The sequence below is a fragment of the Adiantum capillus-veneris genome, chromosome 7 (assembly GCF_014529385.1).
Source record: "Adiantum capillus-veneris isolate H3 chromosome 7, ASM1452938v2, whole genome shotgun sequence".
Lineage (NCBI taxonomy): Eukaryota > Viridiplantae > Streptophyta > Polypodiopsida > Polypodiales > Pteridaceae > Adiantum > Adiantum capillus-veneris.
The window spans coordinates 80,172,112-80,316,290 of NC_140937.1; positions in this window are offsets into that span (position 1 = coordinate 80,172,112).

Here is a 144,179-nt window from a genome sequence, read left to right on the forward strand (position 1 = left end):
AATGATCAAACAGATGAGCTAGAGACATGAATGCCTCTAGCCAAAAGGGGAGGGCTAATGATGGGGCCTTTTCACAAGCCAAGCTCCCATACCCCTCTTCTCTCGTCCCCACCCCATGAAAACCCCCTCTTAGGGAGCGAGTGATAAAAAAACATTGGAAAAAGTAAGAAAAAAATAAAGTATGATTATGTAAATATATAAGAAAGGTAAAATAGGCCACCTCATGCCTGCGGGGTAGCCCATCCCCACCTTGCCTCCTTTTTCTTCATTGTTGCCCCGCCGGGTGTCCCTTTTCCTCTCCTCCACTCAAAAGGTCAACCCCCTCTCTCTTCCCCTTGTCCTTTCTCCTTTCTCTCTCCCCTCAAGCTACCCCACCTCTCACCAATAATGCATTATAACTCACCAATAATGCACCCTAACTCACATGCAACTTACCCTATCTTCCAAAATAGTATACCCCACCCCCTCTTTCTCTCTCCTATCATATCCCATGACCCAAATACCCCCCTCTCTCTCTAAAGGGCGCCATGTCTCTTGTCTTGTAGCTAAATAACCTCCCCCACACTCACACACACTCAGTTTCACTGAAAAAGGTGCCCACAGACCCATCCCCACCCGGTGGTTACTTGATTTTTCTTGTGTTCACACACATCTGCACACAGATTCACCTCTGAACACACTCCCCTCTCTCCCCTCTTGTAATTAGTTTATTCTACATGTCACCTATCACTTTTTTTCATCAACCCATCTCTCTCTCTTAGTCTCTCTCTCATGAGACTGCTGTTCTGGCACATATACACACAGCCAGACAAATGGGGCCCACAGTCACATGGCCTATGTAGATAATGATTTCTTCATTTCTAAATTCTAGAATTTCTCCCCCCTCCTCCCCTATATAAAGAGGGGTCACCATCACACTAAGGACACAACATCACCAAAGAACACACTATGCAGTGTGTGTGCCTAGTGCACACACACACACCCACACCATCACCATCACCACAATCACCATGCTTTTCTTGAGCATGACCTCTACACCCTTGGCTATGGAAGATGAAGGGCAACTAAATGAAGGATGATGGCCATAATCCTCGTGCGAGTCTTCGCCATCAACTCCCACCTATCCGCCATGTGCTCTACCACTCTCTCCCTTCTCATTGCCCTACCCTATGCTCTCCATTTCATCGCCTAATTCTCTAAATAAAGCTTGAGGTTTTGTGAGTATGTTTTCTTGCAATGTTTTGCCCATGTGAGGTGTGCGGAATCGCCACCTAGTCTTGTGTTTTGGAGTGAGCTTGTGTATATGTGAAGGGTGTGCGGATTCGCCATCCTTTTGTGATGCCTAAGTACTAAGCCGCTATACCCCCTCCCTCACTCTCTCTCTCTCTCTCTCACTTGATCTCATTCCCTTTCCTTTTCATCATTACTCCCAAGCATCCATCTCTCTTGGATGAAAACTTTGTTATGGTGGTATGTTGTTTGCGTCCTAGCCGCTGAAGCTAGGTGGTGCCCCCTGTTTGCTTTACCATGACAGGCTCGAGGCGCGCCATTCGGTCCCTGGTGTTTTAGAGGCCGTCGGGGTTCGGGGTTCGCTTTGCTCCCGTCAGCACCTCTAGAGCACGTCAAAGAGCTATAGAGATAGAGGCTAGAAACATCACATTGACTGAAAATCAGCTCTATAAGAAAGGAAAGGATAGTCAGTTTAGGATATGTGCAATGGAGAGAACGCATTTGACAATCCTAGAGCAGGTGCATGGAGAAATAAGCGGAGGCCATTTCTCAGGGGATAAGACAACATAAACTATCTTAACCGTGGGAATAAGGTGGCCTACATTATATATGGATGCTGAAGAATATGTTAAAAGATGTGATACTTGTCAGCATACCAAAGTGCCAATAAAGAGGGATGAGATTCCTTTGAGGCCAATGATGGAAGCTAGAGATTTTTCTAAGTGGGGCATAGACTTTGTAGGTCCAATTTCACCGCCCGCTTATATGACTCATGCCCAATATATCATTGTCACCACAGACTATCTCACTAAATGGGCTGAAACAAAAGGCTGATGCAAGGACCATTGCACAATTTCTCTATGAGCATATCTTTGTTAGATATGGTCTACCAATAGAACTTGTTAGTGATCATGGCACACATTTCATTAATGAAGTTATTGAAAATCTTGTAGATGAAACCTTGTGCATTGTATTGACTAAAATAGTATCCGATTCAAGGACTGATTGGGAGCAAAAGTTACACTCTACATTTTGGGCTTACATGGTAGCTTATAAGACATTTATTGGAATGAAACCATATAACATGGTGTTTGTTCTTAACGGTTGCTTTCCTGTGGAATTTTTAATCCCAACACTAAGGGTAGCTAAATAGCTAGAATGGACATGCCATGAATTATCTTCAAGAATAGATGACCTTGAAAAGCTAGATGAGCTCCGCTTGAAAGATGTAGCTTTTAAATATGCTCAGAAAAAAAGGCAAAAGGAATTTTTTGATAAGCATGTATGTTCAAAGAAATTTAAAACATCCGATTATGTCTTGGTATATACATTGAAACAACATGCCAAGAAACTTAAAGAGCAAGGAATGGAACCCTTTGTGATCAAATATCTATCACCAAGTGGGGCTGTCAATCTTGCTACACTCGATGGTGAAGAAATGCCCAATTGGATTAGTGGATGCAGGCTAAAAAAGTATCATTTTCTACTAACCTAGGACATGCCTTCAAAAAATTCATGAAGAGAAGAAAAGAACTAAGGAAATAGAAAACAGTCAAAGAAGCTTAAGTGAAAGCAAAGGAACAAATGGCAAAGAGGAAGCGTCTATGATATAGGCAACAACAAGGACCACCACTAAGGATAAATGCACTCAAAGTAACCAAATTTGATGAAGAGAATAAGATGTATCCCACAATCAAATTCAAGGTTGGAAGTAATTAAGTGGAAGAAAATGCGCTTCTAGATTTAGGAGTTCAAGGAAATCTTATTTCTTACAGCTTATACAAGCAGCTTGCACTTGAGGAAAAGCTCCAACCCACACAACAGGACATTCAAAGCTATTCAAATCATTCAATCGAGGCTAGATATAGGATGGACAATCATACTTGTGGAAACTAACCGGTATGTCTATCCACACAAATTTTATGTGGTAGAGGATAAGCTAGCACAACATCCATTATTGCTCGATCAACCACGACAAAAAAAGTATAAGGTACAGATTGATTGGATCTCTGATACAGTCAGAATTCAACGTGCAAAGGAAATCCAAGTGGTTCCATTTTTTGTACACAAAGTTGAAGACACATTGGTTATGGAGTCATGAGATAAAGGCAAACAACCCTTCCTTCCAGCAGTTCAACAATGGATACTAAAGAAAAATTAAAAGGCGAGGACTTCTACATATGTCCTACCCAAGGTAGTTACAACCACAAAAGGAAAAATGTCAGTGAGTATGTCAGGGAAATCCACAAAGCAAAGGCAATTATTATAGCCCATAATACCACATAAGCAGGTCTAGATCAAGAAAGATGAAGTCACAAAATTTAGGTAGACCATGCTCAAAGTCACCTCTAAACTAACATATGATACACCCAAAAAACTATCACAAAATTATGTGTGCCAAAGAGGTTGATTGTAGTTCAAGGCAATCAAGAACATCTATGGATTCCAAAGATACAAGGCAAGAAACTCTCTTCAGTACAAACCACTAAGATCCAACCAAGACCAAATCCCAGACAACCAAAACAAAACGAGAAGCAGATTTGAGTACCCAAGAGCTTATGAAAAGCACAAAAGAGTCAACCTCAGATTTGAATCTCTAAAAAATAGATCGAGCCGATGATATGTTCGGTCTTTAAATTCCAAGTAGTGTGCAATTCCACGACACAAGACAAACCAACAGTACAAGAGCATCCAATGTCAATTCAAAAAAGAGCGCACAATTAGAATGCTTGTTATTTCATCGCTCTTACACAGGTAATGTCAAAATAGGAAACCTCCACATTGAATGCCAATAAGCATATTTCTTATACCCTCCTCTTGCACATCATTAATTTTTCCATGCATTGACTGCGTATGCATATAGGGATACACTACATGGCTTGCATTAGCACAATGTTGATACCCATGCACAACACATACCCTAGGGCGATACACCATAGGCCGGCCGGACTCCAACTACTAGGAGGGGGGGAGACATTGTCAATGCAAACCCAATGTGCTGAAAAGGGCATTGTTTTCTATGATTTTGGGTTTTTTTTGTTTGATTGTTGAAATTTATGGTGAACTCGAGTACTCATGCCCTTATTTAACTTGAACCTAGAGAGAGCTTGAGAGGCCTAGAGCGTGTGGATCTTCTACAACTTTGTACAATGCCCACGACACATCAACCGGTGCCAGTTATGAGAGGTAGGCTCATTACCATGTTCTTTTCATGTTCAATGCTAACTTCAATACAAAAAACTAACAAAAATGGCAATGTGGCATCAATAGGTAAAGAGCGAAACAGGACCGCAACTCAATGACCACTAACCCAATATAGCTACAAGACTTGATAGGGTGTTGACCCTAGTCTGAATGAGCATGTCTATGCCCTCTTATACTAGGTTTGGTAAAAAATAAAAACCCTAATATTCTCGGACGCTGCAAAAGACAATCCAATACAAGTTGCCAAAATGGCACAAAACTTTATGGGCTAGGTGCCCCTCGAGGTTGTCTACAAGTCCATGCACTTCCTCCAGAATCAAACTACCAAAAATGGGTCAAAATATTGATCTCAGCTTCGCACACACAAAATGTCATTTGGCTCTCACGGCCAGATGGAGCGTTCCTTTGCCACCAAACATCATGAGTAGCATTGACATACCTTTGAAAATCAAGATATGTGGTCAAACATCAAGGAAAGTCACCACCGGATCATCACCAAAATTGTTAATCTGAGGAGGTGGTTTTGACCTATCCAATGCTCTTATCATAAGCTCATGAGTCCATGCCACAAGCTTCAACAAATTTGAACCTCATATGACATTTTACCATTTCAAAGTCTCAAAAGAGCTTCTAAGCCAAAATCTTGCTCATTGTTGGGGTATAGGCGCCCGTGCCTTGCCCGGCCGCCCAAATCAGGGCGCCCACTGACTTGTATACCTTATACATAACATAAGTGTATAGGGGGCTTCTCACTCTTTGAGTCTCCCCACCCATATTTGTGTTTCGTGTGTCTCCTTCTCTCTCTCACTCTCCGTCTATGGTGCTCTCCGATCCGCGACTTCAATTGGTATCAGAGCGACAGGTGTGAGAGCGTAGATGGACGGCTTCGTGATGAACTTGTCGGCTATGGCGGAGAGGTCACAGATCTGAGCAAAGAAAAGAGGAGGCTTGTGAGCAGCCATACAGAGGCTTGCAGGAGAGCTCTTAGGAGCTTCCTAGTGCTCACAGACCAGTCCATAGTTCCTCTACAGATCAACCCACTGTGTACAACGTTTTCCCTCTTCTCGGCAAGCTTTGCAACGGCTACATCCGTGATAGATTGGAGCTTGGAGCTTCCATAGACATGGAAGCATTGTGAGATTGATGCATTCAGCTCATGCATCAAGGTGGAAAGTGAGTTTGAGCTTTTCTATGAGCTCAAAGAAGCACAAAAGAAAGTCGTTCAGTTTTTGGCAGTTTGACCGCAGTCTACTAATTTTCTCATAACTTGAGCTACAAAGCTCCGATTCCAAATTTTTTTGGTTCAAAACGGAGCTGGCTTCAATCTCTACGACTTTGTAGAAGAAATCGGTTTCTGATTCGGAGTGCAGGTGGGTCTAAAATTAAAAACACAGAGACTATTTTTAGGACAGTTTTGGGCTCTGTTGTTTTCTTTGCTGCAGACAGCTTACCCGTGCACACTACAGGTAGCAGGCACATATGAAGTGTTACAAGATCGGATTTGACTCCAAGGTACAGGGTGAGTCTAGTACTCCCACAGGTGTTTCCAGTTGCAGTTGAGTGGTTCTTCTGCAGTGTGTTGTGGCTTGCATACATGGTCTTTGAGCGGGTAATGCTCTATGTATGCTTATGTGGTGAGCAGTAGATCTTGTAAGCAAGTGCAGAGGTTGATTGTGGATGATATGTATGGTCATCTGTGGTACTCTTTGTGAGCATGTGCTAGACACAGGTTTGCAGAGCTTATGCATGTATGTTGAGTGTAGTTTGATGCGCATTGATTGCTCATTGTATTGAGCTTGTAGGACAATAGTTATTTTGTGTTGATAGCCATTGTGCGTCGAAACTCTGGCGAAATTTTCCCAGGAGTTTTATGTGCATCATTTATGCGATCTAGGTAGAGATTACGGGTTGCACTCAACATTTGTGTGCGGTGTTCTTTGCAGGTGGGAGATTTGTGCGTGTGTATGCATCGATACCGCACAGTGTGGGCTTGGTGATTAGCTCACGGTTTGACAGGCGTACAATTATCTTTGCACACTCATATGAGTGAATATTGTGATGTATGCTTGTGTGGCTACGAGCTAGGTAGCCGGATTCGAGTCATATTGACTTGTGATTTTGTGCAAGGTTTTGCACGGTTATTGGTGCAATTTTGCATTAGGTTTTGAGCCATATTTCCAGAATTTTGTTGATGCGATTCGAGCCAGTTTAGGGCTGATTTGGTTGACATTTGCTACTCATTGTTGGTTGCTCTTTTGTGATCATTATGGCTGATTTTTCATTTGACTTCCAGCGTTATGGTTTGCCATAGTTTGATGGTGCAGATTTTGTTGCTTGGAAGGAGCATATGCTTGTTGCATTGGCGGATTTGGGGCAGGATAAACCCTTACTGGTTTATCGGTGAAGCCCAAGTCTATGCGTGATAATGATTGGAAGGATCTTGATGAGTTAGCCATGTCTACGATTCGTTTGCATCTGGTTGAGTCTGTTTACTGGCAGGTGTCAAGGGAGACTACAACTCATGCTTTATGGCAGAGTTTACATGCTATGTATGTGACATCCATGTCTATAGGGGAGGTTTGCATTGAAGTCGCGGATCGTAGAGCACCATAGACGGAGAGTGAGAGAGACAAGGAGACACACGACACACAGATATGGGTGGGGAGACTCAAAGAGTGAGAAGCCCCCTATACACTTATGTTATGTATAAGGTATACAAGTCAGTGGGCGCCCAGACTCTAGGTGCCCAGACAAGGCACAGGCGCCTATACCCCAACAACCTCCCACTTAAAGGCGACTGTGCCTTTAAGCAAGGGAACCTAGTCTAAAGACTACAAAAGGTGAGAGAAAATCACTCTCAACCGATGCCCACTGGCTGGCTGTGATCGTGTGCATCCGGTTGTCCTGCTCCCGTGTAAGTCCATACACCACCAGACGTACCGCACACGCACTGCAAGTATGTACGTAATACCTGCATATCTCCCTCGTGCACTATGCCATGATCAATCAACAAACGACTGACAACCCCAACTGCAAATGCTCCCACTGTCTGGAGCTGCAATATCCGGTCTCAAGATCAGCATCTCATACATGAGACCACCGAATGCCGATGCAATGCTAGCGGGCCTTGCTAGCTCTACGGAGCATGCATCAACATATATATCCCTGGAAAAAGGCATCTCTGACTGACAATGTGTGTCAGCCACATGCATCTCTTGAATGTCCGCAAAAGACACATCAACCTGTCGTGCAACGTCAGAGCAAACCAGCTGCTCTAGGTGTCTGCTGGAAGACATATCCTGCACAAGTATGTGCCCATGCTCACTGTCGAGCATAGAAAGGAATGACTGCATAATCGCTAACATCTCAGCCTCCTCTGCAATCATCCGCTGCAAACATGACCACTCAATCTGCTATGACTCACTAGAGCTCTCATGCTCTAACTCCTTATGCATAGACTCTTGCACAACTTCCTCTTGTCGTGACTCACTAGAGCAAGACCGCTCTACCTGTCTATCCTGCATAGAAGTATCTCACACAACCGACTCTCTGCTTTGCTCAGTCCCTATCAAACCGTGTATGTCTGACTCTGTCACCTCTCTGTGTGACTGCTCAAGTCGTGCCCCAACTGTGTGCACAATGAGCTCACTACTCTGCACTCCATGCAAAGCACCCTGCAACCCATGAGCAAAAGAGACTGTTCGGGTCTCTCGCTCTCTACATGGCTGTAACAAGATTGAGACCTTATATTAGTTGTACACTAGTAGATCTTGCTTAAAGGCACATTGGCCTTTAAGTGGAAGGTTGTTGGGGTTAAGGCTTATGTGCCTTGACAGGTCGCCCAAGTCATGGGCGCCCGCCCATTGTTACCCTATACTTATAGTGAGTATACTGTATAGGGGGAGCTGCCACTCTTTGAGTCTCTGCACCCATATCTATGTGTCGTGTGTCTCCTTCTCTCTCTCACTCTCCATATGTGGTGCTCTCCGATCCCCTTCACTCATTACATGTTCAATTGTCCTTCCAAGCATATATGTGTGATGTACATGCTATGAGCTATGCATATGTCAAATCTCACCTCATTCAGAACACATAGACATCATATGTGTATGATGTCTCACAACATAAAATGAGTATCAAAATGGACTTTTGTCAACTTGCATAGCATCCTCAGTCTCTTATTAGCTTGTGATTCAATTTTAAAATCATTTGGTTTGCAAGAAGCTGATCAATTGCTAGATTTAATAAAAGACACTGGTGCAACCAAAGTGTGTTGACTCTAGAAGGTGGCATGGGAAGATATATGAAGGCTAGCAGAAGCATGAAAAAGGGCTGGAGTAGCTAGGAGAATCATGGGATGACAGGTAGCAGTGGAATTGTATGCCTGATGCGGCTTATAGGCCAAGGAAGGCTCCATGAGGGGCTAATTTGGGTAGTAGATGAAAGATATACAAAGTGCATCTTTTGGGTCCAGTAACATAGAGCTTGAAGTGCTAAAGGAGCAGGTCCAGAGAGCTCACCAAACCGAGCTACAGAGCCCAAGTTATTGAAGGATAAAGTTTCAATGGATTACAGATTCTTACTGGACAAGGCAGCTCAGGGCAGGTGGTCCAAGTGAAAGTTGAGGTACAGGTGTGTAGAGCTCAATTTATGGAGACTATCCGTCTTTTCAGATTGCTCAATTTATGGAGACTATCCGTCTTTTCTGATTGCATTTTATGGCCAGTTGAATTTTTTCTAGGGGGCGAATCTGAGCCCACTTGGCCGCATTGGAGGATGTGATAATGTTCATCATGTGGAGTTAGTACGAATCGACAACACATCAATCGGATACTCGGACAGCTAGATGCGGTAGGACGAAGTCGAGAGGTAATGCCAAGAGGAAGGTGGCATATGTTTTTTTGTCCTTGGAGATATCAAAGTGGGGAAAGAGAAAGGCGACTTGATGATGAAAACGGTGGGTTTCAGGTCAGTCTTCAAAGCCAGTGCATAGGCTAATGGGAAGGACCTAACAGAGTACCCAATACAAGCAAAAAAAAGAAGTGTTGTTTAAATTTAAAGGGTGGATTTTTGAGGGCCTTGGAGGCTATCCCAAGGGGGGATCACCCACGGGATGCACCACGTGGCAAGGGTATCACCCCACATGAGCAAAAGGGCTACCAAAGCTCAAGGTATTTGAGCAGGGGCGTGCCCCATTAGGTGAGTATGATTAGGAAAGAGGGGAGCTCCCTCCTCGTTGGCTATGGCGCGTGGGAAGCGGCCCTGCTGAGCGCTGCGCGGGGCGGTCGGTGGTGGTTTTGGCCAATGGTGAGGCGACGGGGTGGCGTGCGCTCGTGTGGAGTGCTTGATGAAGTGGCAGGTCGGCGCTAAAGGTGAGTCCCGCGGCTTCGTTGGGGCCCCCAAATTTTTGAAGGAAAGAGGGAGGGCAATAGCGACCTCGCTATTGCCTCCCCCCCTCATGGAAGAAGTTGATCCTGCAGTGAAGGGAGAGCAAGGCCAAGGCCATTCAAAGATCTAGAAAGGGAGATCAAGCAAAGCCAAAGAGAGAACTCAAAGGCCCAAGAGAAGCGAGCCGGGCGGCCGAGTTGAGCGGACATTAGGAAGATGTGTACACCGTGCAATTGTTTCCAAAAATGAACTATGCCAAGTGCTAAGCAATGCAAAATAAATTCCAAAAAGAGCTCTAAGTGAAGTGCACGGGAGGAGAAGGACACCCATCATTTGTTTTTTGAACCTTGTAGAGACACCACTATAAAAGAATGTAAATGTGAAAATTTGAGGGATTTTTTGCTTGAGGGTGTGATTGAAAGTTGCAAGCCTGTGTAGTGCAAATCTTGCCATTAAAGCTACATACTTGATTGTACTATTCCCCTATGCAATAATACCAAGTAATTGCCCCTATTTCTTGTGTTGCTTCTCCCCATTCCCCTCCTTTTCTCATGCTCTTTGTGTATTGGCCATTGTTTGCAGAGGGTTTGCCTGTAGCTTGAAGGGTGCTACCAAGAGGGAAGAATCGGGGTGTTTTGTGAGTCGGAAAGGGTGAGTTGAGCAGTGTGGGTGCATTTGTGCTGCAAGGTGTTTTTTGCAAGGTGTGAGATAGTTGTTCTGTGTGCTAAAGTGGAGTTGTTAGTGCAAATTAGCCAATTCGAAGGTGTTATTTGAGAGGTTAGGGGTGCTGTGGAATCCCTGGGCTATAGAGAGGCAGATATTTTGTGTGCTGGGTGTGTTCCCTATTCCCCCTCTCCAACGCTAACTCTTGGCCTTAGAGTGCGTGCAGGATCAATGAAAGACAATAAATCACCAGTAAAGAAGAAAAGGATTGCCTTCAAATATATCATTGCAGCAGCAAAGCCATTCACAATTCCCATTGAAACATTGAAGCCGACCAAAGCATGGATGGACGAAACAACTCTCGAAACACATGGCATAAAGCTGTACCAAGGGAATTTTTGAGATCCACAAGGCAATATTGTGTATGTGTTGATGATCCCAAGGGAACTCATTGAATATGCAAGCAAAGAAGACATCATCAATCACCTGGAAAGAGTAGATTTTCATGGATTCTTTACATCAACTGACAAGAGTTTATTTGCAAAGAGTCTATGAGCTGACTACCACAATCAACAAAGATGGCAAAGCCGTCCTCACCACACTTAAGGGAGAAAGTAAAGAAGTGACCATTACACCTCAGCTTATTGTAGATGCGTTGGGATTACACAACGATGGTAGCTCAGTCAGAGAAAGAAAAGACACAGTGGAGGTTTACTCTCAGAAGAAAACCAAACCAATATTTGAAGACATGGAAGACCCAAGAGCCATCAAAATTTTCAAATTATACAACCAGATTTTCCATATCTGCAACCATAGGCCACAAAAGTACACTACACCACCTCATGCCATTGCCACAACCTTCACTTGGGCACTGAGAAGCAGTGTACCAAAGGATGTGAATTATGCCCAATATATACATGAACAGGTAGTGGGCTTGGGAGCTGATAAGCCCAAATACATTGGTGGCGCAAAAATCTTGACGAAAATTGCATATGACGCTATCGAAGAAAGAGAACAATGGCCAGACCCATTGACTCAGAATGAGTGGCTAAGGCTTAAAGAAGATGCAAAAGATGAACCATCAGTGGCACCACCTGTCTTGACAAGGCTTCAAAAAAGCTACAAAGAATGCCAGAAGAAAAATCTGAAGAGCCACCAAAAAAGAAAGGAAACATAATAATGACTAGGGAAGAGAAACCAAAAGAGACCACAAGAAAAAAGGCGGATCGCATCAAAAGATTGATCACAAAATTCAAGGTTGAGCAGGCACTAAAGGGTGATTTTGAGGAGTATTGGGTACTAGACCCAAAGAAAATTGGCAGAAGTTCCTCTCGACCCTTAGAAGATCAATTCAATCACTATATCCAGGCATATGAGAGGGTGATAGAATAGCAAATCTAGAGCCTTTCACTACTGAGGAATTTCAAGATATTATGAGGAAGCTGCAAGATCTTGAAGCACAGGGAGAAGAGGAAAAGAGTCCAAGGTGGAGGGAGGTAGCAAAACTCCACCAGTGTCTCCCTGCCAAAGGAAAAGGAAATGAACAAAATATGCACCTATGATGATCTCCTCAAAGCTGGATATATGACATCGGATGCTTTTGAGGCTGTATATGGCACTTCTATTATGCCATGAACTGCAAACAAAGAATAAAAAGCCGAGGAGAAGCCACAACACCATGATACTCAAAGGAGAGCACCATAAGTGCATTTATCACTGCCTAGAGTACCAAGATTGGTACAAATCCCACCAGTGCCAAGTTGGAGGCCTCTGGAAAGACCATGGTGCCCTCCTGAAGTGGGGGTGCTACTCAGCATGGGCCACCAAGTCCCCCTGACTGGACAACTACCTAGGCCAACAACTCAGAGTGTGGTAGCGGAAAATGAAGAAGAAGTGAGAGCTACCCACTAAATTTTTTATAGAATCAGAATCAGATCTCTCACTGTGGTGGAGGAAAATAGGATGCTCAAGGTGAGAGAGGAAAAGTTGATAGGAGAGCATGACAACCTCACCAAAGAACTACAAAGAGCTATTTAGAGAGCAAAAAGCTCAGAGAGAGAGCAAGAAGCACAAAGCAAGATTCTGAAGCAAGCAAAAGCAAAAAATGATACCCTCACCCTCTAGATGGTTGAGATATCTAAAGAGATTGCAAATCTGCAAGAAGACAAAAGATGAGCTGGAGTCAGCTTGAGATGAGATAATAGAGCTTAAGAACAAATTAGAGCTCCAAGAGTTAACCATACAAAGGCTAAGAGGGACCCCAAGGTCTGCAAGAGCAAGTGTAAGAGAAGACAGTGAAGCAATATAGGCCTTGGAAGCTCAGATCATGGCACTTTAGAAAGAGCTGAAATTAGAGCAAAGACAAATATTTCCCATAGCAGAAGGCTCCTTGATAGTTATAGAAAGACTCAAGAAAGAGGATCAAGAGGTCCAAGAAGAGAATAACCACTTGAACCATCAATTCGAAACACTGCAAGAGATTCTAGCTAGTGATGGCCGTTTTTCGGCTCTCCATAATTGCCATAGTAAGTTACTCCACCCTACCAAATTCACCCAAACGCTATGGCTATCCCTACCATTTCACTGTACATAGGCGTGTGTGAGTTAGGGGGCTTTTCCCATATCTTCTTAAAAACCCTCAGCTAGCTAGTCACTGGGCTAGTTGAGCCAAAAAAATAAAAATAATAAAAAAATAAAAGTATATTATGGCCTCTTTGTGTGTAAATATTCATTGTATATATGGCCTAAATATAGGGATTTTTTATAATTATTTTGGTATTTTACTTAAATATTTCTACTTAGGTGTGTGTTTTATTAAACCTATGGACACCTTCTTTCATCCTCTTACACCATAATTATATTTTTTTCCAATATGTACATACTCTAACCTCATATTTTTCCTTTATACAAATCACTCCCATATTTTCACCCTCACCCTCGTGAAAACAAAAAATTGATTTCTACTCATTGGTTACGTTTATTATATTATTTACTTGTATACCTTTTCCTATTTCACCAAAAAAAAAATTAAGGAGGGACCATATCATATGATTTCAATATCTTTCCATATCCATAACTCCTCCATATTTTTATTATTATTTTTACTCATTATTCTAACACCATGTGCTCATTGAGCTAAAGTCCATGAGTAGTCCATATACTAGTCCCACCATGTATATATTTCTTTATTCACCAATAATCCTCCTCCATGCATAGGTCAAGGGAAACTTGGATGCTTTGTATTATAATATGACAAAGGAGGGGCTCACTCTTGGATGCATTGTACAAATTCAACAAAGGAGGGGGCCACTAAAAGACTTTTACAGGCATAAAAACAGGCTTTTTGGTGAGAATTTTGGCACCTATCGCCACTCCGAATTTGGAGCAGTGGTCAAAAGAGAAAATGTAGCCCACGCTCTGAATAATCACCTCAAATTTTTTCATGATTTTTGGAGCTACCAGCAATGAGCTATGATGTTTTGAGTGGACCCCATTCTGCCCACTTTTCTCACAAGTAGCCCTTAGCCTTCTCTCACCCTTCCACACACCTACTCACTCTTACACATCCCTCCCTCTCCTTCCCTCACTCAAACCTGCAATTTCCATGGCTTCTCCCACCCTCTTCACCATTACCCTTCTCTCTCATCCCTATAGTTCTTTTATGAACCTCTACATACATACACCATCTCTATGCCTCTCTCTATTATCTCCAAAGTACAATTCCATCTTAACCCTTATATATATACATAAATTCAGCATTTGTACCATGATTAACCTCTGCAAATCAAGAGATCTCATCAACGAAATTACCATTTTCATCATGATAATCAACCTTGGCGGTGGTGGCGTAAAGAAGAGAAGACGAAGAAGAAGATCGATAGTCATTTTGAGAACCTACACAAGTAAGTCCAAAACATCTTCAAGCTTCACCATCACAAGGATTTGCTCACTTCATTCAACCATCCACCTCATTCTACACATTGTAAATGTAACATTAACTTTCTAGTGATTACTAACCACTAACATACTAACACAAAATAGCCTTTGACCTAACCATAAAAGACACCTCGCCTCAAGACATGTGTATAGTGATTCTCTCTCTCTCTCTCTCTCTCTCTCTATCTCCCCTTACTTACTTTCACCTTATCTACAATCAATAATGCTCTCTTTTGAGCCCACGCCCATGACTCAAGCAGACAAAGAAGGCCCGCAATGTTTTGATATTCAAAAAAATCATAATCCTGATTTGTTAGCTTGTAAATTAGGATTTCCAATAATCTTTATGAGGGGTCTCCAACCTATAAATAGGCCCCTCTCCTTCTTGTAAAACAACCTCCAACATCTCACATAGCACCCCAACACTCTATGCGTGAGGAGAGACTTAGGTGTAGCAACCACTTGTGAGCTTCACTCTTGGTGTGAGAGAAGCCTTCAAGCTACACATTGCAAGTGAGAGAGCGTGAGTTCCTCAAATCTCAAAACCACTATTGTATATGCTCCTTCATCATCAATAAATTGAGGTTTGGTGCATCAAAGGCATGATTCGACGTTCGAATCTTCATCCTTCCATTTGTGCAATACGGTTTGGTGAATTCAAGGTGACTTGTGTATTTGAGTTTTTATCGGTTGATCTTGATTTTAAAAAGTGTTTTAGTGTGTTTTTCATTGCCAGTTTTGTGTCCATTGTAAGAGGGTATTGTGGTGAGAGGTCTCCCACACCCTAAGACAGTGTGTGTGTGTTTTGGCAATGTTTTAGCAATCACTAAGCATTGAGTGAGTTTATACAAGTTCTACGATAGCATCATAACGAACCATCTCCATTTGCAAGTCACAAATAAGGTATTACACACGATCCTTTCCTCTCTCTCTTCCCTTTGCTCTAGCTCTCTCTGGTCCAGTTTGTGTGTGTCTTGGTGTGAGGTTGCTTGTGTGTGTTGTGTGGTGCATCTTCTTGGTTGTGCCAAAATCTCTCTTGCGTCCTAGTTCGCATACCATAACTAGGTGGTGCCCCTATCTTGTTTGTGTTTGGCTGTGGGTTTGTTGTTTTGTTGTGCTTGTGGTTGCCCCAGCGCCAATTGAGCAGCACGAGAGCCTTGAGGGGTGTTTAGAGGTCGCCTTTCTTGTTGCCCGCCCCAGACCGCCTCACTAGCAATGCAGAGGAAGCCACCAAAAGAGACAAGATAATATAGTAGCAACTGGTAGAATTAAGACAAGAGGTGGAGAGAGCCAGAGGTCAAGATAGAGATCTGGGTCGAAGTGACTCAGGAATCAATGCTTGACAAGAACCAATGGAGACTCCAAAAATATCTGAGGAACCTGTGTTGGTGGAGAAACCTCCACAAATTCACAAAGAAGCGTAGGAGTTGACAGTGGATGACGAGGCCTGTCTCCAAAGTTTGATCGAGAAAGCCATTGAAGAAGGTTTTAGAGCAGTGATAGAATGGGATTAGAGGATGCTACACTCTATGGGAGTGCTATGGCTAGATACAAATGTCATTAGAGAAGAGTGGATGCATCCATCCCTCCCTTACCCTTTGCTCAAGTATGAAATGTTCACTGTAAAGAAAAGAATTCAAGCAAAGGAGACAACACCACTATTTGAGGGAGACATCAAAGATCAAGCAGTCTCTAAGAGAATACTAGACTCACAAGAAAAGTGTAGAAAAGGTTGGATCACAAAGTATCCGACATACCTAGTATGTTTGGTTGATACACCAAAGTCAATATGAGATGATGCCTCTTTCTGCCCAGTATGGAGGATGAGAACCCGGAAAGACCACTCAAGACTTTTGGAGAAGCACCCAACTTGGATTAATTACCCTAAGCTTCCACCACCCAAAGAAGTATAGAGAATAAGTGGGACTTATATGGTGAAAACCCTAATGGGTGCTATTAAGCTCTTCATTGGCTCTCTTGATTTGACATGGGTAATGCTTAGGAAGATATGCAAAACATTGCTAGCATGCATCGAGGTGTTTGTGCTGCACAAAGCTACAAACTCAAATCTGATATCAACGGGTGACACTCTCCTCAAATTTTCTTAGGACCTCTCCACTCAACCATTGCCACAAGTGCTACACCACTTCTACCAACGCTTGATGTGTTTACCTAGCTTCCACATGCAAGACTTTGAAGAGGCTTTCTACATTGGACATTTTACATATGAAGGCAAAATTTTTGGACCAACGATGAGCATCGGCAACATTAGATATGAATCCTAATTGAAGATGGTTAAGCGAGTGGGGTTCTATTGAGCAAAAGAACGGACTAAAGACTAGACAAAGACATGGAACAGTCATGTAAGGGATGACATGGACGTGGAGGGGGAAGTGTTGACTGATGGCACACTGAGAAGGATCACCCATTTTTTGTAATATTTAATGATGATAGATATGAGATATTATTTTTGATGGGAATGTTCCTCTCAAGAGGAACGTATATAAGCCAAAGTTTTGTAACCCTAAAGAGTCTTTTGAATTAATCAATCTTTGTGTTTTCTATGTGTAGTGTCTGTGTGACTGAGAGAGAGAGAGAGAGAGAGAGAGAGAGAGAGAGAGAGAGAGAGAGAGAGAGAGAGAGAGGGTGAGGTCTTATCTTTTTTCTATGCACACTACATAGCATCCATTGCAAAGCCGACACCACCAACAAGTTAGCAAGGGCGAGTGCTACTCATCGATGCCAAGCTTGCGGTGTTTCAGTTCCGTCCCCACGAGGTGAGTTCCCACGAGCTTCTGAGTGAGTTATCTTGCAAATTGCATGTCTGTTTTGCGAGTTCTTCATACCAGTAGGTTCAAGGAAATAAGAGCTACACATTAGGATCATACAACAAGTTGAGAATCGGTGACCTATAATAGACTACCTCTCTTCATACATGTTTGTTGCACCTACTGGTCACGAGTGAGACATAAGGTTAGAGTCCATAGGGTAAAGGTCACTAGAGGATTGTTGCAGGAGTGAATCACACCACCCATAAAGTGCATGCAACACAACCTAGATCAACATAATTTCAATCAAGGACACAAATGGCATGATAGGTGCATGGAAGAAATCTCTTTAGCTTGTCACTCACAGGCTGAGACCATCCACGCATACAACACTCTGGAAGGCTAACTAAACCACAATTTAGAATCTCACTGCTCTCAACCACACCACCCAACCTACATACACACAAACAAAAGGAAACTCGCTATATTTTCACGAAACTTAAGGAACACCATCCCCTCACTAGGATACACCTGTCCCAAAGCCCTTACACTCAAAACCCTCACTCTAGACCCATCTGCAAAAAATGCATATAAAGACAGAGCCAAAATTCTCAAGTGCTCAAAACTAAAATCTATGAGTACATAAGCGTAGTTTATGTCACCACAATTCTATTGACTACTTGCAAGCAAAAAACAAAGATCATTTGATACACTTACAACAACCACAAATGGCTCGTAGATGCATCAACACGTGTGTTCCATCTTGCGTGGAATGCTTGGCGTTCTCACGTAGCTCTCACGGAGCCTAGCACAATGGTGTTGTTGGTTCTCCAATGCGATGAGCGAGCGGAGAGTAGCACCAGGATGAAGCTCACGCTCTCTTTCTTTCTCTCTCACACACAGTTCGACAACAACTTTTTGGCTAGCTAGGGGTTAGACCTTTTTTTTTTGGAAACCATTAGCTTGTTTTTTTGGAAACCAGTAGTTTGTACTCTCTATGAATAGCCTCTTGACAAAGTTTAGCTTGATTTGGACTTGCATTTGGCTTTACAAGCTACTTTTTGGATTTCAGTCTAGAGAATGACTGATGGGCATCAATGGCACCTTCAAGCTACCAAAAACATGTAGAGCCTGTCATAAAAACTAATATCTAATTCTTCCAAATGATTTTCTCATGTTAAACTAATCATTTAATATGGGGAGATACCAGGGGAGTAAAAGCTAGAATATTGATAAGGTTGCTAGATTGGTCTTGGCAGGGATCCAAAGGAGGGAAAATAGGGATCGAAAGGGGGACAGTCTCCAAAAGAGCAATGTGCACCAATGGAGCTTAAAAAACCTAAGGTTTAGCTCCATCAAGACTTCCATAGGCTAAGATTCCTAAATTTCACTCAATAGTCCAATGGACAAAGTGGGGGAAAATTGGATGGTTATGGAAAGATTAAAAAGTCTTCCCATATCCCAAGGAAAGAGGGGGCAAGCCCTAATGATAGGGGATGAGAGAGAAACACACAAACACACACACACACACACACACACACACACACACACACACACACACTCACACACTCCCAGGATCTCCCCAAAGGGAAGAATGGACACATGGCAGGCTCCTAGGCCAATTGCCCCCAATTTCCCCTCAAGTGGACCAACGAGAATTAAGCTAGATTAAAATTAGTCTAATCAATTTAAAAATCCTTAATAAAAGAACCATTAGAAATTAAGCTCATTAGAAGACTATTGGACAGTCTATCAAGGGGTCCAATGAGCATCCATCAGCCCAATGGCTTGCTTGATTCCTATTGGGCTAGAACACTAAAAGGTCCAATGAGAGTTTAAATGAATTACGTAATTACCTAAAGATCTCACAAAAGGGGAAAGGGGGACACATGTCACAAGGCTATCAAGTATGCTTCTTACTTTTTATTGACTAAGCCCTACAGGAACCAATGGGAAGCCAGCAAGAGCAAAACGCAAAAGGGGTCGACCAAGTAGAGAGAGAGAGAGAGAGAGTTGGAATTTTTAGTCTAACTCACTTTGCTACACACACACACACACACACACACACACACACACACACACACACACACACACACACACACACACAACTTATGTGTTGAGAAAGAACTCCATCTCCTTCTTCAAGCATTGAGAAGTAGAGGCCTACACCAACAATTCTTGGCTATGGAATGCAAATCCAACCAAGAGCCAAGATTTAATGGCATGCTCTTCTCCTCTACCATGATAATTACTAAGCTAAGATATGCTATTAGAGTGATTATGTGAGGATAATAATTTCTCGTAAGATACATCTTCTTCCTCTCAATCATCCTCATTCCCTGCTAGCTCTCACCATTTTTGAAGGTGTTTGAGGTCTTGGGACTGAGGCTAGGGACACTAGGTGTGTTTTTCAATCATAATTTGCTGCATGAAGCTTCCATCTTCATTGCACCAACGAGTTTTGTCAAGGAACACAAGAAATGTATTGTACAAAAGTCTCCTTTGATGAGAGAAGCTATAATACAAAGCCTTTATGGAGGGGAGACCGGCTCCATGTAAATACGGGAAGGACAACGTCCAAAATTCTCCCAAAGGCAACGCCAAAAACAACAAAGCTAAGGAGAAGGGAGGTTATAAAGGCAAAAATAAACTTCCTCCTGAAGAGCTAGAGCGCTATCAAAAAGATAACCGTTGTTTCAAGTGCGGGAGCAAGGGAATTCCTATCGTGCTTGCGCCCACAAGAATACACGTAATGAACCTCCTAGAGCTACCTTGGTCAAAATTCAAGAAGAGGATGCTGATCGCAAAGGATCTCCTCTATGTCATGCTTGGGGAAAGGTAAGAGAACATGATGCTTTCATTCTCTTTGACCCTAGTTCTACTTACAATTTCATATCCACAGAGTTGGCCACCAAGCTAGGCATCCAAGCCTATGAATGGGAGATGTCCTACCTGCCAATGGTGCTTTCAAAGGGCAAGAAGCCTCAGACGCTCAATCATGAGGATGTAATCCTAGGAGCACCATGGTTTGATCGCATGGCTGCCAATGTTAAATTCCTTGAAAGACAAATCTACGTTAGGTACATGGAAAAAGATATGTACATAGATGCTAAGGAGTTGGGTAGTACCATACCGATTATACATAAGCAAGCTTTTAATAAGTCAATAAAGAGCTCTATTTCTATGTACATGATTTTTCTTAAAGATTCTCAAAATGATCCTAATGTTTTAGTAAAAGAAGATATAAACCATAAAAAGGAATTAGAGTTATCTAATTTTATCAAGGGGTTCCAAGATGTTTTTATTGACGACATCCCTTGTGAACTACCTCCCAAACAAGGGGATGATGACCATGCAATTGAACTTCTTCCAGGAAGCTCACCGCCTAATAAACGTCCTTATCGAGTTTCTCAAGCTCAACAAAAGGAGATTATGTGGCAAGTGTATGAGTTGGTTGAGAAAGGCATGGTTAGGCCTAGCTCATCTCCATTTTTTTCAGTAGTGTTATTGGTACAAAAGAAAGATGGCACATATCATATGTCTGTCGACTGTAGAGCACTAAATAGGATCACTATCAAGAACAGGTTTCCCCTTCCACGGGTAGAAGACCTATTTGATAATCTACAGGGGTCAACCTACTTCAGTAGGATTGACCTAAAAAGTGGCTACCATCAAACAAGGATAGATGATCAAGACATTGTAAAGACCACATTTTGCACTATGTTTGGTATTTACGAGTACATTGTCATGACTTTTGGCTTGACCAATGCACTAGCTACATTCAACCATCTGATGGAGAAGCTATTCAGGCCTCACCGAAGCTTTATTAGACCGTTCTTTGATGATATAATCATCTACTCTAATTCATTAGACAAACACAAGCAATACCTCCAGGTAATATTTCAAGTTTTATGAGAGAATAAACTTTATATTAATCGGAAAATAGCCTACAAAAGTCAAAGGCTTGACCCTGTTGAGCAAGCTCTAGGTATATATGTAAAGGAACTCTTAGCAGTTATACATGCTCTAGACTCGTGGAAGCACTATTTATTGGGGAGTCCTTTCATATGGCAAACGGATCACCAAAGCCTTAAATACTTCATGACGCAGACCAAGCTCTCCAAAAAACAAATGAGGTGGGCAAATTTTCTCTCGCAATTTCATTTTCATATTTCTCAAATTTCTAGCAAGCATAATCAAGTAGTTGATGCACTCTCAAGACGACAGAGAGTGAATGCAGTATCCATAGCAACTCACAATGATCTATCTTCTATGATAGATGAGTACGCTGTCGATCCCCATTTCAAGATGTGATTTCAGCCCTTGCACTAGGGAAGGAAGGAACATTTACCTTACAAAATGGTTATCTTATCTATGGAAATAGACTATGCATTACTAACCCACTATGTGAGAAAGTAATGTATGAATTTCATGCTGCTCCTTATGCGGGGCATAGAGGGATTCAGTCTACCCTAAAAGGAATAGAGACATACTTCTATTGGCGTGCCATGAAAGCAAACATACAAGAGTATGTTTCAAAATGTGTGGTATGCCAAAAGACAAAGTTTGATAGAGGGAAGCAATTTGGATTTCTTCAACCTTTGCCAATTCCTAATTCACCATGGGAGAGCATATCCATGGATTTTATCTTTGGATTGTGCAAGTCTATCCATGGGAATACATGAATATGGACGATAGTAGATAGGTTTAGCAAACAAGCACATTTCATATCTGTCAAAAAGACTATTAAGGCCCATCAAATGGCAACCCTCTTTATATCACAAATCTTCAAGTACCACGGCTTGCCAATGTCCATAGTGTCCGCTAGAGACCCTGGAATGACCGTTGATTTTTGGAAGGGTCTCTTTGAGAATCTAGGTACAAGACTAAACTTCTCTTCCGCCTATAACCCCAAACGGATGGCCACAATGAAATAGATGACCTAAAAATTCTTGATCTACTAAAAGCTTATGTCACACAAGTAGATCAAAAGTCCCAATGAAAGAAGTACTTACCTTTAGTGGAATATTCTTACAACAACACTGTACATACTTCCAAGGGAAAAGCACATTTTGAGGTGATAGATGGAAGAAAAAAGTCCCTTGCTACTCAAGTACATGGAAATATCTTCGTTGCAGATGAATATATCCGAGACCTTTGCTGGACGGGAAGTCTCACACACCCATGAAGTGCATGCAAACACTACCTAGATCAACATAATGTCAATCGAGGACACATATGACACGATAGGCACACAGAGGAAATCTCTTTAGCTTGTCAAGCTGAGACCATCCTACACATACAACACTCTGGAAGGCCAACTAAACCACAATCCAGATCCTCATTGCTCTCAACTACACCACCTAGCCACATACACACATACGGAAGGTAACTCACCTAATCATGCCAGATTCATACGAAACTTAAGGAACACCATCCCCTCACTAGGATACACCTGTCCCTAAGCTTCTACACTCAAAACCCTCACTCTAAACCCGTCTGTGGAAAACGCATAGGATGACAGAGCAGAATTTTGAAAGTGCCCGAAACTGAAATTTATGAGTACCTATGCGTAGCTTATGTCGCCACGATTCTATAGACTACTAGCACACAGAAAACAGACATCGTTTGATACACTTACGGCCACAAATAGCTCGGAGATGCGTCGGCGTGTGCGCTTCGTCTCGCGTGGAATGCTTGGCGTTGTTGCGTAGCTCTCCTCGAGCCTACAACAATGGTGCAGTCGGATCTCCAATGTGTTGAGCGAGCGGGGCGTAGCGAGAGGATGAAGCTCACACTCACTCTCTTTCTCTCTCACACACAGTAGACGGCAGCGCTCAAGTTTGATTATGATAAAAGTCTTCTTTACAAAATGACCTAGGTACCTTATATACTAAGGCTACCTTAGGTTTAACCAAAAATGGGGTTGAAAGGGTCAAATGGCTTTGTATTTACAATCTGGAAGTGCCATTGCACCCCGGCTTCTGAAACTAGAATAACTACTCATTACAAATGACATTTATAGCCATAATCCGCAGCATTTCATAAATCGCAAAAGATACGACTTTGGTACGAAACTTGAGTTATGTTGTGTTGTTGACCCAGCGGTCAACATTCCCCCCTTCCGCATTCATGTTGTCCCCGATATGACCTGATTGTCGATGGTGATGTGGTCTTTGCTGTTGTTTTGTTTTTGGAAAGAAAGTATAGACTATAGCCTTTGCAGTATCTTTTCTTGTTCGTCCAATTCGATGTACATAGTCTTCACATGATTTAGGAAAATCATAATTGATGACGAACTTTATGTCTTTCACATCCTTGCTCCGAGCTGTAGCATCTGTTTCTGTCATTATAGGTCTACTTCCATATCTAAATTCAAAAAGAATCCAATGTCGTTTAACTTGACTCTTATCATCATGGATAGAGAAAGCTCCATCCATCATTTTCTCCAGCAAATTGTCAATTCGGAGTATTTGTGATTCTCAAAAACAACTTCTACAATCTGTAGAATTGAGTGATTGGCTTTCTGATCTTGTGAGCCAATGACAACTTTGTAAGGATTTTGTCTTGTGATTACTCTTATGTCTGCTCTTTGTCATTGAGGACTTCTCGGTTCTTGAGTTATGTTGTGTTGTTGACCTAGCGGTCAACATTTTGCTATTGTTTTGGCTTCATCTGTTGCATTGCTTGTAACTTTGTCGAACCACAACAAGAACTATGATCCATTAGAGCGGACATCTATCATCGTAACCATTTATCTTTTGAGATCCTCTGATTACTTTTATGTCTGCTCTTCTTCGTCGGGGACTTCTTTGTTCCTGTGCAATCATGTTGTGAGTGTTGTCTGCAGCTTTGTCATTGTAGGCCATTCTTCGACTCGCCATTGAGGAGAAATATGCTATGATCTGAAATTGGTGCTAAAACTTGGATGACCAAAGGGAAAAAACCCGGTGGGAAAAAATTCCTTTGGTATACGCTCTTCTTGGAGCTGAGCAGTTGAACGTGAAGTACATGTTCATGAAAGGTGAGTGCTTGGGTGAAACATGAAAAGAGTGCCTGATGCAAGTGCCAATTATGGGATACTCTATATGCATATCAGAAATTTGTCATCAAAATCATGCAATATGAAAGAAGGAGATGATGGGTGTTCGAGGAATAAATGTAGCACATGTGACATCAAAAGATGTCTCAATAGCTTCCACCTTTCCAAGAAGGGTTGTTGATGTTGACGATTCTCCACTCGTATCTCACTGTGCTCAGTACGTGAGTGTCTTTTGGACTTTCTCCTTCACTTCACCAGACTTAAGTACTTAGACTTCGACTCTTTTGCTCACCTGTACCAGCATGAGCGACACAACGTAAATATGCTCAACTCTTCCAGCTTGAGCAGTACCTAGAATAGCTAAGACGCTTAGAATACAGAGAATATTACTTGAAGCTTTGGGACTAACACCTCACTCATTTTGTGGTTTAGCTACTCGACTCTGACTTGTATGACTTGTCGGCTGCATGTTGACACTGCTTGTGACAAGTTCTTCGGCTGTTGTAGTGGCTGCTGAGACATACTTCGTGAAGTTTCATCATTTTCCTGTACCTTCTTCTCTTTGTAGTGCTCAGGCCTCTCGTCAGTCTTTTCTTCATGTGGATTATGGATTTTTTTAATTTTTTCTTAGTAATAAACAAAGAAAATCTTTAAAACAACTCAACAAAAGAAAAATCATTCAAATAGAAATCTAAATGCTATGTACACTATACACATGTCCCTAGGGGCTCATATATGGATTTTGTCCCCATACTCCTCTGTAACAGTACTATGAGGGCATATACTCTAAATTTCGTCAAAAAATTATCACAATAAAACGCAAAAATTCAATGCATCTCACAAAACATTGCCCTGTAATAGTCATAATGTTAGGTCCGCATTCAGAATACCTCCCCCCTTCCTATTTGGAGTCATCCTTTACGAAAGGGTATCGCAAAGGGTATGTGTTGTGCTTGGGCAATTAAAAGTTGTGCCTATGCAGGCCTTGTAATGTAGCCCTATTATGCATACACAATCAATGCATGGAAAAGATTTATGATGTGCAAGATGTGGGTATAAGCAATTTGCTTATTGGCATTTGTTGGCGAGGCTTCCTATTCTAAGCAATGTAATGGTATTTGAAGCTCCTTTATCGTTGCTTGATTGAAGCGACTTGCTCTCTTCTAACTGTACTATAATTGTAGGAAGAATTGTAAGAATTCAAGCGGCGATGCACTGACAGCAGTTTTGTTGTTCTTCTTTGGGACCCATTTTTTTGCGATTATTGGTTGTTTTGTTGCTGGCTCTCGTTTGAGAACCCATACTTGCCCGTGCTTTGTTTGTGTTTGAAGAGACTTCTTTGGGATCCACCTTTTTGTTGTGTGAGTCGACAGCGGTGTTTGCTTCAGCCCTTGTACGCTTGGTTGGGGACCAGATTTAGGCTTTGAACGTTGATATTGTGGTTGTTTTGGAATCCAAATAAATTCCTGACTTTTTTGTGCTTGAATCAACTTCTTTGGAGCCCAAACCTGAGTTGTGAAAGCTTGCGACTTTGTGATATTCTTACCCGTTCGTGCACGCTTTCCTTGTTTTTGTTTTGGTGTTGGATCTTGTGATTTGTCATTAGAGATCTTTGTCTTCTTGATCCATATCTGTTTTTGGCTGATATGGCATTTTGTTATCTAGATTTGTCGCGCTTTTTGGCTTTGACTTGTTGTCCTGTTCTTTTGACCTGTCATGGTTGTTGCTGAAGGGGTTGGTGATAGTGATGGCCTGAGTTGATGATAAGGGATGTCGTAAGATTCATCACTATCGCTACTATCCTCAGCAAGGTTGACTTCTTGTACTTTCCCTTGATTTTTTGGCTCGTAGTGGAAAGTTACTGTCTGTTTGCTCGTGGGTGGTAGTTTCTTGGAGGACTTTTCTAGCCCATTGATTAGAGCATTGTTAGCTCGTTGCTTTGGTTGTATTCCTCCTAGCTGAGTCTTTGCCTCCTTATTAGGATCCATGTATGAGGATGCTTGTGGTGGCTATGTCTTCACGGAGGACTTCGGAATCCACTTTTGATGCACTTTATTCGTGTAGCGATGACATTGATTCCCGGGTCGTTGATCTTCTTAAAGCTCGAAGTGTTCTATAGAGTCATAGAACTCGTCGTCTTCTTCATCTTTTGATTCTCCACATTTCTTTGTTTGCTCCTTATTTCGAGAGCTTGTTGATGTCTGGTTCTCTTTGTTTTCCTGGATTACACTCACTGCAAAATAAGGAACGACATCATAGCCATTTTCATCACAAAACTTTGTTGTGGGAGCATCCTCCACGGCGCACACGTCCAGAGTAGCCAAAATGTGTTCCCATCCAAAAGGCTCTAACTCTTCTTCAGGAAATGGTTGTGGGATATAGTCCTTATCCTCTATAACCTGCTCTAGGATACATTCCTCACGTTTCAAGTTACCACATTGTGAAGCTCCACACATCCACAGTTCTTTAGGCTTACCTAACCAAGCTGGAAGTTCTGATCCTGCTACTGTGGCAGAATCAAACTCCTCAACCGGTGTTCTCGTCACATCCCTATAGCTATGGTCCGTCAAGTTTATCTTTGTTATGGTTTCCATATGTCTCAGGTATATATGGTCATAACCCCAATCTTGGACCATTTTCAATTGTCGCATGAATGGTCCTCCCAGAATGATGTCATAGTTGTTCTTCTTGCCAAAGTCAACAACAGCAAAAGTGTGTTCATATTCAATGCCACAAGAAGTCACAAGTACTTTTTCTAGCAGTCCTATGGGCTTTTCCTTGTGTCCGTCTGCAAGTTGCAGGGTCATTCATGTGGATATCAAGGAAGGTTTTCCCCATTTTTTTCAAACCTCTGTGGTTGCAATGGCCACACCAGCTCCACTGTCAAGGATTGCCATGGTTTTTACACCATTGAATTCCATAGGTTCTTAATCCGATTTAGGCAGCATTGTGTGAAATGTACTAGGGCTTTCTAGTGGGCTTAACCCTAGTGACCTTTAGCTTAAGTATTATAAAGGGAGTTTACTAATGTGATGAGCCTGGGGAGGGTAACAATGTTATATGACCCCCCAAAGTTACAAAATTTAAATGCTGAAAATGAACAAACAAAAAATCAAAGTGCCACAATGTAAAATTTTAAGCTGGAAGAGAAATCCCTGCTTAAATTGGTACTTCACTCACATGTATCGCCTATGGTACTTGAGCCCTAGAGGTTCCCAGTGTGGGCGCTTTTCCTTGAAAAGCAAAAAACCCAAGGCATACAAAATAAGCACACACATCAAATTGAATCACTGTGAAAAGACCTTGGGCGGTCAAAGAAAAGGTAATCAGTCAGGCGATGATTTCATGAGAAATTCCTTTTCTCGTAGCTTAACTACAAAGTCTTCTAGGTATAGCCTCTAGTCAGCCCTCGAACATGAATACTTGGCTCTCGCGATTAAACAACTTAATTGACCACTGAAAATTAAGAAGCTTACCCATGGTATTAATATTCGATCTCTAGTGCCTTTTGACCATTAAATTAGCGACCCCGGACTTGTTTACTTTTTTACCTTTACATCTGTTTATGCATTTGATTACATTGCAATTTAATGTTCATTGCTAACAAATTTTTTGAAATTCTTTTACCAATCAATTTGTCTACCTAAAACTGCATATGCTTTTTAAGAGAATGCAATTACTGTGCCAATGTTGTTTGATTTTGCAGTGACAGAAGAAGGCTAAGGACATTCATCTCAAATGCTCTTCCACCTCGAAGAACCAGCTTCAACTCAATAGCTTTCGAGGACGGAATCTACATCAGGAAGGGGGGCATGTTAACTGTTAAGGCGGTTACGCCGCTAGCGGAAGCTAAATAGCGAGAACTCAACCAACAATAGAATTTGTCAGACGAGGACGGAGCTTGACCCGCAGGCGCATGGAAACAACTAGGTGGGTGTCAAATCACCTACTCGACCTTCTAATGACAATCACTACTAAGGAAATCAAATCTAAGTTCTAAAATACGCAAGTGATTGAAATCCGTACTACGAACCAATGCTATACGAAACAGGATCTAGAATCATTGAATCGATCTCAAACTGAAGGGGAAGTCTATACACTAGGTAAGAACAACACCCTAAAGACTTGAACTGCAAAATCAACCTATAACCACTCCGTGCGGCAAACGCGTATGAAGATAGGCCGAGAAATACAGGTGACCGAAACTTGACCCCGATGGTACTAATGTGTAGCTCTACTCGTTGTGGTTCTATAGATATGCTGCACGCTCTATTCCGACACACGAGTTGGAAGAAAACTCACACCGAAGCTCGTAGGAACTTACCACACGTAGAAGCCGATAGCGTGCACTCTTGGTATCTGTGCGTAGCTCTCACCGTTGCTAACACAATGGCGGTGTCGCTTCTCCAATGGCGGCCCCGTAGCTCGCGTAGCAAGAAGATAAGACTCTCTCTCTCTCTCTCAGACACAGTCACGACGCTCAAAAACTCACTTTGATTAATAATTGAATCTCCTTAGGTTACAAAACTTTGGCTTATATACTTCAGCCTTGGAGGTGAGAACATCTCTAATTATTTACATCAACAGGTGAAATTACTTCGGGATTAACAACTGGAAACTCAATTGAGTCCCGTTACTTAATGAATGGCTCAAATCAAAATTAATGTCGGAAAGACATTTATTACAATCAATGGTTACAAAATGATGGGTGTGAACAAAAATGTGGGTGTGATCCTCTGTTGGCTCAACACTTCCTCTGCTGGCTCAACACTCCCCCCCTCCGCGTTCATGTCGTCCCTGACATGACTTTTAGGCTTGGTCAATAGAGTCCTGTCGTCTTGAGCATCTGCAAATGTGATTCGTAGCGTAGGTTGCCGATGGTCAAGGTTGGGCCGAATATTTTGCTTTCGTGAGTGAAAAAGCCGGTGTAGAGAGCTTCTTCGAATGTTTGCATGTGGAAGCTAGGCAAAAACATAATTCTTTGGTATAAGAGATGTAACACCTTTGGTGATGGCTGCAATGAAAGATCATACATCATATCCGTCACTGTGTCGGCCGTCGATAGTAGACTCGAGGTCGTGGCTTTATCTAGCGCGAACACTTCAATGCATGCTAAGAGAGTCCTGCAGATTTTCTTTAGCATCTGACACGAAAGGTCAGGAGAGCCAGTAAAGAGTTTGATGGTGCCCGTTAGGGTTTTCACCATGTAGGCCTTACCTATTCTCTCTCCTTCCTTTGGTCCTGGCATCCTAGGATAATTAAGCCAATTTGGATTCTTTTCTGCAATCCTGCCATGCTCTTTCCAGTTTCTGACTCTTGGCACCGGGCAGAAGGTTGCATCCTCCCGAATCTCCTTTGGAGCCTCTACCAAGTAGATGAGGTAGGCTGGGTATTTGTTCAGCCAACCTTTCCTCCATCTAGGTTGAGAATCTACAATCTTTTTTGATTGTTCATCCTTTGTGATGTCGCCTTCGTAAAGAGCGACATACTGCTCCTCCTCTATTCTCTTTTTCTTCTTTATCACTTCAAATTTCATCAGAGGGAAAGGCAGGCTGGGTTGCATCCACTCTTCATGGAGCACTTTTGTGTCTAAACCTTGAAGTCTAATGGAGATGAGGAGTCTCCTTTCCCATTCCATTTCCGCCTTGGCACTTTCCTCTGTTGACTTTTCTATTTGGTCCTGGAGCCTTTGTTCTTCTTCTTCAGAGATTCCTGAAGTTGAGGCCACTTCTTGAACTGGGGCTGGATCTTCAATTGTGGTTGCCTCTCCAGTTTCTGGTAGCTCTATGGCTGCTCCCCCTGCTTCTTCTTGTGGTGTATCTGTTTCTCTTCTTTGTTGCTCTTGGAGGTCTTGGAGCTGTTTGCGGAGGGCCTCATTTTCTGTCCTTAGTGTTTGGTTTTCTGATGTGAGCCTCTCCTCTGCAGCCAATGATCCCTCCGCCATGTGCAATCCTTGCACTTGCTCTAACCTTAGCTCTCTTTGCAAACTTCTGACCTAATCTTCCAGAGCTGGTACGAGGGCTCCCTCTTGTTCTGTTCCTGCTCTGCTAGCTCTAGGGGTGGTCCTGAGTCTCGTGATTGTCCTTTTTTGAAGTTCGACTCTTTCCCTTAGCTCAATGAGCTCATCCTTGGCTGCCTCCAGCTCATTTTCTATTCGCTCCTTTGCTTCCTGTGAACTTGTTACCTCTTGAAGCTTCGGCTAGTTGGAGTATCAAGCCGTCTCTCTCGTTTTCTGCGTCGTAGAGTGATGCTTTATGACTTTCAAATTCAGTCATAGCATTCTCTAACTTCTTCTACAACTCTGCTTCCTTTTGTTTTGCTGTCTCAATTGCTACTTCCTTTGCTCTTGATCTTTCTTTAATCTTGCTGAGCAGTTCATGCACCATGTGCATGTCTTTTTCATCTTCATCTGTCAACTTGACAGCTCTTTCTGCCACCACCTCCAATGGCTTCAGCTCTTCTAGTAGGTTCTGTTCGTCCATTTTCTCTTCACTCTCCATTGTACCCTTTGTCTTTTCCTTCGTCCCTTTCCGATCATCTTGTTTTCGTAGGGATATCCCATAAACTGCCTCCAGGGCCTCTTCTTCACTGTATCCGATCGCTACCAGATCCTCATAATCATCTTTCTTTTGCTGAACTGGATCTATCTCCTTTTCCTTGGTCCCGGCCTCCGAATTTTCCATAACTTCTGTTTCTATTTCTATTGTGGTCTCCTCCACAATAATTTCCATCTTCTTCGGGCTTGGTACATCAGTAAAGGAGGGCTGATTGTCCTCAGTCATCTTGGCTTTCCCTTTGTTTGCTTGCCCGTCTTTCTCTCGAAGTTCAGTAGACTCATCTACTTCCTTCTTCTCCTTGTCGTCCTTTTTCAGCTCAGCTTTTAAAAGCTGTACTTCCTCTTCAGTATAAGGCTCGACAGGTTGCTGCTCCAGTATGGCCTCCGACTCCTCATAAGCTCTAATATATTGATCATATTGATTAACATGTGGCCTGGCTGAGCTGGTTCCGACTTTAGTGGGGTCTGGCACCCACATTTCTTCAAAGTCCCCCTTTAGAGCTCTTTCCGCTCTAAAATGCTCCACCAGCCTTTCCATTCTTGCGGCTTTTTGACTTTTGGTTTGCTTGGGATCAGCCTTCTTCTTCGCTTTCTTCTTGAGCGGCTCGTCCACAGCCTCTTCAGGTTCTAAAACTATTTCTAGTTTTCGGCGTGCTCTTGTGGACGCCCTCTTGGATACTTCTTGCTGTTCTTCCTCCTCATCGGCTTCTCTAAGCCACTCATTCTGGGAGGGAACCCGTGGCCCTTGATCTCTGGCTCCAATAGCTTCATAAGCTATTCTTGTCAGAACTTCAGCTCCTCCTATATACTTTGGCTTATAGTTGTGCATGGCGATTACTTGCTCGTGGATGTATTGAGCATAATTCACCTCTTTTGGCATATTGCTCTTCAATGCCCATGTGATGGTAGTTGCAATGGCATGGGGCGGTGTCGTATACTTTTGCAGTTTTTTACTGCAAATATGGAGAAATTGGTTGTACAGTCGGCAAAGGGTTGCCGCTCTTTGGTCTGCCATATCTCCATAAGTTGCATTCTGTTTCTTGGACCCATAAACCTCTATAGCCTCCCTTCTTTCCCTGACAGAGCTCCCTTTGTTGTTCAGCTTCAATGCATCTGCAATGAGCTGTGGCGTGATCTGTACTTCTACTTTCTCTCCATCCATGGCTGTCAATGTGGCTTTCCCATCCTTCTGAATGGATGTTGCCAACTCGTACACTCTTCTTGTATCCACACCTGATGGTCTCGAGGTGAAGAACCTGTGTAAGTCAGCCCTTTCCAGGTATCTGCTGATGTTCTCTGATCTGCTATAATCCACTAATTCTCGTGGGATCATAGGTACATCGACCGATTGCCCTTGAGGATCTCTGAAAGTCCCCTGGTAGATCTTTATTCCCTCTTTTTCTAGTACTGCTTCCTCCACCCAAGTCTTGGTTGGCTTGAGGGTTTCTGTTGGAATATCAAAAGGTTCTGCTTCTGCAAGAGCATCCTTGATGGTTGGTCTTTTTCTCTTAGTTGCCGATGACTTAGCGGAATCCATGGATCCTGTAACTCCAATTTCAGAAGTTAGCGTCTTTTTAGTACTGAAAGCCGAAATGAAGCTTTTAACTATTCAAATGACTTGAAAATTGAAACATGAGCTATTCAGGGCCTAAGGATGCAGGGTAGGTGAAAAAATATGCAAACTGGGCTCAAAATCATGCTGGAGACATCATACGCGTATGATGTCTTTTGCGTCAAAATGACTTCATATTGGTTGTTCTTGTAGCTGATAGTGTATACATGAGTATCATATGCTTGGATTTGAGTTTGGATCCCATTTGGTCAAGTTTTGGCCAGTTTAGTCCGGTTCAGGCTCTTGGCAAAATTTTGAAAGGGAATTGGATTTTATGATCCAAATTGGGTAAAACTTGGTGGATTACTTTCAAATGGCATGTAGAACGCTTCTGTTTGGTGGTTGAAGCCCTGAGGTGCCAAAATCACATAGTGAGACATCATACGCGTATGATGTCTTTTAGTGCATTTTTGGACCAATTTTCTCTATAAGCTTGGTTTTGGCTTTAGATAGGCTTATTCAGTGGATTTATCAAGTTTGGATAGAATTTGGACTAAAAATGGCTCTGGAGACATCATACGCGTATGATGTCTTTTTCATCAATTTTTCATGGGATTGGTTCTGTGGACTCTCCATGTGCTAGTGAAGGACTGTTTATACTCAAATCTTGGTTTGGACTTGAATATGTTGGATTTGGGACAAAAATAGGCTTTGTATGAAGGATTTTCTCTTAATTGGGCTAATGGGGTGATCCACTTGACCAAATGGTTCCAAACTTCATATGTAGCATGTATTAGATATATATAATGGATGTATGATGACAAATGAGCATTTTTGGCTCTGTAAGTGCAAATAGACATCATACGCGTATGATGTCTTTTGTGTCAAAATGGTGCTTTTTGGTTCCAGATAGCTTGTAGATGTGTTAATCAACAATCCTACAAAGTTTCAATGAGTTTGGAGTTATTTTGACAAAATTAGGACCAAAAATCAATTTTATGGCCTACTTTGCGTCTTTTTGGTTTTTGTAGACATGTAGTAGTGTTAGTGTGTATACGCGCTTCACCAGGGGCACTTTTCTCCCACTGGGTTTTTCCCCCTGGACATCTGGTGTGAAAGGACACCTTATCTCTTAGGGTTTCATATAAGCTTTGTAGCTCTGAGTTTATATAAACATTATTATTATTCCAATACAGAGAGAGAGACTACAGAGATCTCGTACACAAGCTCTGTGTCTTCTCCTTCTCCATCTTCTTCCTACTCTGAGTTGCTGTCTTCCTTCTGTTTCCTGTTTCATCATCTTCAACAATTGGTATCAGAGCAAGGTGATTTCCAGAGCCTCTACTTGCGTTTTCGCGTCCGCGCGCGCAATCGCAGTTTTCAGGCAGTTTTCGGAAAATTTGTTCGTGGGAGCATCCTCGACGTTCCGGGAGTATTCTGAGCAGGCGACCTGCGGTTTTACCCCCCTTTCGAAGCCGTTCGAGCCCTCAGAATTTCGTTCTGAGCAGCGTAGCAGAAGTTACTTTTCCGAGGCGTTTAGATCAAGAGGGTGTGCTTTTTGACAGATTTTCTTCAGGTAAACAGTTCTTTTGGGAAGCAGCTTGTCTTAGCTTTGTGCTGAGATTTTGTGTAGAGTTTTGCTTGGATTGGAGAGGAGATTTGTGAATCTCTTGGAGGTTCTTTTGCTCTCTTGTGTGCATCTACAGTATGGCTCAATCTACGGAGAAAGAGATTTTTGGTGCGTTTACATCCGAAGACAAATTGGATGGTACCAACTATTCTCTTTGGTCTTTTATGGCCAAAAATGTTTTGGTTGGTAAAGGATTGTGGGATTATGTATCTGGAGATGAAGTTCGTCCAGGTAGCATTGCACCTGCCACGCCTGGTCGTGGTGCAGCTGTTGGTGCAGGACCCTCACAAGTCACTCCAGAGCAAAAGAGATGGGATACTAAAGATGCACAGGCTATGGCTGTGATTGCCTTAACCATAAAGAGGACAATCACACCACATATCAGATCTTGCAGAACTTCTGAGGATGCTTGGAACACTCTGCAAGCTATGTTTGGAGGAAGAAACGCTGCCAGAATAGAGTTTTTGAAGAAACAACTTGACAAAATACAGATGGACGAAGGTGACGATATTGTCGAGCATCTTACAAAAATCAGGGATCTTAAAGAGCAATTGCTTAGCATTGATGAAGTGATTCCAGAGAAGGACTTGGTTTCCAAAACACTCAATTCACTACCACCATCTTATTTGACTTTTCAGACTTCTTTGACTCTGTCTTTGCGAGCTAATCCTGACCCTCTTCATTTTGAAGAGTTAGTGGCTTTGCTATTGCAGGAGGATCAATCACGTAAGAACAAGTCTTTACAGGTGGATGGTATGGATCATGCTCTTGTTGTACAGAACAAAAACAGGGGTAAAGAGAGTGCTCATCACTCCAAGTCTGGTGCAGGACAGTCTTCAGAGAAGTCTAAAGGTGATTCAGACAAGTCCAAGAAGAAAGGTAAATGTCACTACTGCAAGAAACTTGGTCACTACATTAGTGAGTGTAAAAAGCGAATTGCTAAAGAAAAGAAGAAAGAGTCAAGTTTGGTTGTTTCAGCTTCTGGTGATTCTTCTACAGCTAAAGAAGAGTCTGCAAACTTTGTGCAGGATTCTTATGCTTTTGTAGTATGTTCAAATTTTTCTGCTTACAGTGTTGACAAGACACAAATGATTTGGTACTTTGATAGTGGTGCATCCAGGAATATTACTTCAAGGAAGGATTTGTTTTGTTCATTGGATGCAGCTCCAGCAGGAAAGAAGGTGACATGTGCAAATAATGCTTCTTATCCAATCAAAGGCGTTGGTAAGATTTTGATTACCATTTCAGATGGTTCAGATTTATGCTTGCCAGATGTCTTATATGTTCCAGGGATCAAGAAGAATTTGTTGTCTGTATCCTCTCTTGCAAAAAATGGTCTTCGGGTCATTTTTGAGGATGACAGATGTGTTGTACGAGATCGAGAGAATGGTTATTCTCTTATCACTACAGGTACGCTGAACAATGGACTATTTGTGCTAGATCATTATGAAAAGCAAATTCAGGTATGTATTGCAGAAACAAAGACTCAGGCCATGCAGGATGCTGAGTTGTGGCATGCTAGATTTGGGCATGTTGGTTATGGCAGTTTGATGACTTTACAACGTCATAATATGGTGCATGATTTGTCTTTATTGGAGATGCCACCAAGACATGTATGTGAAGGTTGCGTTCTTGGAAAGATGCACAGATTTGCATTTTCGCAGGATGGTTCAGTTAGAGCGACACGAAAGTTGCAGCTTGTACACAGTGATGTATGTGGTCCTATGAGGACGCCATCTTTGGGAAACAGCCTTTATTTTGTGACCTTCATTGATGACTTTTCCAGGTTTTGTTGGGTGTATCCACTCAAAGCAAAGTCAGACGTGTTTGCAGTTTTTCAACATTATGTCGCCATGGTTGAAAATGAAACAGGTTGCAAAGTACAGACTCTTCGTACCGATCGAGGAGGTGAATACATGTCAGGTGCATTTAAGGATTTTTTGGGAAAGAAAGGCATTAAACACCAATGCACTATGCCATACACACCACAACAGAATGGTGTTGCAGAAAGGAAGAACAGGTCTTTAATGGAGACGGCTAGATGTATGCTCAAGGCTAAGAGTTTGCCTCATAAGCTATGGATGGAGGCAGTTGCTTGTGCAGCACATGTTTTGAACAGGTGTCCTACTCGTGCCTTGAAGACCATTACTGCATATGAAGCTTGGTATGATAGAAAACCTTCAGTCAGTTATCTTCGTGTTTTTGGTTGTCTTGCTTATGCTCACATCCCTCAGCAGTTACGTGGGAAGCTTGATGATAAGGCAATCAAATGTATATTTGTGGGGTACAGTAGTGGAAGTAAAGGTTATAGACTTTACAATCCTGCTACAAACAAGATTTTTGAAAGTCGTGATGTAATTTTTGCAGAAACTACTGCTCAACCTATGGTTGCTTTTGATGTACCTCATATGCAGACACATGATGTATTTGAAGGTTTGCTTCCTTCTTTTGTGGAGAATCAAGAATCACAACAGGTTGATAATCTTGATCAATCTTTTGATCAGCATGTGATACCTCATGATGTAGAGGAAATTGTGCGTGAAGAGCAAGAAGTTCTCAGGGAAGAAAGAACCTTGCCTAAATGGGTTCAGAAAACTTTGCAGGATAGCAAGTTGGATGCACCGTTGCCACGAAAAACACGTGCTGGTACTACTTTTGGCAGAGAGCAAGTAGATTTGGCTTGCTTTAGCACTCTTTGTGATGCAGATGAGCCTGATTCATTTGAACAAGCTTTAGAGTGTGTTCAGTGGAAAGATGCTATGCAGCAAGAAATTGATTCTATTCATAAGAATCATACATGGGATCTAGTGGACTTGCCTACAGGTAAAAAGCCTATTGGTACAAAGTGGGTTTTTAAGGTAAAAAGGAAACAAGATGGTACTGTTGACAGGTACAAAGCAAGGCTTGTGGCAAAAGGCTATGCGCAACAGAAAGGCATAGATTATGATGAAACCTTTGCTCCTACTTCTCGTGCGTCCACAGTTAGATCACTAGTTGCAATTGCTGCTCATCATTGTTGGAAAGTGCATCAGTTGGATATCAAAACTGCTTTTTTGAATGGTGATTTGCAGGAAGAAGTTTATGTAAGTCAACCAAGTGGTTTTGTTGTAAAAGGTCAAGAGCAAAAGGTATGTAGATTGCGTAAAGCTTTGTATGGTCTCAAACAGGCTCCAAGAGCATGGTATGAGAAGATACATACTTATTTGATTGGCCAGGGATTTCAGAATAGTCCAACAGAAAGTACTTTGTATGTCAAAAAGAGAGATGGAGTTCTCATTATGCTAACACTTTATGTGGATGATATGCTTCTTACAGGCAATACTGCAGATGAAATTGAAGCGTTTAAAGATGCTTTGAGAAAAACCTTTGAGATGTCTGATCTTGGTTTGCTACATTATTACTTGGGTATTCAGTTTGTGCAATCAGAGGATGGCATATACATGTTGTAGGCAAAATATTTGCATAAAATTTTGGACAAGTTTGGTATGCAAAATTGTAAGCCAATCTCTACACCCGTAGAAACTGGATCAAAGTTGAGCATGCATGATGCTGGAGAAACTTTTGATGTACATACTTATGCAGCAGCGGTTGGTTGCTTGATATATTTGGCAGGCAACACTCGTCCAGACATTCAATTTGGGGTTTCACAAGCAAGCAGATTTATGCACAGCCCAGGTATGCATCATTGGCAGGCTGTGAAGCGCATACTTCGTTACCTTTCAGGTACCCCTAATCTTGCCATGTTCTTTCCAAGGGGGGATATGTATGGAAAGCACAATTCTATGCAGCTTCTTGGTTACAGCGATTCAGATTGGGCTGGTGATTTTGACACACGACATTCCACAAGTGGCAATTGTTTTTTCTTGGGAAATGCATGTATATCTTGGCTAAGCAAGAAGCAACCCACAGTGGCTACATCAACTTGTGAAGCTGAGTACAGGGCAGCTTTCACGGCAACAGTTGATTGTGTATGGATACGCAGGTTATTGGCAGATCTTTGTGAGTGTCAACAGGCACCCACTACCATTTTCACTGACAGTCAGAGTGCTATTGCAGTTGCAAGGAATCCAGTATTTCATGCAAGAACAAAGCACATAGAGGTTCACTACCACTATGTCAGGGAAAGGCTACATGCAGGGGAGATCACACTAACTTACTGTCCTACACAGGATAACATTGCAGATCTATTTACGAAGGCGTTATCACGAGAAAAGTTTGAAGCTTTCCGAAAAGCTTTGGGCTTACTCTCATACACATGATGATCTGCTACCTTGTACGGATTCACACTATCACTAGAGGGGGGATTTGTAGACATGTAGTAGTGTTAGTGTGTATACGCGCTTCACCAGGGGCACTTTTCTCCCACTGGGTTTTTCCCCCTGGACATCTGGTGTGAAAGGACACCTTATCTCTTAGGGTTTCATATAAGCTTTGTAGCTCTGAGTTTATATAAACATTATTATTATTCCAATACAGAGAGAGAGACTACAGAGATCTCGTACACAAGCTCTGTGTCTTCTCCTTCTCCATCTTCTTCCTACTCTGAGTTGCTGTCTTCCTTCTGTTTCCTGTTTCATCATCTTCAACAGTTTTCCTTGGGTTTTCTAACTCCAATTCTCATGATACTTGGTTCATAGGATGTGATTAACATGTGGAATGAGGCTATGCACTCAAATGTTGAAATGGATGTGAAAATCATGCTGTGAGACATCATACGCGTATGATGTCTTTTCTTGAAATGTTGGTCTTTTTGTGCAAAGAATGCTTTGTGCTAGTGCCCTAAGCCCTGCTAACTAGTTTTCAACTTAAAAAGTCATCAGTTTAGCTAAAAAGCCCCCTTATAGGCATTTCAGTCTCCGAAGTCGTCTTTTTGCCTTGGAGTTGAATTTCTTCAACTTTTCTTCTCGAGAGTTGCATTTCCAACTCATTGGATATGTTGTGAAGCCACCTATTTGGTTGAACTTGACTTTGGCTCCCCGTTCTCCATCTTTCTCCATTTGGTTGCCCGAAAGCGTCTTTTTCACCATCGGTAAGTGAATCAGCTTTCTTTTGGGTTTTGCTTGCAAACATAAGTCATCCATGTATATTTGAAGCTGCTTGTGAAGTTTCATGTCATTTGGTCGTCAATTTTAGCCGTTATGCCAAAATGACGCTTTGTGTGTCCGCCGCCGAATCGGTTGTTCCGACCTACTTTTGGTGATCCAAACCCGGAGATACTCCATGGTTGCATTGCCCTTGATGTTGTTAAGCTTCCTGAGAAGTTTTGTGTCGTTCCGACAACGTTTTTCTGTTTGCCTCTTGCAGGCTCTGTTGACCTAGGGTTTTTTCAGTCGTTCTTTCTCGAGCTTTGAGTGCTAGAAACTCATCTCCTATACTAGGGTAACCCACCTCTAAGTTCTTGCAAGGTTTGGTTAGGCAGTTGTGCCCCTACCTAGCGTTCCTCCCCATTCCCCGTCTGCTCTTGTTTCTTGGTTTTGGTGAGTTTTCGCGACAAAAGTTAACGATAAGCATCAAAAGCTTATGGCAACGAGTCTACCTCTCATGTATGGTGTCCTCTGAGCTCTCGTAGCAGTCGTAGAAGGCGGTAGAAGGTCGGATGCTCCTGTGTGCTCTTTGCTCTCTCCAAGAAGGTAATAGTGGAAATGAGCTTGATAGTGAAGTGAAAAATACTTAACTTCGGGCTTCCCGGATCACTTGTTACCAAATTTGACATGTGCTTCTATCTCGTCGTGAAATGCACTTTAGGATTTGAAATTTCTCAATTTGGACTCCGTTTGACCTGTTTCTGAGAAATCTGTCCACTTTGCCAAAATTCTGTCATTTCGGGCTTTCCGCAACTTTTTCAGAATTGTACCCCATTTTTACCATGGGTTGCCCTTGTCATTAGGATCATCACCGTCTATTCTTTTCTTTTTTCCGATCTCATTTCACCTGCTTTTTTATTTTTCTTTTATTTTTGTTAAGAAAATCATAAAAAATAAAGGAAAATAGCAAATTGAAGCCAAAAAATTCCAAACATACACGATAAATAGCTCGTAACCCTGTGTATATGAATATACACTTCTTTGTGATTTCTGGACTTAGATTACCACTTTTTTCCACTTTTTAGCTCCAAAAACACTCTTATTTAGTGATATTTACACATCTAGAGACCCAAATTCATCATTTGATCTCTTCTTGTTGCAAAACAAGGTATATAAGGGCATAAATATTATCAATATCCGCAATCAAACATAAAAAATTGCAAAATCATGTAAGACACTGCCCTTGTAATATAATTTTTGTTTTTCTTTGTTTTTTCCGCTTGTAGCTGCTTTGAAGCTCCTGTATACCTCCCCCCCTCCTAGTCTGAGTCCTCCCGGACGACTATGAAGTGTCTGTGGGTGAAGCATTGTAGTTGTTTTGGTCATAAGTTCCCAATGCAATTGTAGAGCGATGATACAACAGTCTTTCCAATAAAGCTGCTCTTTGTTTGATTGAAGGATTGGTGGTCGGGTTTTGGCACTTCGGTAGTAGAATCAGTAGATGGATTCTTCGTTACCTTGTTGTCTTTTTTCACAATCCAAATCTGCTTCCGCTTTGCTTGTGCTTGCCACAAACTCTTTGCGACCCAAACCTGCTTTGTTCTGTGTGTTGATTTCCTCGCCTTGAAATACCTAGGAGTTTCCGTTGATTGTATTGAAGGGAGTTCCTGTTTACAAATCTTTGGGATCCAAATTTGCTTGCTATAGCTTTGTGCCGTCATGAACTTCTTTGGAATCCAGATCTGTTTCACTGTCCTTAATTGTCTGGAATCACTCTGTTGTCTGGTATTGAAGACTCTGTTTTCCACCTTTGTGTTCTCTGGCACAGCCTTTTTTGGTCTCCATACCAACTTTGACTCCGTTTTTTTCCAAGGTTGAGCTGTTATATTATTGCTTGTCTTCCTTATCCACTGTTGAGAATTCCTCGTCGAAGAGTAATCCGGTTGTATAGAAACTTTTGGTTGCCATTGCTTCTTCTTTTTCTCTGGTTGTTGTTTATCTTTGTCTTTGGATTCGTCCTTTGGAGTTGGCTCTTCTCCTTTGGTGAATTTAACTGATTGAATTTCACCTTCGTATTTAATAAGCACTGAATTAGAACTCCAGTCAATCATTGCATTATATTGCTTCTGCCATGGTTGTCCTAGCAATAATGGATGTTGTGTAGCTTGGTCTTCAACCACGTAAAACATATTAGGATACACATATTGGTTAATCTGTATATGTAAAACTGTGCATCCGACAGTTGTGATTGAATTCTCAGAGTAACTCTTTAACTCTTGCTTGGCAGTTTGTAGTTTAGTGTCATTTGTCAATTGTCTATACAAACTGAGTGAAAGTAGGTTAGCTTGAGCTCCTGAATCCAATAGTGCTCTGGCTTTGATTTGGTTGGTTCCTACTTTGCATTCAATGATGGGTTCTTCTTTGTCATTATGAATTTCTGTTATACTGACTGCGTTTATTCGTATTGCTCCTTCATTGCGCTGTTTCTGACGCAGTAGTCTTCTTTTCTCCATTCTTTCCTTCGCCTCGGCTTGCGCTTCCTCCTCAATCTTTTTCTTTTTCTGGACACGCAGCTTTTCTCGATGTATTTTGAGAAGCATGTCTTGGGTTAGCGGCAAAAGATACTTTTTCACTCTGCATCCACTAATCCAATTGGGCATTTCTTCTCCGTCTAATGTAGCAAGCTTGATGGCTCCACTTGGTGATAGATCTTTAATCACCAGAGGTCCCATCCCTCGCTTTTTAAGCTTCTTAGCATGCTGTTTCAGAGTGTAAACTAGGACATAGTCCCCAACCTTAAACTCTTTAGTCCACACATGCTTATCAAAAAATTCCTTTTGTCGCCTTTTTTGAGCGTAGATGGAAGCTACTGCTTTTAGGCGAAGCTCATCTAGCTTTTCCAGGTCATCTATTCTATCAGAGAGCTCGTGCCCTGTCCACTCTAGATCCTTAGCCACCCTTAAGGTTGAAATCAAGAATTCTATTGGCAAGATAGCATTTAGCCCAAAAACCATGCTATATGGGGTCGTTCCTATTGATGTTTTATATGCTACCCTATATGCCCATAATGTTGAATGCAACTTCTGGTCCCAGTCAGTTCTCGACTCAGATACAATCTTCGTAAGGACCGTGCATATGGTTTTGTTTGTTGCTTCAGCTTGTCCGTTTGCTTGTGGATGATACGGGGCTGATTTCCTATGGATTACCATGAATTCATCAAGAAGGATCTCTATCACTTCATTTATGAAATGTGTGCCTCGATCACTCACAATTTCTATTGGCAATCCATATCATACAAAGACGTATTCATATAGAAATTGTGCCGTGGTCCTGGCATCGGCTTTTTGAGTTGCCTTTGCTTCGACCCACTTTGTTAGATAGTCTGTAGCCACAATGATGTATTGTGCATGAGTCTTATATGCAGGAGGTGAAATGGGTCCGACATAATCAATCCCCCATTTTGCAAAAGCTCTTGCCCCCATCATTGGTCTAAGCGGCATATCATCTCTTTTAAGTGGTACTTTGGTCCGCTGACAGTCATCACACCGTTTAACGTATTCCTCGGCGTCCATATGTAATGTTGGCCACCATATTCCTGCGGCTAAGACAAGTTTTGCTGTCTTATCACCTGAGAAATGGCCTCCACCTACTCCTCCATGAGCTTGCTCCAGGATTATCACATACTCAGACTCTGATGCGCAAATCCTAAGCTGGTTGTCTTTACCTCTCTTATAGAGTTGATCTCCTATTAAAGCGTAATCTCTAGCTTCTGTCTCTACAGATTTCTGACGAGCTTTTGACGTTCCTTCTGGGAAAGTTCTATTTGTGAGATATTCAACAATATACTGACTCCATTCTGGAGCGATCATTATCTGATATAATGTCGAATACTCTGCTGGCGGTTTGATGAACATACAATACATACTGTGACATATTCATGTACGCTTTCTTTCATTCCTGGCCAATAGACTCCCAATTGTAACAAATTCCTATATGTGTTCCTTCTTGAACAATGAAATGCACATTCCTGAACATGTGCTTCGCGCAGATATATATTATATTCCTCAGGATTGATGCATAGTCGTAAAACATGATCATTTCCCAATTGATACAACCTTCCTGCAATCAATTGAAGATTCTTGGATTGCTGAATAGCAATATGTTTCAGGTTGTATTCTCTTCTATCGAACTCTCCTCCATAGGTTAATAGGTTAACGACATTTTGAGACCACTTAGGTATCATTTCTATGTTGAACAAGTACGCGTCTGGCATGTCGTCATCTACTCCTATAGGGTCTTCTCCATTCGTCAATCGCGAAAGATGATCAGCTCTAAGATGTGTTTTTCCTTTCTTTACTACTACCGTGAAGTCGAATTCCAGTAAGATAATGAACCATCTCACTATTCTCCCGGTATTGCATGGTTTATTCACTAGGTAGAGCAAGGCTTGGTGATCCGTAAAAAACACAAACTTGTTGGCTAGAAGATAATGCCGAAATTTCTTCACAGCATAGATCATTCCTAATCCTTCTCGCTCTGTTGTGGTGTAATTCTTCTCTGCATTGTTGAGCTGTCGACTGGCGTAACAGATAGGAAAATCCATGTTTCCTTCTTCTGGCTGAGCCAGAATGCATCCTATTGCATATGCCGAAGCATCTATATGCACATGGAATATCTTCTCCCAATCTGGTGATTTCAAGACTGGAGCAGTAATGAGTGCCTCTTTCAATTTCTTGAATGATTCCTCACACTCCTCTGTCCATTCAAAGTTCACTATTAGCCTGTAAAGTGGTTGGCCTATTATAGCGTACATGTAAATGAATCGTCTATAATATCCGCAATGTCCCATAAAGCTCTGTACTTGTTTCGCATTGGTTGGTCTAGGCATATCCACTATAACTTTTATCTTCTCTAAATCCGTGGATATTCCGTTTTGTGAGACAATATGTCCCAGAATTCTGCCCTGTCGGACCATAAACACACATTTCTCAGGATTGAGACAAATGCGATATGTCCTACATTTCTCAAATACTTTTCTTAGGTGTTCTAGATGCTCATCTCTCAGTAGAGAATGTACACATAAGTCATCCATGTATATTTCTAGAAACAGCCTTAAGTATTCTTTGAAAGCATGCGTCATCAGCCTCTGGAAGGTTGCGGGAGCATTGGTTAGACCAAAAGGCATAACCCGATAAGCATAAATTCCCCACTCCGTTGCAAAAGCTGTTTTATGTTGATCTTCTGGTGCTATGGCTAGCTGGTTATATCCTGAAAAACCATCAAGAAAGGAGTATGCTGTTTTCCCTGATACACGCTCTAGAACATGATCAGTTATCGGCAGGGGATAATTGTCCCTGATTGTTGCAGCATTCACTTTCTTTAAGTTGACACACACTCGGAGTTTTCCGTTCTTCTTAGGTACTACCACAATCGGAGATACCCAATCGGTGTGTTCAATCTCGTATATGAATTCAGCTTCCATTAGCTTATCTATCTCTTCCTTGATTCGCTTAGCAAAAGTATCATTATATGTGTATGGTCTCTGTCTGCTAGGCTTTGCGTCTTGTTTCAGTGGGATTGAGTGTTGGCATATCGATGGGTCAACTCCCTTTAAGTCCTTATAAGACCATGCAAACACATCCCTATACTCTCTGAGAAGACTCAAAAGTCTCTCTTCCTCGCCTGGAGACAAATCTGTGGCTATGTACACCGGTCTAGGTGGCTCACCTGGAGCTGCTAAATCAACTTTTTTTGCATCCTCCGGTCCGTCATAAGATTCGTTCTCCTTCCTCTCTCGAATAGGTGGGGTTAATATCACCTTCCTATCCTCTATTGTGAATTTCCTATAGTGAGAGGGAACATCCATGTTTTCCTTGATTTTGACGTTTTCGTCCTCTCCACTCTCAATTTCTGTCGTCCAAACTTCCTTCAGAGTTTTCTTGAGCTCTCTGTACTTGTTTCTACGTTCTAACTTGGACTCCGTGTATTCTCTGTTGCGCTTGTTCTTTTCTGATTTTTCTGTTTCAGTTTTCGTTCCATTCTTTTGAACTTGATTTCTTGAGCCTCTTTTGTCTTTTCGTAAGCTCTTTTGATCACTGCCTCTCATTCTTCCAGAAATCTTATCCTTAACACAATCTTCAGCCTTTACTAGCATTAGGAATTGATTTTTTCCTCTTATTCTAGGCATCGGATTGGTTCTAACCCCTTTTGTTTTTTTCTTTGCTCTATAGTGTTTCTGGCGTTGTTTAGTTTGGTTCGGAAAATCATAAAATCGGACATCCGTTATAGTTTCTTCGTTTCCGCTTGAATTGTCCGTTGACTCGTTGTCTGCTTCATTTCCCCACTCTGGATGATTGGGAATGTCGTGAAACACCTCTTCTTCATCTTCCTTTTCCAGTGTATCGTTCTTTTCAGTTTCTTTTTCGAGTACAGTTCTCAACATGAAATACGGAACCACGTCGTACCCGTCCTTGTCGCAAAATTTCGTTGTGGGACCATCCGGAATTGCACAAACATCTAGGGTTGCTAGAATGTGTGTCCATTCTAATGGTTCAAACGTGTCCTCTGGAAAGGGTTCTCCTACATAAGTTTCGTCTTCGATAGCCCTTTCTAAAACACATTCTTCTCGTTTCAGACTTCCACATTTCGAAGCTCCACACATCCATAACTCCTTGGGTTTACCTAACCAAGCTGGAAATTTGGATCCCGCCAAAGTAGCTGAATCAAACTCCTCTACCGGTGTTCGGTTCACATCTTTGTAGCTATGGTCTTTCAGGTTCACACGTTGTCAGGAGTTTTTTGGAGCAAGGGATTGCGCATAAGTACATACCCATGCATGGTGCATCAAATAAAGTATTGCCCATTTTCCAGAGCCAGGTGGTTACGTGGGGCCCACATGTGTACAGGTAGGACACCATGTACATAGTGCATCGATTTTCATCGTTACTAGTACCATTGTGTTTTTTCTACAATAAGGAGGAGTTGGTAGCGCGTAAAACTTCTCGAGGAAGCTATCCGCGGGCCGACGACGTGAGGTCAGCAGGTGCGTCAGATGGCATCTAGTGGCGTCAGGAGGGCGAACGAGGTCAATATTTGCACGCAGATGAGGACGGACACAACGTGGGGGTTTGCTTGTGAGAATTATGCAGAAAGGTCATCATGAGGACCTTTTTTTGGGGCCACTTCACGTGGTGGCGAGATGCATTATTGGAAAAAAGCTGAGTGCCAGGTGTGCGAATGATGCAAAAAGGTGACAACTATGCACTGCGAGGTCAGTTTTTGGCCTGTTCGGGGTCCGTTTGAGGTCATCTAAAAGGCCAAGGGTGCCCAACTAATAAAGCTAAGTGTGGGAACTGAAAAAAGAGAGAGAAGACCAGAAAAAACGTGGAGAAGAGAGGAGGAACAGCCGCAGGGTGTTTTTTTGGGTTTTTGGAGCCTGTTTTGACCGTAAACTGCTCATCCGAGGTCGGATTTGAGCACTTTGACATTGTAGACTGGGGTTTTGGGCCGTTCCGGACGCGATGGCGCTGTCCATTTTGCCAAATTCCTCACTCTTTTCCTGTTGTTTTTCTGTGTAAGTTTCTCCTATGAGCTAAGTTTCTGCTCTAGTTTGTGATTGTATCTGGTATCTTTTACCCATATTGTGTGAGCTGTTTGCCCCATTGGTGTTGGCCCAAGCTCATTTGTATCTAAACATCAGAATTTCTCCTCTTTTGAGCTGAGTTTTTTGGGTGTGTGTGTGTGTGTGTGTGTGTGTGTGGGTCTCTGTGTGGAGTGGGCAAGTGGATAGTTTCTCTCCTCTCACTCCAGAGGTGTGTTCCCTGTCTCGGCCAGGTGTGTTGTGTAAGCCGAGTGGTGCCCCATAGTGTGTGTGTGTATCTTCCCAAGAGTGTGTGTCGGGTCGTTATAGAGGCGCTGTGTGTGTTTTCATCCCGCTCACAACGTGTAGTGGTTTCCATATTTCTCAAGTATATGTGATCGTAGCCCCAATCTTGGACCATTTTCAACTGTCTCATGAATGGTCTTCCCAATATGATATCATAGTTATTCTCCTTGGCAAAATCGACAATAGCAAAAGTATGTTCGTATTCAATGCCGCAAGAAGTCACTACAACTTTCTCTAATAACCCCATAGGTTTCTCCATGTGTCCATCTGCTAATTGGAGTTTCAACCTAGTCTTCCTTATTGCTGGTTTCCCCCATTTTTTCCAGATTTCTTTTGTAGCAATGGCTACCCCTGCTCCGCTGTCTAGTATTGCCATCGTCTTCACTCCTTGGAATTCAATTGGTAAGGTTGTATTCCCTCTTCACCTTCGCAATACTCTCCGACCTTGTTTAAGGGTACAGGCTTAGCGTTCTTTTGTGGCTTGCTCAGCTCCTCTGCTCTCTTGCAATCTCGATGTTGGATCTTTTATCCCGAATTTCTCCAAGCATTTTCCTACAGTGGTCCACATATGTGGTCTTAGCCTCAAAAGCTCAGCTAAAGTGATAGTGCATGTCACTGGTGTTGACAAAATCTCTATCAATCCTTGCGAGTCCATGACTTTTTCTGATGAGATTTTTCGTGAGGGAAGTGCTCTAATCTCGGATTTTGCTTCATACTCTCCTAAGTATGAAGGTAAGGTTTTCAGTGAATGAGGTTTGCTCTCCATTGTTCTAACAAAGCCCCCATCTCCCCAGTAAGATTGCAGATCCAAGTCCACTTGAGATCCTGCCTCAAATTCCACTATGGGAGGATTCCTGATGTCCTTTTCCCAATTTGTCTGATTAGCTTGGCAACTTAGCTCGTCTGCAAAGTTTGCCTCTCTCACCTGTTTCCAAAATTCATTGTAATCCTCATCTTTTCCGTAAATCCTCTGTATGACTGGATGAAAACTCTCTATCTCCTGATCGGTTGTGTTCAATACTATGCGGTCATCCTTTTGTGTATTTTCAGGCTTTTGTGCACTGGGAGTCTTTTCAGCTACCCGTGAAACGATAGTCTCTTGCTGAATTGGGTTTTCCTTTCCACAATTCATTGTTTCTTTTGGTGGTTCTAATAAGGCTTGTGCAGTCTCGATCATTCTCTGGCACATTTCAAGTCTCTGCTTTTCCAATTCCGCGTTTGGGTATGTCATCCACCTCTGTTCTTGTGTTTGGTTGTTCTTTAACCTAGCTTCGTAAGCTCTCATCAGTGCGTCCAATGGTTCGGTGTACTTTGTCGACTAGCACTGATCCCCCTGAGCTTAAGCTCGTTGTTTCTTGATACTCTTTTGTTTCGTTCTTTCCGGGCTCATCTCTCGTTTCCGTTTTGACTCTCAAGTTTTTCTAATCTAGCTTTAGTTTGCTTTAGTTCCTCAGCTAGAATAGCGTCTTCACGTTCTTTTCTCAACTTCATGCGTGCTTTTCTAGCTTTCCATGTGTTTTCTGACTCCGCGATCCTTGACTAACCACTTCAGTCACTAACTTTCCATTCTCAGGTTCTCTAGTGGTTTTCTTAGCTTGAGCTCTAGTAACAACTTGCGTTGGTATCAGAGTTTCATTTCAGACCCACTGCTGGTAGGAATAGTTTCTAACATATTCAATGTCGTCTTTTGCACTTTGTTTGGATTCTTTGAACAATCCTCAATGAAGTGAGTAACCCCACACTCAGTGCAATAAGCGTTAATTCTAATGATTTCCGTATGTGGGAAAACATTCATCAGATGGTCACCTCCACACTTGTAACAGGGTCCTAGTGCTGGTCTTGGTCCCATTTGATTCGTCCTTTGTGGATAGGATGGTCTTTGTCCTGTTAACCCTCCATGAGCTATGAACATCAATGTTCTTGCGTCCAAATTGTATCTCTCTTCATCAGAAGCACTTGTAATTGTTGGTATTCCAACATTCCCAATCATGCCCCATGGTTCTGGTTGTTTGGGTTCTTCTGGTGGGTAATACATAGTTGGAGACATGTGTGCACCAGATTCTTCATAATAGGCTTGAACAGGCACTAAGGCTTGTTCTTCTTGATTCTCTAAGGTTGGTGCATATCTAATGCCCATTGGTCTTGCTCCTCGTAAAGGTGGTTGTTGTCCCAATACCGGTTGCGGTCTTTCTATCCCCATAGGTCCTGGTACACTTCCCGTTGGGTATCGAGGTACTGGATGTATCTGAGGTGGTGCTAATTGAGCAGGAGGTGCGTACTTGCGCTCCCTTACATACCCTTTGTTGTAATAACACTCCTCTGTTGGATGATTTGTCCATTTTTGTTCAATAGCACACCATTTCAGTGTTTTTGGCAATGGTTTTTGGTATGGTGCCATCCTTTTTAGAGCATCTTCTATCATTTGCTCTACATTTGGCCTGGTTGTTGTTTGAACTTTGTTTTTAGTGGTAGTCTCGCTCGCTACGGAGGAGGAGCTACTGGATGCAAAATTTGTATCCGCTGACACCTCTCCATAACCGTACAGTTATCCACTAAGTACAATGCCTCTCTCGTTACTTGCTCGAAACTTGTACAAGCTTTCAAGTGCAAATCCTTCTTGAGAGTGTCGTTCTTCAGTCCCTCAATAAAGAGAACAGATAGTCTGTCATCTTGTGGTCGTTCACGTACTGGGACATCTCTCAATGTATTGTTTGAAGCGAAGTGAAGCTTCTTCACTTTTTCGTCTTCTCTCTGTTTAAAAGCATATATTTGTGAGACCGGTATTGTGCTTAATCCTCGTTTTGAGAATTCCTCAGCAAACTCTCTTAGCAAATGGTCAATGTCATGGAATCCCCCTATGTTCATTGGTTGAAACCATGTCAATGCAGTACCTTCTAGAGTAAGACCAAATCCCTCGTATTGTGTATGGAATTTGTTATCTGCTCAGCTCTTAAGACTTGCTTAAAGAGTGACACATGTGCATACGGATCTCCTGAACCACCATACTTCTTTGGCATACACTTGGCTACTTGAGATGGTCTCATACGTCTATGATCTGCTACCAATCTCATTGCTCCTGTGTCTCGGCTAAAGCTTTCTCTGCATCATGGACTTCATGGGTTACACCTTGTCGGTTCCTCTGCCCTGAATCTACTACTGGGAGGTAAATGTGATGGTTCCGCTTCAAACCTTGGACCTGGAGTGGTATAGGTGGGGATTGGAACTGCACTACCTCGATTCGTCTCCATTGACTCTCTGGAATGTAATGATCCCATTGGTCCGAGCTTCGAGTCCCAAGGTTGACTGAAAGAGTCAGCAACCTGAGTTCTTTGTCCTCCTGTTGTCATTGAGGTTTGCACTCCAGTTGTTGGTGTTGGTCTATGTGAGCTAGAAGTAACATAATACTGATGTAGTGGTCCCCCAAAGTATGTATATCCTTCTAATTCTTTCTTGCCCATTGTTGAGTATTGCCTGCCATACTTATCGTAAGCGGCAATTTTCACTTCCGATCCCTCTGTGTAGGTAAAGACATAGAGTTTTTTTTTGTCTGTCAACTCTCCGGTGTAGGGTTCTTCACATCTATAATAGAGATCTTGCTCCCCATTATTATATTTGTATAGCCCCACATAGATGTTATCAGTGTTGATCCTTGTAGTTTCATTCTCTCTTCTTAACCTCGTATTAGGGAAGTTCATTATTGGTGCTTCTCCTCGAGTTCTTCATTATTTTTTGGCTTTGGTGCCCATCAATCCCCACTTGTCCACAATGTTAGGGTTTAGGACTACCAAGTACATGGTACCCTCGTCATCTAGATATCTATCTCCGCTATAGCTCACAGGCACTAAGTCCTTGAACTCACTAGGTCTCTCTTCTATCTTTACACAATAACGGTCCATTCCATCTTTGTAGATCTTTGCACTTTGCTCATTGTCGTACTGATATTTTATGAACAATAGCTTCATTGTGGCGGAAGGGTTTGATGATCCTGCTGCCATATTTTCTCTGTTGTTCCTGTTCGAGTGTTCGGTGAAAATCTCGTAAGACCTCTCCGAAGAAGTATCAGAAACACTTCCTTCAAGATCGGCTCTAATGGTTGCACCCAACTTTGGTTTACACTTCCCTCGGTTGATATGACACTTGTTGGTTCCCCTTGTTTTGGTTGATTATTCCGGAGATTCCTGCCCGATCTCAAATTCATCAATTCCCCTAAAGGACTGTAACTTTTCCGTCTCGGCAATTTGTTTTCCCCAAGTTTTTGTGGTCAGAATTGATCCAATCTGATGATACTTGGTCAATTGTTTAATCTTGTCAGTTGGACAACTTCTGTTTCATCAAGTGAGAATTTTGTCGCAGTTATGCTGAAAAAGACATTATACGCTTATGATGTCTTTTTTCACAGATTTTGACTATTTTGGTTATGCTCCACTCTCAGTGGCCCCTTTATGCTCTATTCACTCACAAAATTCACTTTGAACTCTGTTTGAGCAAGTTATGGCTAATTTAGGCTTTCTTGGCAATTTTCGCTTTTGACTTGTTTTTTGGGTCAATTGTGATCCAAATGGGATGAAACTTGAAATATAACCTCTAGACAGCTATTACAATGGATCTGTGTTAGCAAAGTATCAAAATATGTCCAAATTAGGTCAAAGACATCATACGCGTATGATGTCTTTTTCATCAATTTGGGTCCAAACTTGATATTTATGCTTCCTACAGTGCCTGTAACAATTTGTCAGGTCAGATATCAAAAATAAGCAGTGGATGTGCCAAAAGACATTATACGCGTATGATGTCTTTTGTCCCAGATTTTGACTATTTTTGGTTTTAAAGCCTTCTCCAATGTTTATAATTGACTTTCAAGTGTTTTTTGTCAGGTTTGAATGTAAAAACAAGATTTGAATCCAAAATTTCCTATTCTTTGCGTTTCTTGGACTCCGACTTGTTTTTTGGGTTTCTTTGAGTGTTAATGCTCTGTTTTAAGTTGATCTTAGGGTAAAAACCCCCTTCTAAACACTCTGGCAATGTCAAATTTTCAATTTTAGTCTCTGTTTAGGTCCTAAGACATCATACGCGTATGATGTCTAAAGTTGCAGATTTCCAGTTTTTCAGCACAAGAACTCTTCCAATAGCTCTTTTAAGTGCTCAGCAACAATCAGTTACACAGAAAATTTTTCTGAACTTTGTTTATTGCATATTTCACTACCAAAGCGACTTTTTCAGTGATCTAACATGCAATCAAACACATCAAGCAAATAGAACACCAATTTGATAGCTCTAGATCAGGATCAAATCAGGCCCTACCTAAGCTACTTCTAATCATAAAATGGATTTTTTGCAATTGAAAATATAAAGAGATTTACTACCACACAAGGAGTAGCAAATGCTTTTTATGTCAACAACCACTTAAACACCATAAACAATCTAATCTAAAGCTAAATAAAAATACTGTCAACACGGAAGACCCAGGAATACCCCCACTTCCTAGTATCTCTCGAGACCTTCGGAGTCACCACTCCTAGATCTTTTCTAACTAAAGTATACAAAGTAGTTTATACGACTCACTTCATAGGATTAGTCTAAGGTCACCTACTTAGGGCTCTCGTCCCCGGCAGCGACGCCAAATGTTAAGGCGGTTACGCCGCTGGCATAAGCTAAATAGCGAGAACTCAACCAACAACAGAATTTGTCAGACGAGGACGGAGCTTGACCCGCAGGCGCATGGAAACAACTAGGTGGGTGTCAAATCACCTACTCGACCTTCTAATGACAATCACTACTAAGGAAATCAAATCTAAGTTCTAAAATACGCAAGTGACTGAAATCCGTACTACGAACGAATGCTATACGAAACAGGATCTAGAACCATTGAATCGATCTCAAACTCAAGGGGAAGTCTATACACTAGGTAAGAACAACACCCTAAAGACTTGAACTGCAAAATCAACCTATAACCACTCCGTGCGGCAAACGCGTATGAAGACAGGCGAAAAATACAGGTGACGAAACTTGACCCCGATGGTACTAATGTGTAGCTCTACTCGTTGTGGTTCTATAGATATGCTGCACGCTCTATTCCGACACACGAGTTGGAAGAAAACTCACACCAAAGCTCGTAGGAACTTACCACACGTAGAAGCCGATAGCGCGCACTCTTGGTATCTGTGCGTAGCTCTCACCGTTGCTAACACAATGGCGGTGTCGCTTCTCCAATGGCGGCCCCGTAGCTCGCGTAGCAAGAAGATAAGACTCTCTCTCTCTCTCTCAGACACAGTCACGACGCTCAAAAACTCACTTTGATTAATAATTGAATCTCCTTAGGTTACAAAACTTTGGCTTATATACTTCAGCCTTGGAGGTGAGAACATCTCTAATTATTTACATCAACAGGTGAAATTACTTCGGGATTACAAGCTGGAAACTCAATTGATTCCCGTTACTTAATGAATGGCTCAAATCAAAATTAATGTCGGAAAGACATTTATTACAATCAATGGTTACAAAATGATGGGTGTGAACAAAAATGTGGGTGTGATCCTCTGCTGGCTCAACACTTCCTCTGCTGGCTCAACATTAACCCTCACGGCACACGGACACCCTATGATGTATAAACGTTGTATTATGTATTTGGTAGAGTCAGGTACCGAGCTTGTCGAACCAATAGGAAAAGGGTAAGAGTGATCGCCGATGAGAGGCGCACTCTAACTGGGACATTCAAGGGATTAGTTGGCTAAGCATGGGCGCCCAAGTGTGAATGGGGTGAGCTCATATAAAAGCCAACTAAACCTAATTTTCACTCATTCTCTCATTTGTGCAATAGAAGAGTGCTCTTGCTCCATCTCCATCTCCATCTTCTTCTTCTTCACCTCCTCGTGTGTGTGTGTGTGTGAGAGAGAAAGAGAGAGATGGAGAGTGTTTGTGCGATCGAGCATTACGAAGGCACGACGGCGGCGAAGCGGTTGAGCGTGGCACGACTGCAGCTTCTTCTTCATCACGGCGAGGAATCCACCACGAAGGCGAGCGTAGAGCGGTGAGTGACACACCCTTTGCTCTCTTGAGCTTGCTAGTTTAGGCTTGTTGTGTGCTTGGAGCCATTTGTGGCTCGCACACGGTGTATTGGCAAGTCCCTTGCTTCGACAGTGTGGCAAGGAGCGCACAAGAAGCTATAATACAAAGCCTTTATGGAGGGGGGACCGGCTCCATATAAATCTGGTCCTCAACTGTTGTGAATTGTTCTATTTCTCTCTCTTTTCAAGTATTGTCTATGCAAAACTAGCTAGGTGTAAATTGCTATGTTGCTTTCTCAAATTAAGTACTCTCTCTATGCTCATTAAAAACTTGTTCTGAATGAAATGCTCACTATGTTATCAATTTCTGCTACACACAAGTTACTAGTACATTAAATGTCATACAACCAATGATGATGACCAAAATTTGGCTTTAACTCTAGTTGCCCCTATAGAAATCTATCACGATAGGTGACTAAATTGTCATTTCTGGCCTCTGTGTTCTTGTCAGTGTTGTTAGTCCCTTTTGTTTTTTAGGCTTGATTAAGTCACATACAAGATAGAATATTTACAATATAAAGATCTACTACCTGTATACGGCCTTGTAGTGGCATGAAGTTTCTCATAGGAAACTTTACACTTGATGGGTGCTTTTGTTTAGTCCCATCACCAACTTACTTCATCCTTGTAGTCCATCCCGGATTTTTATGACCATTCTCAGTCATGTTTGGCCTCATGTTGTTGTTGAAGACTGATAAACATTCTTTTCTTCCCTTTGACATTATCCCTTGGTGCATATGGATTTTGGGGCATACCTCGCAAAGTTTCCTCATTTTCTTATACCTACTTTTATTTGTACTGCTCGAGTATCTCTTCAATCCGTTCTTCATCTGGATTATGATTTTTTTTTCCATTTTTCTTATGAAAATCTCAAAAATTGACTAAATAAAACCAAAATCCAACTCAACTCTAAAAGCAAAATCAAGTTAATAGAATTCTAAACGCTATGTACACTGTACACATATCCCTAGGGACTCATATATGGTTTTTGTTACTGTACCTCTCCTGTAACGCTATTCTAAGGGCATATACTCTAAATTTTGTCACAAAATCGTCACAATCAAATGGAAAAATTCAGTACAACTCACAAAACATTGCCCTTTAATATTCATATATTAGGTCCGAATTTAGAATGCCTCCCCCTCCTATTTGGAGTCCTCATTGGCGACAAGGTATCGCCACAAGTATGTGTTGTGCTTGGGCAATTAAAAAATGTGCCTATGCAGGCCTTGTAATGTAGCCCTATTATGCATACAGAGTCAGTGCATGAAAAAAATTTATGTTGTGCAAGATGTGGCTATAAGCAATTTTCTTATTAGCATTTGTTGGTGGGGCTTCCTATTCTAAGCAATGTGATGTTCTTGAAGCTTCTGTGTCATTTTCTTGATTGAAGGTTGTAGAGATTTTTTGAATGATTAATTATCTGTTTGATGCTTCTTTGGGATCCATTTTAGCCTTGTGGTTAGTTGTCGTATTGGGCATTGTTCCTCAAAGTGGGTTCTCTTCTAACTGTACTGTAACCATAGGAGGAATTGAAAGATTCAAGTGGCAGTGCAGTAACAATAGTTTTATTGGTTTCCTTTGGGACCCACTTCTTTGTGATTATCATGTTTTATTGATGCTGCTCATTTGGGAACCCATACTTGTCCCTACTTCATTTGTGTTTGAAGAGACTTCTTGGGCATCCACCTTGTCTTTGTGTTGGTCTTCAGTGGTCTTTGCTTCAGCTCTTGTACGCTTGGTTGGCAATGACAAGATTCATACTTTTGGATTTGATACTTTGGGAGTTGACAATTTAATCGTTCCGGAATCCAAATGAACTCTTGACCTCTTTGTGCTTGAATCAACTTCTTTGGAACCCAAATCTGAGTTGTGAAAGCTTGCGACTGTGACTTTTGTAGACGTTCTGGTAGGCTTCGATTGTTTTCCTTTTGGTGTTGGATCTTGTGATTTTTCATTAAATATCTTTGTCTTCTTGATCCATACCTATTTTTGGCCGAGATGGCTCTTTGGTATCGAGATTTGTCGAACTTTTTGTTCTAACTTGTTGTTTTTTACTTTTAGCCTTCTTTGGTTGTTACGAAAGCTCCTAGTGAGGGTGATGACCTGAGTACCTCGTAGGGGATGTCAAAAGAATCATCACTATAGCTACTCTCCTCAACAAGGTTTCAATTCTATATGTTTGCTCTTGGATTGTTGTTTTTGAGAGGGGTTTTCTATCCACTTGATTAGAGCATTGATAGCTCCTTGACGTGACTGTGTTCTTCTTGGTTGGGTTGTTTCTTCCTATATGGGAGGCACGTATGAGGATGCTTTTTGCGGTTGCGTTTCCATTGAGGATTTTGAAATCCATTTTTGATGTACTTTATTCTTGTAGCGGTGCCATTGGTTCTTGGGTCTTTGATCTGGACAATCATAAAACGGTGCATTTGTTAAAACTTTGTTCTTGTTACCTACTGGGTTGTCCGGATTTCCATTTTTTGCATCTTCTTGAAGCTCCAAGTGTTCTATGGAGTCATAGGACTCGTCTTATTCTTTGTCTTTGTTTTCCTGGATAACACTTATTGCAAAGTAAGGAACAACATCATAGCCATCTTCATCACAAAATTTCATTGTTGGTGGATCGTCTTGAATAGCACACACATCCATAGTAGCCAAGATGTGCTCCCATTCAAGTGATCCTTATGCTTCCTCAGGAAAGGGTTTTAAGATATAATCCTTATCTTCAATTTCCCTTTCTAAGATACACTCCTCGTGCTTTAAGTTTCCACATTGTGAAGATCCACACATCCACAGTTCTTTAGGCTTACCCAGCCATGCTGGAAGTTTTGATCCTACTATAATAGCGGAATCAAACTCCTCCATAGGTGTTCTTGTCACATCCCTGTAACTATGGTCCTTCAAGTTCATTCTTGTTGTTGTTTCCATATGTCTCAGGTAGATATGTTCATATCCCCAATCTTGGACCATTTTCAGTTGTCGCATGAATGGTCTTCCCAATGTTATGTCGTAATTGTTCTTCTTGACAAGACCAAAAATAGACTCAAGGTTTGCTCATATTCAATGCCACAAGAAGTGAGAACTGTTTTTTCTAGTAGTCATACGGGCCTTTCCGTGTGTCCGTCTACAAGCTTCATTTTTAATCAAGTAGCCCTCACTGCTGGTTTTTCCCATTTTTTCGAGACCTCTTTTGTTGCGATGGAAACACCGGCTCCACTGTCAATGATTGCCATGGTTTTTACACCTTGGAATTCCACAAGAAGAATGGTGTTCCCATATTCTCCCTCATAGTACTCACCTACCTTGTTTAATGACACTAGCCTAGTGTTTAGCTGAGGCATTTCCATCTCTTTGATCCCTTACTGGATTTGAGTCATTGGTTTTTTAACACCAAATTTCTCTAGGCATTTTTCCATAGTAGCCCACATGTTTGTTCGTATTCTGAGCAACTCGGCTAACATTATCGTAAAACTGACTGATGTTGACAAAATTTCTATCAGCCCTTTTGAATCTATGACCTTGTTGGGAGACAGTCTCTGTGATGGGACTGGAATGACATCTAACTTGGCCTCGTGCTCTCTCGTATAAGATGATAGTGTTTTTAGAGAATGGAGTTGACTATCCTTTGTCTCCCCAATACGATTCCACTTCTAGATTCATTTGAGATCGAGTCTCAATTTCCTCTATTCGTGGAAGAGACACTCCTCTTCCATCACCCGTCTGGTTTACTCGTCTGCTTATCTCACTTTATTCATTGGCCTCTCTGACTTGTTTCCACAATTCATCAAGACCATCTATTTCTTTACGACTCTCAGGTATAGCTATGTGAAATCCGTTAGAAGAGTTATCCATGGTATTCAACACTATTTTTGCTTCTAGTGTTGGGTCCTTGAGCTTTTTTTTGTACTACTGATTGGAATCTAGCTCTTTTTGTTCTTGGTTTGGTGGGATTACTGGTTTAGGTGGGACAAGGATCACCTCCTTAGGTTTTCCAGCTGGTGGTTCTAGTAAAGCTTGGGCTATGTGAATATTTTTCTTGCACATTTCAAGCATGTCCTTTTCTAGTTCTGCATATGGATATGTCATCCACCTGTGTTCTTGGGTTTAGTAGTTTTTGAGCAGCACTTCATAGGATTTTAAGAGGGCGTCTAGTGGCTCATTAACCATCTTGACTAACACTGATCCTTTTGAACCAAGCAAGGATAGATCCGTTAGCACCGAACATAGGAGAGGGTAGTGATACTAGCACCTCATCCAAACGATCATATCATTGGATGGCAAACCAACAACTTGGAGGTTTCCAACAACAAGGGACCATGGGAGGTAGCACCTCTCAAAGACCCTTAAACATGCCAAAATACATGACAATATTCCTAAAGGGAACAAAGTCCCAGGGAGCCATGATGTTCAAGGACATCAATGCATCTATATTAAAGAACCTTTAGTGAGAGGATTGGCAGTAATCATGGTAACAAAGATGGTGATAGGCTCCGCGATGAGGAGAGAAACCACTATCTCATTGTCAAAGACCCAAAACTTATTACAATCGGTATGGAAAAAATGTAGAAAAAGGGAAGATGGTTATGGAAACCCCAAAAAATACCTCCTTAAATCACTCTTTTTGGAGCCTTCTACATTCATGACAAGAGAGTAGAGATTAAAATATTGGGCTTTACAAGCACAAGGAGGGAAAATTCATCTCTTACTACCGGTGCATGGAACCCCAAGTGAATGAGGTAAGCATAGACAAAGTCCTATACTTGTTTTCGTATGATTCGATAACTGGAAGCCATATTATTTTTGTCGATAAGTACAAATGAGAATGAGATCCATCTTTGTTCTATATCCTTTTGTGAGCTGTGGTAGACTTCAGTATACCTGCTTCTTAAGTATCCTAGGATATTGTCAAGGTTGATACCTTCTGGGCCTTCTTTCTTGGGAGGGACTTAAAGTTACTTCATATGCTCTAACTTGCAGTTTTGGCACCCATATATGTCTGTTACCTCCAGAGTACTCTTGTTCCTTTAATTTCCATTGTGATGCTATCCATCCCATGTGTTTGTCTTTTCGTGTTGATTTCTCGTCCTTAATCCAAACCAGATCATTGACTTTGACTAAACTTCTCGGAACAAGCACTTGCTTGACTTTCCTTTGCTTTCTTGAGTGCTTTGGCTGATATATCTTCGCTTTTCTTGGTGTCTCCTTAGAGGTTTCAGTTGTGTCAACAATTGACTTGAAGATTTGAAAGCCTGACTTGCTAGAAGAAGCTGATCCATGAGGGTTCTTTGATGTAGAGGCATATGCTGTCAGAACTTCTATGCTAATTGGTGGAAGTTCCACTTTAGCATTACCTTTTTCTGCTAGATTTTTCTTCTTTACTTCTGGTCTCGGTGGCATTCTTTGCTCAATATCTTTTGTGATTGCATTTTTCTCTGTTTGATCTGTACTTGCTAATGTCTGATTTGCTTTAAGCTCTTCTAAAGTTTTGTTTGATGGATATGGATCATCTTCAATAAGATCTACTTTGATATAAGTCTCCATTTTAACTGTGCTTGAGGACCTTGTGTTGTCTTCCGTGGGTGACCAAACTTTGTCTTCATTCTTTGTTGTCTTTGATGACTGCATCCTGTTTTCATTCTGTATCTCTAACATCTTATGGCCCTTGGCATTCCCATTATGATGCTGAGGCGGTCCGGGGCGGGCAACAAAAGAGGCGACCTCTAAACACCCCTCAAGGCTCTCGTGCTGCTCAATTGGGGCTGGGGCAACCACAAGCACAACACAACAACAAACCCACAGCCAAACCCAAACAAGATAGGGGCACCACCTAGTTATGGTATGTGAACTAGGACGCAAGAGAGATTTTGGCACAACCAAGAAGATGCACCACACAACACACACAAGAAACCTCACACCAAGACACACATGAAATGGACCAGAGAGAGCTAGAGCAAAGGGAAGAGAGAGAGGAAAGGATCGTGTGTAATACCTTATTTGTGACTTGCAAATGGAGATGGTTCATTATGATGCTATCGTAGAACTTGTACAAAACTCACTCAATGCTTAGTGATTGCTAATCATTGCCAAAACACACACACACTGTCTTAGGGTGTGGGAGACCTCTCACCACAATACCCTCTTACAATGGACACAGAACTAGCAATGAAAAACACACTAAAACACTTTCTAAAGTCAAAATCAACCGATAAAAACTCAAAATACACAAGTCACCTTGAATTCACCAAACCGTATTGCACAAATGGAAGGACGAAGATTTGAACGTCGAATCACGCCTTTGATGCACCAAACCTCAATTTATTGATGATGAAGGAGCATGTACAATAGTGGTTTTGAGATTTGTGGAACTCATGCTCTCTCACTTGCAATGTGTAGCTTGAAGGCTTCTCTCACACCAAGAGTGAAACTCACAAGTGGTTGCTACACCTAAGTCTCTCCTCACGCATAGAGTGTTGGGGTGCTATGTGAGATGTTGGAGGTTGTTTTACAAGAAGGAGAGGGGCCTATTTATAGGTTGGAGACCCCTCATTAAGATTATTGGAAATCCTAATTTACAAGCTAACAAATTAGGATTATGATTTTTTTGAATATCAAAACATTGTGGGCCTTCTTTGTCTGCTTGAGTCATGGGTGTGGGCTCAAAAGAGAGCATTATTGATGGTAGATAAGGTGAAAGTAAGTAAGGAGAGAGAGAGAGAGAGAGAGAGAGAGAGAGAGAGAGAGAGAGAGAGAGAGAGAGAGTTACTTTGTACATGTCTTGAGGTGAGGTGTCTTTTATGTTTAGGTCAATGCTATTTTGTGTTAGTATGTTAGTGGTTAGTGTTAGTAATCACTAGAAAGTTAATGATATATTTACAATGGGTAGAATGGGGTGGATGGTTGGAGTAAGATGGTTGAATGAAGTGAGAAAATCCTTGTGATGGTGAAGCTTGAAGAAGTTTTGGACTTACTTGTGTAGGTTCTCAAAATGACTATCGATCTTCTTCTTCATCTTCTCTTCTTTACGCCACCGCCGCCAAGGTTGATCATCGTGATGAAAATGGTAATTCCGTTGATGAGATCTTTGATTTGCAGAGGTTAAGCATGGTACACATGCTGAATTTATGTATATATATAAGGAGTAAGATGGAATTGTAGTTTGGAGATAATAGAGAGAGGCATAGAGATGGTGTATGTACATGGAGAGCTCATATGAGAGCTATGGGAGTAAGTGGGGAGGTTAATGGTGAAGAAGGTGAGAGAAACCATTGAAGGTGCTGGTTTGAGTGAGGGATTGAGAGGAATGTGTGTGTGTGTGTGTGTAGAAGTGTGGAAAGAGGTGAGAGAAGACTATGGGCTACTTGTGAGAAAAGTGGGCAGACTGGGGTCCACTCAAAAACTCATATCTCACCGCTCGTAGCTCCAAAAATCATGAAAAACTTTGAGGTGATTATTCAAAGCGTGGGCTACATTCTCTCTTTTGACCACCGCTCCAAATTCGGAGTGGAGATGGATATTAAAAATCCCACCAAAAGACCTGTTTTTTCTTCACAAAAAGTCTTCAGTGGCCCCCTCCTTTGTTGAATTTGTACAATGCATCCAAGAGTGAGCCCCTCCTTTGTCATATCATAATACAAAGCATCCAAGTTGCCCTTGACACATGCATGGAGGAGGATTATTGGTGAATAAAGAAATATATACATGGTGGGACTAGTGTATGGACTATTCATGGACTTTAGCTCAATGAGCACATGGTGTTAGAATAATGAGTAAAAATAATAATAAAAATATGGAGGAGTTATGGATATGGAAAGATATTGGAATCATATGATATGGTCCGTCTTTGAATTATTTTGGGTGAAAGAGGAAAAGGTATGCAAGTAAATAATATAATAAACGTGACCAATGAGTAGAAATCAATTTTTTGTTTTCACGAGGGTGAGGGTGAAAATGTGGGAGTGATTTGTATAAAGGAAAAATATAAGGTTAGAGTATGTACATATTGGCAAAAAATATACTTATGGTGTAAGAGGATGAAAAAAGGCATACATAGGTTTAATAAAACACCCACCTAAGTATAAATATTTAAATAAAATACCAGAATAATTATAAAAATCTCTATATCTAGGCCATATATATAATGCAATATTTTCACACAAATGGGCCATAATTTTTTTTAATTTTTTTTAATTTTTTTTGACTCAACTAGCCCAGTGACTAGCTAGCTGAGGATTTTTAGAAGATATGGGAAAAGCCCCCTAACTCACACACGCCTATTTACAGTAAAATGGTAGGGATAGCCATAGTGTTTGGGTGAATTTGTAGGGTGAGGTAGCTTACTATGGAAATTATGGAAAGCCGAAAAACGGCTCTCATTAGCTCCCCCCTTAGATAATGGTACATTCATGTACCATTTATCTGATCATACAACATGTAGATTGTGTAACGTCTGTCTTTGTCTGCTCTCATCTTTGAAGAACCTTTGTTGTATGATTAAAAAACCTTGTGTGATATGAAAAGTTCTCGAGCCAATAGCATGATGAAATGAAGTGACGGAGTAAACCTCCTCCATCAAGAAAGTTTCCATAAGCACCCCCCAGGATCAAAGATCTTGAAATATCTTTCCCAAAGCGAGATGTATGGTATGGAATCACTTAATGATTTTGATTGAAGAAACTTGTAGATTTTACTATTGTCCATCATTGCATCTATCACTATGAATGTGATATAAAAGATTGGTTGCTCTTCCTCTTGTGTAAAGTTGATGTATCTGCTACGATCTTCAAGATCTTCTATGAGCAAATTCCTGAACTGTAGCTCATAAATTTCATTCAACCTGGGTAGGCTCATCAAGTAAAAAATTCTATGACCTTTATGATTTAGGAAAGCTTGATCCATGCTTCCAACTGCTATTGGAAGATATTGCAGATAGTTTACCACATAAGTAGATAATAGATGAAGGTTTCTATTGCTTCCAACACATTGGAAGAGAATAGATTTTGGTACTGATTGATGAAATATCCACATGTAGCAATCAACAAGTTTTTCATCTATGATGAAGACCAGAAGCATCACAATGTGCGACCTCCATACAACAAAGAACCAAGTGAAGAAGATTTGGAAACATCCGTTTATCACCAAGTATTCATGTCCTCTTCCACTTAAGAAGGTATGGTGTCCCCGATGAAAGGTATATGTGAAGAGAGAAGAAGTTGACCTTGAAGAGGTGAAACCCAATGTGAAGATGATTGGGGCTTCAAAAGCTTGGATTTTCTTGCTAAGAGATTGTCCCATGAATGAAGAGCCACCCACTAAAACACCATTGGAGAGAATGATACCCTTCTGATAGTTTCCTTTTATGATTTTATTTTTAACTACTCTCCCATGTTCTTCATCCCCTTCTAAGCCCCCCCTTTGGCAAGGTTGTAACTCCTCACATCGTACCACTTCAAAGGTTGATGGATTACTGTTTGATTTTGTGAAACATTTGGCTTCTTGCATGATAGGTTTCTTTATTCTTAACAGACATGGGTCATACCAATGCTTTTCAAATCCTCAAACCCTTCTTCAAGATTATCCTCACCTGGATTCAACTCACACTCTTCTACTTTGTTTTGGAGTTGGCATTCCATGTACACAATCATCTCTTTATGATCAATGTGGTCTATGATCTCTCCACCTATGATTTCACCTTCTTCTTCACTCTCTTCTTTTAGACAAGATACACTTTCAGAACATTCCATAAGATCAAGGTTACCTTCAAGTTCTTCATTCTCCATAGAGTCATGTTGCACAAAAGCTTCGTCTGCTCGGACTAGAAATTGATCCTCCACCAAAAGGTTGGATGTATCCATTATTGAATCATCAATGCCATTTGAGATATCTTGTGTTGATTTTTGCATGCTTGTGATAAAGGTAGAAGAAAGAGATTCCACATTTGAATCTTGGCCACACACTTTAGCACTTGAATAATCAGTTGGCATGTAAGTAACTTCTTCAACATTTGTCGGAGTAGAAGGAGACAAGTATGGCAAAGGAGGTGACTCCTTGATAGAAACACTTTCATGATGGTTGGTTCTTCCAGCATGATGGAAACCATTTTTGATGTAGAAGTACTTGTGAAACTTCCTTTGGGCAATAGTGACCGCTTCTTCAAAGGTAGAGGGTCCACTACAAGTAACCTTAGTCTTTAGGAAAGGAGACAAACCCGAAATAAATTGATCCATTTTTACATAATCTGGAAATGTAGAACTAAATCCACATCCTTCCCATTGACGAGAAAAAATGTCCTCATAAGCATAGTAGTCTTCACCATGTTGTTGAAGTCTCCGTAGTGAAGCCCATGCTTTCTCTGTTGTTGGAACTTTAGAGAATCTGGCCTTCAAAGCTTTGGAAATTTGGGTATATCCATCTTCAATCTGAGAAGACATACTCCAAAACCATTGCTCAGCGTTGCCTCTAAGGCATAGCAATAGAGAATCCCCTTTTTCAATGTCATCCCTTTTACCAAGGATATGACAAACCATTCTAAAATCAACAAGAAAATCATCAACATCTTCTTCTGGATTTCCAAAGAAGATTGGGATATCATCAAAGGTATAGCGTGTCATAGTCTCTCAATGCTAGAACCACACAAAGATTAGTTCCAAACAATCATCAACTAACTACACAAAGTTTTGAAAGGTCTTTCAACATGAATTCTAGACTTTTATGTGAAAATGTTTTTTTCCTTTCTTATGTTATGCATAATCCGAACCATATTCTAGATCAATTTTTGTTTCCTTGAAATTAAACTCGGTCTGTTTTCATGATTCATAAAATCTACTTGATTATGCTGAAATTCAAGCTTTCATGCAATACAACAACACTAAGCACACAATCGCTCCTCCGTGGGGGCACCAAAATTGAGGCGGTCCGGGGCGGGCAACAAAAGAGGCGACCTCTAAACACCCCTCAAGGCTCCCGTGCTGCTCAATTGGGGCTGGTGCAACCACAAGCACAACACAACAACAAACCCACAGCCAAACCCAAACAAGATAGGGGCACCACCTAGTTATGGTATGTGAACTAGGATGCAAGAGAGATTTTGGCACAACCAAGAAGATGCACCACACAACACACACAAGAAACCTCACACCAAGACACACATGAAATGGACCAAAGAGAGCTAGAGCAAAGGGAAGAGAGAGAGGAAAGGATCTTGCGTAATACCTTATTTCTGACTTGCAAATCGAGATGGTTCGTTATGATGCTATCGTAGAACTTGTACAAAACTCACTCAATGCTTAGTGATTGCTAATCATTGCCAAAACACACACACACTATCTTAGGGTGTGGGAGACCTCTCACCACAATACCCTCTTACAATGGACACAAAACTGGCAATGAAAAACACACTAAAACACTTTCTAAAATCAAGATCAATTGATAAAAACTCAAAATACACAAGTCACCTTGAATTCACCAAACCGTATTGCACAAATGGAAGGACGAAGATTTGAACGTCGAATCACGCCTTTGATGCACCAAACCTCAATTTATTGATGATGAAGGAGCATGTACAATAGTGGTTTTGAGATTTGTGGAACTCACGCTCTCTCACTTGCAATGTGTAGCTTGAAGGCTTCTCTCACACCAAGAGTGAAGCTCACAAGTGGTTGCTACACCTAAGTCTCTCCTCACGCATAGAGTGTTGGGGTGCTATGTGAGATGTTGGAGGTTGTTTTACAAGAAGGAGAGGGGCCTATTTATAGGTTGGAGACCCCTCATTAAGATTATTGGAAATCCTAATTTACAAGCTAACAAATTAGGATTATGATTTTTTTGAATATCAAAACATTGTGGGCCTTCTTTGTCTGCTTGAGTCATGGGTGTGGGCTCAAAAGAGAGCATTATTGATGGTAGATAAGGTGAAAGTAAGTAAGGAGAGAGAGAGAGAGAGAGAGAGAGAGAGAGAGAGAGAGAGAGAGAGAGAGAGAGAGAGAGTTACTTTGTACATGTCTTGAGGTGAGGTGTCTTTTATGTTTAGGTCAATGCTTTTTTGTGTTAGTATGTTAGTGGTTAGTGTTAGTAATCACTAGAAAGTTAATGATATATTTACAATGGGTAGAATGGGATGGATGGTTGAATGAAGTGAGAAAATCTTTGTGATGGTGAAGCTTAAAGAAGTTTTGGACTTACTTGTGTAGGTTCTCAAAATGACTATTGATCTTCTTCTTCGTCTTCTCTTCTTTACGCCACCGCCGCCAAGGTTGATCATCGTGATGAAAATGGTAATTCCGTTGATGAGATCTTTTGATTTCAAGAGGTTAAGCATGGTACACATGCTGAAATTATGTATATATATAAGGAGTAAGATGGAATTGTACTTTGGAGATAATAGAGAGACGCATAGAGAGGCTGGTAGCTTGAGGCTTTGCATCATCTTCAGATAGTCCTTGACTTCAGGTTTAGCATCCGTAGGGGCTTGTACAAGGTCATGAGCCTGCTGAGAATCATTGCCATTTGCATCTCGATATGCATATGCAAGCTTGGTATCATGCAATTGCTTGAACACTATGGGATTTGTCGATTTTTTACTCTGACTTGTGGAGATCAACTGAAGCTTTTGTCCCCGATGATCTTCATAGAAGAAATTTTCTGCAGATTTTGATGGTTTCTGGGTCAATGGAAAACTTCCAACAACCATATGATCTTTCAATGGTTTTTGCTTTGAAGGGGTTTGCTGGCTAGAAGTTCTTGGGCTTCTAACTTGTGTAGCATTTTCTGGTACTAGAGCTGAGCTTGATGAATTTGCAGCTCCCCCCTTCCTAGGGTGATCACTTTAGCGTGCTTCATTGTGAGAGCTCAAAACTGTCTGGCTCTGGTTGAGTCTCACTTTTTGGGATTGTGAAGGTATACTTTGGGTAGCACTATTGATGTTTGGCATCTATAAACCTTCCGTGAAACATGACATATTATTCCCCAAGTCAAGTTGTAGATAGCATTATCTTTGCCCTGATATTGTCTATCCCATGGGTCTCTTATGATACGAGCTTCTGTGGTTTCAGGACCCAAGGCATCATAGATGCTAGACTCCCGTCTATATCTACGACTGTTTTGGTCGAAGTATATGCTCTTTTGGTCACAACATCGAAGCTTGATTTCCAATGGAAGAGAGTTTGGCTCTGAACAAATTTCTAAGTTCACTCAAGTAATATCCTTCAACTCTATAGAGGATGGGCTATAATAGATTCTTTCCTCTGAAATGAACCATCCTTTCCGATCTATCACTAGACGCAATTCTATGAGCTGGTATGTGGGCCGTTCAAACACTGGTTGATCCTTTTTGTACAGCTATCCGTTTTGGTCCACATAGTGTGCATATGAATTATGTGTACCATACAAAACTAACATCAATCTCTTTGATGTGTCCCTTAGACACGTGAATGATTGCACACTTGTGGCAGTGGATGCAAAATCACTAGCAAACCTAACAGTCTTTTCTCAACACCTTGACTAAATTCATGTAAGAATTTGTTGTTCAAAGAATCAATTTTAAGCTTTTCATGTGCCTCTGCATCTTTATGTTGATTTTGAACTTGCAATGCTTTTACTGGTGCTTCTAACGTTAATGCAGATTAATCTGATTGCATTAAAAGTGACGAGTTAAATGGACTTACATCAAGACTATCATTTCCAATTTGCTATGTACCTTGCTTGGTGGCAATTGATGTGTCCCTGTTGTCTGGATTTTTTGGACAATCTTTAGAAAAATGTCCACCTTTTTGTCCACAATCTGAGCAATACGCCATGACTGGTGGTATTCCAACTGGCTCTGTCATGTCAAGATCTAGTTGAGAAGTTTCTTCTTCTATGCTGGCCAGGTTGTCGGCATCTTCTTTCAAAACACTGAGCATCAAGCTGTAGATTGCATTATCTAGACCTTTGTACTGTCTTTGGTTTGGTTCTCCAATTAAACTGGCTTCTATTGACTGATCTGTTGGATCTTCCATTACTGGCTCTCGAATATAGATCTGACCACCGTAATCTATGTACAATGACCCTGATTGCATATGCACCAAATGTATGCTTTGCTGGATTGTGCAAATTTCTATATAACCACTTGGGTTGATTTTTTGCACCTCTATCTGCACTTCGTTTTTAAGCTTGTAATACGTGGGTCCACTGAAGTCTCTGAACATCCGAAAGTTGTTTGAATCTGGTTTTACTCTGATCAATAGGATCTTGGCTCATGTGCTGCTTTTGCTGTTCATCAAGTATCTATGGCCTTTTGAATCTATATACAAGACTTTATCTCCATTGTAGCCAAAAAGCTGTAAAATCTGCTATGTTGCACTTGTACCTGTGTTACCACTGCTACTGGCTTGCTCTGTTGTACTTGAACTCTCATCTCGAGATGAGTCTATGTCGACTGGTTCTATAAAAATTGTCTCCTAGCAAACTTTGATATTGATTATCAAAACAATTTATGCTCAGTCGACATGGACTCATCTCAACTCGAGATGAGTCCATGTCGACTGGTTCTATAAAAAATGTCTCCTAGCAGACTTTAATATTGATTAGCGAAACAGTTTGATAAGACTACTTTTGCCACAAGAGTTGATTAACTCTAGCTCGCAAGTGTCAGAATTGATTGCAGTCTTTGAAATGATGAAAATCTAGACCTTGAATAACCTAACCTGCAGATTAGATTGTTATCTATTTTTTTCCACTTGACTTGAATTCAGCTCTTGTCAAGCTCCCAATCCTTTGTCTACAACCTGGTTCTTCATTCTGAGCTAAGTGAGTCGACAATTGAGATTTCCAAATTCTACCCTTGCAAGGAGCTAAAGCACTAATTTGTAACTTGAAACTGAGTTAACATGTACCAATTCTGGATCCGATGGAGCCCAAAATTGACCAATGGCCTTGTATTATGTTGTTTTAGCATTGTACAAGCTCAAAAGTCCAAAATCTTGTTTCTGGGGCTCAAAAGTAAATAATCGGGAAAAGTAAATAATCCCGATTATTTACTTTTCTCAATTTTTACACTTTTTAGGCTTGTTTTACCAAGTAATTACCTTGTTGTGGTCTCTGGACAAGTTTGGTTGAGTTTGATCAAGATTTGTCCAAGTTATCAACTGTTTAGTGTCCGCAGACTCTGATTCCAAGAGTTTGGCTTAAGTCTCAAATTTGAGATCCAAATTTCACCAAATTTGATTTGTGGAGTCTTCTTGATGTGCTTGACCCTGTGGTATACTCAATTGTGCAAAATTTCTCAATTCTGGGGCAAAAGTAAATAATCGCGATTTTGGTCAACTGAGCATGTACACTTGTTTAGCACATCAATATAAGCCTATGAGTCAAGTTTCACTGAATTTGAACAAGATTTACCAAGTCACACTGAAGTTCTCGACAACCAATACATATTTCAGTTTTTATCAAGGTTTTGGTATGTTTTGTGATCCAAACTTCATGAGCCTTCACAAAAGATGTTTGCAATCATGATTAGAGTCTATGGTATCAACCTTGGTCAGTTTTGACCCAAAAGTTAATAATCGCGATTATTAACTTTTGACCTAAAATGACAACTTTTTTCAACTTTTTAAGAGGAGAGTCTTTTTATGATCTATTTTGAGCCTATGAATCAAGTTAAAACTTAATTTGAACAAGATTCACCAAGTTAGACTCAAGTTCTCGACAATCAGTACAAATTTTAGTTTTTATCAAGGTTTTGGTCTATTTTGTGATCCAAACTTCATGAGCCTTCACAAAAGATGTTTCCAATCATGCTTAGAGTCTATGGTATCAATCTTGATCAGTTTTCAGCCAAAAGTTAATAATCGCGATTATTAATTTTTGACCTAAAACGACAACTGTTTTCAACTTTTTCCCTAAAGAGTCTTTTTATGATCTCTTTTGAGCCTATGAATCAACTTAAAATATAATTTGAACAAGATTCATCAAGTCAGACTCAGTTTCTCGACAATCAGTTAGAATTCAGTTTTTAGCAAGTTTTTGGTTTGTTTTGTGATCCAAATCCTTTGTGCCTTTACAAAAGTTGTTTGTACACATGTAATGAATCTCTGGTATCAACCTTGATCAGTTTTGAGCCAAAAGTTAATAATCGTGATTATTAACTTTTGACCTAAAATGACAATTTTTTTCAACTTTTTCACAGGAGAGTCTTTTTATGATCTATTTTGAGCCTATGAATGAAGTTAAAACTTAATTTGAACAAGGGTTTACCAAGTCAGACTCAAGTTCTCGACAATCAGTACAGATTTCAGTTTTTACCAAGTTTTTAGACTGTTTTGTGATCCAAATCTTTTGTGCCTTTACAAAAGTTGTTTGTACACATGTAATGAATCACTGGTATCAACCTTGATCATTTTTGAGCCAAAAGTTCATAATCGTGATTATTAACTTTTGACCTAAAATGACAACTTTTTTCAACTTTTTCCCTAAACAATCTTTTTATGATCTCTTTTGAGCCTATGAATCAAGTTAAAACTTAATTTGGACAAGATTCATCAAGTCAAACTCAATTTATCGACAATCAGTACAGATTTTAATTTTTGGCATGTTTTGTGATCCAAATCTTTTGAGCCTTTACAAAAGATGTTTGCAATCATGTTTAAAGTCTATGGTATCAATCTTGATCAGTTTTGAGCAAAAAGTTAATAATTGTGATTATTAACTTTTGACCTAAAATGAACAAATTTTTCAAATTTTTACCTAAACAGTCTTTTTATGATCTCTTTTCAGTCTCTGTGTGAAGTTAAATCTTAATTTGGACAAGATTCCTCAAGTTTATCAACTGTTTCGTGTCCGCAGACTCTGATTTCAAGAATCTGGCTTAAGTCTCACTTTTGTGATCCAAATTTCACCAACATTGATTTGTGGGGTCTACTTGCTATGCTTGACCTTGTGGTATGCCCAAATATGCAAGATTGTCAATTTTTGGAGCAGATGTAAATAATCGCGATTATTTACTTCTGCTAAATTTTTGCAAGTTTTTGTTTCAATCTTCACACAGATTTGTTAAGCACCTCAAGTTAAGGTCTCTAACCAAGTTTCATCAAGTTTGGACTATTTCTGGTCAAATGGTCATCAGTTTTTTGGTCGCAGATTGACTTTGCAAATTTGATCACAATTTCAATCGAGTGATCCAAATCTTACCAAATTTGGTTTGTGGGCTTATTACAACATGGAAAAACTAGTGGTATGCTGACTTGGTCAAAAAAATTGAAAAATGGGACAGATGTAAATAATCGCGATTATTTACAACTAGCAACTTTTTTCATCTTTTTGATCAACTGAGCATATACACATGTTTATCACATCAATATAAGCCTATGAATCAAGTTTCATCAAGTTTGGACAAAGTTTTTCCCAATTTACACTCAAGACTCAAAAAGTCAGTACAAACTTTAGTTTTTACCTAGTTTTTTGCCAATTTGGTGATCCAAATCTTTTGGGCCTTTACAAAAGTTGTTTGTACACATGCAATGAGTTAATGGTATGAACCTTGGCCAATTTAGAGCAGAAAGTTAATAATCGCGATTATTAACTTTTGGCCCAAAATGAACACTTTTTTGAACTTTTTCACTGGACAGTCTTTTCATGATCTATTTTGAGCCTATAAATCAAGTCAAAACTTAATTTGGCCTAAATATCAAGAAAAGATAAATAATCTGAGTTTTGGCCAACTCTTGAAATTTTTAACTCAAAGTGTCCTTGAGCTTATCCACTGGTTCATACAACTTTTAGGCTTACTATCCAGTTGGATTGACTGGTTTGGAGTCTTTTTGTGCTATTTCTAGTCGTAGATTTGAAACTCTGCAACTTCACATAAACAACTCACAGATGATTCGTTTGGAGTGAGTAATCGACTGAAATCCACCTCGGATCCTACTTAGCCTACTCCTAGATTCTCATGCAATGGAGTTGTGGAAAGTGTCCACAAACACTCGTTTTCTTGTGTTTTTTATGTTTTTTAGATCTTTGATCTTAAGACTTGTCGTGTCTACCAATCATTCTCCAAATTCTAATCTAAATTTACAATCCTACAATCCTAAAGGCACTCGGCAAGTACAACTTACCTCCAAGCTACCTCTACACAGCAAAAGACGACAATCTTAAGCTATGCGGTTTCTAAAAAGAAAGTTTTACTCTAGGTGAACCTAATGGAAGTTAATGGGAATTACACAAGACGCTCATGTTTTTCCTAGTTTAGGTCTATTCGTCCTCGACAATGGCTCCAAATGTGGGACGCATGTCTAACCTCACCATCCTATCTTATTGCAGTATTAGCGAGAACCACGATTAATTTGTCAAACCATGGGACGAAGCTGATCGACTAGTGTATAGAGGCTACAAGAGGTTGTCAATCTCTCAGAAAACAACTAACAAATCGCATCTAACTCAAGCTACACTCAAGTGGCTGAAATCACCAAAAGCCAATCGCTCATCGGCAAGCAAATCACATCCGTTACAGCATCAAATGACATCCAAATGTAATGAAACTTCTAGGACAAGTTTATAAGACCTAAGCACACATGTCTATGGCCTCAACCCCGCTTTAGTTCAAGTTCCAAAATTGCGGTTGTTTACAGTAGTGGATTGTTTACCTAGTCGTTTTTGACCCAGAATGCATCTAAATGCTTAGCAATGATGCCCCAATACTCCGCCTATGCTTAGTTTTCGATTTAAAAGTATAAATTTCTAGTTATGATGAAATGTGGGACGCGGGTCGGCGACGCCAAAAGCTACGAAATAATGTGGCTGGCTTACATCAATGCGTAGAGCTCTTACCTGTGGTTGCAATGCAACAAACACATTCACAATGTGACAACCGGCGAGGGAGTAGGAAGCGCGAGAAGGATAGGAGTGAGCGCCGTTAGCTCACGCTGTGTATTTCTTATCCAAAACTTAATAAAATCTTTACAAAGTTGGCTTTTATACCTTAGCCAAGATCTAAAATGTGTAATGTCCGGCGCCCAAGAATTTTGAGACTCCACACTTATTGTATCTGCAACCTAGGTACAGTAACTGACCTGCTCTTTACAACTTGGAACTCCCGTTGAGCCCGTAACACATTAAAATATTACAATGTTTTGAAATAAATCGAGAATTTACAACACGTGACCATTTTGGAAAAATGTGGAAAATGTGTAACTCCAATCTTTACTGCTTCTTCACTTTGATCTTCGATGTGGATCAGTACGTCTTCAATCTTTAGCAGCTTCTGTTAACTGACATTGACTCATCTAACACTCAAATATATTTTTATTCTTGTGGTTCTCTTTCAACGCTCTCCCGGGTGACATCGCTATAGAGGTGTTCCACTTTTCTTGTTTTCCAACAATGTTTTGGTGCCCGCCACCGAGGATTTGCTTTAAGTTACCTTCAATATTGTTGGTTTATACATAGAAGTACAGCCATGGTCAAATTTAGTGATGTTGTTGAGGATGAATGATATGATCAGTAAGGTGAAGCTAAGCAGCATAGAAGAGCTAGACATGCACTACATGAGGTTTTGCTCTCTAAAGCAGAAACTAGAGGTTCTTGAGGATATGATTTTGGATGAAAAGGAAGAGAAGTTCTTGTCCATTGGCACCCTTCCAAGATGTTTGGGCATTGAGGTTGCTCTCAATGACGTGTTGGGTGTGAAGAGCATTGTTGATTTCTTGAAGCAAGGAAGATGGTTGGAAGATGTCAATCAGTCTTCTACTTCTTCATGCATTTCACACAAGATCTCCTCTGTCACAAGTGATGATTGTAGTAGTGATGAGATGAGGTTGAGTCAGACATAGAAGATGAGGTTTTCTCTCTTGAAGATGTAGATATTGATGAGGAGTTATGTGCAAGCAATATTGTGAAAGAAAATACCTTGGAGGGCATGTATGACAAAGAGAGCAATGACATGGCTGAATTGGTTTCCTATACAAATGCTTGTGAAAATGAGGTCTTTCATACTTCTATGTATTTAGATCACATGCTTATTGGTTCTACTCCTTGTGGTGCAAATGACATGTATTTCGACATTCAGGGTGATGTTTTTTCTCCTCCATCTTATGACTTGATGTGGTATCCAGATGAGTTATGGGCATGTGGACCCATTTGGGATGCTGAGAATGATGTTTGTGATATTGATGATGCTATTGGTGACACTGAGTTTCGTGCTAGTTATGATTTTTATTGTGAGAAAGAGGTTGATTTAAGTGATGTGGATTGTGATGGTAGTCTTGATTGGGGATTTGATGATCCACAAGTTAATATGGTTGAGGAGATGCAAGTCAGGGTGTGTCATGCATTGTCAAGGGTGAAAAATCTTAAGAAAACCTCACATAAATGTGTGGATGTTGAAGAGGATTGTAACTTGGAAAGTGATGTGGAGAAAGAGGTTGATTTAAGTGATGTGGATTGTGATGGTATTCTTGATTGGGGCTTTGATGATCCACAAGTTAATATGGTTGAGGAGATGCAAGTCAGGGTGTGTCATGCATTGTCAAGGGTGAACAATCTTATGAAAACCTCACATGCATGTGTGGATATTGAAGAGGATTGTAACTTGGAAAGTTGGGACAACCATGATGACATGGATATCATGGATGTTTTTCTTTAGTTTTATGTGAGTGATACATGTCATGATGGTGAGAATGGTGATCCATGGCCTTTTGGTTTGTATGACATGAGCCTTGATGGTTGGAGCTCACTTGTGATTGATGATTGTCCTTATGAATTTGAAGGATGCCATTATGTGTGCACGATGGATGCAGGGAATAATACTTTTCCATTTTATCGTGGTAAGGGTGTATGGTGTTTGATTCCTTTGTACACGATGTATTTTGTACATAATCTTTTGCATAGTCTACTGCTAAGCATGAATGCTCTAGCAGACTGGGGGTTTGGCAAACTATGTTGCGCGCATTTTGAGAACCTATTTTTTGTAACTTTGTACATACGTACATGACACCCAATGTCAAATAGTGTGTGAAGGATTTCTTTTTGTGGGGTTTTTATCTTGATTTCGCAAGCACATGTACATGCACTACAAGTCAGTAGTCTGGTGACAGCTGTTGGGTTACTTTAAGTGCCCGTTCTTCTATTTTTAAAAGATACTTGTACATAGCCTAAATACATGTAAAAAGTAAAAAAAATTTAGTAAAATGGGATCTTTTTTATGGTTTTTGGTCGTTGGGACTCCCTCATGCTCTCTCTGGTTTGTTTTTTGCCCTCGACTAGCTCTCTCTACACCTAGTCTTCCTATTACAGCATCCTGTTGCGTTGATTTTTCACACAATTGAATGTGGGTTTGATTTGAAGTTCAGCACTTTTTTTGCATAGTTTACAAAGATTTTTTGAAGCTTGAAATCATGTCTTTTGGAGTTGCGGTTTTGGAGTTATGGTCTATTCTTTGCAGCCTACAATGTATGGCAGATTTAGGGCAAAACTATGTAGGTTGAATTGTGGAAACCCATACGTCTTGTGGGTGATGTATGCTTTGAAGGGGGAGTTTTAAAAGGGGAAAGCTTTGTTTTCAAGAGCATTGATAGGCAACGTCTGTAATTCCGTGGCTAAACAGGTTTCTTCTTTCTCTGTAACATAGTCTCTTGGGTGGGCGACGACTAGTAAATTCCCAAGGGGACTACTCTTGCTGGATTTGTGGTGTTTCAAAGGGGTTTTTCAAATATTTTGGTGTTCTTGTAATTCTATTTCAACGCTCTTGGGTGACATCGCTATAGAGGTGTTCCAGTTTTCTTGTTTTCCAACAACGTATGATGTCTAAATGCTCAAAATCATCTCAAACTTGAATCTCGAACTCCCCTTGATATGGTTTATTCAAATCTAAGATTACTTTGAAGTTCTAGCACATGCAGTTAGGTCAATGTCTCCTATGTAGGCCTTCGTTGCTGCTAGCTTCTTGAGGACATTAATTAAGCAAAAAATGATCCAAATTGGATGAAACTTGGTCCTTAAGCTTTCTTTGGGGTGTTAATCACCTTGGCCTACTTTGGTCTCCAATAATACCATTGAGACATCATACACATATGATGTCTAGCTGGTTAAAATGAGGTGAAAATCACTCCAGAGGTCCTCCACCATACAAGCAACTCACTGCAACTTTCAAAATGCAATTCCAATACCTTTTGTGCTAGATATGGTCAAATCAAGAATTCACTTTTCCTAGATCCATCTCTTGGTCTTTACCAGCCTCAAATTGCTTCAATTTCAATGGAATTTTTCCTATTTACTTCTTAACTACTCTAAATCACAATGACGCACCCAAATGTATCTTTTGACCCAAAATCTAGCCTCTACGACATCATACGCATATGATGTCTATGTGGTCATAATGAAGTTCTATTTCTACCCCAGGTTCCCCTTCATGTGTACAACATGCACATGTGCTCTCAGTAAAGTTTAGAGCTCAAACTTGCACAAAATCACCACTTCTTTCCAAGGAACTTACCGAAAAGAGTAAAATTCTCTCAACATTCAATCTATATGTCCAAATGAAATGAAACTTGGTGTATATGCTCTAAACAACATGCAGACTATGGGTATAAAGTCAAAAGTTCAATTTGACTGTCAAGTTCACACTTCAGACATCATATGTGTATAATGTGTGCTGATGATTTTTTTGCCAAATTTTATTCACAAGCATCTCCAAATCTCCAGCACTAGTTTCAAAGCACTTTTACCAATTTTTATTCAAAAATGCTCATAACCACAAGTTTCGTAGCTTTTCCGTTTTTGATACTCCATCTCTTGTCTTGTGGGTGCTAATTGTTGGTCAAAACTTTACTCTCAAGGTGAACTTAGGTAAAACACCCCTTTTGAACACTTTGGTGTAGTCTATTTTGTCAAATTTGGTCTCTTACTAGGCCTAAGACAACATACGCATATATTTTCAGCTAATGCAAAATTATAATCTTCTCATCCACATCTCTTGCATATGTGTTCTTCTATGTCCATCATCATTCAACCCTCTTTTGAAACTTTTTATTGCATGTTATCCCTAAAAATCAACTTTTCACATATCATAAATGCAAACAAGCATACAAACAAATAATTTGATGATGAATAGCTCTAGATCACAATCACATGTCCTATCTACAACTACTCCTACACATCATGTGGAGTGTTATATCTATGATTAGAAAAATGCTTCATTAACACAGAGGGACTAGCTATTGTTTTTATCACCTCACAAATCAGTCACATGCCATCAACACTAAACACTAAACACTAAAACACAACTAATACTACCTATGGCAGAAAATCCAAGCGAGTCACATGCTCCCTATAACTCTCCCAAGATCTCAAGAGTACAACTCTTGGATCCTACTTGATGTATAATAACAAGGCTCATGCAAACTAGAAGAACTTTTACTTCATAGGACCAGTCTAAGGTCACCTACCTAGGGATCTCCTCCTCGAAAACAACGCCAATGTTGTTAAGAAGATACACTGATCGTAGTTGCTAGCAAAGTGAGAACTAGGCCAATAAACAAGATGTAAACCACGGATGAAGCTTGACCCATAGGTGCATGGAAACAAATAGGTGGATGCCAATCACCTACTTGACCTTCTAGAGACAATCACTACCAAGGAAAATCAAATTAAATCACACTATGTGTACGCAACCGGTACCTTACCTACGACACTTATTCTCATTGTGGAACATGACCTAACATTGTTGAATCGTTAGGAAACTTGAGGGGGAATCTCTACACACCTAGAGGACACTACCCTAAAGTCTCTAACCCAATCTACTACCAGTAAACACTTGGTACAAAAGTCACTTATGAAGATCGAAAGGAAATTACTGTTGGAATTAGGGTTGCAGGAAAACACACACACCTTGGAGAAGACAAAGGAATCTCAAGGCACACAACTCAGAGTGTTTTATTTAGTGTGCAATGGAAAGATAGATAGCCCTAGAGTGATGGCCGTATATAGAATACATGGGGGAAAACTCTAGTAAAGAGGAAAAAATATGCCCCGGCTGTCCTACTGTGTTCACACACATCACTACCACATGTATATGGTAACAAATCCCCCCTGGATTGATGCGGTGAATGAGAGCTGTCACATGAGTAAAGGGAAGTGCCATGCCCTGAGGACACAATCAGTCCACAAAGGGGAGTAAGCCCAAAGTTTTGTGGAAAGCTTTGAACTTCTCACGAGACAATGCCTTTGTGAAAAGATCTGCAAGGTTGTCCTATGTTGGCACATAATCCAAGCTGATCTCTCCTGCTATGAGAGGATCTCCCTGACATAGTGGTAATGCACCTCAATGTGCTTTGTGCGAGCATGAAAAATTGGGTTCCTCACAACTACCAATGCGCTCTGACTATCAGTGTAGATAGTGTTGGCAATGTCCTGCTCAACACCCAAATCATCCATAAGGCATCTAAGCCATACACACTCAACCGTAGCTGTGAAGACTACCCTGTACTCAACCTCACAACTCAAAGTGGCCATAGTAGGTTACTTCTTGCTCAATCATGATATACATGAATTGCCAAGCATGACACAAAAACCACTTGTGGACACTCGCATGTCAAAACAACCAGGCCAATTTGAGTTCAAAAAAGCATGTAAGTCTGGCGGCAATGACCCCTCCTTGGGATAAAACAAGCCAAGATATAAAGTGCCATTAAGGTAGCAGAAAATCCTCTTGACAGCCTGCCAATGCTTAGAGCCTAGGCTATGCATAAATCTACTCACCTGTGAGACTGCAAACTAAATATCCGTCCTCGTGTTGCATACATAAATGAGGCATCAGAAGTTTGGTAAAGAGTGACATCAATAGGATCACCAGTGTCATGAAGACTCAATTTCAAATTTGTTTCCATGGGAGTGGCAATAGGGTTGCAGTCCTCAAGTCCAAACTTACATAGCAATGTCTCTATGTAACTTTTCTGACACAAGGCAATGCCACCATCACACTGCTTAAACTGTATACCCAAGTAATGATGCAACAGCCCCAAATCCTTCATCTTGAAAGTAGCATTCAAATCAGCCTTAAATTCAGTAATATGTCTCTCATTTGGTCCAGTGACCAACAAATCATCTACATAAAGAACCACAATGAGAAGTACATCACCCTCATGCTTTACATACAATGTGCTTTGTGTTGGACTATTACAAAAGCCTCATTGGACCAAATGAGTGTCAGCTTTCTCATGCCAAGCACGAGGAATTGCTTCAACCCATACAAAGCCTTCTTACATCTGCACACTTTTTCCTCTTTTCCTTTCATGACAAAACCATGAGGCTGTATTACATAAACTTCCTCAAATATGTCATATTCAAGAAAGAAGTAACAATGTCTGAGTGATATACATCCCAACCAAAATGAGCTGCCAATGCACATAGAAAATGAACATTAATCATATGACAAATGGGAGGAAAAGTTTATTCATAATCTATGCCTTTTTTTTCTGCATAGAATTTTGCAACAAGTCGGGCCTTATAGCGATCAACCTCACCATCCGGATTGCGTTTCAACTTGTAAACCCACTTTCTACCAATGGCCTTTTTGCCAGGAGGCAAATCACATAAAGTCCATGTGTCATTTTTTATAAGTGCATCATATTCTGATTGCATGGCAACCATCCAATTTTCTGAATTCAGTGCTTCATCAAAAGAGAGAGGTTCATCAACATCATGTAAGCTAGACACAGCCAAAGCATAACAATTTGATGCATAAGATGCATGGCAAGAGCTTGAACAAGTACGGCCAAACAAAGGTGCATCCAATTTACTATCACGCAATGTATGCACCAACCATTTTGGCATACTTCTAGACTGCTCATTTTTAGCCCTTTCCTCATCAAGTACATCATGTACACCTGCGTCAGTAATAGGCTAATCTATAACATTTTCAAAACCCCCCGTAGGCTGTACATTTTCCTCATTGGAATTTACATACGAATTTCCACCACTGAAAAGAGGCTACAAAGTGTCATAAATGTCCTGTGATCTTACATTACTGTGTCTAGTACATGAGCAATGGTTGAACAAAATCTTCCACAAACACTACATCCCACGAAACTAGAATTCACTTTGTTTGCGGATGATACAACCTGTAACCTTTTCTTTCAGCAATATAACCAACAAAACTACATTTGACAGCCTTATCATCTAAGTTTTTGTGCTGTGTTTGTGGCACCAAAGCATATGCTAAACAACCAAAAACACGCATGGGCTCAATAGAAGGCTTTCTATCATGCCATGCTTCATATGGAGTCATAGACTGCAAAGATTTTGTAGGACACATGTTAAGTGCATAAGTGAGTGGCACACATGATGGCCTCAAGCCAAAAATAATGCGGCAAAGCTTGACTTTTGACCATACATTGTGCCATTTCTGTAAGTGACCTGTTTTTCCTCTCAGCTACACCATTTTGTTGAGGCGTTGTCAGGAGTTTTTTGGAGCAAGGGATTGCGCATATGAACATATACATGCATGGTGCATCAACTAAAGTATTGCCCATTTTTCAGAGCCAGGTGGTTACGTGGGGCCCACATGTGTACAGGTAGGACAGGGTGTACATAGTGCATCGATTTTCACTATTACCAGTACCACTGTGTTTTTTCTACAATAAGGAGGAGTTGGTAGCGCGTAAAAATTCTCGAGGAAGCTATCCGCGGGCCAACGACATGAGGTAAGCAGGTGTGTCAGATGGCATCGAGCGGCGTCAGGAGGTCGAACGGGGCCAATCCTTGCACGCAGAGAAGTAGGGACACGACGTGGGTGTTTTCTTATGATACTTATGCAGAAAGATCATCATGAGGACCACTTTTTGGGGACACTTCACGTGGTTTCGGGATGCATTATTTGGAAAAACTGAGTGCCAGGTGTGCGGATGATGCAAAAAGGTGACAACTATGCACTGCGAGGTAATTTTTTGGCCTGTTCGGGGTCCGTTTGAGGTCATCTAAAAGGCCACGGGTGCCCAAATAATAAAGCTAAGTGTGGGAACTGAAAAAACTGAGAGAAGACCAGAAAAAAATGTGGAGAAGAGAGGAGGAATAGTCGCAAGTGTGTTTTTGCTGTTTTTGGAGCATTTTTTGGCCCTAAACTGCTCATCCGAGGTCGGATTTGAGCACTGTGACATTGCAGGGTGGGGTTTCTGGGCGTTCCGGACGCAATGGCGCTGTCCATTTTGCCCAATTCCTCACAGATTTTTTGTTGTTTTTCTGTGTAATCTTCTCCGGTGAGTGAAGCCTCTGCTTAACTTTGTGGTTGTATCTAGTGTATTTCCTCAATACTGTGTAAACTATTTGCCCCATTGGTGTTGGTCTGAGCTTCATTGATTCTAAACAACAACAATTTTCCTCCTTTGAGTTGAATTGAGAGTGTGTGTGTGAGTGTGTATGTGTGAGTGTTGAGTGGACAAGTGGGAAATCTCTCTCTTCTCACTCCGTCTGTGTGTTTCCTGTCTCGGCCAAGCTGGTTGTGTAAGCCGAGTGGTGCCCCATAATGTGTGTGTGTAAAATCCCAAGAGTGTGTGTTGGGTCATTATAGAGGCGTTGTGTGTGTTTTCATCCCGCTCACATTCTTTTGGCGCCCCCACGGAGGATCTTCTTCGAGTACCTTCTGCTTCGAGCTTCAAGCTTCGAGATTCGGGGCTATAGGTTGCAGGTTACAGGTTACAGGGACAGGTACAGGTACAGGTGATTCACACAGGTACAGGTAGCTGGAGTACAGTGATATACTAGCAGTGATGTCACTTGCAGTTGTTGTGGGTATGCATCACTTGGCGCCTATTTGAGCGCATTGTCTGCTGGATTGTACGTTACTTGTGGAAACTGACATTGTACGCATTTGTGGAGCCATACTTGGTTGTATTTGGCGGTCCCAACCATTTTTGAGACTTGGTCTGGAAGATAGTCATTTCTGAGACTTGACTATACGCGATTTGCATTAGCCTTCGTGTGAGGGTCGATAGCATGAGGTTTTTATTGAGCTGGGGGACTCTCAAATGTGGAGATCCTTTCGGTGATACAGGTAGCTGGAGCACCCTTTTTGTGACCTCGCCATAGGCTATGTACTAGTGAGTCCTACTTGATGCTCGGGTTCTATTGTTGACAGCTTATGCATACATATACAATCTATATTTTACGTTCCTACTGCTCTATTTTTGGGGAAACTCTGCCAAAAATTTTCCAAGTTATGATGGCTGGTTTTTTGGTCTTTTGAGCCATTTATGCTGTTATGCTGCTAAAATTTTGGCAAAATCAGAGGTTAAGTCAGTTGTGCCTTCTTGGGAGCTTCATGGTTGACTTTAATGGATGATCAAAATGGCCCTCAATTCACTCCATTTCATTTAACTCAAAGAATCCAGATAAATGTTCATGTGTCCAGGAAGATTTTTTTCCAACAGCGCATAGTCTTTATGTTCGGGCCAAGAAGATTACGAGAGATCTTGGAATGTCCTTTGCCTATTGTAATTCCGATGATCAACTATGAAAACTCATTTGATGTGCATGTGTTTGTCCTTATCTAACGTTGAGCTCCATTGAAGTTTTTGGGGATTGGGTAGTCAAAAGTTTTGGGTTCTTGCATGTGTGTTCAAAGGGGTTCTCAAAGCATTGTAACTTGGGTAGCCATGGCTTTCTCTTATCCGGAGTTTCATGGAAGAAGTGATGAAGATGTGGAAGATTTTTGGGAAAATATGGAGGTTGCCTGCATTAGCAACCAGATTCATGACCCTGCGCAAATGTTACGTCTTCTCCAAATTTGTTTGAAGAGTGATGCACGAGTCTGGTCCAAAACATTTGAAGAGGAGTTGCGTGCAGCGGATCCACCTGAAAGATTGAGTTGGGACAATCTAAGGCATCGGTTGGAAGTGGAGTTTGTGAAGATAGAAGATCCTGACAAAGTGTGGCAAGAAGTACAAGGTTTGGTGCAAAAGGAAGGTGAGCCAGTAGATGCGTACATACGTAAGTTCTCATTGGCATGGGAGCGGATGTGCAAGGCCTTAGCACCACAGGTACCCCCGCCTGACATGATGAAGAAGGACAGGTTCTTGGCTGGTCTTTGGGAGAATATACGTTGGAGAGTGGAGCTAAAGAAGCCTAGGACATATGAAGATGCACTAGAGGTAGCAAGGAACAAAGAGTGGAAGTTGAGGAAAATGAGCCAGTTAGGGGTGGAGTCTTTGCCCATGAGGTCTGAATTTCAGCCTATAGAGTCTTTACAAGGTCGCATGTTAGGGGTTCATCATGAACCACTAGTTCCTGCTACTACTCAGGTTATGCTAGCAGTGGTCACTACATCGGTGCACGATGATGGGCTAAGGCAAGACATGAGGCAAGTGGTAGATTTGATGAAGAATCTCAGCCTAAACATGCTAGGTCAAGTGGGAAATAATCGAGGTCGAGGGAGGTTTGCAAATCAGCGAGGAGGTGAAGAAAGGCCTAGGAATGGTGTTGGACAAAGCAATGGTAGGTTTTGGAGGCAGACGCCCACATGTTATAATTGTGGAGAGTTGGGGGTCACATCAGCTCGCAATGTGATAAGCCACCAAGGATGGGGGGAGACATGTATCCATTGCCAAGACAGGTGCTAACTAGGTCAAATGATTATGGCATCGAAATTAAGGGAGACGAAGGAACCAGTGGACTGACCCAGGAGGAAAAGGGAAAGACAAAAGTGCTAAGTGTAGTCACCTTGGAGAAGGCATCAAAGCTAGAGGATAAATTAGTGATGCCTATTGGGAAGAGGACCACAGAGGATAAGGAAGGAAGAAGTGCCCCAGGTCCTAGTAAGAAGAAAGGAAAGAGCCATGAAGGCGAGGATGTTAAGGCCAAGAGGAAAAAGAGAGCTTGTCGAAAGTTTCATGTTTCAGATTTTCCACTAGGGGATGGGCAATTAAGCTATGACTTGAAGGAGGATCTGACGAGCAGGAAGGCAAATGTTACTTTTGGGCAGCTTGTAGAGATGGTGCCTAAGCTAAAGCGACAGTGGAAGAGGATGGTTAACCCAATGGAGAAAGAGCCAGAGAGAGGTTCAATAAAGGTGTTGGCAATGGATGAGCTACCAAAAATTTGTCCAATAGTAGATGTGTGGCATAAAAGGCAAAATTTGGGACAAGGTTATGTGGATGGCGGAGCCCAAATATGCATCATAACACACTCATGCGTTGAGAAGATGGGTCTCACAATGGCTGGGGTGTCAGGTTTTTGGATCAGATTGGCAAACCATCAAAAAGTAAAATGCTTGGGTGTTGTAAAGAGCTTAGAAGTGGAGGCATATGATGCAAAGGCAGTGGTTGATTTTCATGTGATGCCAGCAGGGTTGGGAGCATATCCTATTATACTGGGCAGACCATGGTTATGTACAGTGGGAGCTGTTCAAGATTGGCGACATGGTACGATTAGCCTCTATGGAAAGACAGGTACCAAGAAGCTTTATAATATGAACACAAGGAAACGATTAGAAGAGATTTATGAAGATGAGGATGAGTCTAGTGATGAAGACTCTTCCACGGTGACAGATGAGGACAGTGATAGCACTACCAGTAGTGACGAGGATGCTGATGTTGCATTTCTTTTGATGGACAAAGAAATCCAGGAGTTTGGTTTAGTTGCATTTGCGAATGAGGTTGAAGATGAAAGTGAAGGGCCTTATGAAGTGATTGAAGGGCTGATGCAAACCAAGGTTGAGTCGTCAAAGAAGCAGGAATTGATGACACAAATGATCAGTGGAGACCTCTCAGCTATAGAGAAGGATATATATTTGCACATGCTGGCTAGTTTTCCTGATTTGTTCATTACTTCATATGAAGAGATCAGAGGGTTCAAGGGCAAAGAGATGAATATAGAGCTGAAAGAAGGTGCTAAGCCAGTGCGGCAAAGGCTAAGAAGGATGGGTCAAGAGAAAATGGAAGCCTTGCAAGAAGAGGTGGACAAGTTGTTGAAGGCAGGGTTCATAGTCCTTGTGGAGACCACAGAATGGGTGAGTCCAGTTGTAGTCAGTCCAAAGAAGGATGGGAAGTGGAGAATTTGTGTAGATTTTAAACCCTTAAACGCAGCCACTAAGAAGAACCCATATCCTCTTCCATTCATCGATCAAATCTTGGATTCAGTGGCAGGTTATGAGAGGTACAATGTGTGTGATGGTTTTTCAGGCTATTTTCAATTGAAGATTGCTCTTAAAGACCGCACAAAGACCACTTTTATTACGCCATGGAGCTACTATTGCTACACAGTATTGCCATTTGGGTTGTCAAATGGACCTTCATTCTATCAAGAGAGAGCAAATTGGGTGTTGGAACCATTCATTGGTAGTTGTGTTAAAGCTTTTATGGATGACTTCTGTGTTTATAGCAGTAGGGCTGAACACCATGAGAAGCTGCAGATGGTATTGGCTCGATATGATGAATGTGGAGGACAACTAAATCCAAATAAATGTCATCTAGCACAACCAAGGGTGAAGTTATTGGGCCATATGGTGTCAGAAAATGGCATTGAGGCTGATCCAGATAAGGTTAAGTCTATTATTCTTCTTCCATCATGTACGAGTACGAAGCAATTGGTAACTTTTATACACAAAGTGAAGTACATGGCACGGTTTATTCCATTGTCTTCGCAGCTTATTTATCCATTACAGCAAGTGGCAAACCATGATCCATTGCAATGGGATGACAAGTGTGAAGAAGTGTTTCAAGAGGTGAAAGAGGTGTTAGGGGGGTTGTCAGCCATGCAAGCTCCTGATTGGGAGAAAGTGTTTTATGTAAATCCATCAGTACGGGATGATGCCATTGGAGCCATGCTATTGAAAAAGGGGAAGGGCAACCATTATATGAGGCCAGTGTATTGTGCAAGCCGAGTGAAGTTGGTAGCGGAGAGAAAGTTCTCGGAAGTAGAGCTAGTGATGGCCAGTGTAATATTTGCTTGTCGATGATTTTGTCTTTACTTGCTACCACGGCCTTTTGTTTTCCTGACGAGTTATGCCTTTTTGCCACAGTTAATTAATGGTACTAACATGTCAAATGTGGTGAAGAAATGGGTAATTGAGCTGCAAGAGTTTGAGTTCTCTTTTCTAGTGGAAGATAGTACAAGGGCTACCCTAGCTGATTTGTTGACCTACAAGGAGAATCCCCTTATTGTTAAGGAAGAGGTGGTGAGAAAGGTAGTTGAAGAAGTGCCACAGATCATAAATGCACACGTGTTGTTCTTTGATGGTTCATACAGAAAGAGCCATGATGCAGCTTCAGAGGGTATAGCACTTTATGATCCAGAGGGGAAGCTAGTATGCAAGAGAGGGTTCAACTTGGATGCTCATAGTAACAATGAGGCTGAATATGCTACTCTGGAAGCCGGATTACACATTTGTTTGAAGCATGGGGTTCGAAGGTTGAGCATAAAAGGTGATGCCTTGTTAGTGGTGAAGCAAGTGCTGGGTGCGTGGAAGAGCAATAACACCTCATTGAAGGAAATGTGCTTCAGAATTAAAGGCCTGTTAAAAAAGTTCAAATCATGGATCATCAGACACATTGAACTTGCTCTAAATGGAGAGGCACATGAAGAACCTCAAGGCATGATTGGGGAGCTATTTGTGTTGAGGACCACTTTACCTCTTTATCATGGCCGGGAAAGTTTGGCTCAAGAAGAGGAGTTTTTGCTAACAGGAATCATTCCAAAGGAGATTCAGAAGTCTAAGAAGTATGGCTTTGTGCGTAGAGCATATAGGTATAAATTGATTGGTGATGTCTTATACATGAAAGGGGTTGATCTCGTGTTGAGACGTGTACCTTGGCGGGAGGAGCTTTACAGAGTGTTGGAAGAGAATCAAGAAGGCGCATGTGGTGGCCATTTTGCTCTAAAGATCACCTTGCATAAGATTTTGCAAGAGGGGTATGTATGGCCTAGTTTGGACAAGGATGTTCACCATTGGTGTAGGTCTTGCAATAGGTGTCAAGCATTTGGGAAGAGAGTGTTGAAGCCAGAGCTACGAAAAACCATTATGGCGTTTGATGTGTTTGAAAAGTGGGGGATTGATGCAATAGGCCCGTTACCTATCACAAGCAGGGGCAAAAGCTATATCTTGACGGCAGTGGACTATCTCTCTAGATGGGCAGAGGCTATAGCAGTAAAACAGATCACTGCAAAGGATGTGGCAAAATTTGTGTATGATGAAATATGTTGCAAGTTTGGGGTGCCATTAGAGCTACTTTCAGATAAGGGGCCAGGATTTAGAGCTAAACTGCTAGACTTCTTATGCACAAAGATGAAGATTAGGCACCAACATACCACTCCTTATTACCCGCAGTGTAATGGCTTAAATGAAAGATTCAATGGTGAGTTGGTACAAATTCTTTCTAAAGTGACAGAGCACCAAGGAAAGAATTGGGATTTAGAATTGCCTAGTGCATTATGGGCTTACCGTACTTCAGTGAAGACAGGTACAGGGTTTACTCCATTTCATTTGGTGTATGGAAAGGAAGCACTATTGCCTCTGGAGGTAGAGTTGCCTGCGGTCAAGATGTCAGAGAAGTTTCTTGGGCCGCCTAGTGATGCATTCAAAGAGAGGCTCTTGCAGTTACAAGAGGTCCAGTTGGATAGGATGAGCACATTGGAGCATTATGGGCAGATGTAGGATAAGGCTTTGGCAAAGATAAATGAAAAGGTCAAAAGTAAGGGTATCAAGAAACATGACTTGGTTTTGCGCTACAATAGTAAGCTGGACAACACCTTCCAAAAGAAGTTTCAAATTAAGTGGGAAGGCCCTTTCAAGGTAGTAGAGTGTTTTCCAAATGGCACATATCAGCTGGCTAACCTGGATGGTGTTCTACATAAGTCAAGGGTAAATGGATTGCGTCTTAAATTGTATCATGCTAGGTTGATGATGTTCCAGCAAGATGAGCTGTCTGTGGATCAAGCAGTGTTGGTGAGGGATGAGGAGACCTGTGATGCGGCGAGTCTCATATCTCTCTTTGCTGTTGCTGATCATGAATGATCTAGATGACTAGGGGATGGGAAAATTATGTCAGGAGTTTTTTGGAGCAAGGGATTGCGCATATGAACATATACATGCATGGTGCATCAACTAAAGAATTGCCCATTTTTAAGGGCCAGGTGGTTACGTGGGGCTCGCATGTGTACAAGTAGGACAGGGTGTACATAGTGCATCGATTTTCACTATTACCAGTACCACTGTGTTTTTTCTACAATAAGGAGGAGTTGGTAGCGCGTAAAACTTCTCGAGGAAGCTATCTGCGGGCCAATGACATGAGGTAAGCAGGTGCGTCAGATGGCATCGAGTGGCGTCAGGAGGTCGAACGGGGTCAATACTTGCACGCGGAGAAGTAGGGACACGACGTTGGTGTTTTCTTGTGATACTTATGCAGAAAGTTCATCATGAGGACCACTTTTTTGGGCCACTTCACGTGGTTTTGGGATGCATTATTTGGAAAAACTGAGTGCCAGGTGTGCGGATGATGCAAAAAGGTGACAACAATGCACTACAAGGTAATTTTTTGGCTTGTTCGGGGTCCATTTGAGGTCATCTAAAAGGCCACGGGTGCTCAACTAATAAATCTAAGTGTGGGAACTGAAAAAACTGAGAGAAGACCAGAAAAAAACGTGGAGAAGAGAGGAGGAACAGCCGCAAGTGTGTTTTTGCTGTTTTTGGAGCATTTTTTGGCCCTAAACTGCTCATCCGAGGTCGGATTTGAGCACTGTGACATTGTAGGGTGGGGTTTTTGGGCGTTCTAGACGCAATGGTGCTGTACATTTTTCCAAACTCCTCACAGATTTTTTTCTATTTTTCTGTGTAATCTTCTCCGGTGAGTGAAGCCTCTGCTTAACTTTGTGGTTGTATCTGGTGTATTTCCTCAATACTGTGTAAACTATTTGCCCCATTGGTGTTGGGCTGAGCTTCATTGAGTCTAAACAACAACAATTTTCCTCCTTTGAGCTGAATTGAGAGTGTGTGTGTGTGAGTCTGTATGTGTGAGTGTTGAGTGGGCAAGTGGGAAATCTCTCTCTTCTCACTCCGTCTGTGTGTTTCCTATCTCGGCCAGGCTGGTTGTGTAAGCCGAGTGGTGCCCCATAATGTGTGTGTGTATCATCCCAAGAGTGTGTGTCAGGTCATTATAGAGGCGTTGTGTGTGCTTCCATCCCGCTCCCAGCGTATAAGGCACTGTACATTGGTGTTTTATCCCATGACTAGCCAACAATGCATTTAATTCATGAGACACATACTTCCCCCCTCGATTGGAACGGAGGGTGCCCATAGTACATTTCCAAACATTTTTAGCCATACATAGAAATTATCTGAAGCACATAAAAACTTAAAACTTCACTTTAAGCGGAAATACCCATGTATGCTTGGAGTAATCATCAATGAAAGTCACGAAGTACAGGTAATTGCCAAAGGAAGGAGTTTGCATGGGCCCATAAACATCACTATGCACAAGCTGCAACTTGCACATGGCCCTAACTCAACCATCCTTTGGAAACTTAGAATGCTGTATTTTACCCAAAATACAGCCTTCACAAACATGTTTGACAGGTGCTTCAAGAGGCGGCAAAGAAGCAACCATATCAGATTACTGCAAACACAGCAAACTAGCAAAATTCAAATGCCCAAAACGTGCATGCCACAGTTTTGCATGTAAAACAACCCTTGAATCTGCAACTGCATTTGCAAAATTTTGTCAAAACTTGTCATACAAAGTCAGCTTATACAGCCCACGGCACAAAAGGCCAGATGTAACAATTTCATCACCAAAACTAAGATCATGAATTGTACATCTGTCATCCACAAATTTGACTACAAGTCCAAGTCTAGCAAGTGCAGATACATACAAAATATTCTTCCCCATCCCAAGTACATAAAGTGTATCAGCAAGTGTAAAAAAACTGCCATTTGCAGCAGTAAGCACAATCTTTCCAACCCCCTGAACATGATAAGAGGCATTCTTGGCACAAGTGACTGAATTCCCATGAGGGATGGACTCGAGAGAGGTGAACAATTCACAGTGCTTTGTAACACCACTGTTGAAATACCACACATGTGAATCTGCAGCAATTGACATGCACCCATCATGGACAGCAGGATTGTAAGTACACTCTACACTAAAAGCCCATTCTGCATCAACATCAACATCACAGTCTCCTTTCACAGCAGACTCAACAATGGCTGCATTTGTAGTGGAGCGAGTATTTGCAGTGGAACCACCCTCTTTCTTCTTAGCCTCTTTGGCCTTCAACTTAGGACAGTGCTTGATCAAGTGATCATTAGCTTTACAATAATGACAATGCATCTTCTTTTTGCCCTTATCACCAGAATTGCCAGACAAAGTGCTACCAGTAGAAGCATTGGGAATAGAAGTTTTGCCACTCGCAACAGAACCATAAGAAGTGGTTGCATTGCTATTAGCACCCTTTCTTTGAGAAGCAATAAAAGCCTGTTCAACTATTGCATGTTGTCTAGCGCTTTACAGACAACACAATCAACGCATCAGCATGCACATCCTTTACATCCCAATGAGCTTGTTCTACCGTAGGCAAAACAACTCTAACAGCAGCAATCCTTACAGCAGCAAGACCTGCAACATCCCTAATATCGCCTATATCCTCAAAACCAGGACGTACATCAATGCTCTACACAATATTCCAGATGTCCTTTGACACAAGAACATGTTGCATCATGTAAGACCACATAGGGTAATTGTCCCCATCCAACTTGTCCTCAGCAACATACACCTTGAACACATCTGTTTTGTTGTCAGCCATGGAAAATGTCTGCACCTGATGTGAAAATTGCTCGAAATGAGGAGAAACTAAGTGATACTAGCACCTGTTATATAGAACAACCCGTAATAGACTATATAGGACCTATTATGCAGAAAACGGCACTGACAAAAAAATTGCACTAAATGACAAAATTGCCTGTGCAGACCTGCCTATAGTGAAAACGGAGGCCAAAATGAGCTCGAATAAAAAATTGAAGCAGACTAAGCTCTACGAGCCTTTCCAAAAAAATTGTTGACCTGCAAAAGCTCGCCAAAGCTCACTAAATTCAGAGAAAGCGAGTAGGCGTGTGCTGAAGCTGCTGACGACTAAGCCCGAGAGGATGCAACCTGCTTTGATACGATTTGTTGAAGTTAGGGTTGCAGAAAACCACACACATCTTGGAGAAGATGAAGGAATCTCAAGGCACACAACTGAGAGTGTTTTACTTAGTGTGCAATGGAAGGATAGATAGCCCTAAATGATGGGCGTATATACAATGCATGGGGGAAAAAACCTCCTAAAGAGGGAAAAAATTCCTCAGCGGTCCTAGTGTGTTCACACAAATCACTACCACATGTATATGGTAACAATTATAGGTCACCAATTCTCAACATACTTAGGCCTAAGGTGCAATTGAACTCATTGTGAATGCAACAACATAAAGAAATCAAAAAACGAATGTATAGTTAGAGAGAAAACTCACTTCAAAGCTTGTAGGAGAGCTCTTTATGAGAAGACCAGAATTCCCAAGGAGTTCACTATGTAAAAATTTTATATAGCACGTAAAAAGAAGAGGTATTCAAATAATACCTTACTTGTATATTTTCAAGTATTATATGTACCTCTTATGTATGCATTTTTGCAAAAAAACTAGCCATTCTGTATGAAAATTTTCATTTTCTCAATTAAAAAACCCTTTATGTAAGTACATTTTTTTTGTAAATGTACCTAGTTATAAATCCCTTATTTTATTTGTGCTATCTTACATATTTCCTAGTGGACACCCGGCCCAGAATGTGCAAGCTTGGTGTCAAAGCATAGATCTCACCATTGTAACGTGATGGTGTAGTCTCTTGCACAATGTAGCTTCCGAAGTACTCATAGAAAGGAGCAAAGGACCTTGCTCACTCTCTCACACAAAGCACACAGTCATGATATACTCAGTAGAACTCAAAAAGACGATTAATTAAAAGTCTCCTTTAGGGTTACAAAAGTTGGCTTATATACCTCAGCCTTGGAGGTATTAACTCATCAAAAGTAACTCCTACTTTCTACCATGGATTTTGCTTATCCACATACTTCATAGGTTACAATCTAGAAACTTGATTGAGTCCCACAAAATAATAACAATTGAGTCCGTCAAAATAATACAAGAATGGGATTTCCAGTTGTGGAGTGTCTTCCGTTCAACAAGTGCACACAAATGTCATCCATGTATGCTTCCAAGAAACTCCATAGATATTCCTTAAAAGCATGGATCATTAGCCTTTGAGATGTTGTTGGTGCATTGGTCAAACCAAAAGACATGACATGATAAGAAAAAAATTCTCCATTCCAAGGATAAAACCATTTTATGTTGATCTTTGGAATCTATAGTCAATTGGTTGTAACCAGAGAAGCCATAAAAAAAGCTATAATCCTCTTTGTCAGCTACTCGTTCCAGCACATGGTCTATGATGGAAAGAGGATAGTTATCTCGTATAGTGGTGGCGTTCACCATCTTGATATTTACACACTCTGAGTTTGCCATCCTTTTTAGGCACCACAAGAATTGGTGATACCCAATCAATGTGTTCTATTTTGTAGATGAACTTAGCCTCCTTAAGTTTTTGGATCTCTTCCTTGATCTTTTTGGAAAATGTCTAGTGATAGGTATATGGTCTTTGTTTGCTCGGCCTAGTATCATCTCTCAAAGGGATAGTATGCTAGAAAATGGAAAAATCCACCCGTTGAGATCTTTTTAAGACCATGCAAAGACATCCATATACTCCTTTAACAATCTTATGAGAATCTCTTCTTCTTCTTGTGTTAGATCCGTAGCTATGTATGCGGGTCTTGACTCTTCTCCAAGCTCTACAAGGTCAGTTTGCTTGGCATTCCCTCACCCTTCATAGGATTTTTCTGGTTCTTTTGGTTGTCACATGGGTTGCTCAATCTTGCAAAGTGTACTTTTTATAATGAGATGGAACATTGATTGCTCCCGGTTTGTCACTGTCCAACTCCATCTCCGTGGTCTAGACTTCTTTCAAAGACCATTTTGGATCTTTGTATTTTTCTTTGCATTCAGCTTTGGTCGTTGGAAGTACTTTTCCTTTGGTCTTATTAGGCTTGCATGAGTTCGATTTCATTTTTTTTTGTTGATCTCAATGTTTTGTGTCTGGATATCTTTCCATTATCTTGTCTTTTATGAAATCAGTGCATCTACTTTCATCAAGAATTGAGTTTTGTTTTCCAATGTAGGTTTTGTTGTTTCTTAAGTTATTGTCCCATTTCCTGTGATACCCTTGTTGATCTCTTTGATGTTGGTTTGGAAACTCAAAAAAACTTTCCTTTCCCTCCCCTAAGTAGAATTTTTACTTCTACGTGCTCTTTTTCCAAATTTGATCCCTCTGTTGTAATTGATTCTTCTTCCAACTCATCTGTGGCATCATAGTAGTGATCAGAGAAGACATGTTTCTCCTCAAACATTATGATAAATACCATCTAGATTGGGACTATATCATAGCCTTCCTCATCACAAAATTGTGTGTGTAGATTCATTATTGCACACATTCATGGTGGACAGAATTTGAGTCCACTCAAAGGTTTCAACAAATGTTCAAGGAATGGTTCAGGTATGTAATCTGCATCATTTACTTCTTTGTCTAATTTGTAGTCTTCCCTTTGTAAAATACCCGATTCAGAAGTCCCACACATCCAAATTGGAGTGTCTTTGTGTATCCACCATGGCAATTTAGTCTCTGCTGAGGTTTCAAAATTCTTGTATAGGTGTCCTCAGAACATCCTTGTAGGAGTGGTCGTTCAAGTTCACTTGAGTAATTTCTTCTACTTGTTTCAGGTAGAGATAATCATTTCCCCAATCTTGGATTAATTGTATATGTCTCATGAACTCTCTTCCCAAGATAATCTCATAGTTGAGTTTCTTTCCAAAGTCTACAATGGTGAAAGTGTGTTGGTAGTCAATACCACAAGACTTGACTATTACATGCCCATAGGTTTCTTAATGCTCCATCTTCTAGTTTCAGTTTAATCCTTGTTTTCTTGATTGCTAGTTATCCCCACGCTTCTTAGACAGCTTTGGTTGCTATTGCTATGTCCATCCCACTATCCAACAGCCATGGTTTTTACATCATTGTACTGTATTGGAAGGGTAGTGTTCCCATTGTTCCCTTCACAGTAGTCACCTACTTTGTTCATGGACACAGAGTTGACAAGTTTAGTTCATATCTTTTTTTTTTTGCAATTTTTTCAGTTTCATTTGGGATACTCCCTTTAATCCCATCTTCCCCATGGTAGTTTGCAAATGTCCCCATAGATGTGGTCATAACTTTAGTAGCTCACCCAAAGTGATTGTGCAATGAATTGAAGTTGACAAAATGGATTGCAAATTTACCACACTCAGGGTCTACTTTGGCCTATTTAGTTTCATTGTTTTGCATACCATCAATTTCTTGTTGTTCTCACCTAAGTACAAAGGTAGAATCCGCAACATTCTAGCTTTTGCAAAGCCTGACTGCTTTGATCCCCAATCTCCATACAAAGATTGTTCATCCATTTCCTTGGGTGGTCTATCTAGGCGTGCCTCTTCAACTGGATCCGATTCTAGAGTCAAACTCCCATTTTTTTTTCCCTGACTCGTTCCCACAGGTGGTTTGGCCAATCTTCTTTGAATATGAGTACTCCATATCATCCTTCCTCACTATCAAGAACTATCAGTGGTGTCATTGTTCTCTAAAGTTTCTAGCTCACCCTTGTCTTGTGCTTTTTGTCTATTAGGTACTCAATAATTTTTCGATTTGGTTTCTAATGTTTGATAGGCTTTCAATCCAGTTTGAAAATCTTCCAAGGTTGTGTTGATTGGTTTGTAAATTTTATCAACCAGTACTGATCCAACTAATTTTGGTTCTGGTTCCTTAAAGTCTGATAAAAGATTTCACATCTTTTTGTCTACCTCTTTCCGTATCTTGTCTTCAACCTCCTTTTGTAATTTCTATCTCTTGAGTTTGTACCGTTTGCGTCTTTCTTTTGTGGATTTTTTTGCCGGAAATTTTTGGGTTTGTTAGATCCACTTGATTTTTTTTGTTTATTCCCCTTGGCTTGTGCCCTTGTCACTAGTCAAACTAGAATTGTAAATTCCCCTTCTGACGAACTACTTGGCAAAACTTAAACTATGCTTAAGAAGGTTCTACCTTTGTTTGTTGGGTTCCTAGGGTAGTCTTCAAGATAGTGTTCACTCTTAAAACCACAAGCTCCACAATATGTCTCTATGGGTCTCACATTCTTATCTCGTTCATGACAGTCATTTTTCCAATGGTCATCCACCCCACACTTATTAAAGTTCCTTGTTTTTGGTTTGGGCATTGATCATAGGTGGTATAGTTCCCTGGTTTTCAATGAACTAGATCAGTGTTGTATCCATAGGTGCTTGATACATTGGCTCCGCAATAAAGCGAGTTGTTGGTCGTCGATCCCTTATGTTCATTTTGGGTGGCATTGTGGACATACAATAGCTCTAATACAAGCTGCAAGGTAGTTTTCCTATCCTAAAGCAACTTAGCTTGTCCCACCATGAGTGCCAAAATGGAATGATCTGGATGTGTTCAGACAACTATTCCAAATTAGTACTTAGAACTAGAGATATGATACTCACATTGCACTTGAGACTAGTACTTCAGATTATTGAAAGACAAAATTGGAACTAAAAAAATAAGACACTAGAACTGAAAATACAAGACACTATAACTGAGATTAGAACTAGGATTTCATTTAGAATAATCATATTACATTTGGTGAGCATCAAGTATATCAGTAGTTGGATTTAGAATTACAGAAAGAGAGAGAACACAACAAATGATTACAAAGTGATACCAAGAGTACAAGTTGCTCAGAATCTAAGCATCTAAGGATTTTAGGGAGTCAAAAGACCCTCAAAATGAGTAGTGCGTCTTATTTATAGGCTGTCAGATTGGTGTCTGGCTGTCTGTGCACTGATAGTTACTATGGTAACTCGTTGGTTATTGCTTTTGGAACTTTCAGACGTACGCTAGTCTTGCTAGAGGTAGTTTTTTCCTTCTACAATCAATAAACTCGATAAATCTTGCAAGCCAGCATACGAAATCCAAAAACTCGCAAAATAAGAACATGGACCAACAAACTCATATTGATTATGCTCTTGTAAAAAAACTATGTCGGCCCTACGGGTGTGTACATAGTGCTAGGTCAATTGCTACTTATCAAGGTTACATAACCCACACACATTGTGTGAGATGGATTTAATGTGAATTTGCATTGTGAATCATATGTACAACACGCAAGAAACCTGGGAATCAAGTAGAGGTTCCCATAGACATGTCTCCATCCACTACATCCATACAAGAACCCATCCTCTAAGAAAATGGAGAAAACATGTCCATATGATTTACATCATGCGGGGTGGAATTATCACCCAGGAGTACATCTTTGTAAGAGTGCATTGCTTTTTCTCTTGCGTCAATCAATATGTGATTTTTATTACGAGATAGTTTCTTAAATGATGCATTATTTTTTGCATTAACGGGGGGGAACATATTTACAAGAAGAGGGTGGTGTGAAAATCTTCAATGAATTTTAGGCATCACCCAGGAGTTAGCATCACTAGGCCCAAAAAAATTTCCTTTTGTAGTAGCACAATTCCCAGGATCCATGGATTGCGGTGTCTTGCCTTTCCCTTTTTCCACATTTGAAACCACCTTAGCAGTAGAGGCTCCATTCTGCTTAGGATCACCAACAAGTTTAACTATAGGGATAGAGATGGACAAAGAAACGATAGAAAGAGGGGCCTCCAAGATTGGCTCTGGACATTCAGATTGCATATGACCCAATTTTCCATATCAAAAGCAAGAATTTGCAAATTTACCCCATTTAAGTTTAAATGGAGCTTGCCCACCCATGGATCTCTTGATTCAGCCATAATTTCTTCAGGGGTTTGTTTGCCCGTGTCCCAAAGAGTGAAAAACCTATTGGTGTTTGCATCCAATTTCGGGGGGACAAATCACCATACCAAGTTGCGCAGCCAACAACGGCAAGAAATGTCTCCATGTGTGAGGGAAATAATCAATTTCCACCAACACCAAGCATTTGTGATGAATAAGACTCTGGTAATCTTTATTGAGTGCCCATGTGTCATCTTCATATTAAGAAAGAGGGGATACATCTCAAGCAAAACATTTTTGTCCTCCGTATCTACAAGAAGAACTTCATAGAATCCACATACACCAAAGTAAACTCCATAAAAAGATTTTCATTTAGGGATAAAACCGACCCATTGCCCGATATCTTGTGCAGTAGGCATTTCTCCTGGGGAAAATAGGATAACTGCATCCATAGCATATTACGCAAATATTTGTTAGCAAATTGTGGGAGCTTCACTTCTAATTTTCATTTGATCATGGATTGACTAAAAATTCATGGCCAGTGAGCACTTGACTCCTTTTGAGTTTTTAAAGAGTGCTTACGTACCCACTTTGAAGAGTATTTAGTTCAAATTCCTCATGGGATTGCACTGCATTCATCTCAAGAAAAATGGTCAAGATTGTCCTTCCTTTTATGTCTAGGATCCTTAATGACTACAATTGTTGTAATGGGTACAATTTTGATGTCATTCTCATCACAAAATTGAGTTTACACATGTATCAATTGTAGCCAGGATGTGCATCCACTCTTGATTGAATTAATTATCATCAAGGGACTCTTGGAAGACCTAGTCTTCATCAAAGGGATGTTAACTTCCATTTTATTATAGCCAATAATTTATTTTCTTTCGCCTCAAGAGAAATAGTTTATCCTCTCCCTCATAGAGTTCATCATCTTCACTTTGTGATAGGGATGTAGGTAATTCAAAATCAACAAATGGTAGTCTTGTTATGTCTTGATAAGCATGAGTGACCAAATTAACCCTTGTTGTCACTCCCCCATTCATGATGCAAATAGATCTCTCCATAGCCCCAATCTTGGACAACCATAAGTTGTCTCATAGAAGACCATCCTAAGATCACTTTCTATTTGGGATCCTTGCCAAAGTCTAGAATGGAGAACATGTGCATATATTGCACCCTACAACTAGTGACTTCAATGTCCTCTAGGAGCTCCATGGGTTTTAAGATATTTCCATCAACTAAATGAATGACCATCTAATTCTCTCTTAGCACTCCTTTCCCCCATTTTTTCATCATGTATTTTGTGGCTATTCTAACTCCTGTCCCAATATCCAATATTTCCATAGCCTTTTGCTCATTGTATTCTATTGATAGGGTTGCATTGTCCTTTGTAGAATCATCATCTTCATGCAATATTTTGTGGACATGTAGAAGTTTTGGTCTTCTCCTAGGAGTGGGTTTTAGGAATTCCTGGTCTATGCCATGGTTCATGCAATATCCTTTTATGGGGCTTGCCTTGGCTACTTCCTGCCACAAAGCTGGTCTTTTTTTTCACTAGTCTTTCATGGGAGGGATACATGTGACGAGGGCTTCCAAAATAGCTAGGGAGTTTTTTGGTTTCTTCCATTTGGGTGGATTTGTTTTGGTGGCCAAGGTAGGGATAGGCATAATCCCTGATTTGATTATCTCAAACTCTCATAGGTATTCAAGAGGTGTAGTCAGAATGTTTGTTTCACTCTCACTATTATTGTCATTCTCTAGAAGCTCTCACAATTATTTTCATTCTATAGAATCTCTCCTAATTATTGTCATTCTCTAGAATGCTCATGTCACCGTGCAATGGAAATGCCTATTAACTTTGAGAGTAGCGAAAATTAGAGAAAAGTACATTTGTAAAATTACTTTGTGAGCATAGAGGGTGAACTTAATTGATGCTAGGAACATAAAAATACAATTTCTAATTTCCGCTACTCTCAAAGTTAATAGGCCATTTCCATTACACACTCTCACCATTATCTTCATTCTCTATGAGCTCTTTGATACTTGGGTTCATCTCGCCGAAATTAATGAGGTCACTAGAGAGAACCAAGTAATCCAAGGGTGGATGAGTTGGGTTTTTTATTGTTCTATTCTCTCACTTGGTTCCACAACTTGTTGGCCATTTGGGAATCCAACTTTGGAATGCTTTTCTCCTCTGGTTTGAGCTCTTTTTGACATGTAGAAGGCAACGGATGCGAAGGAGGAAAGTTTCCTACTAGCTCATTGTAGAGGGGTGGCCAAGAATTCTACACTAAGGGCTATTCAATGCATTCCTTTTTCTAACTATAGGCTCCTTGAGAACTATATTTTGTCTTGAGGTAGCCCTTGATTCTAGTGATTTTTCAAAGTCTTGGGTATTGTCATGGTTTTGACTTTGGCATTCATTTTTGGGCCCACTCGCTTGAGTCTCTTCTAAGTTTTTTTGTTTTCAATTATTGTGTCCAAAGATACAAGTGACAAAGTTTTCTTAAATGTTATGGATCAAATATAGATTGTGTCAAATCAATTTGTTTAAATGATAGGGGAATCTCGTAGCTTCCTTAGGAGCACAAGGAAGTTTCTTTGAATTTTTTGCTAGATCCCTTGTAGGAGCTACACTAGCCTCCATAGACAGCTTAACAGCATTAAGGCCATCAACTAGTTATTTTATCACCACTAGAGGTCCTTTTCATGCGTCAATGAATCTAGGTTTTTTGTGAAATTTTTTGTGGGTTTGTGGATAAATGAACTCAAAGTGGACTCCATCAAGCATTTTTAACTCTATGGATTTATGGGAGCTAGTCTCTAATGTGTTAGGTCCATTATCATTACCCTAAACTTGTTTTTTCTTTTGGTTTTGAAACCTTGTGTGCGATGACCATGTCTATGTTTCCTTGGTGTCTCAAGAGAGATTTGTTGTAGAAATGGCTGGCATAATAGGTTGGTTTGCAACTTCTCTAGCTTGGGCTCTTGTCATCATTCTGAGAGATATTAATTCACACTCAACTTTGGATAAGTAAGGAGAGGGAATGACTTCAAGATAGTACATTGGAATATTGCCTCTCACTTTTCACACATCCCTTGGATACTCTTTAGGTGCTTGTTGGCATTTCCTAGCTGGCTAGTCAATGCCACAACCTACACAATGTCTAGGAATGTTTGGCCAACTACCTCTGTTCTTATCTACCTCCTCGTTGGAGTCTAATGGGAAATATTTCAGCTAGTGTGGACCAAAGCAATTTGAGCATGTGACAAGTGTAGATTGTTGGTCGTTGTAGCCCTTGATTGGCTACTTGACTATCATTGTTTTTAGGATATGGTCAAAGGGAATTGAGGATGAAATTTTTTCCACCTTGTTCCTTCTGCAAGAATGCATATTTCCATTAAACTCAAGTGGTATACCAAGGTTGTGGTTTTCATTGATCCATTTGGTTCATGGCTCTTACGATAGCTCAATGGAGACATTGTGTCCTTTGTGTTTTTGTAGTTATGGCCGTCATTTTTTCCATTGCATAAGGAGGAAATCCTAGTCCCTTTTAAACATTGTATTGCCTAAAGAGTGGTTGGCCCAACGATGTGTGATTTTTAGGCATGCAGCTACCAATGTGGATGTACTCACTACCTCACCAGTCATAGAAAAGAAAGTGCACATCAATGACTCTGCTATACATAATTATCACTAAATGTGAGGTGTAACAATCATCTATACTCAGGGTCTCAAGGCGATACATAGAGATTCCCTTGTAGATTATTATAAAGTATGACTATACAATTATCCATAAAGACTCTAAGAACTAGAAGAGAAGAGACAAAAACATCAAAGGTGAGATGGATGTACATTATTGGCATGTGGATCCTTGGTTGTATGCTACTCTTGAGACTTCTTGGATAATCCATCGTGCATATGAGTTTTCCCTTCAGTTCTTGCCTCTATTGCCTACTCAAATGGATCCCTATAAACATAACCATGTTCAAAATTACTATCCATTCAAGAGATTCTCATAGTTGATTTTATTGGACCTTGAAGTGGATAGATCCTTATAAATTATTTTTGTTGTTTATCTTGGTGGTTTCAATAGTCCTATGTTGGCCTCAACACACTCGATTGGGTCCTAGTCTTTGGAATTGAGACACAAGAGTGCACCGCTTAAAGTGTATTAATTGAGTTGCATCCAAGGGTCAATAAAAGAGCCCTTGTATCCCATGTACTTATTACATAAGGGTTTTGGGTACTCACAAGTTAAAACTATGGCCAAACTAGTGACTATAAACTACAAAAGCTACAAAAAAGTAGTCTTTAACACCCCTATCTTTGGGGCTTAGAATACCCTTGAAACTTTAGAATGTAAAAAAAACTATTGACATGAAAGTTGTAGAGCTTGGTGAGATTTTTTTTTTTATGTTTTTGAAAAAATTACAATCCAACATCGTATGAGAAAGTTATGTTTATTTTTGTGAGAGCACTTTTTAATGTCCCTCATATCAAAAAAACATATTTGAAAATTTTGTAATCAATTATCAATTTAAGTAAAAAGTTAAAGCTCAGGGTAAAATGTTTAATTATTTAAATGTAGATTTAAGTGTTTTTTGTAAGGTTATGGAGTTTTGAGTTTAAAATTTACCTGCTTTGTTTGGAGTACATCTCACACTCGGAGGTAAACTAAGTATAGTTAGTGATTGCTTGCCTTGTGTAGAGGAAACTCACACTTGGAAGTGATTTAGGGTAGCTAAAGTTCACAGTTACTTGCCCTATGTTGAACTATGTTCACACCTAAAAGTAACTTAAGCTAGATAGTTAAAGTTAGTAGTTACTTGCTTTGTGTTGAACTATGTTCACACCTGGAAGTAGCTTAGGTTAGATTTATATAATGGTTGGCTGTCATGTGTAGTGTAATACTCACACTGGAGGCAACTTAGGTATATGAAATAGTAATCTCTTGCTTTGTGTAGAGGTATTCTCACACCTAGAAGAGATTTAGATAAGTAGTGAATTATGATTGTATGTCATGTGTAGAGTTACACTCACACTTGGAGGTAATTTAGGTAGGATATTTAAAGATATCTTGCTTTTTGTAGAGTTTACTCACACTTGGAAGTTATTGAGATGGATTAAGTAATTTTTTTATCATGATTCATGTATAGAGTGAAAGCTCACACTTGGAAAAAAATTATTTTTGGTAATTGGAATTTAAAGAGGTTAAAAAGCTATGCTTTGTTTGAAAACTATAGCAAATATAGTAATGTATATGGTATGAGAGTTCTTAAATGTGTATTTAATAAATAGTGTTGTTTGAGTTTGTATACCTCAAGAAGACGGTGAATGGATATGAGTGGAGCTACGTAGACAAATTAGTTAGTAGAAAGAACACATCAAAGTTGAGGTGTAAGACTTGTGGGTATCATTTTAGTGAAAATGCACATAGGATAAAAGAACATGTGCTCAAAATTTCTGGAAACATGGCAGCTTGCAAAAAAAAACTAGAGGTATTGAAGAAAAATTTCTTGAGTGGGCACTCAGAGCAAAGAGAGTACATATTGAGGGAAAAAAGTGTGGTCCCACAAATGATGTCTCCATCTATGGCTAGGGACATGGAGATGACACTCAAGAATGATCAAAACCCTCCCTCGACCCCTGCTTATAATCTAGGAGGGTGTCATTCAGCGTTTGTTGGGGCTTGTAGATCTGATCCCACCATAAGCTCTACTAACATAAGCCAAAGCATGGATTGGAGGAGAACCTGAACCAAGTGGTCTACTTTGCATCAGGAATTTGATAAACATTGGTTGCGTGAACTCCATCTTAAGTGGATGCAAGAATTTGTTGCATGTGGAGTTCTTTTAACATCATTCAAAATCCTATCTTCAAAGATGCTTTAATGAGAACAGTGAAGAAGGTTTTGTGGTACCTAATTATAATAATATGCATACAAAATATTTAGATAAAGTGAAAGCTACATCCAAGAATATTTTAAAGCGCACAACTCTTGATTATGTGCCAAAGTTGCATGCACAATCTCTCTAAATGGTTGGACAAATTGTCATAAGAAACCATTGACTAATGTGATATTGGTTTTTCCAAGAGGATCCCATCTTTCTTGAAGCAACTAGACACATCCCTAAAAGATAAAACTAGTGGATATCTTGCTGATGTATATGAGTGGTTGATCATAAGAGCAGGGGGGGCTAAAAATGTAAAATCCGTTGTCACATATAATGCATCTAACTACAAAGCATTTGGAAAAGCACTCGGGGGGTCCACCTTTCAGTAACCCCCTATATAACGTATGTTTGCTGGGTATTAAAAAAACCCCTCTTATAACATGTTTGATTGAATAAAATGACCCCTTATTTTAGGATATTTCTTCCAAAATTGAATATAAAAACCCCTTATTTTAATGTATCTCTGTTGAATTGCCTAAAATTTTTACAGTTTAAAATCCCTTCTTTCGAACTCACGTTATACATTAACTTGATTACATAGTGCACCCCCCGAGGAAAAGCAATCAAAGCAAAGTATCCAGAGATTACATGGGTTCCATGTGCTACCCATACTTTGAATTTTCTCTTGAAGGACTTTGTAAAAGTTTCTTCTATTAAGAAAACTCTTTTAGATGCAAACCACTCGGTGAAGTTCATAAGAGAGCATTCATTTACTTACGCTCTGTTTAGAACAAAGTCCCCAACCAGGAATTTATAGATTTTTTGTGTGACCCATTTTGCGACAGCATATTATATTCTCTATACACTACAACAAGTTAAAACCGCTTGATAAATATTCCAAATATGAACCTTCTTCTTCCAAATGCCACTACCTTGTAAACTCTTGTTTTCTGAAGAAATATAGATAAAATTGTTACTGTCACAGAGCCCTTCACTCACTTGATACGATTAGTGGAGAAAGAAGCCTCTATATTCGAACGAGTGTACTGGTACATGTATGAAGCCTCTTGAAACTTAAATGATTGTACATCTTATGCAAGAAAGGAGAAATCCGTGATGATGTCGTTTGTCAAAAGATGATGGGAGCATCTACATACTCCTTTACATGGATCAGGGTTCGTCTTAGATCCAAAATTCTAGATGCATGATCAATCTTCAAACAATGAAGTGATCAGCGATTTCAATAAAGTATGTGCCCAACTATTAGGCAATGTGGATGGACATGTGGCATACACACAGAAATGGCATATACTAGCAGAGAAGGAATGTTTGGAGATCCTTGGCATATAAATGCTATCAAGCCCAGTATGGTGAGAAAAAGTGTAACTTCCACATGTGGCTGTGAGAGTAGTGTGGGACTCATGTCTAACTTCACCATCCTATCTTATTGCAGTATTAGCGCGAACCACGATTAATTTGTCAATCCATGGGATGAAGCTAACTCAACTAGAGCATAGAGGCTACAAGAGATTGTCAATATCTCAGAAAACAACTAACAACTCGCATCTAACTCAAGCTACACTCAAGTGACTGAAATCACCAACAGCCAATCGCTCATCAGTAAAAAAATCACATTTGTTACAGCATCAAATGACATTCAAACGTACTGAAACTTCTAGGAAATGTTTATAAGAACGAAGCACACATTCTTATGGTTTCAAACCCCACTTTAGGTCAAGTTCCAAAATCGCAATTATTAACAACAGTGGATTTTTGACCTAGTCGTTTTTGACCCAGAATGCATCTAAATGCTTAGCAATGATGCCCCAATATCCCGCCCATGCTTAGTTTTTTATTTGAAAGTGTAAATTCCTAGTTATGATGAAATTAGGTCGCGGATCGACGATGACAAAAGCTACGAATTACTCTGATGTGATTACATCAATGCATAGAGCTCTTACCTACGGTTGCAATGCAACAAACGCAACTGCAATGTGACAACCTTGGAGGAAGTAGAAAGCGCGAGAAGGAGAGGAGTGAGTGCCGTTAGCTCACGTTGTTTATTTCATTATCCAAAAACCTATAAAAAACTTACAAAAATTGGCTTTTAAACCTTAGCCAAGGTTTTTGGTAGTCAAAACTAATAATCTGGGAGTTCTACCAAAACTGGATAATTACAGGTTGATACAATCTGGAAGCTTGTAGCCCCGACTCAGTAATTACAAAGTTTATTTGAGAAAATAGGAGTTACAATATTCCCAACTTATCAAAATAATAAGTGTTTTACAAAGAGAACTCCGTAAAAATGGTATCTACGTTAGTTTGTTGCTAACATTCCCCCCTCCTCGCCTATGTCGTCCCTTGATACAACTTTATGCGCTGAAATAGTCTTTCGGCTGGTGGCTGGCAAGTCGGTCTTAAAGTGCATTCAATATCTTTTGGTATCTGACTTTTCTTTCTTTATCTGGTACTTGCAAAACTGCATGGTTACTCTGTTCTTCAGCTCCTACATTGAGTAGCCTACAAACCTAGATGTGAGGTTGTTAATCACTGGCACTGTGGAACGCATTTCTAACCTCACCATCCTATCTTATTGCAGTATTAGTGAGAACCACGATTAATTTGTCAAACCATGGGACGAACCTAACTCGACTAGTGCATAGAGGCTACAAGAGGTTGTCAATCTCTTGGAAAACAACTAACAACTCACATCTAACTCAGGCTACACTCAAGTGACTGAAATCACCAAAAGCCAATCGCTCATCAGCAAGCAAATCACATCTGTTACAGCATCAAATGACATCCAAATGTAACGAAACTTCTAGGCAAGTTTATAAGACCTAAGCACACATGTCTATGGCCTCAAACCCCACTTTAGTTCAAGTTCCAAAATCGCGATTATTAACAGCAGTGGATTTTTGACCTAGCCATTTTCGACCCAGAATGCATCTAAATGCTTAGCAATGACGCCCCAATACCCCGCATATGCTTATTTTTTGATTTAAAAGTGTAAATTTCTAATTATGATGAAATTAGGCCGCGGGTCGACGACGCCAAAAGCTACGAGATACGGTGAATGGCTTACGTCAATGTGTAGAGCTCTTACCTGCGGTTGCAATGCAACAAACACATTCGCAATGTGACAACCAGAGAGGGAGTAGGAAGCACGAGAAGGAGAGAAGTGAGCGTCGTTAGCTCACGCGTTGTATTTCTTATCCAAAAACTTGTAAAAAACTTACAAAAATTGGCTTTTATACCTTAGCCAAGGTTTTTGGGTGGTCAAAAGTGATAATTTGGAGTTCTACCAAAGCTGGGAATTGAATGGCTGATACAATCTGGAAGCTTGTAGCCCCGGCTCATTAATTACAAGGTTTATCAAGAAAACAGGAGTTACAATATTCCCGATTTATCAAAATAATAATTGTTTTTACAAGGAGAACTCCAAAAAATGGTGTCCACGTTTGCTTGCTGCTAACAATCCCCCTCTCCTTGGCTATGTCGCCCCTTGACACAACGTTATGAGTTGAAGTAATCTTCGGGTTGACAGCGGGCGAGGCGGTCCTTTAGTGCTTCCAGTGCTTTTTCATATCTGATTTTGCGTTCTTTGTCTGGCACCTGCAAAAACTGGATGGTGACTTTGTTTTTGAGGTCTACTGCCGAGTAGCCAACAAATCTGGCTGTGAGGTTGCTTAACACCGGTGCAAATATCTTTGTTCTCTAGGTGAAAAAGCTAGTGTAGAAGGCCTCCTCAAAAGTTAGCATATTGTGGGAGGACAGAAACATACATCGGGCGTAAAAGCCATAAAGAACTTCCTTTGAGGGCTGCCCACTTAGATCATAGCAGAGGCCTTTGTTTCCTGCCAAAAATGAGAGCCATGGGGCTCCTCTGTACTCAGGATCATTGAAGACTTGTATGCAAGTAAGTAGCATCCTGCATATTTTGTAAAGCATTGCGCAAGAGAGATCTGGCAGACTTTTGAAGAATGTCATGGCGCCCGTTAGGGTTTTCACCATGTATTCTTCTGTTGCTTGACCTCTCTCGGGAGCTGGCAGCCTGGGTCAGTTTAGCCATGTTGGCCTCTTCTTCTGCAGTGCTTCGTGTGATTGCCATGTCCTTACTCGAGGTACATGACAAAATGTTGGATCTTTCTGTATGGCTGTAGGTGCTCTCGTGAACAGAATCAAGTATCTTGGATTCTTGTTCAACCAGCTTAGCCGCCACTTCGGGTGGTCTTGATCTGTGCCATCTTCTTACATATCTCGGTATAATCTTTCCTTTACATGTGCAAAAGTTCAACCTTGATGAGAGGGTATGGCAGGGATTTTGGTGCCATTGGGCATTGATTTAATTGGGAGTGAGCTGTGTGATGTTGACAGAGTGTAAAACTCTCAACTCCCAATCCATAGCTGCCTTCCATTGCTCATCTACCTCCACGCAAATCTTCTCCTTTAGTGCATCTTCTTCAGCCTTTGACAATTGGACCATCGGCCCCATGTCTTCCTCTGTGACTTGGATTTGAAAATATTCTCCCCCAGTCAGCTCTACTGTAGACTGCGTCTCAAAGTCAGCAAATGAGACCGAGGGAATTTCCACTTGGGGCGGCTCTGAAGTGCCTGCCTCCTCCTGTATATCTGGCTTTCCATCTCCGAGGAGTTGGTTTACTCTTTTCAATTCTGCAATCTCTGTAAGGAGCTCCTCCTCTCTTTGGACCCGTATGAGCGCCAGGTCTCTACGTTGTCACTGCTCTAGCTTCAATTTACTCTTTTCAATTCTGCAATCTCTGTAAGGAGCTCCTCCTCTCTTTGGACCCATATGAGCACCAGGTCTCTACATTGTCACTGCTCCAGCTCTAAATCTCTATTTTTCTTTTCAAGTGCTTTATACACCTCATTTGTTCCCTTGATTGAGGCCACGGCTGGATTTTCTCTTAATTGCCGTAAGAAAGTGGCCTGATCATTAATCCTTTGTTCCGAATACTGCAATGATGCGTTGGATACATCTAATTGTACTTGAATCTTTTGAGCGGATAGAGAAGTGGTGAGAAGTTCATTTGTCACTTCTGTCAGCTTCTCATCTTTCAATTTGCAGGCATCAGATAGCTTAGTCAGGAGGTCACCCAACTCCTCCATTTCCTTCTTTTGGCTGTCTCGTGCTATTTGATGTTGTTCTGCTTCAGTCTTGAGCTTCTGTACTTGCCTTTGGAGATCTGTAATTGTAGCCATTCTGTCGTCGAGCTCGCCTTGAAGAGCATCGATGACCATTTCTAATTCTTAGGCTTTAGTACTGCGATTAAAGGCTGTTGAGCGGAGTTTCTCCATCATGATTTGCATATGCCTTGCATACTTGTTCACTTGTACAATGACCTCATCATTGGACTGCCACTCATCTTGTCTTGCTAGTTCGGATGTGCCCTCAGCCTCTTGTGTTGCTCCTTGCTATGTTGTTATTGCTGGTGTTTCTATAGAGGTGGTTGCTTCTCCTTTTTCATCTCGAGGTTTTGAAACCTTGGGAGTTTCTAGCTGAGTGTAGACAAGCTGTGTGGTCTCAACCCTTACAGTTTCTTCATTTGTGGGCCTTCCTCCCTTCTCAACGTCGGTTTTTTTCTCATATAGTGGTTTGCCCCTTTTCTTTATCTTCTTCTTTATCAATTTCATCTGCCGGCTTGTGAGTTTCCCCGGCTGTCTGTTCTGGTTTTGGTTCAACCTCCTTTTCTTTATGTTGTTCGGCGTGGTCAGTTTGCTGTTTAGCTTCCATTTGGTGGGTGAACTCAGACTCTGTTGCCTTGTCAGTCTCGGCCTCTTCAGTGGTCTCTTGGCCTGGCGGTGATGATGGTGGAGTGGGCATGGGCTGATCCTATTATTCCGGCGGCGGTAAGGTCCGTGGGGGAGATGCTTGGCTTTGCTCTTGAGTTGCCGCGTCTTCAGCTTTCTTAGCCACTTCTTCCATCTCTTTCAGCTTCAAGGCCTCTGCCTCTTTGTAGATTCTTTTTAAATGATCCTTGGGATCCTCCGCCTCTTTGCTTGAATGATGTTTCGTTCGAAGTCCCTTCAAGCCGGTAGGTACCCACTTTTCTGGGTCTTTTCCTTGCTTGCCTAGGGCGCTAGTATGCCTCTTTTTCTCTTTCAAATCTCGCTTGCTTTTGAGTTGGCTCCTCTTGGTGAGCAGCCACAGCTTTTCGCTTCATTTCTTCCCTCCTAGCTCTTTTTTCTTCGTTGTCAGAGCTTTCACTGCTATGCTACTCGGATGAACTGTCATCGGATTCATCACCTGATTTAAATGATTGCTTACCAGACTTTGTAGATCTTGGAGAGAGTCGAGTTGCCAAGATCCATGTGTTATGATCCGAGGTAGGCGGAAGACTGTCAGCCATGCCGATGGCATGATAGGCTATTTTGGTCAAGACTTCAGGTGCGGCCTTCAATGTTGTTAACACATATTGCACGTGGTCCATAGGTTGTCTGGTGGTTGACTTCAGAACTTGTGTAAAAGTGGTGGCCACGGCGTGATTTGGTGTAGTGTACCTTGGTGGCCTTTTTGCCAGGAAATGGAAATGTTGATGGTACAGACGGACTGGCTCTTCCACTGGCTTGTGGATGAGATCGGCAAATGTAGCCGCAGTTGTTTCCTTTGTAAACGTGCCCACTGTTTTCCTATCTCTTGCCCGCATGGTCATCCCTTCAGTGGGCAATCTGAGTGCCTTTGCCATTATTTCCTTTGTAATCACAACCTCTACCTTATTTCCTTGGTTGTCTGAGATTTGAGCAGTCCTGTCTTGATGGTGGACAAAAGCTCGTAAGCCTTCTGAAAGTCTACTCCGCACGGCTCTTGTTCATAGAAGTGTCGGAGTCCCAACCTGCCGTTAGCCTCTTTGGTTTCTGGCTTTGCTGCGACATCATAAACCTCTTTGGGCAAGAGCTGCAACTCCACTGGATGCCCTTCTTCACTCTTAACTCTACCCGTGAATACCGTGGTGTGGTGTTCTACTAACTGCTCCTTAGAAAGATAAGATGCATTTGTTGCCTTTACTGATGCTTGGTCCAGTTGATACGGTAGCAGTTCTTGCAGTTTTTCCTTTTGATTTAACTTCTTCTTGGCCTTCTCTGCGGATTGCATTGCTCCTGTTCAGTGAATAGAGTGCAAAGTTAGCAAAGTTGTCAGATTTTTCTCCAGAACGTCCTTTTAGACATAAATGCTGATAATCTGGTCCAAATTGCTTCAAATCAATTTTTGAACAAGCAAAGATGCATAACATCATGCAAGGGACAAAAATGTATGGTCAAAACAAAAATTTGTAACCAAAGTAATTATTTACAGCTGGAAAAATTTTCAAATTTTTTGCAATTTTGGCTTTATAGGCTTGAAGTAAGTGCCAATTACATGCTATGAGGGAAATTTGGGCTCATTTGGATGTACAGGGTGGAAATGGTACCAGATTTTGGCTTTAGGTCTCTGAAACAGGAGATATAAAGGAAATTTGAGATTTTGAAATCCAAATTGACTCAAAATTTTCCAGTGGGCTCATCACATCATGTACTTTGAATGCATGATAACCAATTTCCCAAAGTGCCCCATTTTGGCTAAAAAGTAAATAATCGCGATTATTAACTTTTCTTCCCAAAATGACATTTTTTGGCATAGATTGGTTCTAGGCATGATATAGACCTTGGTTATGAATTATGAGGTGATTTGGATCAAGATAAGTTGTTCATAACTCAAATTTTGGCTTTCACAGACTTCTTTGAGTTTTTTGGCAGTTTTGCAAGTAATGGGTGGTCATTTTGGCTCAAACTTGATTTTTGGCATGTGATAGGTGTGTACACTTGATAGGTGAGGTGAATTGATAATTTCCATGCAAAAATGTTGCAAAAGTAAATAATCGCGATTATTTACTACAGTGACAAAAACTTTGCAATTCACATAAATTTTGACCGAAACATGTTTCATACACCTAATACAAGTCAAAAACTGAATTTAGTCAAGTTTGGTCATGCCGGCATCACTTTATGCTCTGTTGACTCTGAAATCACCGTCCTTTGTGACTACTCTGTCTGTTCAGTTGGTCTGTCAACTTTGAGGCTTTGGACTTGTTCGTAACATCATTGTGAAGCTACCTGTCCAATTCTGGCTCATTTGGAATCAGTTTGGCCTCGTATGTCGAATTTGACGCTTTGTAACCTTCGAGCCGTTTTTCGCTTTTCGAGGGCTTTACTTGATGGATTTCTCCAAACCAATCATATACATTGTATATGAGCCTCATTAGCAAGCCATCTGTGGGGTCAGGTTGGAATTCTGACATTTCTCAAAAAACCCTAATTCTCTACCGAGGACCCCCTTGACCCCAGCCGAATGATCATCTGATGGTATGGAATAGTTCTATTATGTTAGGGCATGCTATGGTTTAAATTCGATCCGATTCGGTCAAGCTGGCAGGCCACTATGGTCACTTTTAAGTTGTAGGTCTTCGTACACTGCTCGGCTTCTAGGGTTTTTTTCTAGGGCTTTAGACTAGCTACCGGCCGTACAAAATGGATCATTGATTAGTAAGGAACTTAGCCGTCATGTCTCATGTGAGACGGCGCTGCAAAAGGTCAACTGTGGGCTCCGGAAATGACGCGAGAAAGAAGCCAAAATGCTCTCTCTGCAAAGCTCCAAGTGGAAATGCGGTGGTTTTAGCCTAAGCTGGATATCTATACCTGGACTTCCCGAATCAAATTTCCCCAGATTCCCCCGTTAGTCCTATTAGGCCATGAAATCTATGTTAGGCTCAAAAATTTCCCAAATTGGATTTCTGTAGCTCATTCTGCAAAAAATTTACAGAAGTAGGTCTGGCCGGCTAATTTAGGCTTCCCGCTTCCATCTTCTGATTTTGTTGAAAATTTTTGTGCTTGTCCGCCTTGTCTTTCTGATTACCATCATGTCTTCCATTTTTCCATATGAGCTTTCCTGCTATTTATTATTAATTTTTAACCTTTTTATTTGAAAAATCAAAGAAAATAGAGAAATGCTCTAAAAAAGCAAGGTGAAAATCCAATAATTAAGAAAATCCTTTGAAAAACACAGCTCTATTGTTTTTTGTTGGATTTCTCCATTTTTTAAGCCTCCTTTTCAACAAAAATGATGAAAATATAGAAACAAGGACTATTTTTGATGATTTTCAGATAGTATATACATTGTTTACACTCATCGGAAAGATATTATCAAGGAGTTTTCCCTTGTTGATGAATTATAAGGGCATTATTAGGTAGTTTTACAAAAAATCACAAGTTAACATGAAACGTTTTTCCTCCCTCTTCAAACATTGCCCTTAATTACTCAGTATCTAGTAATATCCTCCCACCCCTCCTAGATGGCGTTCTCCGGGACGACTTGTGTGCATGGGTTGAACAATTGTGTCTATGCATAGCCGTGATTGTCTCTACCATGATATGAAGATCAATGCAATTCAACTCAACATGATGTACAAGAGTTGGGTCTTGAGTAAGTAACTCAAGGGTTTGTGATGTCGAGGTTTGCTGTTGATGTCTTCCAAAGAGCAAATCCTATTGCCTTTGTGCTCTCTGTTTGATAGTACCATCAAGGTGTTTAAGCACGCTGATTGCTTGAGCTGTGGGGAGCATTTTGGACGGTTGTTGAGCTTTTTCTCGCCACTGGTAGCTTGGTCTGCTTGGTGCATGGTTCTTGAGAGTCTGTTTAGACTTAACTCGCCTCTGTTTGATTGGTTACACGTTGTGTGGAGAAGATAAGTGCTCTTTTTTCTTCCAAACCTTTTTCATGTTAGGTTCCTTTCTCATAGATGGTCGATTCTGTGCTTGAATCCTTGGAACTGTCTTCTGTTTCTCTGGTGAAATTTTAGGCACCCAGATTTGATTTGGTTTATCCACAAGTTGTGCTTTTGGTACCCAAATTTTCCTAACTCCTTGCATGCTACTTGTAGCATTTGTTTGTCGAGGGAATGGAGAAGATTTACTTCGTGGATTGGGACTCTGATTGTATCTTTTCCATTCCTCTTTGCTGAGTGCAATAGGAACAATGAGTTGCCCTCCCTTAAGTGATAGCTTTAGCTGATTTGTATCCAAATCTGGTACTGCTTTGTATGTACGCATCCAAGGAATGCCAAGAATCATCGTCTCATTCATGTGTTCATCTGGCAAGCATACAAACTGATGCGGACATGAGAATCCATGTACTACCATGTTCAAGTTGACTACTCCCAATGTTGGAGTTGGGTTCTTGTTGCATCCTTTGATCGTCGTTATTCCTGCGGTCAATGCTTGACTTGTTTCTTTCTTGTATGTGAAATAACTGACTGCATTGACTCTATAGAGCTCATGTGTCTACCAAACCATTGGTGCTATGATTGTTGAATTTTACTTTGATGCAGAGATCCATTCCATCTAACTAGTCATCATCTGTTGAAACTGCATCTTTAGGTAATTCCCATTGTCGATTATCTATTTCCAAAGTGTTGATGGTAATCGATATCTATTGATTCTTGAGAGCATCTTTACGCTTGAGTACTCAAAGTCTAGCTTCCTCTTGGGCTTCATCAATAACCTGTTGTCGCTTCATCTTCCTTTGTTTGGCTACATGCATTCTCTCTAGCAATTCATTGGTTAGTGGAAAATTGTATTTCTTTAAACGACATCCACTAATCCAATTATCCATTGGTTCACCATCAATGGTTGAAAATTTTACTGCTCCACTTGGAGATACATCTTCAATGATAAATGGTCCATTTCCCTTTTTCTTAAACTTGGAAATGTGTTGCTTAAGGGAATAGACTAGAACTAAGTCCCCTTTCTTGAAATTTTTAGTGATTAAGTGGGAATCAAAAAACTGTTTTTGTTTCCTCTTTTGTGTATAGATATGAGCTACAGCAGTTAGCCTTTGCTCATCTAGCTTTTCAAAATCTTCAAGTCTTTCTGACAATTCATGTCCAATCCACTCAAGAGTTTGTGCTACCCTTAATGTTGGCAATAGAAATCTATTGGCAGTATGGCATCAAGACCATAAACAAGGTTAAAGTGTGTAGCATTTAAAGCTGTTTTGAATGAAACTCGATAAGCCCATAGAGCTGCATGGAGATTCATTTCCTAGTCGGTCCTTCCTGAACTAACCACTTTGGTCAGTACCGAGCTAAGAATTTTATTGGTATGCTCAGCTTGTCCGTTTTCTTATGGGTGATAGGGAGCTGATTTGTTATGGATAACCATAAACTCATTAAGTAAATACTCTATTATCTCGTTGACGAAATGAGTTCCCCGATCATTGACAATCTCTATTGGCAGTCCATACCTTACGAATACATACTCATATAAGAATGAAGCAATGGTTCTGGCATCATTCCTTTGAGTCTGTTTAGCCTCGGCCCATTTAGTCAAATAGTCCGTAGCTACAATGATATATTGAGCTTGGGTTCTATAAGCAGGCGGCTGTATCGGTCCAACAAAATCTATACCCCATTTTGCGAAGGCTCTAGCCCCCATCATTGGTCTTAAGGACATACTGTCTACCCGTGTTGGCATTTTCGCTTGTTGACAAGCATCACACCTTCGAACATATTCTTTGGCATCTGCAAAAAGTGTTGGCCACCATATGCTTGCCATCAAGATTGCTCTTGCAGTGGTCTCACTAGAAAAGTGACCTCCAGCTAATCCAACATGTGCTTGTTCTATAATTGGAATATACTCGTTTTTATTTGCACAAAGACGCAAATGTTGATCCTTAACTCTCCGATACAATTGGTTCCCAATAAGAGCATAGTCTCTTGCTTCTGTTTCAATTTCTCTTTGACGACGTTTACTCATATCCTCAGGAAATGTTCGGCTCGATAAGTAAGTAACCAGATAGTTACTCCATTTAGGAACAGGTGACATTTGAAACAATGTTACATGAGGAATGGATTGTTTTTCCTGTCATTGAGGGCAATCTCTTACAAAAGATCGAACATCTCTCCTCATAGTCGGCCAAAATACTCCAAGTCTTAAGATTCGTCGCATAGTTTGGTCTTCCACAAAGTGAAGTCCTACTATGGTAACATGTGCTTGACTTAAGTATTGATCTCTTTCTTCAGGATTAATGTATAAAAGCAATATTCCATCCCGATTTCTTTTATATAGCCTCCCAGCTAGTAATTGATACGTAGCCGATTGCTCAATTAATTCAATTGTGATAGGAAGTGGTGAATCCACTTGAGCTATTGTCATTAATGACACGATTTTTTCCACCCATCTAGGTATCATCTACCCCTTTAGGTGATTCTCTTGAAACAATCCTGGACAAATGATCTGCTCGTTGATGTGTAGTGCCTTTTTTAACAACCATAGTAAAATCAAATTCGAGAAGAATGATGAACCATTTCACTTGTTGGCCAATAGGTAATGTCTATACTTTTTAATGGCATAGATCATTCCTAGTCCTTCTCTTTCAGTGGTGGTGTAATTATTTTCTGGCAAATTCAATTGTCGGCTAGCATAAGAAATAGGAAAGTCAATTTTTACATCTCCTGGTTGGGCTAGTATACAACCAATAGCAAAGTTGGAAGCATCTACATGTACGTGAAATACCTTATCCCAATCGTGTGCTTTCAATATTGGAGCTGATGTGAGAGCTTGTTTAAGCTTCATGAAGGAATCTTCACATGCCTTGGTCCATTCAAAGTGCGTAATCAAGCTATACATAGGTTTTGCAATTATAGAATACATGTAGATGAACCGTCGGTAATATCCACAATGTCCCATGAAGGCTTGTACCCCTTTGACTGTTGTTGGTCTAGGCAAATCAGCAAGGACATGAATCTTTTCAATATCGATAGCTATGCAATTTTTAGACACTATATGTCCAAGAATTTTCCCTTGTCTTCCCATGAATGTGCACTTTTCTGGGTTTAAGTAAATCTTGTAAAGTCTAAATTTCTCAAATACCTTTCTGAGGTGTTCAAAATGATCAGATCGGATTGACGAATGTATGCATAAATCATCCATGTATACTTCCAAAAAATTTCGAAGATACTCTATGAAAGCATGGCTCATCAATCTCTGAAATGTGCCTGGAGCATTAGTTAACCCAAATGGCATAACCTGATAGGCAAATATACCCCATTCTGTTGCAAAAGCAGTTTTGTGCTAATCTTTTGGGTCAACCAAAAGTTGATTGTATCCCGAAAAGCCATCTAGGAAGTCGTAAGCTTCTTTTCCTACCACTCGTTCTAAAACGTGCTCAGTTATTATCGGAAGAGGAAAGTTGTCTCTAATGGTAGCTGCATTCACTTTTTTGAGATTAACGCACACTCGTAATTTCCCATTCTTCTTAGGTACTACCACAATTGGGGACACCCAATCAGTGTGTTCAATTTCGTAAATGAATCCAGCTTCCTTTAGTTTTTCAATTTCATCCTTGATCTTTCTGGCAAATGTTTCGTTATAAGTGTATGGTCTCTGTCTACTTGGTTTCGCATCACCTCTCATGGGTATGGTATGTTGGGAGATTTTTGGATCAACACCCTTGAGATCTTTGTAAGACCAAGCAAAGATATCTAGATATTATTCCTTTAGCAAACTTAACAAAAGCTTTTCTTCATCTTAAGTTAGGTCATTTTCAATGTAGGCCGGCCTAGGCTCTTCTCCTAGTTCAGCCAAGCCTCTACCCTTTTAGCGTTTCTAGGTCCTTCGTAAGACTCGCCTTGTTTCCGTAGTTCCCTAACATGTTGTTCAATTATGATTTTCCGATCTTGGAGGGTATACTTTTTGTAATGGGATGGAACATGCATTACATCCTTCCCATCCTCTTCCATGGTTTCCATCTCTATGGTGTATATCTCCTTTAGAGTTTTTTCCAACTCTTGATATTTCTTTTTCTGCTCGACTCTGGTCATGAGTGTTTTTTTATTTTGATGTTCTTCTTGAGTACCCTTCCTTGTTTTTCTCGATGTCTGAGACATTTTTGAGTTTCCGTTTGAAGGATATCTTCCATTTATTTTATCCTTGACACAATCTTTAGCATCTATCTATATCAGGAATTGTGTTTTACTAGACACTGATGGCATAAGTTGTGCTTTCACAATTTTAGTGTCCCTCTTTCTTCTATACCATTTTTGTCTTCTTGATTTTTGGTTTGGAAAGTCAAAAAACTTTTCCTCCCTTCCGCTTAAGAGTAGTTGAGCTCTCGTATGTTCTTTTTCGGATCCCAAATCTTCAGAGGTAGCTGAGTGTTCATCCAACTCATCAGTTGCATCATAATAGAGGTCAGAAAAGACTTGTTGAGCTTTCATCAAGTACTTTGTTTCCTTATCCTTGTTTGTCTCGATGTTAAGGACTGACATCATTTGGATGGGAATTATGTAGTAACCATCCTCATTGCAAAATTGAGTCGGCGTAGACGTATTCACACATACATCCATTGTCGCTAAGATTTAAGTCCACTCAAATGGTTTGAATAAATGATCTGGGAAGCGTTCCGGTATGTAGGCTTCGTCTATATAGTCTCTTTCTAGGATACATTCCTCTCGTCTTAAGCTTCCATTTTCTGAAGCTCCGCACATCCAAATAGGAGTGTCTTTGTTTAGCCATGATGGAAGTTTAGTTTCAACCAGAGAGATTGAATCAAACTCTTGAATGACTGTTTTCAAGACGTCTCTATAGGTGCGGTCCTTTAGATTGACTCTTGTTATAGATCCCACCTGCTTTAAGTACAGATAGTCATTTCTCCAATCTTAGATAAGTTGTACTTGTCGCATGAAAGGTCTTCCCAATATGATTTCATAGTTGAGTTTTTTCCCAAAGTCTACTATGGCAAAAGTGTGTTGATATTCAATTCCACATGAGTTGACTATCACTTTTTCTAGTAGCCCTAGCGGTATTTCAATGTGTCCGTCTGCCAACTGCAATTTCATTCGCGTTTGTCTAATGGCTGGCTGTCCCCAGGATTCCCATACTGCTTTAGTGGCTATGGCTATGCCAGCTCCACTATCTAGTATTGCCATGGTTTCAATGTCATTATATTTCACTGGGAGGGTAGTGTTTCCTTCTTCCCCTTCATAATATTCTCTGACCTTGTTCATAGGAACTGATCGAATCTCTTTGTATTCCGTTTCATTTTTTGAGTTTCCCAGATTCTTAGAGATTAACCCATTATCCCCACCTTTTCTAGGGTTTTTTGTAAATCATTCCATAAGTATGGCGTGAGTTTCAATAGTTCCCCCAAAGTGAGAGTGCATTGGATAGGTGTAGACATGATTGAATGAATGTTGTCTACTTCTAGGGTCTGTTTGGCTCTTTTGACTTGAGTGGTTTTGCAAATGATAGACTTATTTTCGTTATCTTCCAAGTAAGAAGGCAATTTTTTTAATGTCATTGGTTTAGATATTCTTGAAGCCTCTGATCCGCAATCCCCGTATAAGGATTGTATATCCAGGTTTATATCAGATGTTAGGTTATCCAACAAGACTTATTCTGTAGGGGTTGACTTTAAAGTTAGGCTTCCATCATTGATCTCCCTTACCTTTTCCCATAAGTGTCCTGGCCAATATTCTTCTACAAATGGAATTCCATCTAAATCATCTTCACTGTCCGGCACCAGGAGCTTTGGTTCATTTGTTTCAAGGTGGAGTTCTGAAACACATCGGATTTTGCTTTCGTTTCTTCTACCGCAAGCTCTTCCGGTTTTGCAATACTTTCAAGATTGGGTTTTTGTTTATCCAGAATTTCATGGGTGATTCTTATCAAATTTTGATAAGCTTCCAGCTTAGCTGCTTCCATGTCTGGAGATGGATAGTTTTTCCATCTGTTTTCCATGTTTTGGCTTGCTTTTAATCCGGCTTGGTAGGCTTCCAAGGCAGCATTGATAGGCTTAAAAATTTTATCAACCAGAATGGATCCTCCTGATTTCACGGTTGTTTCCTTAAATTCACTGCCCGTTTCCTTCAACTTGTCCTGGGCTAGAGTTTTTGCTTTCTCTTCGTTTTCAACCCGTTGTTTTTGTTTTCTCATCTCATATCTTTTGCTTCTTCTCCTTTTGATTCTTTGAGAAGAAAATTTTTTATTCTCCGAATCATCAGAGGACTTGTGTTTCTTTTTCTTTGCATGAGCTCTAGTGATTACCTTGATTGGAATAATCGGTTCGCTCTCTGATGAGCTACTAGGCATCACTTGGACTACGTTGACTACAGGTTTTCCCTTGTTCAAAGGATTCTTAGGACAATCTTCTGGAAAGTATCCTCCCTTTTTGCAACATTGTATGCAATAGTCTTCAATTGGTTTGAGGTTTTTGTCAAGCTCTGGACATTCATTTTTCCAATAGTCATCAGCACCACAGTTATGACAGTTTCATGTTCTGGGCTTCATCATGGGTCTTTCCATAGGAGGTCTGACACCTTGATTAGCTACATAATACATTGGTGCAAGCTCTGGTGAAGCATAAGTCATGGTTTCCTCCATTGGTGGTGGTTGTGGACTATACCAATCTCCCTCTACCATTACAGAAGATGGACTGGGCTCTGCATAGGGTGTAACAGGCACTAATGCTTGTTCATCTATGACCCCTTCTGAGTGCATGTACTTTACAGGCACCGACTTATGTCCTAGATAAGGAGGTTTTTGTCCCAACATAGGTTGAGGTCTCTCCATACCCATTGGTGGTCTCTAAACTTGAGCCATATTAGGCTGATATCTGTACGGGTGAAAGCATGTTAACCTGTCGGGCTTTTTGTGCTAGTAAGTAGTTTCAAGTTAGCACATCTTCAAAAAGTTGGGTGTCTAGTAAATTTTTTACAAATAATATCAAAATTTGTCGGAGGTTGTACATTTGGATTCCTTGTTTCAAGTGCTTTCTATTGATATATCATATGTCATAGATCTTGGAGATGTAGCTCAAGTTATTGTACTAGTTAGCATATGTCAAAATTGTGCTAGTTACCATTGTCCGTGACATGAAAAAGCATGACAAGTTAACATGATTTCACCCATACATGGGTTGTCCTTGTGGCCTCATGGGCATGTACTGAACATTTTCATCATACTTTGGTCTGAAGTAGCACTCGTGGGTCTCGTGGTTTGTCCATTTCCCCTCGATTGCACACCATTTTTTTGGCCTAATTGGTTGTCCCTGTGGGGATATCCCCTATCCTGGTCCTCTCATAGGTGCCTTTTACATATTGTTCATCATGTCATTCATTCTTTTTAGCATATCTTCTATGGCTGAGAGTGGTGCCGCAAAAGCCGTTCCCACTTGTGCTAGTTTTGTGGATGCAGTTTTCTCGCTTTGGTTATCCTTCGGGACATCCTCTTCATTAAAGATCTCACAATTGTCTCCTAGGTCGATAGCATCAGACACACACGCCTCCAGGGTTGTATGCTTTTACTATCGAGTATAGCATGAAGTTCTTTGTTTAGCAATCCCTCCAGAAACAATGAAACAAGTCGCTCCTCTGCAGGTATCTCCATCTCTGGGCATCTGGCAATGTATTGTTTCATCCGAGTTGCACAATTCCTAACAGACTCACCATGTTTTTGTTTAAAGCTGTAGATTTGAGCTACCGTATTATGTTAAATCCCCATTTTAGAACAAGCAGCTACAAATCTTTGAGCTAATGTAGTCAAATCCATGATTCACCTTGGTGGAAGATTTTGGAACCATTCCAAAGCTTTTCCTTCTAATGTCATTCCAAATCCTTCGAATTGAGTATGAAAATCGAATATACGCTCCACTCTTAGCACTTGCTTGAAGCTTGCTAAGTGGTCATATGGATCCCCTGATCCACTGTATTTTCTGACCCATTTTTGGAAATCAGCTGGCTTGACACGTTTATTTGGTTCAACTCCAGGTCTTCTAGGAGTTGGTCCTATTCCGAGTCCTTCAAACCAGTCTATCGGAAATAGTGACTCATGTAGCCCTGGGTTGGCCTTAGTGTCACCCGTTTTTCTTCGTGATGAGGTGGTTTCTGATTTCTTCACATTACTCTCACATGATCTCTCATGATGTTCGTCTCTTGGAGTGGTTTCTGGTCCTTGACCCAATATCCAATCCCTTATGGAATACCCCTGGTATTTGGTTTGTTCTACCTCCTCAAGAGTCATCATAACAAAGTTGTTGTTATAACAATCCCTAAACAAGTAAGTTGGTAGATCCGCAGATCCCTTATCTTTGATTTTGAAGATATAGATGATCTTCATGGCCGTTAATTGTCCTGGTCTAGCATGAGAAGTCCACAAGAGATGTTTTATGTTTCTATCTTCCCAACAATAGACTCCGATCCTAGGATTATCCGTACTAAGCGGTTTCAAGGGCTTCAAGTCTACTTGATCGTATCCCTCAAATTCCAAAGTTGGTGGTCCTTCCTTTGCTGGCATATCTGGGATTATAGTGTCTACCTCTAAGCCCCATTTGTCTACCATATCAGGATTTTCAACTTGTACATATTGAGTTTTGTTTCAATCCATGTACATTTTTGCTGATTTGTTGGCCCTAACTTCTTCTTTGAACTCAATACCATGATCATCAATGCAAATATCATACTCTTCGTTATGATCCAAGTAAACCTGGGCTCCATGACGATTAGTCTTGTAAAAAGAGAGTATATGCTTATAGAGCATTGTCGTTCCGGTTTCATAGTGAGTCGAGTAAGAAGACATTTCGGATGTTGAATATGAAAAAGTGTCCTATCCTCTTCAAGAATTGTGTGTAAGGAATTGCCTTGATTTACGCTTTCTTCAGTGGATACTCTACTGGTGTTTTCTCCAAATAGGCCTTGTTTTCCTATTACACGACCAAATATGAGGTTCATATAGACTTATGAAGCCCTGGATAGAGTACTCACCTTAGATTGACTTGTCGTCAATTTCCACTTGACTCAATTGCAACTTTCTGTCAAGCCACTGATTCCTCGTCTGCAACCTGATTCCTGTACACAATTTGTCAAATTAGCTATTTTTCTATAAGGACAGTCGAGCTCTTGAGAACTCCAGTGATTAGTCTCTGTATTTCACTTCAATTCGTGTTGTGGAAGTCAAAACTTTGACTTTCAGATTCAGCTTAGTAAAATCAAAGGTTCAACCTACAATTTCTAAACTGAGTGTATATGTACCAATTATGATCCGATTGATGCCAAAATTTTCCAGTGGCCTTATTTTATGCTGGTCTAAAACTGTATAAGCCCAAAAGTCAAATTTGAAGTCTCTGGGTAGTAGAAGTAAATAATCTCGATTATTTATTTTTGTCACTTGTTTTGCATTTTCTGGATTGGTTTGATAAGTATACAACCTGTTAAAGCCCTTGGGAAAGTTTCAACAAGTTTGGACAAAATTTGATCAAGTTTACCCACCGTTCCGTGTCCGCAGACTCTGATTTCGAGAATCTGGCTTAGGTTTCACTTTTGTGGTCCAGATTTCATCAAAATTGATTTGTGGGGTCCAATTGATGTGCTTGACTTTGTGGTATACTCAAAATTTGCAAAATCACCAAGTTTGGAAGCAAAAGTAAATAATCGCGATTATTTACTTTTGACAATTTTTTGCAAATTTTTGTCCCAACTTTGACACAGATCTATTAAGCACCTTATGTTAAGGTCACTAGCCAATTTTTATCAAGTTTGGACAATTTTTGGTCAAATGGTCATTAATTATCTGTCCGCAGACTAACTTTGCAATTCTTGCCACAATTTTCACTCCAGTGATTCAAATCTTACCACATTTGGTTTGTGGGCTTATTACAACATGGTAAAGCTAGTGGTATGCCAACTTGGTCAAAAAAGTTCAAAAACAGGGCAAATGTAAATAATCGCAATTATTTACTTCTCCTAAATTTTTGCATGTTTTTGGTCAAGTCAGCATATACACATGTTTATCACCTCAATTTAAGCCTATGAATCAATTTTCACCAAGTTTGGATAAATTTTTTCTCTATTCACACTCAAGATTCAAAAAGTCAGTACAAACTTTAGTTTTCACCCAGTTTTTTACCAATTTAGTGATCCAAATCTCTTGGGCCTTTACAAAAGTTGTTTCTACACATGTAATGAGTCAATGGTATAAGCCTTGATGAATTTAGAGCAAAAAGTTAATAATCGTGATTATTAACTTGAGGCTTGAAATAAGCACTGTTTTGAAAGTTTCTCAAGGACAATCCTTTTATGATGTGTTTTAAGCCTATGAATCATAGTCAAAACATAGTTTGGCCTAATAAGTAAAAAAAAAGTAAATAATCTGAGTTTTGGTCAACTTCTTGAAATTTTTACCTCAAAGTGTCCTTGAGCTTACCCACTGGTTGATACAACTTTTAAGCTTACTCCCCAGTTGGATTGAGTGAATTCGAGTCTTTTTGTGCTATTTCTAGCCGTAGACCTAAAATTCTGCAACCTTACATAACAATTCACACTTAATTCTTTCAGAGAGAGCAATGCTATGAAATCCACCTCGGATCCTACTTACCCTACTCCTAGTTTCTCATGCAATGAGGTTGTGGAAAGTGTCCATCAACACTCATTTTCTTGTGTTTTTTATGTTTTTCAGAGTCTTGATCTTAAGACTTGTTTCGTCTACCAATCATTCTCCAAATCCTAACCTAAATCTACAATCCTACAATCCTAAGGTACTCAGCAAGTACGGTTACTTCCAAGCTACCGCTACACAGCAAAAGATGACAATCTTAAGCTATGCGGTTTCTAAAAAGAGTTTTGAACTCTAAGTGAACCTAGAGGAAGTTAAAGGACAATTACACAAGACGCTCGTGTTTTTCCCTAATTTAGGTCTCTTCATTCCCCGACAGCGGTGCCAAATGTGGGACGCATATCTAACCTCACCATCCTATCTTATTGCAGTATTAGCGAGAACCACGATTAATCTGTCAAACCATGGGACGAAGCTGACTCGACGTACTAGTGTATAGAGGCTACAAGAGGTTTTCAATCTCTTGAAAAAAAACTAACAATTCGCATCTAACTCAGGCTACACTCAAGTGACTGAAATCACCAAAAGCCAATCGCTCATCGGCAAGCAAATCACATCCGTTACAACATCAAATGACATCCAAATGTAACAAAAATTCTAGGACAATTTTATAAGACCTAAGCACACATGCCTATGGCCTCAAACCCCACTTTAGGTCAAGTTCCAAAATCACGATTATTAACAGCAGTAGATTTTTGACCTAGTCATTTTCGACCCAGAATGCATCTAAATGCTTGGCAATAATGCCCCAATACCCCACCTATGCTTAGTTTTCGATTTAAAAGTGTAAATTGCCAATTATGATGAAATTAGTCCGCGGGTCGACGTCGCCAAAAGCTACGAAATGCGGTGAATGGCTTACGTCAATGTGTAGAGCTCTTACCTGCGGTTACAATGCAACAAACGCATTCGCAATGTGACAACTGAAGAGGGAGTAGGAAGCACGAGAAGGAGAGAAGCAAGCACCATTAGCTCACGCTATGTATTTCTTATCCAAAAACTTGTTAAAAACTTGCAAAAATTGGCTTTTATACCTTAGCCAAGGTTTTTGGGTGGTCAAAAGTGATAATCTGGAGTTCTACCAAAGCTGGGAATTGAATGGCCGATACACTGGAAGCTTGTAGCCCCGGCTCATTAATTACAAGATTTATCAAGAAAACAGGAGTTACAATATTCCCGATTTATCAAAATAATAAATTTTTTTACAAGGAGAACTTCGAAAAATGGTGTCCACGTTAGCTTGATGCTAACGTGCACAAATATCTTCATTCGCCAAGTGAAGAATCCCATGTGGAAAGCTTTCTCAAACGCCAACATATTATGTGATGGTAACAACATAGACCGGGCGTAGAAGCCATAGAGGACTTCTTCGGAAGACTGACCACTGAGATCATAGCATAACCCTTTATTTCCCTGGAGGAATAACATGCATGGGGTGCCTGCTTGCTCTAGCTCATGAAAAGCTTCAATACATGTGAGAATCATTCGGCATATTTTATATAACATTGCACGGGAGAGATCTGGTAGACTCTTGAAAAAAGACATGGCACCCGTTAGGGTTTTCACCATGTATTCCTCTTTGTCTTGTCCTTTCTCTGGAGCTGGCAGTCTCGGGTAGTTCAGCCAGGTTGGCCTCTTCTTCGTTAGTGCCTCATGCTCTTGCCAAGTCCTTACTCTTTATACATGACAAAAAGTGGGATCTCTTTGCAGGGTTGCAGGTGCTCTTGTGAACATAATAAAATACCTTGGATTCTTGTTCAACCAACTCAACCTCCACTTTGGGTGGTCTTTATCTGCACCATCTGTTTGCATGTCTGCGTATAGCCTTTCTTTTACTTGGAGTAACTTCACCTTTATCAAGGGGTATGGCAGGGATTGCTGATGCCATTGTGCATTGATTTGATTGGGAGTGAGTTGAGTAGAATTGACAAAGTGAAGAACTCTCAACTCCCAATCCATCACGGCCTTCCATTGCTCATCCACCTCTTGTGTGATCTTTTCTTTCAGTGAATCTTCTTCAGCTTTTGATAGCTGGACCATGGACACTGTGTTGGCCTCTGTAATGTTTACCTGGAAATCATCTTCACTACTCAGCTCTGTTGTGGATTGTGTCTCTAGTTCAACAAACGACACTGAGGGTATATCTATTTGCACCTGCTCTGAAGGGCTTGCCTCTTCCTACATTTCCGGATTTCCTTCTCTTAGGAGCTAGTTAGCTCTTTTGAGCTCAGCTATTCCTTTTAGGAACTCTTCTTCTCTTTGGACCCGCATCAAAGCTAGGTCCCTGCGCCGAGATTGCTCGAGCTTTAACTCCAGTTTGAGGTCCTTGTTCTTCTTCTCCAATTCTTTATAGACCTCATATGTTCCCTTGATCGAGGCTATGACTGGATTCTCTCTTATTTGCCATAAGAAGATTGCCTACTCATTTATTCTTTGTTTCGAGTATTGTAAAGAGGCGTTGGCTACATCCAACTGCACTTGAATTTTTTGAGCTAATAGGGTTGTCATTAGAAGTTCATTTGTAACTTCTGTCAGTTGTTTGTCTTTCTGTTCGCAAGCATCTTTGTGAGCAGATCACCTAGCTCTTCCATCTTCTTTTGCTATCTATCTTTGGCTAGTTGATGGTGTTCAGCTTTGGCTTTCATTTCCTACACTTGCCTCTAAAGATCAGTGATGACGTTCATTTTGTCTTCTAACTCTCCTTGGAGAGCGTCAATCACCATCTCTAACTCCTTGGCGTTTGTGCTATGGCTAAGTGCTGCTGATCGGAGTCTCTCCGTTGTATCCTGCATTTGCCTTGCATATTCATTTACTTGCAGGATTACTTCGTCATTAGACTACTAGTCTTCCTGTCTTGCTAGCTGGGTTGATGTGCCTGCAGCCTCTCGTGTGTCTCTCTGCTGTGTCGTGGCTACTGGTTCTTCTTGCGTGGAGATAGAGGGTTGGTCTTCTTCTTCTTTTTCATCTTGAGGTTGTGTGGATGACTCGGTTGTTTCTTGATGTGTGGAAGAAGAAGGTGTTGGTCCTGTTCCATGTTCCTGTGTTTGCTCAGACTTTGTGGTCTCTTCTTGTGCAAGACTCACTTTCTTTTTTGGCTCAGGTTCTTTCTCTTGTTGTTTCTCTTGTGTAGTAGTAGCCTCTTGTGTAGACTCATCCTCCTTTTGCTGTTCAAGATCTTGTGTAGCTTCAGCGGATTTCTCTTGTTCTGGCTCTACTTCTTTCGACTCAGATTCTGTCTCTTTGGTGGTGTCTTTACCTGCAGGTGATGGTGGTGAGCTTGGCATAGGATTTTCTTGTTGTTCAGTAGACGGTGAAGTGGGTCGGGGAGACCCTTGACCTTGGTCGTGTGCTTCTTCCCTAGCCGTTTCCTCGGCTTGTCTATGTTCCTCCGTCTCTTTTTTTTTTCTTGCCTCTTCTTGGGCTTCTTTTAGCTTGAGGGCTTCTGCTTCTTGGTACATTTTTTCTAAAGATTTTGTGGGATCTTCAGACTCCTTTCTCGTGTGTGATGCTTTGTCCTTGGGCCCTTAAGTCCTCTAGGTACCCATTTCTCTGGGTCCTTCTCTTATGCTTGTCGACTACACTGGTAGGCATGTTTTTCTCTTTCAAAATGAGCTTGCTTGTGCACTGGCTCTTCTAGGTGGGCGGCCACAGCTTTTCTCTTCATCTCCTCTCTACAAGCTCTCTTTTTCTCATTATCTGAGCTCTCATTGTTGTGCCTTTCTGGCGAGCTTTCAGTCGACTCTTCATCAGATCTGTAGGCTCTCCTTGCTGATCTTCTAGCTCTCGGAGATAGTTGTGCTGTCAATATCCATGTGTTTCGGTAGGGACAGGTGGTAGATTGTCGGCCATGCCAATGGCATGGTACGCCATCCTTGTCAAGACTTTTGTCGCACCCAAGTAAGTGATCTTCCCTTGTTTCTTGGTGCCCTTTAGAGTGGTCCACCGGTTGCCTGGTTGTTGAAACAAGGGCAACATCACATACTCCCCACTGGTGGACCACTAGTTGCAACTCCACCTGATGTCCCTATTCACTCTTGAATCTGCCAGTGAAGACTGTGGTATGATGCTCTTCTAGCTGTTCTTTGGGGAGGTATGCTTCCTTGGCTGCTTTGACGGAATCGAGGTCTAGTTGATATGCGGGAAGTTCTTGTAACTTTTCCTTCTGGTTGAGCTTTTTCTTGGCCCTCTCTACTGCCTATTTTTTTTCAGCTTTTTGCAACTTTTTGCAAACTTGGCTTCATAGGCTTGAAGTATATACCAAATACATACTCTATTGAAATATGGACTGATCATTTGGATGCATAGGGTGAAAATGGTACCAGATTTTGGCTTTAGGTCTCTAAAACAGTAGATATAAAGAAAATTTGAGATTTTGAGCTCCAAATTGGTTCAAATTTGGCTAGTGGGCTTAATACATCATGTACTTTGGATGTATGATGGCAAAATATCAAACTCCCCCAATTTGGCTAGAAAGTAAATAATCGCGATTATTAACTTTTCTACCAAAATCAACATTTTTTCGTACAAATTGGTTCTAGGCATTGTATAAACGTTGTATGAGAGATATGAGGTGATTTGGATCAAGAAATGTTGTCCATAACCCAAAGATTGGCTTGCAAAGACTTCTTTGCATTTTCTGGCAATTTTCCAAGTTATAGGTGCTCATTTTGGCTCATACTTGATTTTTGGCATGTAATAGGTGTGTATACATGATAGGTGAGGTGATGTGACAATTTCCAAGCAAAAATAGTGCAAAAGTAAATAATTGTGATTATTTACATTAGTGACATATTTTTTGCAAAACTTACAAATTTTGACCTAGACACATTCTATACACCTAAAACAAGTCCTAAATTGAATTTGATCAAGTTTAGTCATGCCGGCATCACTTTGTGCTTTGTCGACTTTGAAATCACCATTTTCTGTGACTACACTACCTGTTGGATTGGTCAATCAACTTTGAGGCTTTAGACTTGTCTGCAACATAGTCGTGAAGCAACTCATCCAATTCTGGCTCATTTGGAGTCAGTTTGACCCCGTATGTCGAATTTGATGCTTTGTAGCCTTCGAGCCATTTTCTATATAAGAACCTCGTGGGCAAGCTATCTGTGGACTCAGATTAAAATTCTGGCATTTGCCAAAAACCTATCTTTTCTAATGGGGACCCCCTCGACCCCTGTTGAATGGTCAACTGATGGTATAGAAAGGTTCTATTATGTTAGGACATGCTACAGTTCAAATCCCATCTAATTTGGTCGAGTTGACAGGCCGCAATGTTCATTTTTTGGTCGTATCTGTTCGTGCACTGTGTTGACAGACACTATAGGTTGGTCAATCGGATCTGTTTTGCTGGTTAATGGGATTGTAGTTCATCGGATTGTAGTGAGTCAGATGTTGGTATGTCGGATTTTGTTGGTCAGTCAGATGTTTCTTAGTCGGATTTTTTTGGTTAGTCAGATTCTGGTAGGTTTCGTCAGTTGAGGTTAAAAAGCTATAAATTGTAATGTTCTTGGGGAGTTTTTGGACGATTCATATGAGAAATCAGTCACAAGTCTCTCTCTCTCTCTCTCTCTCTCAATCTTTACGCATGCAGTTTTGAGAGTCGTTCTATGTGTTTCCCTATTGAGGGTGTAAGCCCTCAACACTTTGGTGATCACGATGTTTAGTGATGAAGACTCATGCTTTCCTGTACTACTAAGGTTAGGCCATCTCTCCACTATCCACTATCTGTGCGAGCAAGATTTCATCGTTCTCTCTTGCCGATACCCAATTCCATTCTTTGATTTCTCTTTCTCTAGCACTATCTCTGATTTGATACTCCATAGCTTTCTCTGCATCACTTAGCGCAACCTGAAGAGCAAGCTTTCAGCCAAGCAGCCCACAACCTGTTATCTGCAGATTTTCATGAAGGACAAGCATTTGGAAGAGAGATGCTGCAGCAGATTCGAATGAGAAGAAAGTTGTGCTAATGAAGATACATCAAAAAAAATCCAAAGAAGTGGCAAGAGGGGATGCAATGGAAGAAAGATTTCCAATTGGGGGAATTCAGTGAAGAAGGCAGATTTTGGAGAAGGAACGCACTTAACCGGGGCGGATAATGATCAAGAGGGAGTTTCTCAAGGAGTCAACATCAAGAGAAGTTTCTGTAAGGTGATTCAAGAGAAGACTTTGTTGCAAGGACGAAGTGATCCGATGGAGACATACCAGGCAAAAGACCGGATGTACTACCTGGAGACGCAAAGCCTGCAAGAAGCGAACCTTGGACAACTTATGGAGAAATCTTTTGGTGAACCATTGCCAAATGAAATCATTATGTTTTTCCCACATGTTTTATTCTGAAATCTTTTTTAATCCTATGTCATGTGATAAGGCATTTGACTCTGATCAAGGGATATGTGAATCCGTGTCCGATTTCTACGAAATCTACCACCGGGCTGTGCCATGTGTTGACAGACACTATAGGTTGGTCAATCGGATCTATTTTGTTGGTTAATGGGATTGTAGTTCATCGGATTGTATTGAGTCAGATGTTGGTATGTAGGATTTTGTTGGTCAGTCAGATGTTGCTTAGTCGGATTTTTCTGGTTAGTCAGATTCTGGTAGGTTTCATCAGTTGAGGTTAAAAAGCTATAAATTGTAATGTTCTTGGGGAGTTTTTGGACGAGTCATATGAGAAATCAGTTACAAGAGTCTCTCTCTCTCTCTCTCTCTCTCTCTCTCTCTCTCTCTCTCTCTCTCTCTCTCTCTCTCTCTCTCTCTCTCTTCTTGCTCTCTCTCAATCTTTACGCATGCAGTTTTGAGAGTCGTTCTCTGTGTTTTTCCCTGTTGAATCCCTCAACACACTACTCGGTTTCTAGGGGTTTAAACAAGCTACCACCTGTACAAAATAGATCATTGACAAGTAAAGAACTTACCCCTCATGTCTCGTGTGAGACGGTGCTGAAAGCGGACTACTGTGGACTCCAAAAAAGACGCACGAAAGAGGTCAAAATCTCTCTCTACAAAGGCTGCAAGTGGAAATGAGGTGGTTTTAGCCTACCTTGGATATCTATACCCGGACTTCCCAAACCAATTCTCCTCAGATTTCCCCGGCAGTCCTACTAGGCCGTGAAATCTATGTTAAACTCAAAAATTTACTTGATCGGATTCTTGTAGCTCATTGTGCAAGAATTTTGTAAAAGTAGGCCTGGCCGCCTAATTTAGGCTTCCCGCTTCCATCTTTTGATTTCATTGAAATTTTTGTGCATGTCCGCCTTGTTTATTTTATCACCATCGTGTCTTCCGTTTTTCCATATGAGCTTCCTTGCTATTTATTATTAATTTTTGACCTGTTTATTTGAAAGAATCAAAGAAAATAGAAAAATGCTCTAAAAAAGTAAAGTGAAAATCCACTGAAAAATACAGCTTTATTGTTTTTCGTTGGATTTTTCTATTTTTAAGTATCATTATCAATAAAAATGGTGGAAAATACCCAAAAAGGACTATTTTTAATGATTTTTTGATAGTATATACACTATTTTCACTCATCGAGAAGATATTATCAATGAATTTTTCCTTGATGACGAATTACTAACGTGCCAATGGACAGGGGAGGCTAGCGAGGCTACCCACAGGTCCCATGGCACAAGGAAAGAAAGGAAAGGGAATCATCTAGTGTATCAAAGAATTCCCTAGATCCAAATTGAGGTTCCAAGGACACGGAAGCCAGAAGGGATTTCAATAGGTCAAAGGGCACAAGAAAATAACAAAAAGGTAAAGCTAGGTCCACCGGATAATTTGGTCAGAGGTTCTTTTTGGCCCTCGATGCAAAATGGATGGAGAAAGAGAACCTCGCAAGTTATCTCAAGAGAGAGCAGTACCTTGAAGCTTTTGGGCCATTAGCATTGTCTATGCCAAAAGTTACCGATGAATCAACATTGAATCTTGTGCGGTGGGGACTGCACAAGAGGAGCCACTCCACTCCCTTGTTACACATTGCCTACGTCATTGATTTCTCTTTGAGATTTCAGGGTACTGACGGACTGACAGTATTTAGCGCAATGACTTTATAAACTGTGTGGATTGAATTGAAAATTTCCTTGATTGAATTGGAAACATGTGCTCTTTCATGTGTGTATCGTTAGAGACATGTAGAGAAAAACGAAATGTCCCAACATTTACTTATTTTTTTCCGACATAAAGATCCTTCTATTAGTTATTTAAATTGCCCATAGGGCTACAACCACCTATACTAGAGAGGGCTACAACAATCATAAGGGGGAGACTCTACAAATGAAAAACAACATATATACAATGAGGCTAAATCAAGAGATGGGGGGAGGGAAAAGCCACACAGGTGGATGGTAGTGCCATCTCAGCACACCATGGAACATGGTGAAGAAAGGTCCAAGGCGCCAGAGTCAAAGGAAAGCATCTCTACGCTCCCGCATGCGGTCGAAGCTGCCTTGGAGTCTTTGGAACTGTCCTCTGAGAGTATTGACACCCTCTAGCCAAAGATCTCAAACAATCTCTGCTGATGGTACAAGGCGAGCCTCAAAGATGCGAAAGCATCAGGCCCGCCAAATGAACTAGAGTGTCAGGCCGCAAATGAGTTCCCAAAATTCCTCTATCTCACTGCGCCACTCCTATGGAGTAAGCTCTGAAGTTAGCAGGTTGGAGTGTAGGTCGACCCCCCTGCATCACTATCATCCTACTGTTGGAGGATAGCTCAAACTGAAGTGTCGGGCCTGTGAGAGTGGACCAAGCAACTGTACCCCAAGTGTATTGTCATGTTGTGGAAAGAGTTGGCATCAGTCAAAGGTCTCAAAGCCAAACCTGCTGTGCCAAAGGAGAATCCCAAAGACAATGGCGTTGACTCTCCACAGGATGGTCACAAGCTGCGCATTCTTCCGAGAGTCCACTATGTACAAGCCAGCTTCCAAGTGTTGTAGCTCGATGTGCAACCAGCCATTCAAACAAAGTGACTCGCTGCGGCTGTCTTGAGTTCCACAACCTCGCCCAAAAATCTGACAAGAACTGAGCTGTGAGACCCTCCTCTTGCCAATGAGGTGCTGCAACAGCAGGGCAAGCCTCTCTCCGTGCTGCCAATATGTGACGTCCCAGTCGAACAGTGTACTGAAAAAAAGGGACACCTTGATGGTCGGGTGATGTAAAACCCTGGGAATTGCCGTGCACGAATCCTCTACCCAACCTCCCTTTTATAGCCTACTGGCCCTAGGATCTCTTCTCCACTGGGCAGCCGGCCCTTGGCCAGGTCCTTGACCTCCATGGTGGCCCTTGGCCTGACATTACTTCCCCCTTGGAGAAGCGTTTTCGTCCTCAAAAACCCAAGTGTTAGTATCTTCGTAAGAACACTGATGTTTTCCTTATTGGCATCCCAAACGCGAGCCAATTGTGCATATGATACTTGGTGCAGTAAGGAGGTTCAATGAAACCAAGAGCATCATCTTGATTTTCAACATTGTTGTTGTTTTGCAACTACGTGTATCTAAATGATAACTCAATTGGCGCAAATTTCCATGAAGTTGTGAGCCAGATTTTCAACTCGCGTGAGTATCTTGAAAATCTCATAGCTATTGAGGGACAGAATAGGGAGTTTCCTCATGGGAGACTTCTAGACATTGTGGAACACACAGAACTACATGTTCACCCCTAGTGAAGGTTACATGCCAACATGCTTTGTCAGCACACCTACTAAGTCCTTTACTTGTGAAACTATTGAAATGGTATCCAACCCCAACACAACAGGTGTTCAAAGCTGAAAACCTAACCTAAGTAAATTCTAGAATAGGTAGAGAAACATCCATTCAGAATGCTTTGTGCTAACGTATGCTCTTAGCAGATCCTTGAGCACTAGCAAAATACTTGTAAGCTGTCCATCCAATCCGAGATGAATAGTAGCAGTAAGAGTGAGGTACGTGCTCCAACCACTTACAGACAGTCTTCCATGACTGACGATAACTTTGACTCAACCAATGAGTATCCAGCCATATATTTGATATGGAATGAAGACTACCAACGAGGTTGAAAGCGGGTTGGATAGAGTTTAGACCATCCAACCACAAACACCCATCTTGAACCAGTACCTGACAAGGTGTAAACTCATAATAAATATGGAGTAGGGCTGATTGCACTTGCAGTGCAAAAAGGTACAGAAAGAATAAAGTCCATGAATTTTCATGTCGCTCCAAATAAATCAGTGTTAAACACTAGGGCCCATAACACCTAGTGTGCATGCATTTAACACAAACTTATCCAAACCACAATTCCATGACGAGACTTTCCACGGTACATACGGGAAATCCTGGCAGCAAAAGTTGGACCATAACAAAATGTGACAACCCAGTCACACATAGGTACCAACCATGAGACATTCTCATGAACGTAGCATACTTGGCGATATGTAGAAGCGACCCTCCGTTAAGGTGGTTCACAACACATGTAATCACAACAAGTCTGTACTTAGTACCCGACAATTTCTGACCACCACTGAAATTGTTCCGGATACGGTCTACTCCAAATGGTTTAATAAACGGATGCGACCAGGACATAGGGACTTCGTCACGACACATCATTAGGAATTAGGCGCCAGTGTCAGTCCCAGAGACTCATATTTGCCACATGTGGAATATGTCTCAAATAAGGAGGTCGAAAAAAAAAGACATCCTTCAAGTATGAAGACATCCTTCAAGTACGAGATGTACTTGTGTGTGGAGGTAAATGCAAACACTCTGTGACGTGAGTGAGAGGGACCCTCATTCATTGCTCCACACTGGCTAAAGCGAACTCCTTGAGTTCCTGGACCATGTTGTATCCCATGCGACCACATGTGCCAAACAAAACCATACCATGTAGGTATGTAATTGTTTCAACAAGAGTCAAACCCATCGCGGTCGCTTAGTGCTATAGAGAAAATAGGAGATCCACGTAGGGTGGAGCCCCTAGCTCATTTGAACAGCCATGCAATTTGAAATGCTAGCTGCATCTATGCGGCGTGTTATAGATCAACCGATGCGAGTGTAAGTTTATCAAAACTCAAATCAATCTTCGCACCAAAACATGTAGTGCTTACAAAATACCCAAAAACATATGTAATGGAAAGACTCTTGCTTGGCCATTAACATTGATGGGGAGTCCACCCCGGGGGATTCACCATGGAAAACTTATTGCACCACGTAAGTGCAAGGGAGGGGGTTCTTTTTACAAGTTACATAAGCGTATAAGTTAGGGGTAGGCCCCCAATAATTTATCTCCCATGCTTAAAAATTAGGGAGGGGGGTATCATATTTATTGGGGTGAGGGGGAGGGGGAAGAAGTGAGAAAATAGTAAAATGAGAAGAAGTTTTTGTGTTTCAAAGACATGGCTTCCCAAAAGAGTCTTCCCTCAAACTTGTGAGACAATAACTACAAAGATTCATGCAAGAACTAAAACTGCTTTATATCAATCACTTATTTTGTGATTTTAGTTTATTGTTGAGAGATGAAAGCTATAAAGAGTTTGTATAGATACGCACGTACACAGAGAATCTAATACAACTTTATAACCATGTTTTTTTAGCAATTTAGATGGGTCAAAATTGGACGAGTAGCTAGAGTGCAGGCTAATTGTCACATAGTTTGAAAGTCAAACTAAAACACAATGAGGGTACATCTAGTTATCAACAAAAGTGGTTCCTTAGTACGTTGCCAGTCACTATGCTACACACTCTTTGACTAGTTTTACTCAATCAGATCATGTGAGACCTAAATTTTATATGTAAGATAGGGGTATGATAGTTTTCTTCATTGATTGTCGTATAAGCGGAGAAAGGGGGGTCATATTCCCTAATATGAGTCGTATAAAGGGGTTTTATCAAAGTTGTTCGCTCGCAGGTGGCGTACCGTTTTGTATATAGAGTGAATCTCCCGGGGGAGTCCACTAGGTAGATCTGTTCAAGATGGAGAACAATCACCCAAGAAATACCAACAGTTGGGTCTTACCCTAGATCTGACAATGGCTCTTAGCCAGTCTGTGTGTCTCATAGCCCGTATGTCAATTAGTGTTCAATTGACGAACCGATGAAGACTAATTTGGACGGCGTCTTGACCAATTGCTAGTTGAGAGTTAGAGCAGCTTTTGGCTCAGGCTGACTCTCAAGCAAAACATGTTTCAAAATATTCTTAGAAAGTTTTTATTATTCTTCGAGAGAAGTAAGAGAGAGAGAGAAAGAGAGCATGCTAGGCTGAGGAACTTTCCTTAAACGACAATGACATGTTCAGTTGATTGCCATGCTTGTGTGCATCTTATGCCTAAAGTGTAGCTTATCCTATAAGCATGCAATAGTTTTCTGCTATGACTCTCACATTGAAAAAAGTAACAGACAAAACACAAACAAGTCATAGACTGACCCACCTACCGTGTCTGTGGTTGTGACGACACCAGAGTGACTTAATGATAGCACTTTGCCTTTGAATGAAGTCTGCGTTTTAGGGTCTTTTTAGTGTTTTTGTGTTTGGACAACAACCCAAAATTCATGTTAAACAACCCAGAACTTATCTTGTCCTTGACAAAGTGTCTGTTGTTATAAGGGAAGCATAAACCAAAAAGTGGTGGAGGTCATTCCACCTAGCTAGCATGCCTTGCATGCAGAGTGGTAAGCCCTTGGCGAGAATAACGGCCTCAAATGTGAGAGCCAAAACCAGAAGTGCCTTGCACAGTCTATACTGGTAGGAATTTTGTGAGGTGATATTCCCTATGTTACCAGTTTCCCCAAACTTGTGTGCAAATGCCCCGTGATTCCAAGTCAATGGACAGTATCTTGGCACAAGTGAGAAGCCTTGCTTCGTATTAAATTGTGAAAGCACTTTGGTTTGCACAAAAATAGGAGTTTCCAAGCAAAGGTGAAAACATGGAAAAATAAGAAGAACTTAAAATTGGCTAACCTGGTCGTTGCGGTAACCAGTGGTCCTAAGGTGTGGAAGGAAAAAACTCATTCCGAACCAGCTCATAGCCATATCTGCTTTGCAAGAGAGTTATTGTGTATGCACCTATACCCTCTTGTATCATATACGTCCGTCTTGTACGTAATGAGACAACTTGCAAGCATATTGCCAAATCCTTCCCAAGTGTCTATGCTCATAGCATATGCCAAAAGTGGGAAGGCACAATGAAAAATGCAGAAAGGGAAGCCTTGCTTCACATAAGGACGGATTTGTTAGCCAATAGATGCTGCTACCGACATACAGATATCATGGTAAACAAAAATTGACCTTGTCAACGGAAATTGGCTAGTGCTGTGTGGCTAGCATCTTTGCCAGCTTATGGAAGTAGTGACAAGAAGTTGGCCATGCTAAGCCCTATGCACCCTTCATCAAGTCGAGCCGCATGGTGTGCCGATCTCCGAAATACCTAGAATCATGTCAAAAATTTGTGAAGGCAGCACAATAATAGAAGGCTCCTGCTCTTAGTCGAGCATGCCAAACTCCACTGGGCAGTCGGCCCTTGGCCTGGTCCTTGACCTCAAGGGTGGCCCTTGGCCTGACAGCTGAGTAGAAAAGATCCCTCTAAAACCACTCTCTAGGATCCCAGTGCACTCGTGCCAGTGGACAACGCTCCCAAGCCCACAGCCTCCAATGGCCAATCTCAAGACCTGCTGGGTCAAGATCTATGACACAAGTCCTCCCACAAATGCCTACAACTCTGATCCTCTGAAAACAGCACTGTGCCACCTGTGGGGCCTCTACTGAAACTCGGTGTAAACGACCCTCACCCTGTAGTTAAAAAATTAGGGAGGGTACTGTCACAAAGTGATGAGGTGGCGGACAACAAAAACCCTAAATTCTACCAGAAACCCTAAAAAACTTGCAAACCCTAATTTTTGCCAAAAACCCTAATTTCCGAAAATCGCGAAGGCTATTAAATTTTGTTATTTTTATTTTTTGAAAATGATGAGCGACGCAAATTATTCTTTTTCTCTACAATATGAGAAAGAGAGAGAGAATGCTTTTGCTTTCAAGTTCTGACTCTCTGTGAGAGAGAGAGAGAGAGCAATTGCTTTTGATTTGAATCTTTTGGGGCTCTGCTTTTGGGCATCCCTTGTAACCTTTAAATTAGTGGCGAGGGCCTCACTTCTCAGAGCATCTGGACGCAAAGTTTGAGAGTGAAACCCTAGCCACTCTCTTGTACTTTGATTTGATTAATATAAAAAGAAATACCGAAAGGGGTGCCAGTCTTTGGGGCCAACATCTCTAGGCACGGAACTCCGTCGGGCCAGTGTACATCTATTGTGATCTGTGACTTGTTTTGAACTGGTTATTTGGTGGTGTCGCGGTTGATTCTTAACTTGGAGTGTCCAAGTCTGTTACAGTGGTATCAGAGCACGACCTATTTCTCTTCTACGGGAAATCCGATCCCCAATTTTTTTTTCCGCGGCACCTATGGCTTCACGCAAGGATCAATCGACTCCCTCTGCACTGAGATGCGTACACGGATCACAACAAATATTTCGGCAGAGAGTATGGCCCGCCTTGGCCTACTCACGCAGAGCGGCGAGAGATGGAGCTTCGCCAGTTGATCGGCGATGCAACAAAGATGATGCTCAATTTTGCCAAGGACCCAAAGATGGAAAAATATATGAACCAGACCTCTTTGGAAGAGGTATAGACGGAGTGGCAGAGAACCATAACTCCACTCCCGAAACCCGCTCTCAAGAAACCTTCTGCCTCCAAGAAATATACGGAGAAGGAACTGGAGAATGTGGTTGATGCACGGATTGCTCAGCTTTTCGGCGTGCAAAAGAAAGGCAAAAAGCACGGCAAAAAATCAAAAGAAAGGCACTGACTTCCCCGGATATTTGGGTCGTCGGTCGACATTTGACAAGGCAAAGAAATTGAAGAAGCGCGTCAAGTTTGAAGACCTACCCAGTTCTTCTTCTTCTTCTTCTGACTGCTCTTCTAGCTCTTCAGACTCGAGTGAAGAAGACAGGAAAAGCAAAAAGCGAAGCAAGACACAAAGCTTCGGAAAGGGCAAGAAAAAGGCAAAGAAGGCTACATCTTGCCCAGAGACTGACAGTTCTACTAAGGACTCGTCTACAGACAGCTCAGATTCTGATGACGTAAAGTTTTATGCGAACAAGAAGAATTTTTACAAAGCTAACCAGTATGACTTTCATGATGATAAAAGCAAGAAAGTCCGAGAGTTTAAGGAAGGTGGCCACTCGATCAAGTTTGATACTTTTTCAGGATACTTAGATGCTTCGAAGGCTTTGTCTTTTATACAGCAGTTTGACATCGCTTTCACGGGAGGACGCTATTCAGATCACTCCAAGATTCGGAGAGCTGCCTCTTACTTTAAGAGGAATGCTTGTACTTGGTGGTCCACGCTTCTTTTAAACAAGACTGTGCCAGTTGAATGGCTGAAATTTAAGAACCTTTTTATTTCTATGAACGAGATATACAAGCTGCTTGGAACCATCTTTGGATGACCAAGAAAGATACAATCAATGCTTATTGTGAAAGATTGTGGAGCTCTTTTCTACCCGCCTCTTCATTCAAGAAGATCTCATTCAGAGAACAGATTGAGCGGTTTACCTTGGGTCTACCTACAGAGATCCGAGATCACTGCTTGGAACAGAAGTCAGCTTCTATTCAAAAGTTGATGAGTCATGCGAAGCGGGGCTTTGCCATTCACTCTGGCAGTCTGACCTACCCCACATATGAAGTCATGACACAACGAGCCAAGCGGACTTCTGGGAATGAAAGTAGAAAGAAAAAAAGCAACCCAGAGAAAAAGGATGCACGACCCAAGCTTACTCCTGAGGAGAGAGCTTGCTTCATCAGAGAGGGGAAGTGCTTTGGATGCAGGGAACATGGACATATGTCCATGAAGTGCCCTTAAAAGGCACAGAAAGAGCAGAATGATAAAGACGACGACAGGCGTGAGAGTTCGAGAGCAGCTGAGGAACGTGGCAGAAAGGCAGATAGAAAAGCAGAACTGGTACCACATGGCATGGGACCTGTACCGAATCTAATGAATGAAAGTACAAACTTTGCCGCTTTTGGGGCAAAGTGAAGGATCAGGAAGCTCTTTTGAAGGAGCCAAGGCAAACTTCTTTTCACCTAGAATCGGCGGCTTGATTTGGAATTACGCCCAACAGACCGGCAACACAGGTGGAGGTAGTTCGACTAGCACCCGGATGGGATGTTGCCATTACACCGAGCATTGGCAAACTTTGTTTGCAATGACAGGGGTGTTTAGGGCATGCGAGTGATGTTCTACTCAGGATCCCTTGGTACCACAAGAACTACACCGTGGTTGACTACCGGGCCGAGAAAGCGACTTTGATAAATGAAGGGCTTAGAGATTGTACTTGATGAACTTCAGTTTCTTACTCATTCTTTTGGGAGAGAACTGAACGATGGATAAAGCTTGAATATGTTTTGACCTGATCTAAAGAACGCCAAGATTTTTCTCCACACTCATGCCGATTGCTTTTCAGAGGGCCTGAAGATCATACCATTGATCTGATACCTAGAAGCACACCACCGAACCGCCCACCCTACCGTGTGAGCCGAGCACAGAATGAAGAGATTATGAACCAAGTGAAAGACCTCTTGGAAAAGGGTCTTGTCCAGCGTAGTACTTCACCGTATTTCTCTCTAGTGTTGTTGGTTTTGAAGAAAGACGGATCTTGGAGAATGTGCATCGATTATAGAACTCTCAACGAAATCACCATCAAGAATAGATTTTCGATTCCTAGGATCGATGATATACTTGACAGGTTACAGGGATCCTCGTGCTTTAGCAAGATTGACTTGAAGAGTGGATATCATTAGATCAGGATAGTGCTGAGAGATGTCTATAAGATAGCTTTTCGGACGACTTTTGGGTTATTTGAGTTTTTGGTGATGCCTTTTGGCTTAACCAATGCTCCTACGACATTTAACCGGATGATGGATAGGATTTTTCGAGAGTACAGGCTATTTGTTGGCACTTTCTTTGACGACATTGTTGTTTTCTCCAAGAATGAGGTAGAACATAGAGATCATCTGCTTCAAGTCTTTCAGGCATTACGAGATCACACGTTAGTGATTAATGCAAAGAAAAGTGAAATTTTCCTACCAGAGATACACTTTTTGGGACACATTGTGTCAGCAGAGCAGGAGTGCAAATGGACCCGGCCAGGATAGAGACTATCCATGATTGAACCGATTTGAGGAATGTCCATGAAGTTAGAAGCTTCTTGGGACTGTGTTCGTACTACAGGCGGTTCATACGAAAGTTTGCAGAGGTTGCTTCCCCTTTGCATACCTTGACACAGAAAGGAGTACCTTTTTTGTGGGGACCCACAGAGGTGACTGCCTTTCGGACATTGAAAGAGAAATTGACTTCGGGACCTATTTTGACTTTGTCGGACTTGCAGAAGTCATTTGAAGTATATTGTGATGCTTGTGGTCGTAGTCTGGGTGCGGTCTTGATGCAAGAAGGCCATGTCATAGCTTATGAGAGTCGTTTGTTCTCTAGGCCGGAGATGACAGCATAGATCTATGAGAAAGATCTTTTGGCGGTTACCCATGCTCTTACTCAGTGGCGGCATTACCTACTCAAAGTGGATTTTACTATCTTTACAGACCATCAGAGTTTGAGCTACTTCTTGTCACAGAAGAAGCTTTCAAAAAAGCAGATGCGGTGGGCGAACATCTTGTCACACTTCCACTTCCAGATTGTCCATGTGCAGGGACAGAAGAATGTGGTGGCAGATGCTTTGTCTCAGAAACCGTTGGTTCTGGCTACTTCCGCGATACATCATAGGAGCTTCGAGGATATGGTCGATCAGTTAGCCACAAATAAAGATTTTGCTGATATTTTCACACGGATACTGGATGGGAAAACAATAGCGGGATACTCCCTTCGGGAAGGCTACTTGATGAGAAAGACTATGTTGTGCGTTACACAGCCGTTGAGGGATAAGGTTATGACTGAATGCCATTGTCCACCTTTTATGGGTCACCGCGGCATTGCTACCACCATTAAAGGGGTAGAGAGATACTTATTTTGGTCGTGATTCAAAAAGGACGTGGAAGAGTTGTGCGCAGTATGCCAGAAGGTCAAGTTTGACAGGCATAAGACACAGGGATTGTTACACCCTTTTACCCATACCCACCCGCCCCTGGGAAAGTATTGAAATGGATTTCATTTTTGATCTCCCGATTACACAGAATGATCACAATGATTTTCCGATTACATGGCACGTCTGAGACGATTGTCTCTGACATAGACCCCAGATTTATGAGTTTGTTTTGGAAGGCAATTTGGGAGAACATTGGCACACGGTTGCAGTTCTCATCATCGTTCCACTTGCAGACTGACGGGCAATGTGAGATTGCCAATTCAATGGTTTTAGATTTATTTAAGTCTTGTATCTCGGATCAGAAGACTCAATGGGAAAAGAACTTACCTTTGGTGGAATTTGCCTACAATAACACGACACACTCTTCGACGGGGAAGACGCCATGTGAGATTGTGAAAGTGCTGTGAAGGTTCCATCCTTCCTGAGCACGAAAGAATAGATATTTGAAGCGGATGAATATTCGCGAGATTTGGATACGACTTTTGCCAAGGTTCGCGAGACTTTGCAGAAGTCTCAAGAGCGACAGAAAAAGGCATCGGATCGCCATCGTCGCGACTTGAAACTGAAGGAGGATGATTGGGTGCTCTTAATTTTGAGAAGGCATGCCTACGAAAGAAAAAGGGAAAGGAGAGGCTTTTTCCAAAGCATAGTACGCGATACTATGGACCTTTCCAGATTACTGAAAAGATAAATGATGTCTCCTTCCGATTGAAACTGCCAGATACTTGGAGGATTCACAATGCATTGCGTGTGAGTCTCTTGAAACCTTCTAAGGTTGATGTGCCTGATGATGGGAAGCCTGATGAGCAACCCAAAGTGGAAGAAAACGAGGAGATCCTTGTTCCTGAACACATTTTGGCACATAACGATACGAAGAAAGGTAAAGTCCAAAGGCGGTTCTTGGTTAAGTTCAAGAACTTTCCTGCATTTGATGCGAAGTAGACGGAGGAGGAGGACTAGCAAATACTCCTCGGATTGTGAAACTTGGCCGAAGATCTGGTGCAGTGGGATGCACAATAGGGGAGTAACTCCGCTCTTTTGTCAACACATGCCTCGAATTTGATACTAAAGTCACTCATGTCTCTTTGAGCTTCAGGGATACTGAGAGCTGACAGTATTTTGCTGGATGACTTTATGAAATGAATTTCCTGATTATGATACTGATTTGTTCTTGACTTCTTGTGAGTGCAGGAACTGATAGACAAAATGACTGCAGCATTTTGGTCTGATTGATCTCGAATAGACATGGTTGCAATAGGGGTTAGTCAATCGGACATCGATGAGGTCCCGATTGGACCTAGATGTGATTGCTAGCTACATTGCCGATAAATCATGGTCTAAGATCCGAATGAATGTTGAATGTCATGTGATGTCCTGTGATTTCTGGTGATGTTCGGTGATGTCGTGTGATGTGACTGTTGATTTTGTACATGTGCTATGTCTGTTCCTAGTACGTAGGTACTAACAGTCAGTGTCTGCTAAGACGGTTTATGGCTTTTGTCGATTTTGCAGGCGTAATCACGGTCGATTACAATGCTTTCAAGAGGGGGGAGTGTCACAAAGTGATGACGTGGCGGACAACAGAAACCCTAATTTCTACCAAAAACCCTAAAATTCTTGCAAACCCTAATTTTTGCCAAAAACCCTAATTTTCTCGGAAATCGCGAAGGCTATTAAAAAAGTTTTTTTTTTTTTGAAAATGATGAGCGACCCTTGTAACCTTTAAATTAGTGGTGAGGGCCTCACTTCTCAGAGCTTTGCACCCCTCTCATGCTCTGTTAGCTGGATGCTCTGAAGCTCCTATGATAATCCTCAAAACTGTAGCCAGTCACCTAAAGTGTGTGTTGAACCCTCTGCCATGGGACCCCAAGAAACATGAGGCCTACTACCAACTAAGTGTCTTCTCTGAGTGCTAACCATGGGGTTCCAAACCAAGGGCTGTCTCAGGCGCTTCTCCGTGCAAGTAGGCTGATACTACTCAAGGCCTCTCCACAGCTGCTCCCAAGAACGGAGCAGACTCATAATAAAAGGGTCCTCTAGTCTCCTATTGAGCCAACTCTATGCATCTCTATGAAAATCCATATGGTCGAAGGTCGCTAGGGGCCTCCAGCCTGAGGCACTCTAGTACCACTAAGTCGCTACAACAGAAACTCCTTCCAAGGCTCCTCCCCTGGAAGTAATCCTTTGACAACAAACTTCCCATGAAGGGCTCTACTCTACTGTGATGGGTCTATGATCCACAACCCTCCCGAGAATAAGGAAGAGTGATGACTTGTCAGGCCACTTTGGCCTGGGCTATCCTAGTGTCACGCCCTGACCAAAGGAAGTTGCTTATCAGCCTATCTACATGGTTGATGCAGGAACTCAAAAAGATCCAACAGGAAGTGATGTACCACATAGTAGCCAACAACAACTGGTTGGACACTACAACTCTGCCTACCAGAGAAAGTCATGTGGAGCTTCAATGTAACAACTTCGTCTTGATGGACAAGAGGAGGGGAGAAATCTGTTTCTCGGGAAAGAAGTCCAAGACAACCTGACAGCCCAAGTTTCGAACTACAGTCCTTGGGCAAATCCATCTGAAACCCTCACCTTGTAGCCAATTAGGCGTAGGAGAACTACCAACTAAGAAAGCCCCTGCCTTTCTCTAGTTGATCCATGCGCCTGATGCAGAACAAAAGGTCTCAAGAGCCTGCTCACACTTGTGAATGTTGGTCTCCTGGCCCTTCAAGTACAAGGCTGAGTCATCTGCAAACTCAGCATTGAGTAGCTCATTTCCCCCGAATAGGTAGCGCTAAGCCTCATAGATCAACCTGCTGTGAAACCAGAAACCTGCTCGTCGCCTCATCATAGAACAGAAAAAGGAACAGGACAAGAGGGTAGCCCTGGCTGACCAAACGTGTGAGCATGAA